The sequence below is a fragment of the Phocoena sinus genome, chromosome 5 (genome assembly GCF_008692025.1).
Source record: "Phocoena sinus isolate mPhoSin1 chromosome 5, mPhoSin1.pri, whole genome shotgun sequence".
In the NCBI taxonomy this organism is placed as follows: Eukaryota; Metazoa; Chordata; class Mammalia; order Artiodactyla; family Phocoenidae; genus Phocoena; species Phocoena sinus.
Genome location: NC_045767.1, coordinates 131,205,152 through 131,333,777, shown reverse-complemented (window position 1 = coordinate 131,333,777; position 128,626 = coordinate 131,205,152). Strand labels below are relative to the sequence as shown.

Genomic DNA, 128,626 nt, shown 5'->3' with positions numbered 1-128,626 from the left:
TGTTTCGTGGTTTATATATCTGGGAACCTATTAAAGGTTAGAGTGTGGGTCACTCACATTTTCAACACCTGAGTGTCACATATGTGCTTGGTTCAGGTGCCTAATTTATGTTTACTGAAAGGATGGCTCTTCTGATGTCATTTGAAAAAAAAACTATTATGGTTTCTTAGGTTAAGTTTCTGGTTGACATTTGACTTAGTGGAGAAAATGTCCCCCAATTATGGGCAGAGTTGGTTATTACGCCCTGGAAAGTTCTCAGAAGGAGATGTGATCTGTTTCTGCTTTTTTAAAATTGAGAATTTACCTGCCAAGTCATTTGTGTCTCTGTGCTTATCTCTTTAGTATTTCTAATGTTTTTCCCAGAGAGGAAGTATTAATACACTGTGTCTGCCTTCCTTTCTTTCTTTCGGCACATCAAAAATGCCGATGGTTTCTGTTCTGTTGCAATATACAGCCTTGGAAGATAAATCAAAAACCTTCTCAAAATGAAACGATTATATCACTTACGAATTCGTAATTACTTTAAATGTCTCAGTCCACATTTGGCCAATGCTATTAGGATTAGTACCTTTAAATGAACGTTTCACCTTCAAGGGAAAAAAGAAGTTGTACCAGGCCTTGGTTCTGTCATAAAGGAGGATGTAATTTAAAATTTATACCTTCCAATAATTTTATTAATTATTTTAAAATGTGCTCAAGGCTTGTTCATACATTTCATGAGTTACCTTTCTAAAGCTCATAAAAATTTAACTTAATTATTACAAACACTTGTGAGGGTAGAAAGCAATCTCACTTGCTAGGAGACAAGAAATAACTTTTGGTCAATTTGTGTAACTGTAATTCAGATTGCACATAGAACAATGCCTTCATATACCCAGATCTTTTTTTTCCCCTTTTCCCAGAAAAGGGCAAGTAATTTTGTACAGTTTCAGTAAGTATTCTCCTTTTTTTTTTTGCAGTCTTGGCATAAAATTACTCATTTTGATTGTGAATATGAGATTTGCATAGAGTATGAATGGATATTTTGGTAACTTAACCTGTTTGTTTCTTCCTCCTATTTTCCATACTACTTGGAAGAAATATATTTAAGTGACCCTCATTGTCTTCTAGAAATAATTGTCCCCGTTTTCTTTTTAATCCTCCACCCTTGGTTTGAGAAGATTTGTTACCTTTATGAGGGATGCACCACATAACACTTCAGAAGCCTGAGTTGATGAAACTTTGTAAGGGGTAACAGAAGAATGAGTTAGGTCATAACGAGAAAAACCACTGGGTTTCACTGAAGTCGTATCTAACGTCCTCCCATTTCTTTTGTCATCAGCATTTTGGGTACAGTAAGGCAGCCTTGGTGAACTAGTTACGTAAGTAGATGATAACACTGAGCTTGAATGGGTTTGAGTCTCAGTGCCAACACCAACTGGCTATATGCACTTTATCTCCCTGCATTTCATTTCACCTGTAAATTGCATTTCAGCTTTCATAGGTAAAATGCGCAACGTGACGCCACTACTTACGTCACAGAGTCATTGTGAAGAGTAATAAGAAATGTGTACAAGAAACTTAGAAGAATGACCAGCATGCAGTAAACACTCAGTATGCCTGAGCTATTATTATTAACAGCAACAGTCTGGAAAAAACACACTAAAGTATAATCATGTATGTATACATTTAGTTGTGAGCAAGGGACAAATAATGCTAATTGTCCCACTTTGTGAATGGGGAAGATGAGGCACATAATTTCATTAAACCTTTATCCTAAGAGCCCTGGGAAGCGCAGGTACCTGAAGACATCTTGTAACAACCTAGTGCCTATTTCATACCAGGAAGCTTCTTTACTAAAATGACACTTTATCATACAGTATAGAAAATCTTACCTGCATATGAGCTACATTATTTACACCAAATGGTTTTCCAATTTTATGGAGTATTCTCCCTAAAGGGAGGTGAGAATAATAAACTAATAATACTGGAAGGTGAAGCAGCACAGCTGGATGTAGCCAGCCAAAAGAGAAAGAAATTTATCTTAAGTCCCATGTTTTATCATTTAAAAATGGGCACTCTGTCCTTTGATTCCTCGAACAGTCAAATTCTGGTAGGAAACTGTTGGCATTTTCAAATTGGGTAATTGAGGAGCATTCCATAAAGAGATTTACACGGATGTAGGTAGGTTTTAAGGCAATCGCAAAACAGTCGTGCAGTACCAGGGGTCTCGACACAGGGTAGGGTCCAGGACATCCCTCTTAGGCCTGAGGTCAAGGGCAGGAGCAATGACCAGGAGCCCGCCTAATGGAGAGGTCTGTCTGGCAGGGGTTTCAGCTTGGTTGAGCGTGACACAGCCAACACAAGGCCTACAAATGAGGCCAATCCGGGAAATAAACGTCCCAGCCTTACTGTCTCTTCTCCCTGCCACCCATCTCCAGCCAGCAAGTGGACAGGCTGAAAGCAGTGGGTAGAAGCACGGCAAGGGGGCTTGTGGTACCCATCCCTCCAAGTCAGCCTCCAAGTGCACAGAACGGGATGAGTGAGGGTGAAGAGTGGATGGGTAAGAGCAGAGGGGAGACACCCAGCGTAACCACAAACATCTATGTTCGCTTCAGTGTTAAAGTGACTCAGGTACTCACCCATTAAAGCTACCATCAGATGTTTCAGGAAAATCGATACTTCAGCACGGAAGGCTTCCTGTTTCCTGGTTTGGATAGCAAAGAAAGAAACAAACCCTTGACTGAGCAACTCATCTTTGGCAATTTCGAATCCCTAATTGAGAGCTATATTAGTTTTCCATTGCTATGTAACAAGTTACCAGAGTCTCAACCCCTTAAAACCGTACACATTTGTTACCTTAACAATTTCTGTAGGTCAGAAGTATAGGTCCAGCGTGTCTGGATTCTCCTCCAAGTCTTGTCTGACTGAAATCAAGGTGTCGCAGTTCTCACCTGAGTTTGGGAGTTCCCTTCCAAGCTCACTGGCTGTTGGCAGAATCCATTTCCTTGCCGTCATAAGGCTGAGTCGCTGTTTTCTTCCAGTCATCCCACGGCGGCTCCTCTCAGCCCCTCCAGGGTATCCCAGTTCCTTGCCACGTGGCCTCCTCCTTGCCAGCCAAATGGGAGGCTTGCTTTCTCCCAGCAGAGATGGAATGCGTCTCTCCGACTTCTGGGACTGGCGTGGGGCAGGGGGGGAGGTATCTTTTAAAGGGCTCACGTGATTAGGTCTGGCCCAGGCAGATAATCTATTTTAAGGTCAGTTGACTTGGCACCTGAATTACATCTACAAAATCACCCCACAGCAGTGCTTGATTGAATAACTGGGGGAAGGTGCGCCCGTATCAGAGGCCAGGAATCTCCAAGGCCATCTGAGAATTCTGCCTACCTCAGTGGGTCTGAATAAGTGGAAGAGGAATCACCTGGGGCTCTGTCTCCAAAGGCCGTGGAAGGTCTGATGTGGTTGCTGACCTCTAAAACTTGGGGTAGCTTTGGGGCCTCTGGACTAGCTGCCAATGCTCTCAGGGTCCAAGCAGGTAGCAGGGCTCAGTCACATGAACTTCCAGTATTTTCTGTGCACACAAAGCTTTATGTCGGGTGGCAAGGTCATCATTGGTGACGTCGTCTATTTCAGTTTGGGGAGCCCTCCTTGATTCAGCGGGCCCGGGTCATTCAAATTGCAAATGCAGTCTCAACGCAAATTTCAAATGCCCAGTCTCATGGGATAATCGCTATTCTGTTTACGAATGAAAGTTCTCTCCTTATCAGCCAGACCCACAGACCCACATGAAGAAGGGGGCTGTGATTTGGACTCTTGTTTCTTTCCACCACTTAAAGATTCTGTTTCTACCAGATAATCTGGATGAAGACCAGGGAGAGACAGGAAAGGATGGGATCTGGAAAGTTCATACTTTCCCGAGTGTTGCACTCTCTCGCAAGGGTTACATCGAACCCGCCCTCACGTGCGTTCTGTGGATTCTTTAGAGAACCCACCTCCGCCTCCCCTGCGTGCAAACACGTGCCGCTCCTGGGCGCAGGCGCACACACCCTGGCTCCCTTCTGCCCACGCACACCTCACCGGGGATCTCCAACTTGCATATTTTTTTAGGCAGGTGAAGTACTCCCTTCCGACTCTTGGATGTAAAGCTCCTAACTCAAACCCTGTGAATCTGAATCTGTTGTCTCCTCCAACAGCATGCAGCTGTGGCGGACAGAGGTTTGTTAGTGGAGTCGAGCATATTTTCATACGTTTCTGATGCTCGCTTGTGCAGTTTGACAAATCTCTCTGTTGTATTCATCTTTTTGTAACTGATTTGTAGGTGTTCTTCCTATTTTTCTAGATTCCAATATTTTGTCAGTTATATCACTTCTCTTTTAATTTGCATAAGGAACCTTTTATCATCTCTAAGTTTTAAATATTCGAGTAAAGTTACCAGTTGTTCCCCATTTTTCCCTCCTTTTTTGAATTGGTAATATTTTAATTAGTTTAATATAACTTTATATTTAAAAAGTCATACTTGATGTGACAAAGTTAAAATCTTTTACTAATTCTTAAGGATCTAACGCTAAACGTTTGAATAGTGTTATCCTTATGTTTTAAACAAAAAAGGGAAATATGCTTAAAGTGACAATTTAGGTATGTCATAGTCATGTTTAAAACCATTCTTAGTACTTTTCTAGATTTATAAAAAGCTTACTAAATAGAAGAAAATAGCAAAATGCCAGCCTTTTTATAATAGAACAGTAACGTTCAAGCAAACACAAAGCTCAAAAGAGTAGGGGAAGGAACTAAAATCTGTTTTACCTGTGGCATTTAATCCTCACAGATTTGCAAAGTATGTATTGTTAGCCTCAATTCACAGGTGAATGCACCGAGCCTCAAAACGATTAAGGGCCTGGGCCAAGGAATTTAGCTTTAAAGCTGAAATTTGAACCCAGGATTCTTTAGTTCTAAGCCCGGGTAATTACCACTATATCTTTCTGAGACTCCGTCTCAAGTCAATACTGAAAAAATATTGCCTGAAAAAAACGTGCATTTATATACAATACCTCCCAGGGTTGAGATATATGTAGAAGTGCCCAACAGAACACTCAGCCCTTGGCCATTCCTCTTTGTACTGACTTCAGGCAAAAAGAACACAGATAATAAGCAAATACTTTCCAACATTTTAAGAAGTCTTATCTTGCTTCGAAACACCTAGAATATCGTCGACAATGACATTCTGCTTAGTTTTTTTTTTTTTTTTCTCTTTGAATGACAGGCCAAGTTTCCTGTGCAGTTTGATTGAGAGGTGTCAAGTGGGAATGAAAAAAAAAAGGCGTAGGAAAATACGCTCTCTTGGAAGCTAATACTACCACCAGAAATCTCTGAGCGCTTGCAGCTTTCATCCTGATAATACGAATTTCTACTATGTTAGTCCTGCATGATATATTTAGAAAAACCGGCTGTAGGACATTAAGATAATTCAAAGGGTCTAAAGAATTTAGAACTCTGTAACTTAGCCCACTGACAGTCTAGAACGGTGTGGAGGAAAATCAAACAACGTTGGTATTCATGAGTTCATTAAGAATATACGCTAGACTGAAAGCGATCCTATATGGTTTACAAAAGGCACATGCTTCACAAGAAATAAGAGGTATTTTGAGTTCACAATCAGTCCAGTGAAACTGGATTATGCTAAGGCTGTTCTTGTGTTTACTACTTAACATTAAAGATGTGGGTGAGTGAGAACAGTTGGCTGGAAATGGCACCTAATGATAGGAATGCCTGCTGGTGGGACATAAACAGCTAGAGGCGTGAGACAAACCATCTCAGCTCCCCTGAGGACCCTTGCGTCATCTGACATCTCCGCGAATAGCATTTATATCTTTGGAAATGCACGAAGTTGAATTTGCCAAAATGAATGTCTAAGTAGGCAAGAGTTAGGTAATGGCAGCTTCAGGAGATTGCTTTAGGGTGAAATGGTGTGTATCTATCCGCATAGAGTTGTTGGAGGGAGAGCACGGCCCTTGGAAGTTTGGAAACAGTCACTGTTTAAAGTTCATGGAAAATTCACTAAATCATTTTTTGAGATTTGGGGTTAATAAATTTTATATCTATACAGCTGTCCAGTTCTTCAGTGAATTGAACACAGATTCAAGGAGGCAAAAGGGGATCTAAATATATTATTAGTTTTATTAATGATTAATCTGGATTGGAGGCCATGGCTAGGTTTTCTGTCTCCTTCTAGGAACCTAAACTGCAGGATCCAGATTTATTTACCCAGGAGTGGGCAGAAAAGCTGAAATCACACAGCGTCACACCTGGGCGGCCATGGGCAGAGGCATGAGACAATATAAGCCTGCATATACGTTTCCACGCCTTCAGAGGAGTAGATGTACCCTGTAACACCCCCACCCCCCACCCCCGTGTTTCCATGGATGTCAACCTCTCATCACCTCTCACGGAGCAAAAGCAAAAGTTCATACGTGCACACACACACACACCACCGTGCCATTGAGAGCAGGGAAAACCACTGCCTCTGATGACCTGCAGGCACCGTTGATTCCATAGGAATTCTATTTTAATCAACGGAATAAACCCTTTCATTGTAAATCCTTTCAGCTCCACTGCAGATACCTAGCAGAAGTGTGTCACACTGAAAATCAACCGATTCTAAACATCTAGGGCTAAGAGAACAATTTCGACAGCAGTGGCAGAAACAATAACAACAAAAAACAAAGACTGTAACTTTTTATCTATATTACCTTTATTATGGAAAGTAAAATGCAAAAAAATCATATTTGACATTTTTTTCGAGGGTAAAACTAAGTCATCACTTGAATTTCATTCATTCATCTATTCAAAAATCAAACCCAAAATGAGGGTGGATGTGTAGGTAATTCCAAAATCTTCATCTATCATAACATTCCAACTTTTCTAGCAAATGAAATTTTATTGGTAGGTCAATTTCCTTCTGGAGATGGGGGCTTTCTTAAATAAACAATTTAACGACCTTTGTATATCAACATCATGAAAAGACATAACTTTAGATTCTAATATTGATACATTCATAAATGGAATTTCATTTTAAATATTACCGTTTCTTCAGTGATTTAACATCACACTACAGTTTTGGTCTTTCTCTTTTGAGTATTTACACATATAAATGATTCTTATATTGACAGCTATAATTTTTCCGGTTGGCACTTAAATTAATACCTATCTTCCAAAATAATTACATAAATTTATCTTTTAAGCAACAGTAGATATTGACATCAAGATTTCATGTATGCTGCTCTTATAAAGGTTTTTAGTAGTTAAAAAACACAGCTAGCTATAGTTGTAAATGTAGTGTTCTTATGGTTGTTAACTTTTTTTAAAATCTAAGATATAAAGATGGCACATTCAGTCTTTAAAATACGAATATGTATTAAATGGTATTATTAACTTTCTACTGAGAAGTGGTTATATTTGCACTTTGCCACACAGAATTTTCTATTGATGGGCAATTCTGGTATTTCTATTCATAACTTCAAGCTAATATCCAGCCAACATAATTTTTAGTGTCAAGGGATCAGGGTCAAATCGTATTAGGTTTTAGGAACCAGATCAGACTTTTTGATGTCTAGTAGAGTACTTCCTTTTCAAAGAAACGAGAGAAACTAAAACAACATCGATTCACTGATTGGAATTATGATAAATTGACAAACGTCATCCAGTGCTGGCATTTGCTGGCTAATGACTCATATTGTTATCCAGTCCATACAGTATCACCTGTTGTCAATAATAGTAATTTATTTGAGTCCATCTTAGGGAAATCCTAATTGCTAGTGTCCTGTTATTCTGCAAGCATCATCTATAATTTTAAAAAATAAAATTTTTACTCTATGACTTCTCTTTGGCGTTGCTAAACGTTGTTTTGCTGATCTCAAGAGAATAATGCCTGCAATCATGCTTCACTTCGATTACACACTCTTTTGAAATCTAGGGATACCTCTCTAAAATGTAGGGCTTTTATCAGCCTGTGCAAATAAACATACTAATAAATGCACAAATGAAGTCTGTGAAACGTAATTGGTTTTCCCTGGTGTTTGACATTTCCACATATAAAATTAGGTGCTTAAAGAACAGCATTCAATCTTTGAAGCTGCTCAAGTACCTGTCTGTGCCTCAGTAAGATACCAACTAGATTTTCGTGACTCAGTGGGTCTGGGCTTTCCTAAGCGCCAAATCTGCTACCAGGGAGTAACACCATTTAATGGGGAGCATCTGATCTGATATTAATATATGTAAAACAGAACAGTCATGAAAAGATGCAGTTTTCAATTAGTTGTTTTAATTCGTGATTGATTTAAATATACCAGTATGAATAAAATGCATTTATGTGCATATATATGTGGGTAAGCTATTTACGGTTGTTACGTATACATTTTTATGTGTAGAAAATGAAAATACACATTGATTAGCCCTTTTGAGGCTTGTGAACAACTGTCTCTTCTTCCTGCTTTCCTGCACTGCTTTGAAGATTTAGATAATTCATACAAGGTATGTACACAATCACACCCATAGTATGTACATCCTAATCACACACTTGACACAGAGAAGATGTGTGAGCCATGTAAAGCAACCCGGTGGTCAAAGAACTGACCTTACCTGTGACTAATGGTGGGGAATTAGCCCTGGCGTATTTAGTAACATGCCAATGAACTGATGACTACGTTCAACCTTTGTGATAATTATGTTATCTACTCTCGGAGAGGATTAAAAGAAAAAAACAACAGCCATTTCTGACCTTCAAAAATGAAAGGACAGATTCTGTTACTTAACACACACCCACACCCACACCCACACCCACACACACTTTTGTTGGTTTTATTCACTGTCAGCCGTGTACCTACCTAATGACAGAGCTTGGCCTTAAAATGGGATACAGTATGTTATTGTTTTCTACACATAAAAATAGAAAACCAACGACTTAGAGACTGTACACACTCACAGAATGTACTGACATACCACCAGCTACAGTGGAATAATGCACAACATAGTCCAGCAGAGATACATACATTTAGAAATGTAGTAGTAATTGTTAGTATATTTCCTTCTTGAGTTTTCAGGCCCTGTTGACCTTTCTCGACCTCAGGCAAAGGTATTTCCAGATGCCCTTAAACACAAGAATTCATCTTTCCTCCCCTGTAGGGACTGAGGTATGATTGCAATACTGCAATCTCCTGATCTACCAACATCATCTTAAGACATGACAGAGAGCATTATGGAAAATAATTTACTCGAAGCTGTGGTTAAAATAAATGCCAAGAAGTCTAAACTGAAATCATTAAGAGACACTGATAAACATGGGTAAGCCCCCTTTGCTCATTTCATAGTTGGCTCTGTTACGTAACACAAAAGCAATATGAACCAGAAAAAAAAAAAAAAGTTTAACTGCTCAGAAGTTTTCAGAGGAACAAAGGGTAACGCTAGCAGTAATGTTAAAAATCAAGCTATCATTTTCACCCTGAAGTAAGACGATGACCTACCCACATCTTAAGAGACTGAGAAAGAAGTTAGCATTCCTCCCACATTTAATTCTCCTCAACACACTTAAGTCACCAGGGTATCTCTCGTCATAATTATCTCCATGCCGGTTGATCATCAGTATCTTTTCCTGAAGTGTAAAATATGTGATCTTTATTCCAGCCAATCGATTTTGAGCTTGAACCCAAAAGGATACTTGATGAAGAATTAGTATTTAGAAACGCCCATCTGGAACATCATTTTCTGTAAGGCATTATTTCAGGCCCCTTTTGTTATGAGTACTCTCATTTTAGTTATTTTGCATTTGAGAACGCTTTTTTTTTTTTTTTCATAGCTAAGGCTGGTAATCCTCTAGGCAGAGTTAACTGAATTCCTTTCCTACAGGCTAGTGTCCAGGAAGAGTAATTACCAGACATTTAACCCATTTCAACCAAGTTTCAGGTTGGAGCTGTCTTGAGTTTTAAGCTAGCAAGATTCTTGGTGATTCCTTCGGTCTTGGCTAGTGTTAAGACAGAGCTGTTAACCATAAAATCTAACGCTCACGAGTGCTATACCTCTTTATGGAGCTCCTAAACGAGTTTTTCCGGCAAGAAAGCAGACATTATGCCTTTTCTTATGTTACCCTGTGGGTTGCGGTCAGTCTTAATGGAGCAAACCATAGTGCGCCCATGATAGATGCACTTGCTGGTATAACTGCCTCTTTTTGGCACATCATTACTTGGCTTTAATTTCATTATCAACAGTCTTTATTCTCATGATGAGTAACTGAGATATCTGGGTCTTAAAAAAAAAACACCAAACTTGGGAATAACATCTTGTTGCACCATTCTGGCCTCCACAGTCATTTCACCAAGGCCTGCTGTTATTTCAATGTCCTTTGTAATTATCACCTCGATTTACCTAATAGCCAACAGTAATTTTTCAGGGTTTGTTGTTGTTGTTTTCAATCTACACATATATACAGATGTATTGGATTTGCTTTGAGAGAGGTTAATTGGTTGTGGCTAGTGAGTAGTTTAGCTGGTGAATGTTCACAGTTAAGAGCAGCTGTAATGAACTCTGGCAGATGTCACTGATTGTGAGACAGAATTTTTCCACCTCCATCCAACTTCATTTATGTCCTTGGCTATTGCAAATCAAGTTTATTTCTGTAGCCAAGGAGAATTTGTTTTTTCCAAGCATAGGATAAAGTTTAAGGAAATCTGTTTCAGTCTTTACTAGACTATTTTCTTTTCCCTTTTGCAAAAATGTCTAAAATTTTGTAGACATCGTTAAGCCCATGTGTCTGCACAGATGACATTTATAACTACTCAGCCGGTTGCAGAATTTCATTAAGAAGGATATAGTTACAAAGATGGACAGGAGATTCGGCATATCACCTGTTATTTGCTAGGTGGCAGCAGCTGACCCACCTGTGGAGAGATTCAACCAAAGGGGCCATACATGGAATCAAAGAACATTGCTAACAGAAAACAAAATGCTCAGATATGAATATGAAATAGCAAACACTGAGGCAGACGTGGGCAAGACTTCTGATTCACGGTGTAGACAAAACAGGGGTAGAGACGAGACGGTCAGCTCAGTTATCCAAGATGCTGCTGAGTTCATTGTATTACTATCACAAAGGGAAGTTCACAGGCTTCATTTCTCAAATACCACTTAGGACAAAGCTGGAGAGAGTAAACAGCGCCATCTCCATGGCAGCATTGTAGACGATTAGTAAGTCAGACAGGTAGAGGCCTACACAAGGCTACAAGTGCCCAATTATCAGTAAAAACACATATATGCAAATCTTACCCTAATGTATTGTTTTTCTTTATACTGATTCTTAAAAAGTAGACACGGGATGTGGTAAATTATGTGGTACTAGAAATGGACACATTTTTTAACACTTGCACAACATGTAGGAGGAAGAGAAGACAATTTCTCACATTTTGGCAGCAAAATGGTAACGAAGTGGATACAACAGAACCAAACAATTTACATTAACGGCATACTCATATATGTCCTCTGTAAACAAATTTTAAAGTCACATCGTATTCTAGTCTTCACATGGTATATATACAGGTATTCCCCGAATGATAGGAACTCCTAGAGATGAGAGGAAGAACATTAGAATAAGCTAGGAACTATAAAACCTTAATATTCTGAAATGCAACCCAAAGCTGTTTTCCTCTTCTGCTGTCTACTTCCAGATAAGCTCTTATTAAGAATTTGGTTCCAAAATTCAACCTCTAGGTATATGTTACACATGCATATTCGGTCCAATTTACTTCAATTATGATATCTAACCTATAACATGGAAAACAATGGTATCCAAAATAATAAATATTAGACAATTCTATAGATTAAATGTCATCAAAAATCAAATTGTAGTCAATATAGCTGACTTGTCAAGGTAGGAAAACACAGTAATAATTTTTATAAGTATTTTTATAAATTTTGGATGCAAACAAAAAGTTTCTGGTTAACTTTGATCTAACAAAATGTTTAACTTATACCACTGATCCAAAACACAAAGCTTAATTAGGATTTTACTGTATATAAAGTAGTTGGTCTGTGGCATCACGGGTAATAATCCAGAAAGACATAATTAGAAAAGTACTGAAGATACATAGATATGACAGTTGAAGGGATCACATTTTTCGTATAGTCATAAAGATAGAAAAATCAATATTTAAATTGTAATATTCACTGGGTAAGCATCTTCACATTTTAAACATTTAGATGTTCGAACTCATCTCTCTTTTGCTACTGGTTTAAAAAATATCTTATACTTATTTACTTAATAAAATATCTCCTCCATTTATATCAACAACTAAAATGCATTAAAAAGGACCAAAACATAACTAAAAGAAATTAAGGAGAAAAACAGCTTTTAACCCAATGTGTGTCATGCAGGTGAGCAAAAGAAGAGCAAGTTCAAAGAGTGTGCCATGAAAATTATTTTGAAACTTCATTTGTTGAATGAAACTAAGGAACCACAAATGATGTCCTGAATGTGTACGCTGTGTCACAGATGCAAGTGAAAGAACATTTTCAAATCAAGGTTTTGTCCTGAGGGTCCTTAGGGGATCATAAAGAGGAAACACTGCCGTCTTAAAGGGGCTCCTGTTCACTGCAAGAGCTACTTCTGTGACTTGTTTGTCAAAGCTGTTCCTTCTATAAGATTCAGTTAAGCGAGAAGAAAGCTTTTATAACATTTTGTGACAGTCTTTAGAGCGTGGTAAAGATCGAAAGTAAAAAATTAAAGGTTAAGAAGTCAAGGTTAGTTTCAGTCCCAAAGAAAACCAGCTAAAGTGACTCCATCACACATTAAGCTTTCATTTGAGGGGCGTAACTACAACACCGAATTCAGTTTTAATTTATTGAATTTTCTTAATTTATTTGTAATGTGTGGCCAATGCCTACAAGTCTCTTCAGCCTCTGTTTCCTTTTACTATTTATATAAATCATGTGGTTACTCCAAACTCATGAAAACAAATATTACTACCAGATGCTGAATTCTTCCTTTTCTCCTCCTATTTTAATGCAGGAAACAGCCTGTTCCAGCCAGTTCAGAGCAGAGGGTGACCTGGGGCCCGCCCATCTGGAATGGGTACTGCTGACAGCTGCCACTGTGTACAGAAGGTGTTCTCCGTGTGTACACAGCACGTGTGAGGGAGACAGCCAGTGAGGGAGACAGGAGGGAGGTTACATACTGGCAAAGGCGTCTTCTACACAAGTGACATGAACACTACGACACATGGGTATTTAAGGCCCAAAGAGAGTTTTAGACTCAATTCGTTAATAATAATTTGACTGCTAATTTGATGGTAATTTCTACTTTAGATAGCCTTTTTACTAGAGGCCAATTGGTAAGAAACTGAAACATGTGCTTTATTAAAAAATTCATTGTAGGGGGCTTCCCTGGTGGCGCAGTGGTTGAGAGTCCGCCTGCCGATGCAGGGGACACGGGTTCGTGCCCCGGTGTGGGAGGATCCCACATGCCGCGGAGCGGCTGGGTCCGTGAGCCATGGCCACTGAGCCTGCGCGTCCGGAGCCTGTTGCTCCGCAACGGGAGAGGCCACAACAGTGAGAGGCCCGCGTACCGCAAAAAAAAAAAAAAAAAAAAAAAAAAAAAAAAAAATTCATTGTAAGTTTCAAGTCTAACAACTCTAATGGCCGTTCTCCAGCTCTGAGAATGCTGTGACTGGTCTACTTATACAGGCTTCATCGACAGTCCAATGGCTTTGAAAGCAGTCAATGGCTATTTACTAATTTAGGTTATGTCCAGTGTAGCTTGTGGTGTTAAAGCTTACGTATGAGATCCACGCACCCCCATATACTCAGAATCTTCAAAAGAGAATTAAAAAAAAAAAAAGCCAAAACAGAAACTGTGCATTTACTGCACAAATGGCATTTATGAATCTCTGGAGAGAGAATACTGCTCATCAAGGGTAGTGCGTTTAGAGAAGGCAGCCAATGCCCCTCCAACCTCTAACAGTGATTTTCTAAAAGCAAGGTGGAAACCAGCAACCTCCCTGCAAGTCCAGGAGGGGAAGCCTTTCAAGGACCCGCACTCACTCCCCTCTTCCTTACTACCCTGACTCAAGCCACTATTGGTCACCCCAGCCCAGTGCCCTGCACAGCACTTATGGGCCCCAGGGACACGCTCCCCTTATGGAGACAGGAGAGGGCTCAGCTCAAACAGGTGCCTGTGTTCTCAAGGACCAAGCCCACCCAAAGCTCAAAGCATGTTTTTGTAAAGGCGGCTTCTTTTATTGGGTTTGAAGGATGAGATATGATGGTCTTTCTCTTAAAATCAAGAGGCTTGCAGAGGTTACCTTTTTACCACAGATTAGACGTAAGTAATTAGACGATATTAGTCTACATACAAAAACAGTAAGCGAGCTCATTTCTATTTGACTACATTTTCTATGAGAAGCTACTGAACCAAATCAAAACAAAACAAAAAAATGCATCCTGTTTACAGGAGTTTCAGTTAAACCTGTTGTTTTTGTTACTCAAGAGGCTTTCTTTTTTTCAACACAGAAAAAAGGGTTTGGTAATTGGCTATTTATAATTCCTTACCAGAACCATAACTTTCTCAGTAGAATGTCATCGGAGAACACCCGAACAACATACAATTTAGCATTATCAATAATTTGAGGACTCTCTTCAAGAATTCAGTCGCACGTACTTCCTCTAGGGTAAGGAAATATGAATTTAATCTAGTTACAATCACAGAGATGACCCTTTCCTTCAGTGCAGGAAAATGTGTATATATAAATTCATGTTTTATGTGGGCAGTATTCATAGTCAAATGCTGTGCTAATTTTTTTCCTAATATGACTTTCTTACGTTTATTAACGGGTATAACAAGGTTCATCAAAAGGGTTATCTGCAGATGTTTACAAATATTACTTCATATTTAGCACTTTATGCATTTAAATGCTTTTATTTAATATCTTCTGGCCGAGGAATGAGTCAAATTTGTTCCCTTTTTTTTTTTTTTTTGCGGTACGCGGGCCTCTCACTGTTGTGGCCTCTCCCGTTGCGGAGCACAGGCTCCGGACGCGCAGGCTCAGCGGCCATGGCTCACGGGCCCAGCCGCTCCGCGGCATGTGGGATCTTCCCGGACCGGGGCACGAACCTGTGTCCCCTGCATCGGCAGGCGGACTCTCAACCACTGCGCCACCAGGGAAGCCCTGTTTCCATTTTTTACATGGTATTTCTCATCACCTACTTGAATTTTGTGTGGTATCAGCATTCTTATTGCAATGGACTAGAAAGTATAACCGTGTTTTCGCTAAGAGTGTTTTTGCTATTTCTAATATAAAGCAGGGATTTTAATGGAAATACCACAGTGTGATAATTTGAATGAGTAATACAAAATGACACGGGTAGTGATCATGTTATTCTATAAGCGACATCATAGTAAAAAACCCACTGAGTGTTATTTCCTCTTAGTTAAGGTCCTAAGCCTTCGGTGAAGCTTGCTACTTTTCTTTCTTTCAAACTGAAATGATGTATTATTTATGGACCCCCAATCCAAGGATGCCACAATCTTTAATAGCAGTTTCTTCAAGTTAATGCTTTCTCTTCCTGGTCTCTCAGAAAACACTAAGCTTTGACATAGACAGAGGGCTATCTATGAAGACCGTAAAAGCATACAAGGGCTCCCGTACATGTTCCTTTTCAATCTAATACAGAAGAAGGAGCAGGACGAATGCAGCAGTTGGGCCGTCGGAAGTTCTGCAACAGGGACTGGAAAACACTGGGCTGCCTGCCTTTGAGCTTCTTATTTGAAGAAGTATCTGAGGAGATGGATCTCCGGCTCTGGCTGCTTTGAGATTTGATTAATTTCTCGTGTTCCCTGATTTGTCGTTGTAAATGGTTCTGGATGGCGACGCCCAGCGACTCCGGGTCCAGGGAAGCGCCGTACACCTCCCAGGTCATGCCCTGCTCGTCCCACACCACGTCGCGGACACGCTTGGACTGTTTCAACTGCAGCCTGGCGTCAGCACCCAGGTGCTTTTTCTTCTCTCCCGGAGTGAGTCCCACCTGGGCGGCAGCTGCCGTCACGTTTAACTTCTGCTCCTTGAGGAACTCGCTGACCCGGCTGGCCCGGCGGGGACTGGCTTTGACGGAGCGAGAAGGGGTTCTCTTGCCAGAACCGGGACTGGAGTCCCCCATGGAATCAGACGGCAGGCTTAGGCTGGTGGCCGTCTTGGGCTGTCTATTTTCTTCCACGCCGCCCTCCTGGCTCCTCCTAACTGGGGAGGGTGTAGGACTGGCAGCTGATGCGGTGCCTCTACTTTCTTGAGATTTAGGATTGAGCAGTACAGTTTTGGCCTCTGCCCTTGGCCTCGGGTCCAGGATATCGATGCCAGAAGATTCTTGTTCTCTTACTATCTGAGGAGATGCAAGCTTCTTCTCTCTTGCGTCCCCTTGATTGATGAGATCCAAGTTCCCGGACTGGTCAGCTCTGATGGCAGGGCCACAAGAGTTGGAGAGTTTCCAGTCTGGGTCCGGTTTGTGGCCATTGGTGGTTTCCGCTGCAAACTCAGATGGCTTCGTTGCAAATTTCCCTAATCCGTGACTTGTTTCAGCTTGACATCCTGCACTGATAGAAATCTGGTCACTGAGGCTAGCTTTCAGGGAGGTAGAATTAGTACCCGAAAGCTGTCTAGAGGCGGGCTCTTGCCCCACCTGGGTCATTCCCGCTGACCTCCCATCTTCTTTACATGTAGCCTGAGCATTACTGGATGCCACGTGGATTGATGAGGTTTTAAGGACCTCAGCCGGTAGGCTCGCTGATTTACCTTCCCCCCGGAAAGCTGCAGCTGACCGGATGTGCACCTCTGGCGTGATGCCAAGGCACTGACCCGCCTCCCGGGGGGCTGGGGTGCTTGCAGACAGCTCCAACGTGTGGCTTACGCGGCCACTGCCGCTGCAGACGACACGCAGCTGCTCTTGTTCGAACTGCTCTGGAGCGGGGGTTTCCTTTAAGAACGCAGTGAGAATGCTGGGGCTGGTAGACACCGATCTGCTCTCGACACTGGCCACTGCCTGCACCTCAGCATCTTGCTGAGCCCTGGCGGGAACTTCCTTGATCTCATTTTCAGCTTGGCTGGTCATCGTACTCACTTCTCTGAACCTTGACCCCTGAGGCTGTGCTGGCGGCAGCATCTTCTCTGGATCCGGAGGAAACACGGACCCTTTGCTAGGGAGGCGGGATGATTGAGGTGCCACCGAAGTCACGGCCTGGGGGTCTGAGGTCGTGGGAGAGGGTGGTCTTTTCTCCGAACATCTAACTTCTCTGGCTGGAGATTCACAGGACCTTGTCTGGGAATCGCAAACGGCTTGCTGCCTTTCCCCTTCAGGTCCACCTACAGGAGCGGAGGCAGGACTGAGTGCCTCGGCTGCTCTATCTGCAGGTTGCACCATTCCCTGGACCGTTTCTTGAGAAGGAAAATAAGGGGGCACCTGATCTTTGCCATGGACCCCTCCCAGCGGACAACTTGACTTCTCAGCTTGCTCTCCGTCTGCAGTTCTCTGTGATTTCACCAGGGTGTCTTCAGGTCCTGATGGGAGGCTGGAGTTGGGCTGGTCCCCTGGGATGGCCGGGTGGGTGTGCTGATTGGCTGGTATGGTGAATGCTACGTGTATCAGATCCTTTCCTGCCACAGAACACGGGGCTGGCTCTGCGGGCTCCCTGCTCCCTGGCAGCTGGGTATTGCCAGGAGAGTTGAACGTGGGAGATGCTTTCCCCACCTCATTGACAATGCCAGCAGATGACATGGCTGGCTGCACGGCCTCATCCTCACTGGCCTGCATCAGGGCCTCAGCAGCTGTCCTGGGACTGAGGTCTGGCTCTGCAGGAGTGCCAGAAAGGCCATTGGTGTTCCTACCCAGGACGGCTGGTTGAGGCTGAGGTGAAGCAGCCTGAACCTCTCCCAGGTCCTCTTCTTTTCCAGAAGCTGCAATCAGGGAAGTTTTAGCCGATCTCAGAGGGTCAGGTACAGTCCCCATGGAATTTCTCTTTGGGAAAATCTCAGAGCTCTCCCCATGGAATTTCTCTTTGGGAAAATCTCAGAGCAGCACTCCCACTGGGAAGCAGTCGTAGCTCACAGTGAAGCTGCAATCAGAGATGATTCCTCTGAAGGACCAATCTGTGAATCAAGGAAACAGTACCATTAATACAGTACAGTATTTGCAGATTGAAACTACACCAAATTGTCACTTGTATGAGATCTCATAAGCCCATGAAAACTTCTCTTCCCATATCTCTCTTTTTTTTTTTTTTTTTTCCGGTACGCGGGCCTCTCACTGCTGTGGCCTCTCCCGTTGTGGAGCACAGGCTCTGGACGCGCAGGCTCAGCGGCCATGGCTCACGGGCCCAGCCGCTCTGCGGCATGTGGGATCTTCCCAGACCGGGGCACGAACCCGTGTCCCCTGCATCGGCAGGCGGACTCTCAACCACTGCGCCACCAGGGAAGCCCTCTTCCCATATCTCTTGATATAAAAATAGATCTTGGGAAGAAAGATTCTGGAAAAATTATTTTAATTATACAGGTATTATTTTGATATATTAGTTTCTGCTTGCATCCCATCCCTGTCTAGCAAACAGGTTTTTAACATATTTACCTACGCACTTGATAACTACCTCATTTGAGTAATCCAATTTACCAGGTATCAGAAAATCCTATAAAGCTACTGTAATCAAATGAATAAGTATTGAAATAGGCCTAAACAGATATGCGGAATAGAATATCTAGAAATAGATCCAGATATAAATGAGGATTCAATATATGATAAAAAAGGCATTTCAATTTGGTGACAAAAGGATGCCTTATTTAATATAAGGGGCTGGCAAACTATTCAACCAGAAGAAAAGAAAACCAGATCTTTATTTACACCAATTCCAAAAATAAATCTTAGATGGACTTAGAGAGATTGAAGGTTAAAATGGAAAATAAATAAATAAATAAATAATCCTGTTAAGAAAATGTAGGATCATAAATATAATCCAGGGGCAGGGTAGGAAGGCTTCTTTTGGCAAAGGCAGAAAATACAAAATCTACGAGAGAAAACATCAGCATAGGTGACTTAAAAATGACAAAACTTTTGCATATGGCAAAAGATGACGAACACATACGATAGGTTTAAAAATGTTTGCAACCCTGGAGGACAGGCAAAAATATCTGTAATATAGCAGAAGCTCTTAAAAATGTACAAGGAGACAAAATAATCCACTGGAAAAATGGATAAAGAATATGAAGGAACAGTTTGCAAGATAGGAAATCCAATAGCCAACAGTCTTATGAAAAGATGATCAAATTCATTTGTACTCAAAGAAATGCAAATAAAGTAACAACGAGATTTTACTCTACACCAATTGCACTTGCAAAAACTTAAAAAAAAATGTTATAACAGCATGGCCTGGGGAGATCTAGTGAAGGGAAGTGTTTTCATTAATTGTATGTGCAAATGTGTATTGTTGCAGCTTTCTTAGGGAAGCAGTTTAGCTTTTAAAACTAAAAATGCACACGTCCTTGACCCAGTGATCCTATCCATAGAAATAAAATACCAGCATATGTAGATATACGTACAAGTATGTTTATTGAAGTACTATTTGTAGAGACAAAAAATTCAAAATAAACTGATCTCCTTGATTAGGTGGAAAGGCAGAATAAATCATGACAAAGCTCTATGGTAGAGCATTATACAACCATTAAAATAAACAGTTAATTAGACTATAACTTTTCACTTGGGAGAAATTTCCCCAAGGTATGGCTGAATGAGAAAAGCAAGGTACAGAGAAGAATATATATGTTTTCATTTCTGTAAAACAATGACCTAAAACACTACATATGTATGTGTTATGTGGGTGTGTACAGATGTGTTTGTGTATGATTATGTAAATTCTAAAAATATACAGAATGAGACATACTAGGTGGTAAATGGAGGGAGTGTGATGACTTTGGAAACAGGGAAAAAGAGATGGAGGTATCCAAAAGTATTTTGGATTTTAAAAGTATATTTTAAAAAGTATATCTGAATTTTTTAAAGTATTTATGAAAATTTATTCATGTGAGTTTATGCATAAACATTTTTTTAGAAAGGAAAACCAGACTCCAGCAATGGTTCAGAAATTAGTAGATGACTGTTTTAATATTACCTCTATCACTCATAGGTTCTGTGACCTCATGGGAATCACTTAATCTTTCTGCCCTCCAAATTAACTCATTGGTGAAATGAATTATGTGATTTCTAAGGACTCCTCCAGATCCAAAAATCAAAGATCCTACTGTTTTGCATGTGTTGGATAATAAATCAAACAACACAATCGTAACTTCAGCTTTAGGGTCAAAGTAAGGCAAAGGCAAATCTGGTTGAGCCCAGATTTTGAAAATAAATAATTTTATATTTTGGTTCAATGTTATTTGGCTGATCTATCATATGACATCTAACAATAAATCCAGCTTATCTTCTTCCCCAAACCAACTCTTCCTTCTAACTTCATTATTCATATTAATGGGTTAAATATGCTTGGTCTTGACAGCTTTCTGCTCATTCAAACCATGTCCCCAGGTTTATACTCCATTTCTTCCTTTCTGGAGTTTTCTATCGCAATCACTTGTTGTGGCGCCAGCCCATCTTTCCTCTCCCTCTTTCGCACCTGTCTTTATTATACCTTTAGTCCTCTCTCTGAGCCCCTCATCCTCAAACAGCCTACCCATTCTTCAAAGCCCCATTTAAATCCCATATCCTTTCTGAAAGCCTTCTAAGGCCTTTCAGGTCATAAAGTCTCTCTCTCTTTTCAAAATCCTACAGCTATGGTCATCTGCATCCTTTGTATTGTGCTTTTTATGTACTGTTTTTGTACCGCTGTTACTTGTATAAATGCCTCATTTCTCCCAAAGTCCTTCAAGTCTCAGGAGGGAAGGGAACTAGCTTATTGATTCTTTTCTCTTCACTCCACAGGACACAGTGCAGGGTCTTGTGCACAAAAAAGGTGTTAATTGATTCCATTTCCCTCCAAAATGGCCATTATTAAGCCCTGCCAAACTTCAAAATAATAAAAAAGTTTAACCCATGGCATGAAATATTAATGAAAACACAATTTAAAAGAGTGCTATTTTTAGAAATAAAAACATGGTTGTATCTTATTTTTGAGATTTTATGTATCTGTAATCCAGGTTTAGACAATTAAAAACAAGTACATGGGCCACCTGCTACAGAACGCTGGAAGGTCTAATAAACCCAGGAGGACAGAACATCTCCCGTGTTACTCGGCTGGAGCCAAGAAGCCTGGCTTGCCAAAGGCGACTATAAAATACGAGCACCTCAGAGTTCAGCAGCTGAAAGTTGAAAGACTTAGAAAAGATGAGGGACTTCATTAAACTCTCAGGAGTCACTGAGTTTACCCCCACTTCCCACAGAGAGCTGATTGGACTGGTTTATTTTTGAAAGGATGTTTTCTTTTGTTTGCTTTGTTAATAGTGGCTAAATTATCCATCAATTCAAGAATCAAGAAGAGGGACTTCCCTGGTGGTACAGTGGTTAAGAATCCGCCTGCCAATGCAGGGGACATGGGTTCGAGCCCTGGTCCGGGAAGACCCCACATGCCGTGGAGCAACTAAGCCCGGGCGCCACAACTACTGAGCCTGCGCTCTAGAGCCCGCGAGCCACAAATACCGAGTCCACGTGCCTAGAGCCCGTGCTCCGCAACAAGAGAAGCCACCGCAACGAGAAGCCCGTGCACCGCAACGAAGAGTAGCCCCGGCTCGCCGCAACTAGAGAAAGCCCGTGTGCAGCAACAAAGACCCAAAGCAGCCAAAAATAAATAATAAATAAATAAATTTATTTTTAAAAAAATCAAGAAGAAAAGCCCAAATTGCTTGGCTATCACCTGTAATTCGAAATCTCTTGATTCAAGGATAGATAGGAAATCAACACTACTCAGAACATATCTGCTATTGTAATTGTCACAGCACCTCCAGGAGCCCTGGAAAGGCTGCTAAAGCTCAGGAAGCAGCCCTCCCTCATCTGCCCCTCGCCTCTCCAGCCAAACAGCAGAAATCTATAGTCTCTAATGGGTTGGACAAATAGGTCATTTAAAAAATGTAATTACTTGGTGGTTTAGAGTGAGGAGTAAAAGTCTCTAAAAGCAATGGGAGTCCATTGTGATAAGATTTAATAACACCTAAAAATGAGCTTGCAAACATGATCCACAGGCTGAATAAATTCCTTCTGCAGGTCTGTGTGTCCTGTGTGATTTCCCTTCCCTTCCCTCCCCTGCCTCTTCCCCGCTCTCTCCTTGCCCTTTTTCTCTTTCCTTTCCTTTCTTTTCTTTCTTTGTCCATTGAATTGAACTTGCATAAAAATCCAGATTTCTCTCTTGCTTCTCTTCAAAAAAAAAAAAACACTCAGAAGGTCATTTCCAGGTAGCAACACTAGGTGGCGCAGATAAGGGCAGTCCCTCTAGAGGGCAGGGACGCTCCCGACTCCAGACTGCCCATTTCTCACCTAGCCCGCTTCACTCCTTTACATAACTTACCCCGGCTCCAATGCACAGCTCAGTTTGAGAGCTCTGTTGTAAGTGCACTGACACAGTGGACTTCCCAACCTAATTTTCAGTCCTCTGAGGACAGTTTGGCACTGTGTTAGCCTCTTTAAAAAACCTCATATTTAAGCTTTGATCTCTGTTAAAAGAAAAAATTATTCTTATACTTGTTAAAAACGATAAGGAAGATTCAGAAAGATTGAGCTCAACTCCACATACAAACACAAGAATGTGTGGGGATTTATAACCAAGGGGTAGGTTTGTGTTGGGGAGGTTTGTCAGCGGATGGAAAATGATTAAGAACAGACATCAAGGGCTTCCCTGGTGGCGCAGTGGTTGAGAGTTCGCCTGCCAATGCAGCGTACACGGGTTCGTGCCCCGGTCCGAGAAGATCCCACATGCCGCGGAGCAGCTGGGCCCGTGAGCCATGGCCGCTGAGCCTGCGCGTCCGGAGCCTGTGCTCCGCAACGGGAGAGGCCACAGCAGTGAGAGGCCCGCGTACCGCAAAAACAAACAAACAAACAAAAAAAACAGACATCAAGGATAGGGGGATTATTGCTGAAGGCAGGTCAGGTGATCAGATATCACCTGGCAGATGCTGAAGGAGGAGGAATTTAATTGGATATTGAAAATTATCAGATGCGATGGGCGGGAGTATTCTCTCTAAACTGGCATAGCAGGATTCTTGCTCTGCAAGGACAGACAGGGAAGCCCAAGACTGAAGCCTGATTAAGAAGTGGGCTCAGAGGAGACTGACTGAAGTTTGGTAAAGGAAGGAGTCCTCATCTTCTCATCAGCACCAGCAAATATGGAATCTCTTATAAGAGTCTCTGGAGCATTATGACTTCTTTCTGAATTGGGCATGGATCCCATAGAAGCTCATGGTATCTCTAAGTGAGTTTGTCTTTAAGTCTGATGGGAACTGGATGCTTGACAGCAGGTCCCTTTGGCAATTTTGCCTTTAAAATTGTGAGCAAAGATTTAAAGCCTTGTTCCAGCAATGCAGCAAGTCTGCAGGGTACACGTTAACGACTTTTTACAGGGAAGGAAACAGGTTCAGAGATTAAGTAACCTACTCAAGGCTGAATACATCTAATTCCAGCTGAACTGAATTCTAATGAATGGTAATGCCTGGGCCCCTTCCATGTGCTTCCTTGTTATCTGTAACTCTGGAAAAAAAATGGAAAGAAAAAAAAAGTATATCTATCTATCTATCATCTATCACCTATCATCCATCGATCTTCAAAGGGGAGGGAAACTTCTTTTTGTAAGTCGTTTGCAACTTAGCAGCAGCCTGGATGGTACTAACACCGATTACAATGACATTCATAACTGGTCACTTTATGAAAAGCCCGGCTTGTTGAAAGCTTACATCACCTCTGCTCATTCTGAAAACAGTAGGTTCCACTAGGCTGCCACGCTACCTATTTTCATAACAGACACCCTTGCTTAATAAGACAGCGGGGAATCTCAGCCCTTTGTGACTTTCTCCAAAGCTGCTCTGGTGGGAAAAGCATTAGAAAGAATGGAGAGAGGCTTGGCAGTTCCAGACCAGCGAGATGCTGATACCCTGCAGGTGATGGTGATGATCCAGAGGGTAGCAGCTACCTTCGCCCACTTCACAACGGCTGCCCTGCTAGAACCAGGGCTCCGGGATGCCATCAGAACTCTTTAGTGATATCAGGCAAGTGTTCTAGGGACCTTGGTATCCCCGTCTCCACCCATCATCGGACAGCAGCCTTCAGATGGATGGTACAAAGACCCTTAGAGAAGAGTGAGGTGAAATATAAGAGACTATTAATCCTCGAGAAAAGGATAAAGAAAAAAATGTCACCTGCTATCCTATTTAATCCAATTTTATTTGCCTCCTTTAATGGGGAACGTTTGCCTGGATCATTTGCATTGTGAACCCAGCAGATCCTGCCAGTTCAGTCTTAAGGGGAGGTGATTCAACCCCAGGAAACACCAGCTGAAAGATACCAGCTGAAACATTGGTTCTTCCCTTCGAACTGCATCTGAAGCAAATCAGAAGGGCTGAAGAGACAGGCGGGCTGCTTCGCTTAGTGCCAACAACAGTGTCATGGACTTTCAGTTATAACGACTACTTTAGTAAAGGCTTGTGAGAAACACACTGCATCCCTTCCCTATTCAGTTCTTCTTTTGTTCCACAGTGTTTTGGAAAAACAAATACATGGCTTGTTATCTCACTGAATTCCATGGTAAGCAGGGCTGGACACAAACCAAGAAGTAAAAAGGGCCTTAAGAATCATGAAGTCCCCAAATATATCCTCCCTTTTCGTCAAATACGACTTGAACAGACAGCTTCTAAATTCACAACAGATTAGAAGCACACAGTACAGCAAGCACTTATTGCTTTCTATATTCCAAACACTGTTCTTTATATGAACTTCTTTAACCCTCAGAACAACTTTAGGGGCATGGTCCTACTCTGAGTTCCACCTTGCAGAGCTGGAAACTGAGGCAAAGGCATGCAAGTGGTAAGTGGGAGAGACCAGATTTAAATCCAGACCATCTGGTTCCAGAGTCCAAGTTGTTGACCAATTGTACACAGGGCAGAGACGGGCATTTTTTCCTGGAGGCAAACTCAGGGACCTGGGCAAGAAGCATCATCAGAGAATGAGGGAAACAAGAGAAAACTCAGAAAACATAGCCTTGGAACCGTTGTTCACGCTAATAGAGGTAGACGAGGCAACACAGAAGTGCCTGCTCTTTGTAATGATTAATCCAATCTGGGTGTTTTAAGGGCCACAGAGTTTTCTGAGAAGCTGATGAAAACCATGGACTCCCCATAGAAACGCACACGTGCACACACACATACATGTTTGCAGATAATTTTAGGAGGTTCATGTCTGGAAACATTTCCAAGACTGCACTTTAGTATCCTTTCGTCTAAGGCATTGGAAAATGTCACAAAATGGAATGTACCTGCCTCAAAGAGTTGTTATAGAGCTTAAATAAGTTACATACTCTGCATGGTTCTTGGAAAATAACAGATACACAATCGGGAATTATTATCACTTAAAAATTATTATTTTGGCATCATTTACCTAAGAAGGTAGAAACTATGCAATCTCTTTCTAGAGAGTCCAAATTAAACGTTCTAACACTTAAATAAGTTTACTATATGTTCTCCCAAACCCCTGCCCAAAGACTGTCATTTGAAGAGGAAAGTTTTAGCTAACTTGAAAATAAACACAATAATGAGCTCTACTCTTTTTAGATCACGTGGGAAATGTGACCTTTTGGGTTCTTTCTCAGCAAAGTCGACTCAGGTTTTAGTAACCTTCAAAAATGAACCCCTCAAGAGCTCCACTTTCCTACCTGTGGAGATAATTCATAGCTAGATATCAAAGTTGCTGTTTTAAAAAGGTCTTGAAATCGGTATTTTTTAAACTTGAACTCTTCTAGGGAAGAGATGATTAAAATATTTAAGTTTTGCTATTTCTTTACCTTCCCTCATCAAGCTGTCTCTTACAATTTACTTGGTTTGCCTGATAGATATTCAAATCTGAATGCTTTCCTTTTCTCTCACAATTCAGCTTTGAAGGTCTTCAACTGCAAGCTTATTTTAATTGGAAAGAGAAAGCAACAGGATCTCAGGGCTAAATGGTAGTTAAACAACAAGCTATTGGAAATAAACCCAGCAGACTGGCTTTTGCGTTTTTCTTGTATTTGCGTTTTAAACTCAGCTAGGATCAAAGCTGCCCCGCATCCCAGTTTTCTGCAGGATCTAATTAGCACCACGGAGCCTTACAAACAAGGATTCTTGCCCTTGCTTAGTTCTCACCGACCTTGCTGGTTCGCTGATGCCTGTTCCCCACCCACACCTGGGGCTTCTCATTAAAACAAGGCCTTGCTCCACCCGCTGTTCTTCAAGCCCCGTGCCTGCCCAGGTGTGGTGGGCCTGGAGGGAGCTGCTAAGCGGAGACCCCTGCTAGCCGACAGTGGGAGGAAAGCTTGAGTGATTTCTGTGTTTAGCTCAAGTCACACTGGGGCCTTTAGTCCTGCTGAGTTGGGAAAGTGTCTGCTAGCAGCATTCGCAGTGATGGACACAGATGTGAAAAGAGAGCTGTGCACGAACAGGTCAGTCGGGGCTCTTCTCTCCTAGAGAACAAGGTGGGGAGGTGGGAGAACGCTAAGTCAGGAAGCAGACGGACCCCTCAGGGCCCTGCGCCTGGCTCTTCTGCTGTTGGTAAGGAAGGAGGACCCGAGTGTCTGGGAGAATCTGGGGTGCTCTGCTCTTGAGAAGGAAGAGTTTCTTGTTTTTTAAATTTTTTAACATCTTTATTGGGGTATAATTGCTTTACAATGGTGTGTTAGTTTCTGCTTTATAACAAAGTGAATCAGTTATACATATACATATGTTCCCATATCTCTTCCCTCTTGCGTCTCCCTCCCTCCCACCCTCCCTATCCCACCCCTCCAGGCGGTCACAAAGCACCGAGCTGATCTCCCTGTGCTATGCGGCTGCTTCCCACTAGCTATCTACCTTATGTTTGGTAGCCTGGAGATGGAGACAACCTAAATGCCCATCATCCGACGAATGGATAAAGAAGATGTGGCACATATATACAATGGAATATTCCTCAGCCATAAAAAGAAACGAAATTGAGCTATTTGTAATGAGGTGGATAGACCTAGAGTCTGTCATACAAAGTGAAAGTCAGAAAGAGAAAGACAAATACCGTATGCTAACACATATATATGGAATTTAAGGGAAAAAAATGTCATGAAGAACCTAGGGGTAAGACAGGAATAAAGACACAGACCTACTGGAGAACGGACCTGAGGATATGGGGAGGGGGAAGGGTGAGCTGTGATAAAGCGAGAGAGAGGCATGGAAGAGTTTCTTTGCTGAGGTCAGGATCTTCTTTGGGTTTGGTCTGAGTTGTGATTAACAAAAAAGACAGATTTAAACAACCTGTCACTCTCCTGCTTTATACACTGTAAAGTACTAAGTTAGGCCTCACTGAGGTTCTTACAATTTTTGACTTTTGCCCTTCAGGAGATTTCAATCCACTTGAGTAGACGAGACAAATTCAGTCAGAAGGTATAAATGAGCAAGCTAGTATGTAATTAAGTGACTAATGCTGTGGTAATAAACCACAGTTTACAGAAGTTTAAGTCAGGGGAGGGGCCCATGTTTCTTATTCAGCTGACACTTCCTGGTACGATTCCTCTGTCAGCCAGAAAATATTACTTGCGTTAAGTCTAAAGAAAACTGGACATTTGAAATTAGGAGAAAGTGAGCAAATAAGAGTAAAAAAATGCCCTTTGATTAAAAATAAAATAGGACTTCCCTGGTGGCGCAGAGGTTAAGAATCCTCCTGCCAATGCAGGGAACATGGTTCGAGCCCTGGTCCAGGAAGATCCCACGTGCCGTGGAACAGCTAAGCCCGTGTGCCACAACTACTGAGCCTGTGCTCTAGAGCCCGCGAGCCACAACTACTGAGCCCGCGTGTCACAAAAGCCCGTGCGCCTAGAGCCCGTGCTCTGCAACAAGAGAAGCCACTGCAATGAGAGGCCCGCATACTGCAACGAAGAGTAGCCCCCGCTCACCGCAACTAGAGAAAGCCCGCGTGCAGCAATGAAGACCCAACGCAGCCAAAAATAACTAAATAAAAAATAAATTAATAAAAAAAGAAACGAGAGAAAAATAAAATAATCCCTTAAGTCACACTGAGACAACTAGAAAGTACTGTTAACATCCATTCATTCATTTAATAAGTTGAGTGCTTTCTTTGTGCCGGATATTCAGGATACAGATATAAATAAGATACATTCATGTTTTTGAGGAGCTCACAGTTCCTATGAATCATTAATTTCAATACAATATAAATGTTGGAGAAGAAACAAACACCAAATGTACTATAGAAGCACAGAGGACTCGTTATTTTATTTGGCACAGACCTTAGGTCTCAGAGTCAGGGATCCTCAGCTTTGTAAAAGATGTATTGAATACCATCAGCAGGATGTAGACATTGATCTAGGGCAGATGTCCTTACTCTGTACTACCGCCATTTTGGACCAGATAACTCTTTGTGGGGCAGGAAAGACAGGTGACTGTCCTGTGCCTATAGGATGTTTCCCAGCATCCCTGGCCTCTACCCACTAGATCCCAGCAGCACCTCCACCTCCTAGTGGTGACAATCAAGAATGTCTCCAGACATTGCCAAATGTCTCCTGGGAGGCCAAACTGTCCCCAGTTGAGAACCACTGATCTAGGAGACAAACTTATCACCTTGGATAGAAAGCAACATCTTCAGAATGGACACCTGTGAGTTGATGTGAGACCCTTTGAATTTACTCCAGGTACACATGAATTAACGATACAGTTTTCTGCTCTCAAGTTAAAGATAGTGTTCTTCATACTCTACCTGGGAGAATGCAAATGTTGTTTTGAGAATGTAAATTAATACAACTTTTATAGAGAACAATTTGGCACTACTGGTCAAAAATACAAGGTCAAATACACCTTGACGCAACAATTCCACCTTAGGTACTACTTAGGTAACCTTATGAGTAAAATAAATAAATAAGTGTACTAATTGATACAGGTACAAGGTTATTCACTGCATGAAATAACAAAAGATTAGAAGCAATGTAAATGTCCATTAATAGGGAGTGGTTAGTTACAAAAATTATGGCGCTTCCATATAACGATATACAAGCAGCCTGATTTAATAACAACGACACTCTTTATGTATTGATATGGAATAGCCTCCAAAATATATTGTTAAGTAAAACAACAAATAAAACAAAAACACAATGATAGTTAGAAAAAACCCTAAGATACAGAGCAGTATGTTTACTGTGCTACCAACTGTGTTAAAAAGGGCAAAATGAATATGTTTTGCTTGTATATACATAAAATATCTCTGCAAGGATAAGTAAGAAATTGCTATCAGAGGAGGGTAACTGGGTGCCTGGGGGGTAGGATGGGTGGAAGACTTTTCATTCTATATCCTTTGGTACTGTTTGAATTTTAAACTATATGAATGTATTACCTATTCAAAAATAATTGAAAATTTAAAAGCTGGTGCCCCGCTGCCTGGCAAAACTGAACAAGCCTGCACCCTGAAGCTTTTCTATCATTGGTGATGGATTTGTGCCGATCTCTCCTTCCACACTCTTTCCATCTGCTCTTTGCTCTGCAAGGAGACCAGCCCAGAATGCAACCAGTTAAAAAGAAACCATAATTTCTTTCTCCATTTTTGTTATCTACAAGCTTCAAGCTAGATGATGTAATTATTTTTCAAAGTCAAGAGCTGACAAATGCTTTTTAAAGCGATGTCTGTTGGGCCACAAAATAAAGTTTACTTAAGTTTCTTTTCCCAGACTCTCTGACTCCTTTTTATCAGTTCATTTCTTTTTTTTCCCTCCTTTCCTATTCTTGGTAGCTTGAGCAGTTGGTCCTCAAACCATATATACCTCAAACAACCAATCCAAGGATGACCTAAAGCCAAACTCTGGGAAACTGGGTCAAACCATCAATGAAAATGATTAAGAAAAATTTATTCATTTTGCCGATATTTTGAGAATCAACTACATGTTAAGACATAAAGTTTAGAAAACATTTTAATCCAGTTATCAAATCCACGTCTTCTATCTCCATATCACACTCCTTGGTCTCATTGAGCCAGTTCTGAAAAACACACCCTGCACTTGCTGTTCATGTTGTCCTTCTAAAACAAACATACACTATGTCACTTCTCTGTGCAAAACAGTTTTAATGGTTCCCCATTACCTACAAAATAAGATACATGCTCCTCAGCACAGTTTAAAAACCTTCACTATCTGATCCATTTCTCTTGTAACAGTGATATCCTCTCTCATCCTCTGTCAGACCTTGTATGTTACTTACTTTTCTTCCAGCCAGCTTCGAAGAGGGTTATTATCTTTATTTTACAGATGAGAAAACTGGGGCTCAGAGAAATCCAGCTCACCAAAGTTGCACATTCAGCAAGTGGCATAGTTGGAATTCAAATCCAGGTGAGTCTGAACCCACACTCTACTGCGTCCAAGAGCACAAAGTGGGAGGTAAAAATGAATTCATGATGTATGCACATTAAAGACAGCAAGGGGGGGGATCTGCAAAGCATTTTGGAAAGATAATATCTCCCTAAGACCTTTTCTGATCACATCAACCCAAAGTGATTGTCCCACCTCTCGTCTCTGGTAGTAGATTGTTCATTGTTGTACCGACGGCACCTTGTACATTGTGCCTTATCCTTTGTCCTCCAGGTGCAGAGGGCACAAATAGTGCAGAGGCAGGAGCTTGTGGGGAAGAGCGACGAGCTTAGCGTGGCAGTGGGAGCTGAGTAGGAGGGCAGGGGAGTGACATCAGGTGGAGGGATCGCACAGGGCTTCTGTAGGTCTTTGCTCATGGATCGCCTTCCCAATGAGGTCCCTCCAGACCAGCCTATTATTAAATCGTCAATCCTCTGACTTCCACTCTCTGTCACTTCTGAAGTCCTACTAAGCTTACTTATAATTCTACTTCTGGGACCTGAGCCTAAGGAAGTAAACAAAATGACCGGTAAGTGTTTGTGATCCGCGAAGCTCACTGGAGGGTTATACAGCAGAAGCTCTCTGCATAACCCGCCCAGCTAAAGAGCTTTCCACTCTGAACACAGGCTTTACTGGTGAGGCTCATGACTCATGGACCTTGTAGCTGGTAGCCCTCTCTCTGGTGGTCCTGCCGGGCTCTGCTTCTATCACTTACATCGTATTAAGACCGAGAGTCAGCGGCTCTTCCTGAACTTGCCAGTGCCAGTTGCCCTCATTCTTGTCACCCCATCATTTGACTACAACTGTATTGCATTACAAGGATACCTTGAGGGGAAAAGTGTTTTTGTTTCCTGGAAACTAAGTTGAATGCTTTGGTAAGACTTGACAAAAGTGGGTGACTACAAAAAAGGAGCGATTGAATTAGGAATGGGTGAGACACAGCTATAAAAGGGGAAAATAATTGTAAACACTTAACATTCTTAATTAGAAATGCTTTGCTTCACTTTAACAAAACTGAAGTAGAAAAATATTGAGAGTCCATTATGGGTTTACATAAGAAAGAGGTTACAAAATTCCAACCAGTGGTTCTATTCTCAAAGAAAACATCTGCCCTGTATCACAAGGCTAGTGAATGATGCGAATTCAAGTGTTTTAGCTGGAGGGAAAAAAATCTTAGGAATATACGTATCATTTTCATAATTCCTCATTTTCTCTAATTTTGATCAATTGTATCAGTAAGTTGTGATGCTACAGGCTGCGAGAAATTTATATCTAATATAATATGTAGAGAAAATACATATGTAGAAAAAAATATTAGAAGGAAATGTGTAAAATGGTGAGTCAATATATAGTAGTTTTATGGGTGATTTTTAAAACTTTATTCTTTTGTACTTTTAAGTCCCTGTAAACACAGTCTGAGCTCAGCTGTGTAAAACTTAGCAAAACATGTAAATAAGAGTAAGAATGGAGAAACACGATTACTGCCGAATCAAACTCCATAGCCCTGAGGCTTCCTATTTTATAACGCATGTTAAAATCTTGGGTTTCCCATCGCTAAGAGTATTCATGGTGTAAAAATGCGAAGGGTGTTTTTCTCGTACGTTGCACTCTCAGACCTTGTGTTATCTTGATGCACTCTCTGGGTTTTCAGCTATTACACCAGCTCTTTACTTTGTCTAAACCAGTTCTGCACGCGAGTCCCCAGTATACAATTAGACTCCACTAGATACCTGGGAAGAAATCTGGGGTTACACCTGCCCCACTGAGGTAGTCTTCTATGTTGCTGCCTTAGAAGGATTACAGTCGCCCTGATGTCTCTGGTTCAACAGCATTTACACGCCTTTCCTAGGAGTTGCTTATCCCTGCTCCTGGGCAGTCCTGGACCTTCTTTCCTGCCTGGACTCCAGCCAGTCTCTGGCTTCTGCTTTAAGCCACTGACATGCCACAGTCATTTCTCTCCTCTTGTTCTAAGATGTATTACCTCCTCTTTCTGTTTGTTAACGTCTGAACGTGCTACATGAATTTGAGTCAGACCTTGAATGACAGGGAAGATTTCAACTGTACAAAGGGGAAAGACACAGACACGAAAAGAAAGACGCAGGCATGGGGAAAATATACGAGTTATTCGAGGAAGAGTGGGTTGTCCTGAAAATTTAAACATAGTGTGCTCATGTGTAGGAGTGTCCCTAAGAATGTTTACCAGCCAGTACACGCCTGCAGGGACCTGACTTGTCAGGTGGGATGCTATCCGTGAAACAACCAATACTGGTATGCAGTGCCATAAAAGTGGCCATCGGGAGCTAAAAGCTGATATGGTAGATCAGGTGAGACTGGAAAACCTTTAATGGCTTTGTTGACATATTTGGGGTTTTTCTGGTGGGCAGTAGGAAGCTACCAGAGCTTTTCCAACAGGACAGTGAGACAATTAGAAAGTTTACAAAGGAAGCAGGTTTCGAGTTGCACTGACTAGTGGAAAAGAATCCACAGTTAGCGAGATCAATTACAAGGCTACCGCCACATCAAAGGGAGGGGAGCAGCCCATCGATGTCGTTGGTAGTAAGAGAAAAGAGATGAGAAAACTATGGCAGAGGTGGCATGTGGGAAGCAAGGTGAGGGAAGGAATGAAGGATGATTCCAAGATTTCCAATCAGAGTGACTGGGAGGATGTTGGGAAGGTTGACAAGACGATTAAAGAACAGGGACCAAGGCTGGACCGGAAGACTTTGAATGGGTGACTGTTGCCAAAGGTGGGTGAACGGCATGAACTGGGGGTTGGGGGCTGTAGCTACTCCCCACTGCTCTCTCTATGTCCCTGAATTCACTCCAAACCCATATAATCCAATAAAAATAGTGCACTTAATATGCAGCCTCCCTTTGCAATTACAATGGCCCTGCAATTCCCTTTTATATAGAAATTCTGGAGCCACTACTAAGGTACCTAAGTGGTGAAAGATGGGACTGGCAGGTCTACAAGCAGTAGTGTGCCGGATCTCTGTAATCAGTAGGTCTGTAATCCGTGACATCACCGGCAAACTCCAAATCTGAAGGGTATTTTTCTCCCAGAGAGCCCGTTGTTAAATATTTATACCATTCTTGAGAAGCCGGCTATGGAAGTAAGGAAAACAGTGAAGCTCTTGAATGATTGTAAGGCAAATCAGTTGGAAGGCGAAAGGGAGAAGCATAGGATTTTGAGGTATGCTGGATATACACGTTATCAAGGTTGAAGGAAGGTGGGATGGCAGAATTTATTCCCACCTGGAAGGAATCCCTAAACATTTCTCAGTTCTTAGTTTCTTGAGAGAAAAATTTCTTCTGATTTTTAAGACAGTGGTTCATACTCCAGTACAAATTACGTTTTTCAAAGATGGCCATTGTAGGCGGCATCTGCCTCTCATCCTTCCTGTGGCAGTGGTGCTGCTGGATTTCCTCTGCAAATTTGGTTAATTAATCAACAGAGCAATAGTGACTTTTTTTCAGTGGGCTAGCATGCTTAATGTGTAGCGGTGTTTAAAAGATAACAATTCACCTCGATAGTATATCACTAGACTTCTCTTTGAGGGCACCTTTCTGGAAGTAGGTCTGTGTTGAAATGTCCACCCCATCCCTCTACAACCACATCGGCCTGGCCTTTCTCCTCCCTCCTCCAAAAGGCTAGTGTCGTTGGTAGTCACTCTTTTCATAATGAATCATTTCTAAGGCTTAATCCCTCAACTGTGAAATTTATTACAGAAATTGCTAACCAGAGCAGGCAGGATACAAGAGGTGATTATGGCTAAATGACATTTTGGTTGGATTAAGGTTAAGATGCCCATTATTTAGAACCATAGTCTCCCATACAGGACAAAACACAGTTCTTCAAGCCTACTCAGGTGTTGAAAAAAACTATCGATTAAACAACAGCGATTCCCGTTTTCAAGGCAATGAGTAGGCACTATCAAAGAATCTAACCTTTTGCTATGTGGTTTGATACATAATTGGTGATCAAAAATAGTTGTGGAGAGACAGGAATATTTTTCTGTAGCGATAGGATTCTCATTGCACTAAGCTTTAAATCAAATAGTTGAGGAACTAAGGTAATACGTGTCCCTTTCACTTAAAACACTTTTAGGACTGTCAGCTTAATTTAGCCAACCAATAGCATGTAAATCTTGAGCATGTATTTATTCTCTTAGTCAACCTGAGTATCTTTAATTCTCATTCGGGGAGAAAAATATTACACAAGACCTGTTGATTAATTACCATTTTAAAGTTACCAAAGCATTTTAAGTGACATGAAAAAACATAAAGGAGGTGAGGAGAGGGATATGATAAATTGATTGACCATAAAAAGGACAAAAGGAGTGGGAGAAAAAAAAGATAATCTGGTGGTCTTAGTACAGCTTCTCAGGGATGAAGAAGGTAGCTTAACATTGATAACCTCTGGGGTCTACATCAAACCTTTGTGACTAAGTCGGTCACCTCGCAATTTGCTTTGATGCTAAGAAAACGAAGGTCAGTTAACTAGAATCAAATTAACTTATCAAAGTTGCCAGACAAAGGTAGGCCTCACTGAGTCTACACTGAAATACAAATGGTTCATCTATCTCTTACTCTTTCAAACACATTTTGTTCTTATACGTATTATAACATATTTGGCATTTTTACGTTTTCGTTTGCTAGGGCATCTTTCCTATAAATCTTATGCATGGAGATACACACAGGAGAAACAATAACTCATCACATATATTGCTAAGGGCCAAGTGAATGACAGAACACAAGATGCAGCATGATACAGACGCTGGAATGTGGCATAGCAGAGAAGGATAAGAGAGCATTGGGGAAGTGGCGATTGAGGGAGGAGGCAAACATTTCAGAGGCTACAATGCTGAAGGACGCCTACAGTGGTGAGTCTGTGAATCAGAAGGATTTGACACTATGAACACGATATGTCAGACTAAGGAAAATTGAGTATCGTTTTGAAGAGTGTACACCCCATCACAGAGGTTAGCAATATGTTATGATGTGGAAACGTATTTCGTTGAGCACATACTGTGCTCTAGGTGTTCTTATGTCCTAAAGACTTCCTAAGCATGATCTCATTTAAATAACCCTATGAGGTAGTACTCATTTAACTCACATTTTATAGTTGATGAAACTGAAGCTCATAAAATTTAATTAACTTACCCAAAGTCAATAGCTCACAAGCGATACCTCTGGGTTCAGAGTTCAGATTCTTTCAGCTCATTGAAGTGCTTGGATTAGGAGTGAAGCACACAGGACAGGGATGGCGACATCAAAGGGCAGTGGGCAGTACGTGGGTATATGGGAACGCTGGGGGGAGTGGAGTGAAGGCAATGGACAGGTGGTTAAAACAACAGTCTGGACAAGCAGTGAGAAGGAAAGTGGAAAGAGAAAGACATCATGGATGCAATACATCTTTTGACGGAAGAATTACCAGGACTTGAAACTCTAACTGGTTAGAGGGGATGATGGGGGAAACAAGAACCTGGAGACTGGGCCTACGTGTTGGTGGGAAGGCTGTAAAAAGTAGGTCTTTAATATAAGCCTGCAGGGAGTGGATGGAAAGGGGAAGGCAGTACGGTCACAGAATGGTAATTGCTGGTGCTGGGTACTGGACGAGTTACACTTTACCACAGCACACAGAACTCTGCTAGTCCCATAACGAGTTTCCGAGTTTTATGTTCAATCATACCATTATGGCAGTCATGATTATATTAGCACTTACTATTTTAAGATTTATAAAAAGAACATTTTCTTTTCACATTCTCAATCACTCTTTGGGCGTTAAACTCAAATTTCCATTGACCCTGATTTTGTTTGGTACTCTTCTAATGGCATGTTTCTAATTGTTTGAAAAGAACTGTGGTTAATGGGATTTTTGCTTCGGTGGAATACTCGGGCTACGACAAATTTTTCTCTGTCGATATATTAGCTATACCAGTGGATTTCAAGTTTTGACACAATCCAGCTTTAAAAAAATACCTCACAATCCAGTACACACATTTGTAGCCAATTGTTTAGTCCACTAAAATAAAATGGTACTAAAAACAATAGTTCTGATATTTCTATTCAATTCCATCCCATTTAAAAATGCTGACTGGATGCAAACTATTATATATAGAATGGATAAACAACAAGGTCATACTGTATAGCACAGGGACTATATTCAATATCCTGTAATAAACCATATGGAAAAGAATAGGAAAAAGAATATACATACACGTATAACTGAATCACTTTGCTGTACACCAGAAACTAACACAATGTTGTAAATCAGCTATACTTCAATAAAGTAAATTAAAAAAAAATGCTGACTAAAACCTACCAAATTGATATCTGTAGTGACCCAAAGATTGAAAAACAGACAGTTTAACTCAGAGCGCCAAATAAGAGGTAACCATGTGTTCAGCTTGGGCCTCTGGTGCCCGGCACAGAATCTAACACGTAGAGCTTTAGAGATGTTGCAGACAAGAAAGAGGGAAGGTATCACATCTTTTTGGTAGATCATTTATTTTTCTTAAGAAATATCTGGTAAATTCATTGCATGACCATCTCTGTTTATGCCATCTGCAAATTTAGTAAATGTGTTCCCAAGTCCCAGATAATCCCAACTATAGCATTAATCTAACAGCTACAACAAATTGGAGCTTAAATCTTCTGAAGGTCATGGACAGGCATAGGAGCTATAGATGTGGCAAAAGGAGCTTCAGCCTCTTTGGCAAGCACTGTGTCCTGGTGACTTTTGCATTTTCCAAGAAGGGGCCAGGCAAACTGTGTGTGTCCGTGTGTGTGCGTGCAGTGGGTACATTCACGCATGGGTGCAGAGGGAGGAAACCAACTAACCTAAGAGTAAAGCAGTGCCTTTGTCTGAGAAGAGAACTCAAATAGAAGACAGGTTTGGCCCTGTGATTTGAGTAATAGGACAAAAGCTAGATATCTAATTTTAAAGTTTTACCAATGATGTTTACATTGTATTATTGAAGATATTCTTTTTTTTTTGAAGTGTTTTTGATGTGGACCATTTTTAAAGTCTTTCTTGAATTTGTTACAATCTTGCTTCCGTTTTATGTTTTGGTTTTTTGGCCCCAAGGCATGTGGGATCTTAGCTCCACGACCAGGGATGGAACACACATCCCCTGCATTGGAAGGCGAAGTCTTAACCACTGGACCGCCAGGGAAGTCCCATTTCAAGATATTCTCATCAATAATAAAATGATAGCATCCTGCCTAGAGTCAGCAGCCACTCCATGCTAGACGGGGTTAGCACATTCTTTGACCTCAGGTTGTATTTGAGTATTTTTGAATCAGTCGGAAAAAAAGGAATCAAAACAGAGATAAAAAACAACAGGATAGCTTTCTTGTTCCTTCCTCAAAACAGATTCGGATTCCCCGACAGTTGGACTAGATTTGCTCTGGCAGCTCTGTGCCCCTGCTGACATGCTGAGAATTGCGTCCATCCTTGCAGGAGGGGCAGAATGCAGCCCTTCTTCCTCCTCACTCATTTCCGGCCAGCACTGCAAAGAGCCCTAGGAAAATGATTGCGCAACCCCTTCATTGGCTGTTATTTATTTCTTCCTTAATGAAATAGACCTTTGTTTGCCTCCCTGTCAACGTCACCAGTAATGACGAACTGTAATGTCGTCACCATAATGCAATCTGGGATCCTAATCAGACTGGTTAATATTTGCCAACACATTTCAGAAAGAAAAAAAGGAAAACAAAATCCTAATCTGCCTAAGTGATCTTAACAGTGGGTCAGTTTCATGTGGTTCTCTCAGTTCCATAATAAATAATGTCTACAGTTTACTTAGGCCAGGCAGACTTAATTTCAAGGGAAGTTCCTCTGAGCCTTACCTGTCTCAAGAGACTTGAAATTCCAGGAAATTATTGCTTAAAAACAGAATTACCTGTTTTGGAGCTCAGAGCTATCTTGTCCCTCTGCCATATAGCAAATAATATAGAGTATTTCTTGATACTAACAATGAATTACCAACCATTCTTTCATAAATATTTATTGATCACCTACTATGCACCAGGTATAAACATGCATAATTGTATTTTATACAGTTTTTACTCCTTATTTATTCTATCAACTGTCTATACACTGATCCTTTAAAAATTTTAAAATTTTTATCCAAGTATAGTTGACATACAATATTACATTAGTTTCAGGTATACAACATAGTGATTCAATTATTTTTATAGCTTACACACCATACAAAGTTATTGCAATATTACTGACTATATTCCCTGTGCTGTACATTACATCCCCATGACTTTTTAATTTTAGAACTGGTAGTTTTTACCTCTTAATTCCCTTCACCTATTCCGCCCATCCCCTGGCCCCCCTCCCCTCAGAGGGCAACCACCACTTTGTTCTATTCTTGTTTCTGTTTTGTTACATTTATTTGTCTTTTAGATTCCACATATAAGTTAAAATATACACTGATCTTTAGGTCCCTTTCTGAATATTTATTTTAATTTAATTATTATAGTTTTGCTAATGATATTCTAATTCACATTTTAATGTAATCTTTCTTAATTATAGATCCCTTTCATTATTTACTATTGCACTAGACACTTCTGTTATTGCCCAGAATTTAGATTTTCCTTTTCCTTATTTATACATGTAGAAACACTAGCTGAAAAAGATACCCTCAGTAGTTTCTTTTAAAAAAATTTTATACAATAGAAATAGACATATTGATATAATATTCTTTTTATAAGAACATATAAAAATGGCATGACCGGCCACGGTGACCCATGGGGAAAAGGATAAAGAGAAATTAATTAATTATTTAAATAATTAAACAAGATAGCGTCCTTTACAGACCAGTGCTCATAAACTGAGTTGAGAAATATGATTAATGCAACCACCAACAATAACTATAAGTAATTTTAGAATATAAAAAATTTAAAGAAGAAACTTAATTCCTAATGTCACTCTGGAAATACCATTAAACTTTTTTTTAAAATTAAGACTTTAGTTTTAAAAAGCAGTTTAAGGTTTATAGCAAAACTGATAGGAAGATAGAGACATTTTTTATATACCCCTAACCCCACACATGCATAGCCCCCGCTATTAACGGCCCCCAGCAGAGTGGTGTATCTGTTACAATTGATGAACTGACATGGACACAGCATTATCACCCAACGTCCACAGTTTACATTAGGGTTCATTCTTGGTTTGTACATTCTGTGGGTTTGGACAAATGTATAATGACGTGTTCCCATCATTATGGTACCATACAGAGTAGTTTCAGTGTTCTATTTCACTCTGTGCTCCACCTATTCATCCCTCCCCTCCCTGCCCTTCTTTTTTAGTACATGTGCTGCCTGAGTGAGCAACCTCCCTGCCCTTCTTTTTTAGTACATGTGCTGCCTGAGTGAGCACCCTCCCTGCCCTTTTAATCCCTGGAAAACACTGATCCTTTTTAAAAAAATTGTTTTTTATGTCTGTTTTCTCTTTTGTTTTTTTTAAAATTTATTTATTTTTTATACAGCAGGTTCTCATTAGTTATCTGTTTTATACATATTAGTGTATACATGTCAATCCCAATCTCCCAATTCATCCCACTACCACCCCCCCACCCCGCCACTTTTCCCCCCTGTTGTCCATATGTTTGTTCTCTACGTCTGTGTCTCTATTTCTGCCCTGCAAACCAATTCATCTGTACCATTTTTCTAGGTTCCACATATATGCATTAATATATGATATTTGTTTTTCTCTTTCTGACTTGCTTCACTCTGTATGACAGTTTCTAGATCCATCCACATCTCTACAAATGACCCAATTTAGTTCCTTTTCATGGCCGAGTAATATTCCATTGTATATATGTATCACATCTTCTTTATCCATTCGTCTGTCAATGGGCATTTAGGTTGCTTCCGTGACCTGGCTATTGTAAATACTGCTGGAATGAACATTGGGGTGCATGTGTGTTTTGAATTATGGTTTTCTCTGGGTATATACCCAGTAGTGGGATTGCTGGGTCATATGGTAATTCTATTTTTAGTTTTTTAAGGAACCTCCATACTGTTCTGCATAATGGCTGTATCGATTTACATTCCCACCAACAGTGCAAGAGGATTGCCCTTTCTCCACACCCTCTCCAGCATTTGTTGTTTGTAGATTTTCTGAAGATGCCCATTCTAACCGGTGTGAGGTGATACCTCATTGTAGTTTTGATTTGCATTTCTCTAATGATTAGTGATGTTGAACATCCTTTCATATGCCTCTTGGCCATCTGTATGTCTTCTTTGGAGAAAAGTCTATTTAGGTCTTCTGCCCATTTTTGGATTGGGTTGTTTGTTTTTTTAATATTGAGCTGCATGAGCTGTTTGTATATTTTGGAGATTAATCCTTTTGTCTGTTGATTCATTTGAAAATATTTTCTCCCATTCTGAGGGTTGTCTTTTCATCTTGTTTGTAGTTTTCTTTGCTTTGCAAAAGCTTTTAAGTTTCATTAGGTCCCATTTGTTTATTTTTGTTTTTATTTCCATTACTCTAGGAGGTGGGTCAAAAAAGATCTTGCTGTGATTTATATCATAGAGTCTTCTGCCTATGTTTTCCTCTAAAAGTTTTATAGTGTCCTCCTGTCTTACATTTAGGTCTCTAATCCATTTTGAGCTTTTTTGTGTGTATGGTGTTAGGGAGTGTTCTAATTTCATTCTTTTACATGTAGCTGTCCAGTTTTCCCAGCACCACTTATTGAAGAGACTGTCTTTTCTCCATTGTACATCCTTGCCTCCTTTGTCATAGATTAGTTGACCACAGGTGTGTGGGTTTATCTCTGGGCTTTCTATTGTGTTCCACTGATCTATATTTCTGTTTTTGTGCCAGTACCATATTATCTTGATTACTGTAGCTTTGTAATATAGTCTGAAGTCAGGAAGTCTGATTGCTCCAGCTCTGTTTTTTTTTCCCTCAAGACTGCTTTTGCTATTCAGGGTCTTTTGTGTCTCCATACAAATGTTACGATTTTTTTGTTCTAGTACTGTGAAAAATGTCACTGGTAATTTGATAGGGATTGCACTGAATCTGTAGATTGCTTTGGGTAGTATAGTCATTTTCACAATGTTGATTCTTCCAATCCAAGAACATGGTATATCTCTCCATCTGTTTGTGTCATCCTTGATTTCTTTCATCAGTGTCTTATAGTTTGCAAAACAGTGATCTTTTTACTGTCTCCATAGTTTTGCCTTTTCCAGAATGTCATATAGTTGGAATTATACAGTATGTAGCCGTTTCAGATTGGCTTCTTTCATTTAGTAATATGCATTTAAGGTTCTTCCATGTTTTTTCTCTTCTTAGCACTGAATAATATTCCATTGTCCAGAAAAACCATTGCTTACTTATTCATTCATCTACTGAAAGACATCTTGGTTGTTTCCAAGTTTTGGTAATTATGAATAAAGCTGCTATAAGCATCCATGTACAGGTTTTTATGTGACTATGAGTTTTCAGCTTATCTGGGTAAATACCAAAGAGCGCAACTGCTGGACTGTATGTTAAGAGTATGTTTAGCTTTGTAAGAAACTGCCAAAGTGTTGTCCAAAGTGGCTGCACCATGTTGCATTCCCACCAGCAGTGAATGAGAGTTCCTGTTGCTCCACATCTTCATCAGCATTTGGTGTTATTATTTTTTTGGATTTTAGTCATTCTAACTGATGTGTAGTGATATCTTGTTGTTGCTTTAATTTGCATTTCTCTGATGACATGGATGTGCAGCATCTTCTCACATGCTTATCTATCTGTGTATCTTCTTTGGTGAAATATCTGTTAAAGATTTTTGGCCCATTTTAAAATCAGGTTGCTTTTTTTCTTGTTGAGTTTTGAGTTCTTTGCATATTTGAATTAAGAGTCCTTTTTCAGGTTTGTCTTATGAAAATATTTTCTTCCAATCTGTAGTTTGCCTTCTCATTCTGTTGACATCCTCTTTCATAGAGCATAAGTTTTTAATTTTAATGAAGTTCAGTTTATCAATTTTTCCTTTCATGGATTGTGCCTTTAGTGTTGTATCTGAAAGGTCACCACCATATCCAAGGTCATCTTGGTTTTCTCCTATGTGATCTTCTAGGAGTTTTATAGTTTTGCATTTTACATTTAGGTCTATGATCCATTTTGAATTAATTTTTGTGAAGAGTGTAAGATCTGTGCCTAGACTAACTTTTTTGCATGTGGATGTCCAGTTGTTCCAGTACCGTTTGCTGAAAAGATTATCTTTGCTTCATTGTAGTGCCTTTGCTCTTTTCTTCATGATCAGTTGACTATATTTATGTGGGCCTATATCTGGCTCTAATGACATTTCAGTGTTCCATTGATTTATTTGTTCTTTCACCAATACCAGACTGCCTTGATTACTGTAGCTTTATAGTAAGCCTTGAAGTTTGGTAGTGTCAGTCCTTCAACTTTGTTCTTCTTCAATATTGTGTTGGCTATTCTAGGTCTTTTGCTTCTCCACATAAACTTTAGAATCAGTTTGTCAAGATCACAAAATAACTTGCTGAGATTTCAATTGGTTTTTCATTAAACTTATAGATCAAGTTGGGAAGAACTGACATTTTGCCATTACTGACTCTTCCTATCCATGAACATCTCTTCATTTATTTACTTCTTTGATTTCATTCACCAGAGTCCTGTAGGTTTCCTCATAGATTTTGTACATATTTTGTTAGATTTATACCTAAATATTTCATTTGGGGGGTGCTAACATAAATGGTGGTTAGTTTCTTTTGAAAAACTAGACATCACTCTTATGTTTCTCTACAGAAATAACAGGTAATCTGTTACACATGAGAAGTATATCCTCCCCTCACTCATCCCAAAGCCTCCAAAACTAAAAGAGAAGAAACACAAATGTATTAGAAAATAATGTGAGTGCATTGCAATCTGTAAAGAAACAGGGAAAGAACAGTTTCAGATTATTATTATTGTCAGGTATATTGGCAGTGTTTCCCAGCCTTTTCTCTATTACCCACATGACGGGCATTCAAAGGTGGTGGTATCATCATTTCTCCTACTCTCATTTTTAGAGTGGGTATGTTGGCTGGGTATGTTGGTTGCCTGCCAAGAATCCAGCAGGTGGAGTTTGGCTCCTGCAGCGTTAGTCGGAACATATACTTAATATTCCCATAATGGGGAGAGGAGGGATACATTCATAAAATGATAGGTTATAATAATACATGTCAAATGTAAGACTGGATACTATAATGTAAGACCAGACACTACAAAGCTCCTAGAGAAAAACTTAGGCAGAACATTCTTTGACATAAATCGCAGCAGTATTTTTTTGGATCGTCTCCTAGAGTAATGGAAATAAAAGCAAAAGTAAACAAATGGGACCTAATCAAACTTAAAAGGTTTTGCACAGCAAAGGAAACCATAAACAAAACAAAAAGACAATCTATGGAATGGAAGAAAATATTTGCAATTGATGCAACTGACAAGGGATTAATTTGCAAAACACACAAACAGCTCATGCAGCTCAATAACAAAAAAACCCAAACAACAATCAAAAAATAGGCAGAAGACCTCAATAGACATTTCTCCAAAGAAGACATACAGATGGCCAACAGACACATGAAAAGGTGCTTAACATTGCTAATTATTAGAGAAATGCATGTCAAAAATACATGGTTTTGTGACTATGGTAAGATATCACCTCCTACCAGTCAGAATGGCCATCATCAAAAAGTCTACAAATAATAAATGCTGGTGAGGGTGTGGGGAAAACGGAACCCTCCTACACTGTCGCTGGGAATGTAAATTGGTGCAGCCACTATGGAGAACAGTCTGGAGGTTCCTTAAAAAACTAAAAATAGAGTTATCATATGATCCAGCAATCCCACTCCTGGGCATATACCTGGCAAAGATGAAACTCTAATATTAGAAAAGATATGTGCACCCCAGTGTTCATGGTGTACACAGCCAAGACATGGAAGCAACCTAAGTGTTCATCAAGAGATGAAAAGATAAAGATGTGGCATACACACACACACTCACACACACACACACACACACACACACACACACACACACACACACACACAATGGAATATTACTCAGCCATAAAAAAGAATGAAATAATACCATTTGCAACAATATGGATTGACCTAGAGATTATCATACTAAGTGAAATAAATCAGACAAAGACAAATATCCTATGATATCATTTATATGTGGAATCTAAAAAGATGATACAAATGAACTTATTTACAGAACAGAAATAGACTCACAGACATAGAAAACAAACTTATGGTTACCAAAGGGGGATGGGCAGGGAGGGATAAATTAGGAGTTTGGGATTAACAGATATACACTACTGTATATAAGACGGATAAACAACAAGTTCCTACTGTATCACACAGGGAACTATATTCAGTATCATGTAATAGCCTAAATGGGAAGGAATCTGAAAAAGAACATATATGTATGTATATATGTATAACTGAATCACTTAAAAAAAAAGAAAAGAAAAAGGATATGGGTCAAGTATGCTTGTTTGGGCAGACCTAAATATAATGCTTTTTTAATGTCTTTTTTTCAACAGTTCATTCTGATTCATTAGCTTCTCACACATTTTGGGAAGGGCCTTCAGCCCAAACAAAGAATTTTTCTCCTAGAACCATTTAAGTTGGGGAGTGTTATGACCTCAGAAGTGTCCATTCTCCATCACAGTGGCTTTTGAGGTTACAGCTGAAGTCTTAAAATGGCTTAGGAATTGTAGATTCCAGCCCAGACGGTGAAAAGAATAGCCAGTGTTCCCTCTATTTGTGGGCTAACTTCTCAGGAGAAGTGGCAGATCCCGCCCTGTGGGGCCTATGTCTAGGTGGGAGGCGAGATGATCCCAGGGGAAGACACAAGAGACTTGCAAGGGCAGAACATCTGTCTGCAAGGGGCAGTCTGTGGTCCACACATTGCGCATGCCAGGGAGGGACCAGGAACCCCAGGGAACACAGGCTGAACTATATTCTACTTTCAAACCACTGTGCTGTCTCGTGCTGACCCAGATGTTGCTCTACGTGGCTGCCTGCCCATTATCACTCCACCTATCAGATCTACAACTTGGCTTTTCCCCTTGTGTCATGGGACCTTGGAGAGTCAGTCCACAACAGTGACCTTAGATTACTTGTCTGCAGAGAGGAAATTGTCATGTTTCACTGCTGGGCCACTTGCTGGGCCTTAGTCATTCCGAACTCCTTTTTTCCGTCCTCTGTCCTTGGGTGTCTGAGGCTCCTGGGTATAATTTCTTGTCACTAGTGGCTCATTATTTGACTCATAAAGCCCAACCTTCAGCACTGCATTCCACCCAGCCTCACGCTGCCATCACTGGTGACCTCGATGTGGATGAATCCTTCATCTTAGTTGACCTCTTAGCCACATTCAACACGTGACTATTTCTTTTTTTTTTTTAAACATCTTTATTGGGGTATAATTGCTTTACAATGGTGTGTTAGTTTCTGCTTTACAACAAAGTGAATCAGCTATACATATACATATGTTCCCATATGTCTTCCCTCTTGCGTCTCCCTCCCTCCCACTCTCCCCATCCCACCCTTCCAGGCTGTCACAAAGCACCGAGCTAATATCCCTGTGCCTTGCGGCTGCTTCCCCCCAGCTATCTACCTTACTACGTTTGTTAGTGTGTATATGTCCATGACTCTCTCTCGCCCTGTCAAAACTCACCCTTCCCCCTCCCCATATCCTTAAGTCCGTTCTCCAGTAGGTCTGCGTCTTTATTCCTATCTTACCCCTAGGTTCTTCATGACATTTTTTTCCCCTTAAATTCCATATATATGTATTAGCATACGGTATTTGTCTTTTTCTTTCTGACTTACTTCACTCTGTATGACAGATTCTAGGTCTATCCATCTCATTACAAATAGCTCAATTTCATTTCTTTTTAAGGCTGAGTAATATTCCATTGTGTATATGTGCCACATCTTCTTTATCCATTCATCCGATGATGGGCGCTTAGGTTGTTTCCATGTCCTGGCTATTGTAAATAGAGCTGCAATGAACATTTTGGTACATGACTCTCTTTGAATTTTGGTTTTCTCAGGGTATATGCCAAGTAGTGGGATTGCTGGGTCATATGGTAATTCTATTTGTAGTTTTTTAAGGAACCTCCATACTGTTCTCCACAGTGGCTGAACCAATTCACATTCCCACCAGCAGTGCAAGAGTGTCCCCTTTTCTCCACACCCTCTCCAGCATTTATTGTTTCTTGATTTTTTGATGATGGCCATTCTGACTGGTGTGAGATGATATCTCATTGTAGTTTTGATTTGCATTTCTCTAATGATTAATGATGTTGAGCATTCTTTCATGTGTTTGTTGGCATTCTGTATATCTTCTTTGGAGAAATGTCTATTTAGGTCTTCTGCCCATTTTTGGATGGGGTTGTTTGTTTTTTTGTTATTGAGCTGCATGAGCTGCTTGTAAATTTTGGAGATTAATCCTTTGTCAGTTGCTTCATTTGCAAATGTTTTCTCCCATTCTGAGGGTTGTCTTTTGGTCTTGATTATGGTTTCCTTTGCTGTGCAAAAGCTTTGAAGTTTCATTAGGTCCCATTTGTTTATTTTTGTTTTTATTTCCATTACTCTAGGAGGTGGGTCAGAAAGGATCTTGCTGTGATTTATGTCATAGAGTGTTCTTCCTATGTTTTCTTCTAAGAGTTTGATAGTTTCTGGCCTTACATTTAGGTCTTTAATCCATTTTGAGCTTATTTTTGTGTATGGTGTTAGGGAGTGATCTAATCTCATACTTTTACATGTACCTGTCCAGTTTTCCCAGCACCATTTACTGAAGAGGCTGTCCTTTCTCCACTGTACATTCCTGCCTCCTTTATCAAAGATAAGGTGTCCATATGTGCGTGGGTTTATCTCTGGGCTTTCTATCCTGTTCCACTGATCTATCTTTCTGTTTTTGTGCCAGTACCATACTGTCTTGATTACTGTTGCTTTGTAATATAGTCTGAAGTCAGGGAGCCTTATTCCTCCAGCTCCTTTTTTCGTTCTCAAGATTGCTTTGGCTATTCGGGGTCTTTTGTGTTTCCATACAAATTGCGAAATTTTTTGTTCTAGTTCTGTGAAAAATGCCAGTGGTAGTTTGATAGGGATTGCATTGAATCTGTAGATTGCTTTGGGTAGTAGAGTCATTTTCACAATGTTGATTCTTCCCATCCAAGAACATGGTATATCTCTCCATCTATTTGTATCATCTTTAATTTCTTTCATCAGTGTCTTATAATTTTCTGCATACAGGTCTTTCGTATCCTTAGGTAGGTTTATTCCTAGATATTTTATTCTTTTTGTTGCAATGGTAAATGGGAGTGTTTTCTTGATTTCACTTTCAGATTTTTCATCATTAGTATATAGGAATGCCAGAGATTTCTGTGCATTAATTTTGTATCCTGCTACTTTACCAAATTCATTGATTAGCTCTAGTAGTTTTCTGGTAGCATCTTTAGGATTCTCTATGTATAGTATCATGTCATCTGCAAACAGTGACAGCTTTACTTCTTCTTTTCCGATTTGGATTCCTTTTATTTCCTTTTCTTCTCTGATTGCTGTGGCTAAAACTTCCAAAACTATGTTGAGTAAGAGTGGTGAGAGCGGGCAACCTTGTCTTGTTCCTGATCTTAGTGGAAATGCTTTCAGTTTTTCACCATTGAGGATGATGTTTGCTGTGGGCTTGTCATATATGGCTTTTATTATGTTTAGGAAAGTTCCCTCTATGCCTACTTTCTGGAGGGTTTTTATCATAAATGGGTGTTGAATTTTGTCGAAAGCTTTCTCTGCATCTATTGAGATGATCATATGGTTTTTCTCCTTCAATTTGTTAATATGGTTTATCACATTGATAGATTTGTGTATATTGAAGAATCCTTGCATTCCTGGAATAAACCCCACTTGATCATGGTGTATGATCCTTTTAATGTGCTGTTGGATTCTGTTTGCTAGTATTTTGTTGAGGATTTTTGCATCTATGTTCATCAGTGATATTGGCCTGTAGTTTTCTTTCTTTGTGACATCCTTGTCTGGTTTTGGTATCAAGGTGATAGTGGCTTCGTAGAAGGAATTTGGGAGTGTTCCTCCCTCTGCTATATTTTGGAAGAGTTTGAGAAGGATAGGTGTTAGCTCTTCTCTAAACGTTTGATAGAATTCACCTGTGAAGCCATCTGGTCCTGGGCTTTTGTTTGTTGGAAGGTTTTTAATCACAGTTTCAATTTCAGTGCTTGTGATTGGTCTGTTCATATTTTCTATTTCTTCCTGATTCAGTCTTGGCAGGTTGTGCATTTCTAAGAATTTGTCCATTTCTTCCAGATTGTCCATTTTATTGGCATAGAGTTGCTTGTAGTAATCTCTCATGATTTTTTTTATTTCTGCAGTGTCAGTTGTTACTTCTCCTTTTTCATTTCTAATTCTATTGATTTGAGTCTTCTCCCTTTTTTTCTTGATGAGTCTGGCTAGTGGTTTATCTATTTTGTTTATCTTCTCAAAGAACCAGCTTTTAGTTTTATTGATCTTTGCTATTGTTTCCTTCATTTCTTTTTCATTTATTTCTGATCTGATTTTTATGATTTCTTTCCTTCTGCTAGCTTTGGGGTTTTTTTGTTCTTCTTTCTCTAATTGCTTGAGGTGCAAGGTTAGGTTGTTTATTCGAGATGTTTCCTGCTTCTTAAGGTGGGCTTGTATTGCTATAAACTTCCCCCTTAGAACTGCTTTTGCTGCATCCCATAGGTTTTGGGTCGTTGTGTCTCCATTGTCATTTGTTTCTAGGTATTTTTTTATTTCCTCTTTGATTTCTTCAGTGATCACTTCATTATTAAGTAGTGTATTGTTTAGCCTCCATGTGTTTGTATTTTTTAAAGATCTTTTCCTGTAATTGATATCTAGTCTCATGGCGTTGTGGTCGGAAAAGATACTTGATACAATTTCAGTTTTCTTAAATTTACCAAGGCTTGATTTGTGACCCAAGATATGATCTATCCTGGAGAATGTTCCATGAGCACTTGAGAAAAATGTGTATTCTGTTGTTTTTGGATGGAGTGTCCTATAAATATCAATTAAGTCCATCTTGTTTAATGTATCATTTAAAGCTTGTGTTTCCTTATTTATTTTCATTTTGGATGATCTGTCCATGGGTGAAAGTGGGGTGTTAAAGTCCCCTACTATGAATGTGTTACTGTTGATCTCCCCTTTTATGGTTGTTAGTATTTGCCTTATGTATTGAGGTGCTCCTATGTTGGGTGCATAAATATTTACAATTGTTATATCTTCTTCTTGGATCGATCCCTTGATCATTATGTAGTGTCCTTCTTTGTCCCTTTTAATAGTCCTTATTTTAAAGTCTATTTTGTCTGATATGAGAATTGCTCCTCCAGCTTTCTTTTGGTTTCCATTTGCATGGAATATCTTTTTCCATCCCCTTACTTTCAGTCTGTATGTGTCTCTAGTTCTGAAGTGGGTCTCTTGTAGACAGCATATATAAGGGTCTTGTTTTTGTATCCATTCAGCCAATCTGTGTCTTTTGGTGGGAGCATTTAGTCCATTTACATTTAAGGTAATTATCGATATGTATGTTCCTATTTCCATTTTATATATTGTTTTGGGTTCGCTACTATAGGTCATTTCCTTCTCTTGTGTTTCGTGTCTAGAGAAGTTCCTTTAGCATTTGTTGTAAAGCTGGTTTGGTGGTGCTGAACTCTCTCAGCTTTTGCTTGTCTGTAAAGGTTTTAATTTCTCCATCAAATGTGAATGAGATCCTTGCTGGGTAGAGTAGTCTTGGTTGCAGGCTATTCTCCTTCATCACTTTCAGTATGTCCTGCCACTCCCTTCTGGCTTGTAGGGTTTCTGCTGAGAGATCAGCTGTTAACCTTATGGGGATTCCCTTGTGTGTTATTTGTTGTTTTTCCCTTGCTGCTTTTAATATGCTTTCTTTGTATTTAATTTTTGACAGTTTGATTAATATGTGTCTTGGCGTGTTTCTCCTTGTATTTATCCTGTATGGGACCCTCTGTGCTTCCTGGACTTGATTAACTATTTCCTTTCCCATATTAGGGAAGTTTTCAACTATAATCTCTTCAAATATTTTCTCAGTCCCTTTCTTTCTTTCTTCTTCTTCTGGAACCCCTATAATTCGAATGTTGGTGCGTTTCATGTTGTCCCAGAGGTCTCTGAGACTGTCCTCAGTTCTTTTCATTCTTTTTTCTTTATTCTGCTCTGCAGTAGTTATTTCCACTACTTTATCTTCCAGGTCACTTATCCGTTCTTCTGCCTCAGTTATTCTGCTATTGATCCTATCTAGAGTGATTTTAATTTCATTTATTGCATTGTTCATCGTTGCTTGTTTCATCTTTAGTTCTTGTAGGTCCTTGTTAACTGTTTCTTGCATTTTGTCCATTCTACTTCCAAGATTTTGGATCATCCTTACTATCATTATTCTGAATTCTTTTTCAGGTAGATTGCCTATTTCCTCTTCATTTGTTAGGTCTGGTGGGTTTTTATCTTGCTCCTTCATCTGCTGTGTGTTTTTCTGTCTTCTCGTTTTGCTTATCTTACTGTGTTTGGGGTCTCCTTTTTGCAGGCTGCAGGTTCGTAGTTCCCGTTGTTTTTGATGTCTGTCTCCAGTGGCTAAGGTTGTTTCAGTGGGTTGTGTAGGCTTCCTGGTGGAGGGGACTAGTGCCTGTGTTGTGCTGGATGAGGCTGGATCTTGTCTCTCTAGTGGGCAGGTTCACGTCTGGTGGTGTGTTTTGGGGTGTCTGTGGCCTTATTATGATTTTAGGCAGCCTCTCTGCTAATGGGTGGGGTTGTGTTCCTGTTTTGCTAGTTGTTTGGCATAGGTTGTCCAGCACTGTGGCTTGCTGGTCGTTGAGTGAAGCTGGGTGCTGGTGTTAAGATGGAGGTCTCTGGGAGATTTCCGCTGTTTAATATTCTGTGGAGCTGGGAGGTCTCTTGTTGACCAGTGACCTGAAGTTGGCTCTCCTACCTCAGAGGCAGAGCCCTGACTCCTGGCTGGAGCACCAAGAGCCTTTCATCCACACGGCTCTAGTACTTATGATCAACGCTCAGTTTCGCTCCAGTCTCCACGTGACTATTTCTTCTTTGAAATGTGTGCCTCTCTTGGCCTCCATGACCTGCAGTTTATTCGCTTTCTTCTGTATTTCTCTGCAGTCCGCCTTGGGTAGCTTTTCCTCCTTAGCTCTAACTGCCAGAGTTTGTTAGATTTATTCCTCGGCCTTTTCCCCCTTTTCCATAAAGGGGATCTTACCTAATCCCACAGCTTTATAACCCATCTTATCAGTTACTTTTAGCTGCAGTATTGCTGGGTAACGAACTACGCCAGAGCTCAGTGTCGGACAGCAGTGAGAATTTTCCGCATGAGGAAATTGAGACTCATTGAGAAATGTTACCTTTCGGGGACATATGTGACCTAAGCCTTCAAATCTGATTCTTGGATCGCTGCATTTTCTACTGTATTATGAATTTAGAAAGAAAGGAACCATCATATCCATCTCATTTCTACCAATAGCCAGTGTGGAGTTACCACATTTCAAAATAATTTTTTAACACTCACCCATATTTGTTCTCCAAAACGCTGTACAAACATGCCATTAATGTCTCTTGTTAACCTCCTTTATTTGATACTTAAATGAGAGCTTTCATCCATTTGCACAACTATACTATCATATTCAAATTCTCTTTCTCTCTAAACCATTGTGAATGGTCAATCCCTGTGAAAGGATTAATTACACGCGATTTTCAAGTTCAGTGTAATATAATGTTACACCTTTGGAATGAAAGAGGTATCCATTAAGATTCTTTCGTGCCACATAGCAACAGATGATCCTGGTTAGCTTACAGAGAAGGGGGATTTATTGGAATAATAATAACAAACACCTATAGCGCTTACTTTGAGTAAGCATTAAACTCATGAATTCCTAGAGAACCCTGTACATAGGCACCATTACTAGTCCCACAGATAGGGAAACCAAGGCACAGAGAAGCTAAGTGAGAACTTGCTCCAGGTCACGCAGGTAGGATGTGGCCAAACTGGATTTGAACCCAAGCCATGTGGCTTCACAGTCTTTGGCACTATAGCCTATCAAAGGATATGGGGTAGTCACAGAACTGAAGGAGAGGCTACAGAAGCAAGGTAGAAGAGGGTAGAAGCCAGGGTATGGTAAAGAACTGTCATTGGGATAAGTTAACTCTAATCGTCCCCTCCCCCATCCCCCAAACCCCTGTACCAGTTAAGGCACCAGATTCAAAGCCCTAGAAGAGAGGCACAATTGACCCTTGCCTGGGGAGGACAGGGCATCTTGTCTAAGAGTTCTAAGGCTGCAAACACAGCAGAACAATCAATTCCCCAAGAGGAAATGGGAGCGTTGTTCCAAAAGGACGGGGAAGGGACTTGGGAAAGGTAGCCAGCAAAAAATGCCCATTTCATGGAGAATGAAGGAAAGATTTTTATTCCTATTAACAAGATGTCCACGTAGCAACTGTATGAGAAACCCCTCAACTGTCATAAGAACATGTCCTCATAGACTCCTTTATTTGTAGGAGATATCCCTAACACTTCTCCACCTTCCACCTCTTCCCCAAGGCCACCTTGTAGAACCCATATTTTCCCACTCGAGTTGGATCACAGCATGCTTAAATCCCCATCATTAGGGGAAACCTCTTCGCTAACCCCACGGAGCTATTGACTCCAACAGATCTTCGATTCCCTCACAATCCAACCTCTTGAAAAGACAGTCCAAAATCCCTACACGCCTCCCTTTCTCCAAATCTACTATGGTCTTGTTTCTTCCTCTGTTATTACTGCCACTCCACTGAAACTGGCCTTGCTAAAGTCATCAATGACTGGATTCTGCCAAAACGGACACTTTCCTCTCCTTATCTCTGCTGACTTCTCAGTAGCACGTGACAGTCTGCGCACTGTGTCCTTCTGGAAGCTCTCTTATCTGTGGTATGCTCTCCCTGGGTTTTCCTCTTTTTTCTACAGAAATCTCCTCTTTAATGCATTCTTTGGTTCTTTTTTCCTCAGTTAATTTCCTAAATGTTGTCACTTCCCAGACCTTCTGCTCCTCTCACTTTTTGCACTCAACTTGAGGGACACAATTACTTATATGTTCATGAATCTCAAATCTCAAGCCAGAACTGCCTATTGATCGCCAAAATAGCAGCTGTCCACTTAGCCGTGTTACTGGTACCTCAAATAGGTCCCAAAACTCATCCACCTTTACCTCTAAGCATGTTCCTCCTCCTTAATTATCTCAGCGAATGTCAGCTCCATCTCCTCACGCAAGCCAGAAACTTCAAAGCCATTCTTGTCTTTCTCTTCCCCTCCTTCACATCTAACTAGCCACCCTGTCTCAGAGATCCTTCTTTCTGCCTATCTCCTCCATGAACCACCTCTTCTCTAGTCTCCCTGCTGCTGATGTAATGTAGGCGCTTATCTTTTCTTGCCAGAATTATTTCAAGGACTTCCTATATAATCTCTCTGCCTGCAACCTGTACCTTCTTCTATTCTCCACACTGCTGCCAGAGAGATTTTCTAAAATGAAAATATGATCGTGTACCTTCCAGAATTAAAATCCTCTGTGACACCCACACATTTCATGAGGAAATTCAAATTCCTGAGCTTGGCACTCAGAACTCTTTGTGACGAAGCTCCTGTTACCTCTTAAGCCTCATAACTTGTTAGGATTCCCAGAGCCTTTCAATCCAACCATTGGCAAGCATCCATGGTTGCTCCAACATGTCAAGGTCTCCACGTGGCTTTATCCATGCTGCTTCCTATTTCTTAAATGCCCTCTGTACTAGCTGAATACTGTCCCCTAAAATTCAGGTCCACCCAGAACCTGTGAATGTGACCTTAATTCTCAACTAGGGTCTTAATAGATAGAATCAAGTTAGGATGTGTTATAAGAAGAGGGAAATATGGACAAAGACAAAAATACAGGGGAGAATGTCCCGTGAAGAGATAGGAGCAGAGATTGGAATGATGTATTTACAGAGCAAGGACTGCTGGCAACCACCAGAAGCTAAGAGAGGGATATGGAACAGATTCTCCCTCAGAGCCACTGAAAGGAACCAACCCTGCTGACACCTTGGATTCTAGCCTACAGAACAGTGAGAGAACAAATTCCTGTCATTTCAAACCACCCAGTTTATGGTATTTTGTTACGACAGCTCTAGGAAGCTAACTGTTCCTAACTCTTTACTCCTTTGTGAACCTCAGCTCAGCTCAGCATCTCCTCCTCTGGGAAGCCTTCTTGGAACTTTCCCACCCTAAGCCTTTCCCAGTCCCTGCTTTAGATACCTCCCCTCTGTTCTCTCATTGCATCTGTGCATATCTCCATTATAATGCATTGCTATGCTGTCCATCATTGTTGTTTTTCTTTTTTCCTTTGTTTTTCTTTGTTAGGCAGTAAGCTCTGAGAGAGTATAGAGAGGGTGCCTACATGGCAGCTCCAGTATCCTGCATGGCACTAACAAGAGAAAAAATACATGCAGTTAATATTGGTAAAAGTTAACATGCCTCAAAAGAAGTGTGATTTTATTTCCTTCAAATAGAAAGTTACAAATCATCAAGTAGAGTGGATATAAATTAATGGGAAAAATAAGATCTCACATAAGAGCAACGATGTGCAATGTGCTGCCAACAAAATTACTTGAGCATAAAGGAAGAGCTGTTTCTATTACTGAAGTTAATTTTTTTCACTAGCAATGATGAGAATTATGTCCATGCTATCTCAAATCATGAATTGTTTGCTTTGCATTTTTTTTTTTACTGCTTTGACTAGCAGTTTATAACAAAAATAAATATTATATGATTATCTAGGTAATAGAAATATCCTTTTGAAACAATAAAATAAATGGAAGCCAGGAGAGTTTACATCACGCCTTGTCAGCCTGACCATGAGCAGTTGCAGTCTCTCTCTTGTTTCAGCAGTGTGCATCCTTCATTGGGATAAACCCACAGGTTTATAAGAGTTCATTAAGAAAGGATCAATCCAAAGTGTGTAGGATGCTAGCCTGAGAACTTACCTGTCAGGTGTGTTGGCACTTTTAATTAAAAATGACCTCTTCATGGCCTGAAGTGGCTTAGTGGGTTATTCCCACTTGGTTATCATGGGAACTATGAATTTACATCAAAGATCTCACAAATCTGTGGAAATTCGCCTAATAAAAGATATAACAAGCTGGACTTGTTTACTTTTAAGAATTCACTAATCTGATTATTTGTCACCTATGCAATTATATTACTCTCAGATGGTAATGGAGGCCACTTTTTTTCTAAAAGTGATAAAAACATCATCTACATCTGTTCAGGCCTAGTAAGACCACCTGTTATTAAGATTAACAAAGCTTGCCAAGGGCCTTAGTGTGTTGCTTGTAAAGCCTCCTGCTTAATTGAAGGCTATGAGATGAGATTAAAGCAGGGCCTTCACAGTAATTATTTTTTATATTCACTCAACTCAACACAGCTAAATAAAGGGCCTGAAGTACTAAACATGAAACATATTACTTTTGTTTTGTTTTGTTTGTGGTACGCGGGCCTCTCACTGCTGTGGCTTCTCCCGTTGCGGAGCACAGGCTCCGGACGCGCAGGCTCAGCGGCCATGGCTCACGGGCCCAGCCGCTCCGCGGCATGTGGGATCTTCCCGGACCGGGTCACGAACCTGTGTCCCCTGCATCGGCAGGCGAACTCTCAACCACTGCGCCATCAGGGAAGCCCCATATTCCTTTTTTTTTTAGCTATTCCAAACTGTTTAGCATATACTAGTGCTGAGCCTCTGGTAGGTACTAGAGAGACACAAAAATGAGCAAAACTCCATCCCTGCCTATAGGGGTTGGCATCTGCTGGGGAGAGAGGCAATTTCAGTGCCAGAGATGTCAACAGGAGCCTGCCCAAGAGGAACATCAGGAACAGTGTAATAACCACACAGATCATTGCTACACACAAGGACAGCTCCAAGTTTAATGAGCAGTGAGGGGGAAGGAGAAATAGTAAGGCATGAGGCATAAAAGGTGGAAATAATGTAATTTATATATTTGACATTTAAACATGTATATTAACTCATTAATTAATTCATCAAACATTTATCAAGCTTTTGCTATGTCCCAGGCACTGACAATATCATGATAAGTATATACCAGTCCTCACTTTCAAGAAGTTCCTCTCTAGTGGGGGGAGTCAGAAACACAAAGGGATGATTGGAATATAAAGTAATGAGCTCCATGAAAGAATAAGGTACAGGGCATGAAGAGAGCACACTGTTGGTGCAACTGAGTGAGGGCCTACCTAGGGATTCTGAGTGTAAGTGACAGCAAAGTTGCCTTGAAAGTCAAGCAGGAATCCTCAAAAAATATTAACAAACTGAATCCAACAATATATAAAAGAGATCATACACCATGATCAAGTTGGACTTATTCCAGGGACACAAGGATGGTTCAATATTTGCAAATCAATCAATGTGATACACCACATTAACAAATGGAGGGATAAAAATCACATGTGCATCTCAATAGAAACAGAAAAGGCATCTGACAAAATTCAACATCATTCGTGATAAAGACTCTCATCATGGTAGATATAGAGGGAACATATCTCAACATAATTAAGCCATTTATGACAAACCATAGCTAACATCATACTCAGTGGTAAAAAACTGAAAGCCTTTCCTCGAAATTGAGGAATAAGATCAGGATGTCCACTTTCTCCACTTCTATTTAACATAGTATTGGAAGTCCTAGCCATGGCAATTAGACAAGAAAAAGAAATAAAAGTAATAATAATAATATTATAATAATAAAATTTGGATAAATTGGAAGGGAAGAAGTAAAACTGTCACTATTTGCAGATGACATGATACTTTATATAGAAAACCCTAAGTCTCCACCCAAAAACTATAGAACGTATAAATGAATTTAGAAAAGTTGAAGGATACAAGATTAACATACAGAAATCTGCGGCTTTTCTATAACCATTATGAATTATCAGAAGGAAAAAGTAAACAAAAATCCTGTTTAAAATTGCATCAAAAAGAATAAAATACCTAGGACTAAACTTAACCAAGGAGGTGAAAGACCTATATTCTGAAACTGTACACTGATGAAGGAAATCGAAGATGGTACAAAGAAATGGAAAGATCTTGCATGCTCTTGAACTAGAAGAATTAATATTGTTAAATTACTCAAACAATGTACAGATTTAATGCAGTCCCTATCAAATACCCATGACGTTTTCTCATAGAACTAGAACAAATAATCCTAAAATTGCATATGGAATCACAAAGACCCTGAATTGCCAAAACACTCTTGGAAAAGAAGAACAAAGCTAAGGTATCACCCGCCCAGGCTTCAGACTATACTACAAAGCTACAGTAATCAAAACAGTGTGGTACAGTAATCAAAACAGTGTTTTTGTACTGGTACAAAAAATAGACCAATGAAACAGAAATAGAGAGCCCAGAAATAAACCCATGCACCTATGGTCAATTAATCTAGGGCAAAAAGAGGCAAGAATATACAATGGAGAAAAGGCAGTCTCTTCAGCAAGTGGTGCTGGGAAAACTAGACAGTTACAAGTAAAACAATGAGATTAGAACATTTCCTCACAACCATATGCAAAAATAACTCAAAATGGATTAAAGACCTAAATGTAAGACCATAAGCCATCAAACTCCTGGAAGTGACATTAGGCAGAAACACTCTTTGACATTAATCGTAGCAATAGTTTTTTTGATCTGTCTCCTAAGGCAAAGAAATAAAAGCAACAATAAACAAACGGAACCTAATTAAACTTAAAATTTTGCAAAGCAAAGGAAACCATCAGCAAAACAAAAAGACAACCTACAAACTGGGAGAAAATTTGCAAATGATATGACTGACAAGGTGTTAATATCCAAGTATATAAATAGCTCATACAATTCATATCAAAAAAACAACAACCAATCAAAAAATGGGCAGAAGACCTCAACAGACATTTTTCCAAATAAGACAAGCAGATGGCTAACAGGCACATGAAAAGATGATCAAAATAGATAATTATTAGAGAAATGCAAATCAAAACTACAATGAGATATCGTCTCACACCTGTCAGAATGGCCATCAATCCAAAATGTCTACAAATAACAAATATTGTGAGGATATGGAGAAAAGGGAACCCGTGTACATTGTTGGTGGGGATATAAATGGTGAAGCCACTAAGGAAAAACAGTATGGAGGTTCCTCAAAAAACTAAAAATAGAGCTACCATGTGATCCTGTAATTCCACCCTGGGTATATATCCAAAAAAAAAAAAAACAAAAACACTAAATCGAAAAGATATATGCACCACAATGTTCATAGCAGCACTGTTTACAATAGTCAAGATATGGAAGCAACCCAAGGGTCTATCAACAGATGAAGAGATAAAGAAGATGTGGTATATATATATATATATATATATATATATAGAATATATAATGGAATATTGATCAGCCACAGAAAAGAATGAAATTCTGCCATTGCAGCAACATGGATGGACCTAGAGAATATTATGCTTAGTGAAGTAAGTCAGACAGAGAAAGACAAATACAGTACGATATTATATCACTTATATGTGGAATCCAAAAATAAAACAAATGAATATAAGTAGCAAAAACAGAAATAGACTCACAGATATAGAAAAGAAATTAGTGGTTACTATTCAGGAGAGGGAAGGGGGGAAATTAGGGCGTATGGGATTAACAGATACAAACTACTATGTATAAATAGATAAGCAGCAAAGATAGATTACATAGCACAGGGAATTATAGCCATTGCCTTGTAGTAACTTTTAATGGAGTATAACCTGTAAAAAGTACTGAATCACTATGCGGTATACCTGAAATTAATATAATATTGTAAATCAACTGTATCTCAATTTTAAAAAAAGAAAGGAAGTTGAACAGGAGTTGTCAGTGAAGGGGAGAGGGCATTTCATGTGCACATAAACAACGTGTAGACAGATGTGCAGAAGCGAGACAAGTCTGTTGGCAGGAGTGACTGAGGGTGGGACGGGGTTGGAACAACTTGTAGATTGAGCATTGCTGGAGCTCCAGATCCAAGGCCGACAGCACGAAGCAGCCATCTGTCAAGAGAGGAGGCTGAAGGGAGTAACAAAACAAGACTGCTCTGGGCCTCGTATGGCATTTCCCCAGGTCACAGAGGGCTTGACGGGGCAGGTGTGTGGAGACTGGAGGCAGAAGGACCTCTCAGAAGGCGACTGCAGGAGGTACTGAGAGAACCAGGGTAGTGGTCACAGGAATAGAGGGGAAGGGATTGGTCTAGAAATACCAGAAGAGGTGAAATCCCCTGTGCACCATGATCGACTAGACGTGGTGAAGGACAAATTAGCAGGGGGATCCAAGGTGTCCAGATGAGGCAGAAGGGTGCTATCAGGATGCTACGGTAAATGCTACTATGGATGTACTCAAAGGGTACCACATACGTCTGTGAGGGAAGGGACCCCACCCACCTTGAGGAGGGCTCTGGAAAGCTGTGCTGAGCAGGATGGCCCCTGAGCTGAGACCTGAAGGGTGAGGCGTTAGCCCTGTGAAGGAAAGGATGGATGGAAGGAGGTCACTCAGGCAAAAAAACAGCATAAGCAGAGGCAGGAGACTGAACACAACACATTAGAGAACGTACTAGCAGGTCGGAGTTCCTGTGTCCCTTACCTGCAGGAAACATTTCTCTGTGTGAGAGCCTACATTAGCACAGTTGTTTAGAGTGTGCTTCTAGAATCAGATGATTTGGATTCACACCCAGCTTGCCACTTAGGAGCTGCATGGCCTTGGGTAAAAATGACTTAACTCCTCTGTGCCTGACGCTTATAACACAGGGATGGAAAGAGAGGCTGTTGGGAGCTCTTAGAAGACAGCTTGGCACACAGCGTTGGCTAGCAGCAGCATAAGCAGTACTAGTGATGGTCATAGTACAATTGCTTGTACTTTCTTACTAATGTAAACTCACTGCCAGGTGACCTTCCATGTCTACTGCCCGTTCCCCACCTCCCTTCTCTCACTCCATCCACTCCATAATCACAGAACAACAGAAAGATCATGGTCCATAACCTGACATTTTAATTATGAAAATGCGTTGGCAACCTCAGCCTGCATTGCAAAGACCTCAGTTCTCTACTCTGTCATCCGATGCACTTCTTTTTACTTTTCTCAAATCTTACTATGTCCTTTCTCCATAATTATTCCTAAAAGAAATTACTCAAGATTCCCTGTACATAAACTGAAAGTAAGTCGGCATCCAAGAATTGGCGGAGGAACTGGTGTTTCAGAGGGAAACACTATGAACAGGTAGCCTGTTAGAACATCCACTCTGCCTAAATCTCTAACTCTGATGCTCCAACTGCTTAATTTACCCTCAGTGGAAAAGGAGGTCATGCACTGGCTCTCCACTTAGATTCATCATTTTCTAGCTTGACTCCATCGGTCGCTTATCTTTTCAGCTCTCTCCCTTTTCCTTTTGCAAAACATATCTTTTTCCTTAACTTTTAGACATTTTACTTTGATTCCTTGTGCACCGGCTGGGGCTGGCTTCAGAACAGCTTTGATATTTCTCTTTCAGCCAAATTCACCTTTCATTGGTGCTTTCCTATATTCTGTCTTTATCACATGGGATATACTTTCTTTTCATCTGACAATCTACCTCATATTTGGAAAGCTTACTTTAAAAAATACTAACGTTCTTTTGTCTTTTTTCTCATGTTTTAAAAGTGTGACTCCGATTTAAATGTATTTCCATTTCCTATGTACATCTCCTCTTCTACATTGATTTCCTATTTTTATTTTATCCCTTATCATTGGTTCCAGGAGCTTTTTTACTTTCATAATGGGTAGAAAACAAAAATCTCAAGGAAGAAAAACCACCAAGTACTGACAGGGAAATATACGCTTTATCTCATTAAAGATACCTTAAGTACGGTAAAAACCTTAGATACAATAAAGCCGCTTTAAAAAAAAACTCAACTATTAATTTTACAAGGATTTGAACGGTAGTACCACAAAAATACTTACAAAGCAAATTATTATTTTTTTAATCTACTACTCTTGTCTCAAATTCCTGAAGAATTCCAGTACTGAAACTCAATGGAGAACTGAACTGAATTCAATAAAACATTTACTGGGGATTTCCATATGTATAGGGCAGTATGTTAAGCTTGGGTGGGGGCTATGCCAAAGATATAGAAAAGCTGGCTGATACGCTCCACAACTTTGCACATTTTAGTGGAAGATTACCCTAAGGACAACTATAATACTAGCCATGTAAGGAAAGTGCTAGGGGAGTACAGGAGGGCAAATGTTTCAATTGACACCAGAGTGAACTTCAAAGGCTTTTGGAAGTGCTGGGTAAGATTTTTTAAAGTACATACATATAATGTTATTTCCTTAAGCCTTGACATTTTGGGGTTATATGTTATTAGAAGTTAGTCTACTCTGGCTTTATATTTAAACTGACTAAATTGACTGTGTGCTATTTCCTAGCACATGGTAAAGATCTGAGCTGGGCTTTTAAGGTTGAGCTTTGGGGCCAAAAAGGGAAAGCCTAAGCAAAGATTCAAAGATGGGAAATTATAGACTACTGTGGTCCATTATGCCTGGAACTTAAGAGTATATGAAAGAGGAGAGCTGGGAGTAGTGTATAAACAGGGTATGGGTTGGGATACTCATTGGGAAACATGGCTCTAGGCCCAAGTCTATTATGAATAGACTTCAATGCCAGTTAAGAAACTGAATTTTATTCTAGAAATTACTTCAAAGTTCCATACTTTGAAGTAAGTGAAAAATAAATGACTCCATTAACGAAAATGTGGAAGTAGAGAAAGAAATGTGTATGCTTAGAAATGTTTGAAAATTTAGAAAATCATAATAAATCCTAAAGTTAAGAAAGACTGATGGGCCGATTCCATGATAATACTGATTTTTACTGATTACTGTAAAGATAGAAGAAAATTTGCCTTTGTTTCAGTGTTGGGACAGCAACTTATATCAAATGATGACAAAAAGGTGTTATCAATTTCCTTGGGAGGTCCCACAATTTTTTAATTGACATATAGTTGACCTACAATATTATGTTAGTTTCAGGTATACTACACAGTGATTCGACATTTGCATACATTATAAAATGATCACCACCAGTCTAGTAACCATCTGTCACCAAAGTTATTACAATATTATCGACCATATTCTTATGCTGTATATTACATCCAGTGGCTTATTTATTTTATAACTGGAGGTTTGTACCTCTTAATCTCCTTAACCTATTCCCCCCCCCCAGTCCTTCCCCTCTAAAAACCACCCATTTGTTCTCTGTATCTATGAGTGTTTTCATTTCGTTTTGTTTTGCTTTTTAGGTTCCCACATATAAGTGAGATCATTTGGTATCTGTCTTTCTCTGATTTTTTTCACTTAGCAAGATACCCTCTAGATCTATCGATGTTGTCGAAAATGCCAAGATTTCATTTTTTATGGCTGACTAATATTCCATTGTACATTCAGTTGACTCTTGAACAACATTGGTTTGAACTGCTCAGGTCCACTTACATGCAGATTTTTTTCATTAAATAAAGTGCTACACAATCTGTTTGGTTGAATTCACAGATGTACAACTTGAAGAAAGGAGGGCTGACCATAAAGTTATATGCAGATTTTCAACAGCAACGGGGGTGGGGAGGTCAGCCTTCTAACTCTCATTTTGTTCAAGGGTCAACTGTATATATAACATCTTCTTTATCGATTCATGTACTGATGAACACTTGGGTTGCTACCTTAGATATTGTAAGTTATGCTGCAAAAAACATTGAGGTTCATTACCTTTTGAAATCAGCTGTTTCATTTTCTTTGCGTAAATACCCAGAAGTGAAATTGCTGGATCATACGGAAATTCTATTTTTAATTTTTGAGGACCTCTGTACTGTTCTCCATAGAGGCTGCACCAATTACACTCCCACCAACAGTGCACAAGAGCTCCCTTTTCTCCACATCCTCCTCAACACTTGTTACTTGTTGTCTTTTGGATGATGGCCATTCTTACAGGTGTGATCACATTGTGGTTTTGATTTGCATTTCCCTAATGATTTGTGTCTGTTGGCCAACTGTATGTTGTCTTTGGGAAAATGTCTATTCAAGTCATCTGCCCATTTTTCATTTGTGTTTGTTTGTTGATGCTGAGTTGTATGAGTTCTTTGTATATTTTGGATAATAACCTCTTATCAGACATATCGTTTGCAAATAATTTCTCTCAGTTGGTAGGCTGCCTTTTCGTGTTGTTGATAGTTTCCTTCACTGTGCAAAAGCTTTTAAGTTTGATGTAGTCTCATTTGTTTACTTTTGCTTTTGTTTCCCCTGAGAACAGATCCAAAAAAATATTGCTATGATTTATGTCAGAGTGTTCGGCCTATGTTTTCTTCTAGGAATTTTATGGTTTCAGGTTTTACATTTAAGTCTTTAATCCAATTTGAATTTTCATGCACGGTGTGAGAGAGTAGTCCAGTTTGATTCTTTTGCATGTAGCTGTTCAGTTTTCCCAACACAATTTATTGAAGATGCTGTCTTTTCCCCATTGTATATTCTTGCCTCCTTTGTTGTGGATTTTTTGCCCATATAAGTGTGGGTTCGTTTCTGGGCTCTCTATTCTGTTCTACTGATCTATGTGTCTGTTTTTATGCCAGTAACATACTGTTTTAATGACTGTCTTGTGGTCCTCTTTGGGTTGACCCTGTTTAGGACTCTGTACTTCCTGGACCTGGATGTCTGTTTCCTTTTTCGGGTTGGGGAAGTTTTCAGCTATTATATCGTCAAATATGTTCTCCACCCATTTCTCTCTCTCTTCTCTTACCAGCACCTATAATGCAAATGTTAGTACACTTGATGTTGTCCCAGAGGTCTCTTGAACTGTCCTAGCTTCTTGTTTTTGTTTTTTTCTGTCTGGTTTCTGTGTTTTCCACTACAGTTCTCTTGAACTGTCCTAGTTTCTTGTTTTTTTTCTGTTTGATTTCCGTGATTTCCACTACTCTGTCTTCTGGTTTGCTAATATGTTCCTCTGTATCATCTGATCTACTGTTGATTCCTTCTAGTGTATTTTTTATTTCAGTTGTTGTATTCTTCAGCTCTGTTTGGTTCTTTACATTTTGTAACTCTTTCTTGAAATTTCATTGTGTTCATCCATTCTTCTCCCATGATTGGTTAGCATCTTTATGATCATTACCTTGAATTACTTATCAGGTAGATTTCTTACCTCTACTTGTTTAGTTCTTTTTCTGAAGTTATGTCTTGTTCCTTCATTTGGAACATATTCCTCTGTCTCCTCATTTCGCCCAATTCTCTGTGATTATTTCTACGTGTTAGGTAGGTGGGCTATATTTACTGGTCTTGGAGAAGCAGCCTTATGTAGGAGATGTCCTATGGGATCCTGCAGCCTGCTCCACTCTGGCCACCAGAGCCATATGCTCTAGGGGTGCTCCCTATGTAGAATGTGTGCTCCTTCCTTTTATGGCAGAACTGACTGCTGTGGGCACACTGGTAGGTGGGGTAGGCTTCCTGTGCAGTTGGCTACACGGGACAGGGGGCCATGGGGTTGGTGCTGGCCTGCTGGAGGGTGGAGTTGGGTCCCTATGCAGCTGTCTGCATGACCCCATGGTGCTCAGGGCTGACACTGGCCTGCTGATGGGCAGGGCTGTGTCCCTAGTATTAATAGGTTATAGGGAGAATTCCAAAATAGTGCTTGCCAGCACTGGTGTTATCTCGGTAGAATGAGATCCCAAAAATGGCTGCTGACAGCATCTTCATACCCAGGGGGAGTCCCAGTCGCCTCCCGTTTCTCCAGGAGGCTCTCCAAGATCAGCAAGTGCGTCTGACCCTGGCTCCTTTCAAACTACTGCTCCTGTGTCGGGACTCAGAGTATGAGATTTTGGGCACACCCTTTACGAGCAAAGTCCTCTTGTTTCCTATGGCCCTTGGGCTCTCCTGAACATAAGCCCCTGGTTTTCAAAGCCAGATGTTCTGGGGCTTGTCTTCCTGGTGCAGGACCCTCAAGCTCAGCCCATTGTAGGGCTTGACCCTTTGCTCCTTGGGGGGGGACCCCTATGATTGTTATATTCCTTTCATTTGTGGGTCATTAGTCCAGGGATGTGAGTTCGTCTACCTGTCCTACCCATTTTGCTGTGGTTCCTTCTTTGTGTCTTTAGTTGTGAAAATTTTTTTTTCTGTTAGTCTTCAGGTAGTTCTCATACATAGTTGCTCTGTAAGTAGCTGTAAGTTTGGTGTGTCTGTGGGAGGAGGGGAGTTCAAGGGTCTTCCTGCTCTGCCATCTTGGCCACCTTCCCTCTACAGTTTTTGATTAATCATTTGAACACAAGGGAATAATGTGCCACTGAATTTCAGAGCCACAAGGATCTTGAAAGACCACAGCATCCTGCGCCTTGCCTTGGATAGCTTTCCCAGAGTTACTGCCGATGTCCCTGAGCCTTTTCTGCTTTCTCACTACGTTTCCTTAAATGTGTACATTTTCAAGGTGGCTGGTTTGAGATGAGATGCAAGATGTGATCCTGGAAGACAGGGGTTTCTGTGTTTTTTGTCTTTATTTCCTGCTTTAAAAAGCAAACTGGTTTTTACCTGAATCAAAGCAGAGATGCTCAGCCTCTTAGATAAAAATTTAAAATAATTGGCATGGCACAGATAGATTTTATGACTGTTCTATGCTGTCCTGATCACTTATTCATTAAGACAAAGTAAAAGTGTATACATCAAACCAATATTCTTTTAATTTTTTACCTTCACTAGTGACTTTCTGGGTCAACTAAGTTTATTCTCCATTGCCACCTTCAGGATTGAAATGTTGCATTATGCCATATAAATGATACCTTCCACATTAGGGCAGCGGGAAGCAGATGGGAAAGCTCTTCTTGCCCTGGGTACCTTTGCTATGATTTAACTTTGGCAAGGGATGGGAGAAATGTTTTTCATGCAGGGCACCTTCATGAGTTACTGAAAAACAATATGCTCGTGTCAGGACAGTGTGGAGCTCTTCTGAAACCGGGGTGGAACTAGGTTTTACACTTTAAAGGTTGGGAGATGTTATTATGCGGCAAACTTAGCCTATGATTTACTTTAAGAAAGGAACATCACACATATGCAAAATTCACAAGGCCTGGTTTACATTTTTTAAAATCCCTAAAGGATATTGAAAACGGGAATTAATTTCCAGTAGCAATGCTGATAATAGCTCCTATTTTAAGCCTATTATGTATACTGCACTACATACTGTTTCTTATTTATTCTCCGCAACAAGCCAGCAAAGAAAGTATTATTTTCTTTCTTTTTTTTATTTTATTTTTTAAAGTATTATTTCTTAAGTTCAAAGTGAGGAAACTGAATTTTATTCCTCATCTGTCTAGAAGATGGTTTTCCCTGCTGACGCCCACCTCTTCCTGCCCCTCTTCCTTGTTGACTTTCATTTCCACTTTGGATGGTCCCTTTGTAGCCTTAGATCAAACTTCTCCTTTTCTGACCCCTGTACCTGGTTTTTACTAGGAATTCTTCTCTCAGTCCTCTCTCTCCTGTCCTTGAAATCTCATTCACACTTAGGGTATCCACGGTACTGACCTAATGGCTGTAATTTCAGGCACCACTTTTTCCCCCAACATTGCCGTCCTCCATTTATAGCTGTGCACCTGCATGTCATGCCAGTATCCCAAACTTAACATCCAATCTAGGACTGGGACATCAGTCAGTCAATGCCAAAATGCACTTTCCCTCTTGACAGCTCTGTTTCTGTTAATGGCACCAACGGTCTCCCAGCCAGGTCTGGCTTAAAATCCTGTAGTGATTTTGAGAGTTTCAGCTCCCTTATCTCCTATAATCATGCAGTCACCAATTCGCGTCACATCTCTGCCAGAAATACTTGCAACTTTCTTTCCGATAGCCGAGACTCACATTTATATAGCTCTTTAAAATATACAAAGCTCCCACAGATATTCTTTCTTATAACTTCCACATTAACCTCCTAGATACAAAGACTGAGGCTTCAAGAAAGCGTATGTGATTTGTCCCATAGCTTAGTAGCAGAGTTAGGACTTGATCCCAGGGCTTCTGATTTCTGCAGTCTTCCAACCCCTGCCTTCTCCAAGTCCTGCTTGAGCTGGTGTAGGTGCCTCAGGTGTGGTCTTTCTGCTTTGCTCCAGCACAGCTTATATAATCACTAATAGTCACTGTCTCATAATCACTGTCAAATGACATTGTTTTAAAACAGACTGATCAAATCATTCTCGGCTCAAAATTCTTCAGTGGCTTCCTATACTGAAAAAATGTGCAGAAGAACACTTCCGGTTTGATTTCAAACACCGTTTTGGAACATTGCTTCCCCCAAGCACCCTATACTCCAGCCACACTGAACAAGTCTCAGTTTCTCAAACATGCATTTCTCAAGCATTTGCCTGCATTCCTGCGCTCAGGCCATGTACCCATGGAGTGTGGTTCTCTGTCTTCTGGTTTTTCTTTTTCTTATTAATTAATTCAGAAATATTGATGTATCAGTAGTGTATCAGGGACTAGACTAGATATGGGGAAAACTAGTAAACAAGACAGAAAAGACCCATTACTCAAAGAGCTTAGGAACTAAGAATCTTAAAGTTCAGGACAAACGCCACCCTCTCCGCAAAATAACCCTTCCTGAAGCTTCCTGGCAGGAAGTGACGACTTCCTCCTCTCAACAGCCATAGTGAGAAAACCTCTATTATAGGATTTATCATCATCTGATTGAATTATAGTTATTGAGTCACATGCCTTATCTCTTACCCTAGGGTGTAAGCTCCATCTTTGACACAGATTCTAAGTAGCTTGGTATTAGTGCTCACAGCATGTAGAGCAGCACTTCTCATATTATAAGACCTTAATAAATCAGATTGTAAATAATTACTTCCAGGGTCTGTGAATATGAGATTGGGGAAAGAGGGGGGCACAAGCCCATTTACACACAGACAGTAGATGACACCGAAAGCTCACACTACTCCCACACACACCCACCGGATGGTTAACATAACATCATTTTAAGCAACAGAATTGTCAACTGATATCCAGGGCCTCCATCCATTTAAAGAGAGTTTTGAGATCTAAACTAACCCAAGATTTCTGGACATCAGAGCACAAATCTGTTCAGTCTGAACATTTTTCTGTGTCAATAAACAGAGAATAGGATTAGCATCTTCTCCATATGGCCTGCTTTTCTGATTTCAGAACCAGGAAGTTGCTAAGATTTGGACCATGATTCAAGGCTAAAATTTATTTTTTAAGAATTAAAAAAAAAATTATGTGGGCTTCCCTGGTGGCGCAGTGGTTGAGAGTCCGCCTGCCAATGCAGGGGACACGGGTTCGTGCCCTGGCCCGGGGAGGATCCCACATGCCGCGGAGCGGCTGGGCCTGTGAGCCATGGCTGCTGAGCCTGTGCGTCCGGAGCCTGTGCTCTGCAGCGGGAGAGGCCACGGCAGTGAGGAGGCCCACGTACCGCAAAAAAAAAAAAAAAAATTATGTACAGTAAGATTTTCTTTTTTTGGCATACAGTTCTATGAGTTTTGACAAATACATAGTTGTATGACCACCACCACAATCAAGATATAAAACTATCCTATCATCCCCCAAAGAAATTCCTTTGGGAATTGACTATTCCACCGTAGTCAAACTGTCCCCCACTCATCTGTGCTCTACTCCTGGTTTTGCTTTTTCCCGATTGTCGTGTGATGATAAAAGTACAGAACTGTTCCCGCTGCCTTCTTTATTTGGCATAATATATGTGAGGTTCATCTGTGTTGTGTATATCAGTAGTTTTGTTCCTTTCCACTGTCTGTTTACCCACTCTCTAGTTGAGGGATATTTTCAGTATTTCCTGTTTTGGGTGATTGTGACACAGAAATAGGTCTTTGTGTTACCATCGGTTTTTATTTCACTTAAGTAAATAGGAGTGGAATTGCCAGGTCAAATGGTAAATGAATGTTTAACTTTATACGTAATTGCCAACTTCTCCATAGTAGCTGTACCATTTTGTATTCCTACTAGCAGCATACAAGAGCCCCAGCTGTTTCACATTCTTGCCAACCCTTGGTATTGTCAAGTTTTTTTTTGTTTGTTTTGTCTTTGTCGTTCTAGATGTATAGTGTGGACCAGAATTTTAAAACTTCATCTTTTTAGAACCATCATATTTCCATTTCCACAGTAAGCACACACTTAACACTTCCTCCTCTCCCTTTGCTTGAATCTCTGTGTTCTCTCTCCTACTAGACTGCAGATTCATTAGTGGATAAGGAGTAAATCCTAGCCACCTGTGTACACATGATGCACTGTTACCCTAGCCCAAGTGCAGAGATTCGCAACGATAGGCCAATACCACGTGCTTCTTCAATAAATGCATGTCTATGATCCGATTAGATCAACACACACAACAATACAACTAACGCATCCAAAACGTAAGATAGCATTGCCTAATTTCATCAGTTGTTGTATACTACAGGAATTTTTATAAAACTATGCATTTTCCTGCCTTGTTATGGATCTTTCCATTTTTATTTGTGTAAACTATAGATTTTTGTTTTCTTGCTTTACTAAGCAGTAAATTAGAAAATACGGTTAGCATGGCAAAATATGGTTGTGATCTGTTTTTTGACGGATTTCTCGTGCGTATATGAAAGACAAGATTTTTCTTCCTAGTACTTAAGTAAGGGACAATGCGTATTTATTTATAATTTATTTTTTGAGTTAGATCACTTACTTGCATTTTAATGTGTTTTTTAAGTGAGAGAGAAAAAGTTAGAATTACAAGGGGTACCCAACTGTAGACATCATTTATCAAGTGAGTTGGGGGCCAAAAAAAAGGGGTTGAGAGTCACTGATAATGACTCAAAGAATCTCAAAAGTGGAATGAGTCTCAGAAGCTCTGAAGGCCAACCTCCCAGTCATTGCAGGAATTCTGGCTATAGCAGCTGGTTGAATCCTTCTACCATTAATAAGCTCACCACTTCATATAGCACCACTGTATACATCCTTACAAGCAAAAGAGTCTCAAAGATAGCGAGGGTGGGAGGGAGGGAGATGCGAGAGGGAAGAGATATGGGGACATATGTATAACTGATTCACTTTGTTATAAAGCAGAAACTAACACACCATTGTAAAGCAATTATACTCCAATAAAGATGTTAAAAAAGAAAAAAGAGTCTCAAAGAAAAACAAAAAATAAATAAAAGAAACATCGGGAAGGCAGCTTCTCTCTCTAAACAAGCTTTTGCTTTTCTGTAACATGATATTATACGAACCTTGTGTAGCACCTACAGAAATCTAAAAATGGAGTTTGGAATCTACTATGGCAGAAAATATGTTTATCGCTATATCACCCAGACATGTGCTGAGTTAATCTCATTAACTTTTATATTGCAAGATGATATATATTTTGAAGAGATGAGCTCAGTGGCTTAAATGACATAAATCTTGGAACTTTTAAAATAAATACTCCTTCTGAAGCTTTAGTTTTTGAGTGTAAGTAAACCAACAACTTATAGTTGTGTATAGAAGAAAATTTGTATAAAATAGAATAAAATGTCTGCAACATAATCCACGAGCAGATTGGATTCTGAGTCCTTTAGCAGGAAGGATTCTTACAGAATTCAAAAACAAGGGACTGTCTGACCTTAGACATTTCTCTTCCTAGTGGCTAGTTTCTGTGATGATTTTGTACCAGCTGTCAGTTTAGCTCAGATGGAAATCCATTCCCAGAATTCCCTTCTCTAAATGGCTCTTCGTTACAATTGGTTACAAGGGAAACCTAGGTGAGGTTTGGAAGGCAGAAGTGAAGCGGCAGTGTTTCTAGTTTCAGAAGGGCAGTGTGGTGCAACAGGTGCTGGGCGCTGATCTTCCGGTTCACTTTGGTGGAGTCGGGCAGCAGCCAGGCTTTGGTCCTTTGCCTCCCACCAGATCCCCATCGTCACCTTTTGGCCCAGGTGCACAAACAGCTTTGCAGTGCAGAGTGCCAGCTCCTTCCACAGTTCTCCCAGGTCACTGAGGCTGAAGGAGACAGGAGTCCAACATAGGCTCTAGTCTGTCCTTGCTTGTCTCCACTTCACATCCAGCTTTTCTTTCCACTGCCAGCTCTGCTAACCTATGATGACTTCAGACCCAATACCAGATGCAAAAGCAACCACTGCTCATAAACTTTTCTGTAAGCTCCCACAACTGTGCAAGGTCTAAAATCCATTATTCCATATCACCATAGTGGTTCTGCTTTCCTAATATGGCTTCCATTAAATCATTTCTATTCAGAATACATACTTGGTTACAAATATTCTTTTTGTGCATGGCTTTCTTTCTTTGAAATTTACGATAGTGTCAAATGCAATCGTACTGATTTATCAAGCCTAAGTATATCATTTTATTTTACCTTCTCTTTGAGAAAGGGACTTGGAATATGCTCTTTTGCCCAATTCCCCTCAGAACTACTGGGCTGGGGAATTAGAAGTTTGACACATCACCAGAGAATACAGAAAAACTAACAAACTAATTTGAACTTTGGTGCAATTACTAGCATGAAAAACCACCCGCACTAACTAGCTGTTTCTTCAAAATATGTTTTAATGTGACACTTGGAATGTTATACCTGCTATGACAAAACATAAACATTAACATTTTGAAAACAATTTCAATTAATTGTTATCACAATGTATGCGCACTGAAAGTAGATAAATACTGCCATGAATATTTCAACCTCTTATTCTTAATGTTAAGATTTTATGGTCTTTTAAGGCAGGGATGCATTTTTCATCTTTACATCCTCCCATAGCGGTACACGGATACGTCCTTATTAAACATCAATTGAACTGAGTAAAAAACAAACTTCAGCTTCCTGTTTTTTACAAGAAAGAAAAGAACAGCAGTGCTTGAACGAACAACCACAAGCAACTGCGTCCTCTGATGCTTTTCTCACTATTATACAGAAACTCCAGCAGGAAACCACAGCTATATCCTTTTCGCCAGTGTAGGAGAATCTTATGAATCGCTGGCAAGCGTAAAAGAGCTCAATTGACATTACACAGATGTTTGTGACAATTTCTACTTACAACACTCAGGTGCTTTACAACATTTTTGCAATGTTTCTCAAGGACAAATGACCAAAGAAATATAGTCATAATAATAGTTATACCTTAACCATGTATTTGGGGGTAAATTATATAGAAAAACAATAAACACCACTGAAACTCAATTCCTCCCTCAACGTAACTGAATTCAAAAAAAAACACCTGAGGTATGCCTCATTTCACTCAGACCTGTAAAAATTTCTAGCTGACCGACTGCATTGCTCTCAACTCAAAAATCAAGAAAGTACTGTTTTTTTTTCCCCTTTGTGTTCAGAAGATCCCAAGCATTAGACCACTCTAGCTGTGAAATATAGAAAGGCCTTTTGTCCATTCTCATGTGTAATCCTATTCAGGATTTGCACAACACATGTTTTAAATTTGTAATGTGAGCCTTGATAATGTGTTTTTATCAATGAAGGGACTTTCCACTGAAGATCTTTTAGTTGTTCAGGAAGTACAAAAAAAAGATTATGGCGGAAGTCCAGGGCTTTCAAGGGCTTCAACTTCAATGGGAATAACAGACATGTATACTCACTTAAAACTGAAGTCAGGGGTACACAATTCTGTAGCTTTCTTGTTTGCCCACATTACCTAGTATGTAAGTTCTCCACAGAATGTTTGTTTCAGGGGTATGTGGTGTAAATGAATGAATGCGTGAATGCTTGCTGCTGATGGAGGGGGGAAGATAAGAAGGATATCTTTAAGGTCCAGAAAAGGCTGAAGAGAACCAAAATTTAGAAAACAGGCCCAAGAATAGACTGTTAAAAATAATTGGACATTAGAGCTAGAATTGATCTTAGGGATTCCTGGACTAACCTTCTCATTTCTAGAGAGAACCTGAGGAGCCTTGGGCAATGACATGATTTCATGTACCCCTTTCACAGATTGTGACACCTGTGTACCTCTCTCATGATTTCTGTCTTATGTACTTCTTATCTAAATGATTTTTTTTTTTTTTTTTTGTGGTACGCGGGCCTCTCACTGTTGTGGCCTCTCCCGTTGCGGAGCACAGGCTCCGGACGTGCAGGCTCAGCCGCCATGGCTCACGGGCCCAGCCGCTCCGTGGCATGTGGGATCTTCCTGGACCAGGGCACGAACCTGTGTCCCCTGCATCGGCAGGCAGACTCTCAACCACTGCGTCACCAGGGAAGCCCCCTCTAAATGATTTTTGACTTACTATTTTTCATTCAATTGACTGTAACTGGTGCACTAGTTAAAAATATTAGCCTAGCCTTAAGAAATGACCTGTAAGATCACAGGTTTGTTGTGCCAGTGATATATTTTTCATATAGCATATTTTAAAATATATACTTTAAAATTTATTCTAAGTATTTTTATATTAAAAGAAATTCATAACTATTCAATACAAAGTAAATCCATATACTACCTAAGATCATCTCACAGGTCACTGATGGGAATCTCCCTCACTCTGAAAAGCAGTGCATTCCGCTGTGTTACCCTCTGGAACAGAGTTTGTATTTTGAAACAACACAAAGTGGTAAAGACATTCCATATTGATGACAAGAGTCCAGGGACAAGGCTAGTGCCTGTAGGGGACTTTTGTTTTCTTTCTTTTAACTAGAAAAAAATCAATCACTTATTACTTAAACATACTAAGGCAGAAGTCACTACGTGAAAACAATTAGTGGATTTTCATGTTTGAAATGGACAAATATATGTATATCCATCCTCCTGTCAAGCACCGTTAGTTTGTCAGAAATAGAGTTTTAAGAAGGAATTTGTCTCAAATGGGCCTCCTGTACATAGATTACCTTTTGTTCAGCCTTCAATTTGCAACCAGAACACTTAGCTACAAGCTGTAATAAGGAATCGCTCACTTTCATAAGTAAATGAATGTCTGTGATTAAAACATCAATCACGGAAACACTAGTGCTATAAATAGTTTCTAGGTCCAAAGTCCATTGGGAAAGCTAAACGCAGACTCATGCCTGGTTTTCTTTCTTGTTATATGTGAGAATGTGCACGTGTGTGTGCGCGTGGCAGTGTGAAATTGGTTTTTCTTTCAAGAAATAGACATGTTGTTTGTAGGACATATGTGTCACCTGGATATTGATAAAATGTTTTGTTTTGCAAGTTTACCACCTATACAAAGATTTACAAAGTTTCATCCTAAAATGTTTGTCCTTGAGCTCCCCCTGTTTGCTGAAAGAATGACTTATCACTGACCTAGAAGCTTTCACATTTGCTCTTTAAACAACATGAAATGAAATCTGAGATAGGAAAGAGCAGTCTGTAAAATCCCGCCCATTCCTCATGTTTTGACTCATAGTATTAATGTTAATAACGTTCAGATATTGCAGTGTATGTAGCCCAGTGCCTCTGAAGTTGTAGACAAGTCTGGATTCTCACACAGCTCTATCAAGTGGTATCTGAGGGACTCTGGGCAAGTTACTGAATCTGTTTGCTCCTCTCTAAAATGCGGAAAGTAATAGTACAAACCTCACAGATTTGTTCAAATGAGAAATGAGTTTAGCAGATGCTACTGGCAGAGGAGCCTAAAGAATGAAGTTTTGAAAGAGTCAGAGGTCATTAATTATACACATCTATAATCTACCCATGTCCAGTTTCCTTACAGTGGAAAGCAGATGGATAAAGAGACATGTATTCCGTTCTCTCGCGCCCTAGGACCAAGACGGCAAAGTGGCCTGAGTGGGTCCTTTGGTCTCTTGCACCCATTTACCCCGCTTTACTTCCTCTTCCCTCATGTGTCTGGCTGGTCTTTTGTTCTTTCCCACTCATCATCATTAGTTCTGTAATCCAGGTACCCTCCCCCCTTCTCCCTCTGCCACTACCTCCTGGGCAGCAAGGCTAGGAAGTTCTCCTCTAAGTAGGGGTAAACACACAGAGATGCAGTCATTCACCAGGGCTTTGCAGAGACATGAATTACCATTTGAACCTTCAGGGTCCTAACCCTGGAGAGGAAAACCAGGGTAAAGTGATGAGTACCACCTTAGGAAAAAAAGGATAGTACGAGGGCATGGGGCATTTCACTGAGCAACTCTGAAAACAGCCAGGTATTTTCAGCACCTTGAAATGGGTACATTACCCAATAATGATCTGACTCAAGATCATCCCCCCTAGGGTGGAGGTTATCCCTGAGAGTCTAAGTAATGGTGTAAAACCATGACCTTTAAACCATCTAATAATACACTAGTGTATCACAAACTGTTTATGAGCAATGATAAAGTACCAATGACAACAAATGATTTATGAAAAGAATCATTTAGAGCAGTTTTCTCTACTGTCAGCTATGCCAATCTCGATAATAGTCATTTCTATAATAATGTTACTCTCATTCATCTCACTTGCATTTGTAGATGTTTTCTCGAATAGAAAAGAAAGAGAGCGGATGAAGTGACACAGAGTTTCTGGTATACTCATGGGGAGGAAACGTCCTATAGTATTCAGACTAGCCACCCAGAGACTTAGAAGATTTCTTAATCTTGTATCTGCCCCATCTTAGTCACTCTTGGGACCCTCTGTTTCTTAGTTGTGTTTAGCAGGATGAAGTTGAAAATACATGTGTCTATGTTTTTATTTTTGATGGCATGAAGGAAGTACAGTGTGGGAAAGACTTCTTCTAGTTTTCATGTTGGCCTGGCTAGGAAAAAAGGAACCCATGTGTGGCGAGAAGGTGGTGAAGCTGTGAAGACGGACAGAAATTGAGCTGAATTGCTAGGGCCTGAGGAAGGAAGAGGGAGGTACAGGGGCTGCTTGGTTGGGACTGAGAAAGGAGCCTGGGTGTTAGGCTGCTGGGGAAATCCCGGAGATCCTGACCAGGAGAAGAGTCCACTGTAACTTTGCTGAGCCACATTTATCAATAAGTTTATCTAATCCAGTAGTCTGGGAATTATTTTGAAAGTTCAGATTATGTTTTATTCAACTTTGAATCCCTAGCACATAGCACAAGGTCTAAGATATAAAGTACTCAACACCAACTTATTAAATGATCCAAGCATCCATCCTCCTTAAATCAGGGTCTTCTGCCAGCCCTCTCTCACATTCTATCCTTCAACTCCTAAATAAATTCCTACTTCCAGTTTGAGGAATGCTTTTCTTTGATTTACCAAGCAGAAGTACTGATGTACCCTCAACCCAGTCCAGTTCAGATTATTAACTTTGATCATCCCTTCCTGAGACTTGGACTCACCGCTCAAAAGCCACAAACCCCAGAGGAATGATCTTTAAAAACCCATCACTGCAATTTTAAACATCAAAATAACTACCGGGGGAATAGGAGAATAGTTTCATAAGAGAGCATAAGAGTTTCAGTGTAACTAAATTTAAGGTACTGAAAATCACTAAGGAAAAAATAACTTTATCCCTAAAGAATTTGAACACCTCTGGTTTTGTATATATTATCAATACACTTCAGGTGATGCCTACTGCTTAAAGATTTGGACATTATTCTAGAAGGAAATACACTCTGTCCCAAGAAAGCACGGAGTCGATGTAGCACCGTGTCCTCCGCTGGCTTCCACTGATACTATTCTCAGCACTGTCTTCTTGGAGTGAAGCTGCTGAAGCACTGATACTTTGGGCTTAATAATTAGGTGCGACGACGTTTTTAGAAGTAAAGTGGGAGGCGCGATGTGGAGGTGGCAGGCATGAAGTGTGCACGAGGAAGGAGAGTGGCAGCGGGAGTTGAGAAAGTAGGAGAGATGTCAGAGCTGGGAAGCGCTTTCTCTACTTTAGGCATCTGCCTGCGTTTTCCATCTTGTTGTCTCCGAAGGGCATTTGTTTTTATTTACAACACGAATAAATCAACCCTGACAGGGTCACCTCATTTTCAGTCACATGAACAGAGCAGTTCCACACAATCAAGTAGCCAGACTGCACAGGGAGCTGGGCAGCTGCAGCCGCAGGTTGGAAGCACAGCCAACTACCATCGTCAGGTGACCCTTCCTCAGGCGTGCAGACCACAGCTACAAACTGGGATACGAGTCGATACCAGCCCTGACGGTTTATTCTCAACTGCCCTGCCTACCAAACAGAATGTACCATCTACCGAAAGCTCGAGATATGCTTTGGGCTTTCAGGAGGCTATGCATGTGTAGTGTCTATGGAAAGAATTGTACGTAAAACAAAGATATGGTGCATTTAAAAATACATAACGCTAAACAACAGGGGCCTACTGTAGAGCACAGGGAACTATACTGAATATTTTGCAATAACCTATAAGTGGAAAGAATCTGAAAAGGAATATATATATACATACATGTACACATATATATACACACACACACACATATATATATAACTGAATCACTTTACTGTACACCTGAAACTAACACTATATTGTAAATCAACTATACCTCAATTTAAAAAAAAAAAAGCAATCCAATGTAAAACTGTAATCATGGTCAAGTTAAAGAGTAAATAATTGATCAAACTTTTCGTTTGTTTGTTTTGCTTTTTGCAACACGTGGTAGAGTAAAAAGCAAGCAAACAAAAATTTCCACTATTCTCTTCTTAACAGGCCAGGTCAACTCAGTCTGTATTCATTACCCTTTCACAGAATCTACATATTTTGATGATGAAAACTGTTCAGACTCTCACTGTAGTTTATGGGGGTTAACTGCATTCAGAACAATGATCTCTCTACTGTGTAGAGTCCCATCAGTTTCATGAGTACGCTCAGAGCACCGGAGAGCTCAGCGGTACTTAGAAAACATCTAGTCCAGGCTTCGTGAACTCAGTATCTACGGCTTCTAGGTAGCTCTCGCAATTAAGGGAAGCTGTTGAGTACAAGGGACTTATATGAAGTCTCAATGTCAGGGAGACAATGGGGAGTAGTGGGGTCTGAAGTGTAATAAAGAGGTAGCACATACTGGTATTCAACTCCAGCTTAGAGAATGTGGGTTGGTGTTTCATTTTTAGAATAGATCTTCTGATTTTTAAATATTGGCTTAATTCAAAAGAAATACCTGCAGGCCAAGTAGAACGTGATCCCCCCGCTGGGCCCACAGACTGCCAGTTTTCAATGTCTGATCTGTAGCGTACGTACATCCTCAGACCTGTCCGGGCAGTTTAAGTGAAGTGCAGCGGATCCCTCAGATGCTCATGGCAAAGCATCCTTTTGCTCTGAGAATCTACATATGTAGAGAAGAAATCATCCCCCATGTGAAAGGAGAAGGCATAGCCATTTTCACTCAGTGGGAGCTTAGCCCCTGACCCTGACATTGGCAGATTTTTGCTCTCTGACTGCTTTCAGAACTTGTTCAACGTGAAAAACAAAACCAATCCTCCACACCCATTTGTCATAAGCAATTTTTACATATTCAAGGATGCAGGGGGAAATGTACATCTGCTTATTAACCTTAGCTCTGGTTAAGATTCTTATTAGCATTAAAATTCTAGTCACTTCATTTTTGCCTGCATATTTCAAGGAGAAATAATTTATAGGATTCAAGGAAAGGCATGCTTAGAAAACAACACAAGTAAGGATAAATTAAAAATTCACGCCATGGGGACTTCCCTGGTGGCGCAGCGGATAAGACTCTGTGCTCCCAATGAAGGGAGCCTGGGTTCGATCCCTGGTCAGGGAACTAAATCCCACACGCATGCCACAGCTAGGAGTTCACATTGCGCAACTGGGGAGCCTGGGAGCCTCGGCTGGGGAGCCTGCCTGCCTCGACTTAGACCTGGTGCAACCAAATAAATGTTTATTTAAAAAAAATCATGCTATGTATAAAACAGTAGTTAGAAACAGGTCTAAAGAAGCATGGAGAGTTTGCTGAAATAACTGAGCTTCAAACCATGTTTTGAGGGGATTGAGAAACTAATTTCAGATGAAGAAATAAGCATTCCAAAGTGAGGTAACGGCAAAGGCAAAGACCAAAGTCCAACAAAGTGGAACCCACAATGATTCAAATATCTTTTGCATTTTTGAACAATAACAAATTTTTTAAAAGTGTATCATGAGAAGGCACATTCACAACTGAGTGAAAAAAAAAGAAAAGCGGCTTAAAAATTCTATATTATATTCGGCAGCCCTGTCCTACACAGGTGTAATTCAGAACAAACACCCAGAGGCGAGGCAAAATTCTGAATCCTGGTATTTGCCATATTGTCCTTATTAAGGCAGACATACAGGCACAGGGTGTTAGATTTTAGAAAGATTGTCAACAAGAATTGAAACAAAAAGATTCTCTGATTCCTCAGAAAGTATACTGAACACAAACATTTAACTCGCTCAAGCATTTCATTTACCCAAAGTTTTACATGATAAAGAAAGAGTCTCCCATAGACACAATATGGTTAGTTTAATTTGAGTCTATTTAGAAGTCAATATCCTGAAAAAACAATCAAGAATCTGTCCACATAAAACATCTTGAGTATTCCCCCTAAACTAGATCTCTCACTTTGTTGGACCATTTGCAATTCAGGCTTTAAAAAAAAAAAAAAAATTCTCGGGGCTTCCCTGGTGGCGCAGTGGTTGAGAGCCCGCCTGCCGATGCAGGGGACGCGGGTTCGTGCCCTGGTCCGGGAAGATCCCACGTGCCATGGAGCGTCTGGGCCCGTGAGCCATGGCCGCTGAGCCTGCGCATCCGGAGCCTGTGCTCCGCAACGGGAGAGGCCACAACAGTGAGAGGCCCGGGTACCAAAAAAAAAAAAAAAAAAAAGGATTCTCTGCAACTCCTATGCCTCCAGAAAATTAGTAGGCGCAATTAGAGTTTTTAAGGAGCTCTGGAGCTCTCTGTCCAGCTGTTACTGAATTAGCAACAGTCCTGAGGTCCCTAGAGGCACTTGTTACTTTGTGGATTTTTACTCTCTGGCCTTGAGTTTTTTTCAGGGATTGCTTGCTTCTGCCAGTGTCACAGGCTGTGACTACTGACTCAAGCAGTCTTCCTAGGGATGGCTTGGGTACCCACTGGGTTTAGGACCCAAGAATTAATATTTTAAAATTGAATCTGGTGTGTAAGGCCAAGAAAGCACCTGGCCTCAGATCACACAGCTGATCCCCACAATTTTTCTGCCACATCAGACCCTTGAGACAGAGCTCACTGCATTGACTCGCAATTTGGGAGGAAGGACTGCAGGAGAAATTTGACTTCCCTCCCCCTACCACTGAGGAGCTCCCAGACCCTCACTTCAGGTCTGTCCCTCCTCCCATTAGTGGAGAATTAGAAAGAGGAGGTCTAGATTGTTTTGCCCCAGTTCTAAGAGTGATTTAGGACAATTTATTAATTTGTCTGGGACTCACCTGTAATCTGTCTACTTCCTTGTATATAAAAGCAGGACTAAACAGGGGTGTCCAAGGCTGGCTATTGACATCCTTTGGGGACCATTACAGAATACAGATTTCAAGTCCTACCTACAGATTTGGATTCAGATTCCACAGGTCATAGCATTTAACCCTCCAGCTAAGGGTCAGTTATTACTGACTGAAGATAATAATTCGGGCCCTCAGTTACACTGCTAGCTTCAAAGTAAAGCTGACAGTCTAATTACAGACATGAAAAATTAGAAAGCTGCTACTGTATTGCCAACTCTAACATGCCCAGATAAAAGGCTGTGAAAATTTTTCTCACTGGCATTCCAGACAGTAATCTGAATTGTAAGAGTATGTATATATATGTATATACATCTTCCCCCATGAAATTCAACAAATGCCTTTTCAATTCAAATGCAGCCTCTAAATGTTTTTATTATTCCACACTTGACTCATGCAAAAAAGTTAGATTATCACTAGTCTAAACATTCTGATGTGGAGAAAGATGAAAGAGGAGTCCAGGACATCTTTACAAAAAAGTGAATTTCCGTATTTGACTGCCTTTCAAATCAATTAATCGACGCACATGAGTCTCTGTTTTAACTGGCAGTGGTTCTCCTGCTTAAAGGTACAGCTTTATTCGAGAGGATATCAATATCGTAAGATTGTTTTATTGCTTAGGAAGGACGGCATGAGCTGAGAGTAGCCCTCCAAAAGTTTTCAGAAACACAAGTAATGACTTTTTTCTCTGATTTTACCTCCTCAAAATAACTATTTAGCTATAGCAAAACGTTCTAATGTTAATTTCTCAAAGTGCATGTAAACGTATTTACATATTTAGCTAAAATGATGGACAAGTCATAGAGCGACTGAAGGAGAAAATCTGGTAGTTTCTGCCCTTCCTTTCGGGATTCTGAGCACCAAGTAGTCTGATTCATCTTCACAGAGCTGCCAGTGCCTAGCACGGGGGTTACACCTACAAGGCACTCAAGAAGGAAGACTTGTTGAAAACGATAGAAGCGGTTTGCTCTATTTATGGCAATCACTTGATCACCCTTGACCCTCTGTGCCAATGACTATACTTGCGTTCTGAGAAATGAAATAATCAAGCTGTAATGTGGTGTATCACATAACATCAATAATTCGACCATTAAATTCATTTGAAACAAGCCTTAGCCATTAAATTATTGCAAAAGAAATAAAAAGATGGCAGGAAATAAGAGATTAATGACTGACATTGTGGCCCTTCCGTCTAGATTTTCCTAAAGTACCAGGATTAGGAAAAGAAATCTTAGATAGAAAATAAATTATAGAAATAAGTGATTTTTGAGTCATATTTTAGTCTAAACAGAAATTCTGCTGTAATTCTCTCCCTCCCAACTCAATAATCATTTTTTTCGTTTCTAAGTGACTTAAATAAACCTCACATTACCCCACCCCCTCCTTTACTTCCTCCTCCTATATCACCACCCTTTGCTCACTGCCCACCCAGACCCATCCATCTTTCATAAACTACCTCAAGTTCCACCTCCACTTTGAACTTTCTCTAGACTAATTCAGTCCCCAAGTATCTCCCTCTCTTCTGACTTTACTGCCATGAATTTACTGGTAAATTATGATCCCTTGCCTTTCTCAAGACCAGTTTGCTATTCAGAATATGGCATAAATGCTTGTGTAGTAGATCTCTAGTTGACTCTCAGATTCTTGCAAACTGGAAGCATCTCTTCTTTGTATCACTTAAAGCAGTAGCTTTTGGACTTTCTGAAACGATGCATAATAAGATATACGTTTTATCATAGTCTGATGTGTTTATACATATAGGTATCTATTTAAAAGTTCCAAGAACAATACTTATTTGCCCGCCTATTCTGTTTTACTCTATTTTGTTTTTCAAAAATAAAAGTGCTATCAGACCCAGTAAACTGACTTCACAACGGGCTGTGACCAGTTCTAGAAGGGCAATTATTAATTACTCTGGGATTGCTGTGTATAATTTCCTTCACTTTAAATAATTTTATAATTATCTGTGGCCTTTGGGCTTTTCCTGAGTACTTTTTTTTTTTTTTTTTGCCTTTTGGAGTCATCTGGGGCAATTAAATGCTTGGAATATACAAGTGTTTTCTATTCTTTCGCCCTGAGCAATGCTGTCATAAAGACTCCCTGCATTTCTATAATACTCAGATCTCTATTCCCTCATTCTCTTTTATTTTCACACTATGCACAGTAGCTGGTAGACATTTTGTGGATGAAGAAATTGAGGCACAGAGAATTCTGACTTTCTCAAGGACATAGCTCCCTTTTAATCAGGCTATTGTAAATTAAGGTAAACATGGCTTCTACATAGTTGAAAGAGATAAACTTGGGTAATATGAACAACATAGAGCCTCAATACGAATGCATTTACCTAACTTGTCTGGATCAAATGGTCTCCTGACCAGATGAGTTAGCAGCTCTTCTGGACTTCAGTTTGAGGATGGAGCCACTTCCTTCTCCATCGCCATCTTTCCATCTTTATATCCTCACAGTTTTTCAACCACCTAGAGCTGCTTGTTCTTCCCGGGCCTCTGTATATTTTGGTCCCTATTCATGATTTTGTGATTCTATGATCAATATTTCAGCGCTTCCCTGAAGGCTGCAGCTTTTGTGACTGGAAATTCATACGGTGAAGGATAGCTGTGTCTAATACATTCTTTCAAGTTCATTTAGGGCACAACCAAGGAAATGTTGAAAGGACAAATAATTAAGCGTATTGAGCAAGTGTATTTGTTTTAAGGCAATTTTAAAAAAAACACCCAGATTTTAAAACTGCTTGTTGGAGCCCACCCTGCCCTCCAATTGAGGCACTTCTGATTCATATCATGCCTTAGTCCTCTGTTTCCAATATGAAGCTATACACTTGCAATTTTGCCCTCAGCATTTTCATAAAAGTCTAATTAGTGATTAGGTGAAGCCTCACCGCACCAAAACACACTTTACAAGGATCTCTATGAGTTCCTCTGCACTGTTTCCAAAATAAATTCCGATGATATAACATCTAGGCTTGCCATGGTAATTACTACTTCTTTTTTCTGTTTATGAATCAACAACCTATCCCCTCCACTAAACGCACCGAAAAGCTTGAAAAATGTTCTTCGTGATCCTATTTCAAAAGAATATTCTCTAATATAAATTCCTGCCATTCCCAGATAACAACAGAGAAGATTTTCTTCTTTAAGCTGTGACTCATGTATCTTTATTCCCACAGTTGTTACTCAGGGCAGGCCAGTGGTGAACACAATGGAAGAGAAAGAATAGTTTATAACTGGAAAATAGGCCCATTCGGGAGAAGTACACTCAAAGCATTATCAAAGTAAAATATGTAGCAGTACCAACAAGAGCAAACAAAAGCCCACGCAAGAGATGTGTAAATACTTCATGAAGCTAAAGCCTTAATCAACTCTCTCTCCAAATCTTGCTGGTGCTGTAAACGCTTCAGTTTCTTCCAGTCCCACCATGACCCAGATTCTTCGCAAAACCAAAATGAAAACATGGTCCAATGGCTCTTTAACCAATGTGTTGTGAAAAATATTTACACGGAGCATATCCAAGGTATTGCCTGAACAGGAAGAAGAGGATACCTTTAAAAAAGGCGGTAGCTTCTTGGTGACTTTCAGAGCTTCGTTTCTCCCCTCCTCCAAATCATTGCCTTTTTCCCACCACCTGTGCTGCTTTCTGGACCTTCACATCATCTTAACCTTGAACTACCTACACCCCAAGCTGAGATTTCTCCCAACGCCCCTCCGAAAAGCCCTTGAAACCCTTTGGGGCTTTGCCGCCTTCCACCATCCAAAATTCACTTTCCAGTGTTTAAATTCCTCTCTTCCCCACCCCCCACCCTGACCCGCCCTCACTGTCCATTGTTGCGTCTGAAATCTTGCCTGTATCTTGTAGATCTGCCCGGTTGGCATAAGGATCTGTCTGTGTATTGGCTGACAGTGTTCTGCAGTGATTTCTTTTCTAAAATCCATCTCCGAAGAACTGTTTATAGCCTCTAGCCTCTACCCTTATTCAGTGTGGTTCCAAAGTTCACCTCTGGATACTAAACAGGTCTCTGCAATGATTTCCCTTTATCAACCTCTGCCCGCCCTTCTCTCTCCGCCTTTCTCAAGAAAAACTGTATATGTGTAAATGCGTGGATACACATGCACACAAACGCATGTATATTATATATAACGATAGTATGTTTCCCTTAAAGGGAATAAGCGTAGGAAAATAAGAAAAATGCCTGTGTAGTATTGCCAAACACGCGCGAGCGCACGCACACACACACACACACACACACACACACACTCCCTATCTGGATATTCAGTGTGCAGACCTGATTGATTATAAATACTTCTCCCAAGAACAAGGACAGCAGGCGTCTTCTCTCTTTTACCTTCAAAGCCAGAGCCTAAGGGAGCAATGACCTTGCCGAGAAATTCATCACCTGCGAGAAAGACGGCCCCTCCTGGAGCTCAGGCTGGGATGGGGACGAGAGCAACAGGCAAAAAGGACCACCTGGCAAAATGTGGGACCGAATCCACCTCCCATCGGTACCGAGCACACCGCAAAGCTCCGGTCCCCTACGGCTGGACGCCGGGCAGAGGTGGCCCGGGGGGGCGCCTCCTCCCGCGGCCGCCGGTCGCCTACCTGCTGTCGCCCGGCTCTCCCCGGCGCGGCGGGGCCACTGCCTGCGCTGTGCCGGCGGCCTCCCGTCGCATATCCCGAGCAGCGGCTCCCGGCGCCACACCGATGGCTCGGGCGGGCTCGGCAGCGGCGGTCCTCTTCAGACGCGTTCCGGGAGCGAGCTGGGTGCTAGCAGGAACTGAAATTACTACGCAAAGAGCAGAGGCGGCGCGCAGGAGCCGGGCGGAGACGGCGGGGGGCGCCGCGGGGCTGCCGCCGCCGCCGCCGCCGCCGCCGCCGCCGCCGGGCACTGAGCCAAACTGGAGGTGGGAGTTCACGTGCCCGACTGCTCGTCCGTCAGGCCCGGGCTGCGGCCATCTGTCCTCGGCCGCAGTGCTGCTCCGCCGGAGCCTCCGAGGAAGGGGCGGGGAGGGGGGGGCGGGGGGGGGGCGGCGGCGGTGGCGGCAGCAGGCCGCCGAGCTCCGCCCCCGCCCAGCCCGCTTGTCCCTGGGGAGGGCCTTGAGGCGTCTGCTACGGCGGGCCGGGGGGCAGTCGGACACGGGCTGGCGGGCTGCGGGGCCCCTGCAGGCGGACCGGCAGCAGATGGAAAGTTAAGAAAAGGATTAAGGTAGAGGGCTGGGCCCCCCCCCCCCCCCCCCCCCCCCGAGCGACGCAGCAGGGATTCTGGCTGTCGCTCCCTCCCGCAGGTCACCAGACTCCATGCTGTGTCTAGACTCCAGCAGACGGTTTCTCATAAAGCCACGGGCCGGGGAGATCTGAAAGCAGGGAGACCACCCAACGTTTCCCGTGTGTTGCAACACGTATGATACCTGCGTATTTGGAGAGGGCATTGTTGCTAGTGTTCCTTTCCCCCCGCCCCACTGCGCTCTCCTGGGCGTGGATGGCTTTGGAAAGTGTCCACTCAAAGCGGCTCCAGCAACACTGAATAGATGTGTAGTATGGTTAGCAGCTGTAGATGGTGCAAATGATTCAATGAAAAGAAATCATATTCACTCAGTATTTGTTGGCAGGCGCTGTGCGAAACGCCTTGTATGCAGCCTCTGTAATTCTCATAACGACCCAGTGAGGTGGGTATTATTCTCCACCTTATTGATGAGAAAACTGAGGCTTTGATGATTCAGACACTTTGCTTGAGGTCACACAGTAGTGACCTGCACAGTTGGGATTCAAAACGCTGCAAAATATATCCTCTCTCCCATGGGAATCACCTGGGGATCTTGTTAAAATGTAGATTCCGATTCAGTATGCCCAGAGTGGGCCTGAGGATCTGCATTACTAACAAGCGCACAGGGGTTGCCCGTGATGCTGGCCAAGGGACAAAACTTTCTAAACCACTAGGTCAGGGATTTTAATAAGTTTCTTCTTTCACGGCAGCTCTACGTGATTGACAGCAACTTCCTAAAGGTGGGTTAAGGCTGTGTCTTGGCTTTTGGGCAAAGAATGTTGCAGTCCATTAGCCACGTTCAACTTTGTTAAGGGAGGGAAGTTTGTGACCAGGGTGCCAGGTGGCCACTTCTACCACTGCTAAAATAACACGTCAGTTACTGAGGGTGGTTAGGATGTAACATTCAAGGATGGACATCTTCATTCCAAGTCCTCTCCCTTGTTTAGAAAACATTAAGTCAAAGTTTTACACCTAACATTTGTATAACACAAAACACTTTGCACGGTGCTCACATGAATAATTTTATCTGTCTTCATAATGACACTGTAAGGCATGTATAATTTTACTTTACAGGAAAGGAAGCTGAGGTAGAGTGATTTTCCTGATATTACACAATTAATAAACATGTGGTGGGGACTAGATTGTGACAGATCCCTAGCTTAGGACTTTTTTTTTTATTATACCACTGTATTAGTTTCCTACTGCTGCTGTAACAAATTACCACAAATTTAGTGGCTTAATACAACAAAAATTTATTATTTTATAGTTTTTGAGGTCCAAAGCCTGAAAATAGGTTTTACAGGGCTAAAATCAAAGGGTCATTAGGGCTCTGCATTCCTTCTGAAGGCTCTGAGGAGAGAATCTGTTCCTTCGTCTTCTTTCCCAGCCTCTAGAGGCAGCCTGCATTCCTTGGCTTGTGACCACATCACTCAGACTTCTGTTTCTATCCTCTACTCTGACTCTGAGCCTCCTGTATCCCTTTTTTTCTTTTTTTTTTTTTTTTTGGTACGCGGGCCTCTCACCGCTGTGGCCTCTCCCGCTGCAGAGCACAGGCTCCGGACGCGCAGGCCCAGCAGCCATGGCTCACGGGCCCAGCCGCTCCGCGGCATGTGGGATACTCCCGGACCGGGACACGAACCCGTGTCCCCTGCATTGGCAGGCAGACTCTCAAGCACTGCGCCACCAGGGAAGCCCCCTGCATCCCTCTTATAAAGACTCTTGTGATTATGTTGGTTCAACCCAGGTAACCCAGAATAATATCCCCAGCTCAAACTCCTTAATTTATTCACATCTGCAAAGGCTCTTTTGCGATGCAAGGTAACATATACATAGGTTCCAGGGATTAGGATGTAGATACTTTGTGAGGGTCATCATATCTACCAAAACTTCACTTAGTGCTTATCCTATAGTTTCTACTGTATTTTACTCATCCTTCTCTTCTGCTTGATTTCTCAGACTGCTAGGAAGTTCTTTCAATGGAAATATTCACTTGAAAGTCATTCAAGAGACAATAACAAATGTATACTGGCAAGAAATACCCCGAGGCCATGAAAAAGCCATGAGGATGCCTAGGATTGTGGTCATGAAGTGGACACATAAGATTAGGAGATACTTATTGGTCTGAATGGCACTGAGGTAATCCTTAGGGGAAGTCCTAACCACAGTTATAGGCTCACTTTAGCAATACAGAATTTTAAAAAAAAATTCTGCTTCTCAAAGGTACATTGTTCTATGATGAATAAGGCAATTCAAAACTCATACAAAATTGAGTATAACACTAAATTCCAAAGGGTAATACTTATCGGAGTGATGATAAACATTAAACCAGTATGTGAAACAAAGCCAAATCATATTATTGAACGCCTCAAGGAATTTATAGAAAGACTCTGACGTGCTCAAGTTTAACATTTCATTAGGAGCACAGAATTTATGGAAAATGAAAATAATAAAGGATTTAAACAGAAGAAATAGGAGAAGCAACGTGAGATGGGACATGGTTAATTGCCAGGTGAATTAGGTAAAGTGAAAATTTTATTTGGAAGTTAGGTTTATACAGGGCAGTGGAAATACAACTGGAAAGGTAGGTTAGAAAGCTGTGTTGTGAAGGATCTTAAATGTCAAGCTACGAGTTTAGACTTAACCTGAAATAATAGCAACAATAATAATACCTGATGTTCTCAGAGTGCCGCGTAACTTACCAAGTGCTTTTTACATCTTTTCAGTTTTTGAGCTCCCTCCCTCTGCCCCCAGAGAAGCAGGCCAACATGCTCACACGAACACATACACCCCTCACATCGCATGGGGAAGGAAGTGCAAGCTTCTTATCAAAGAGGTGTTCTCAACCGCTCTATATCGAATAGCGGCTCCCTCCCCACTTACCTGTCATTCTTCCTATCCCCTTTACCCCGCTTCATGTTTTTCCATCAGACTTCCTACTGCATTCTGCGTTTATTTGTTTATTGTATGTCTGCTGTCTCTGAGGGCAGGGACTTTGTGTCTTTTGTTCTCTGCTAAATCCCTATCACCTAAAACAGTACGCACCATTCAGTGAGGGCTCAGTAAGTGGAATGAATCATTACCCCCAATTTATAAATTGGGAATCGAATCCCAGATGTTTAACTAAACTTTATGTTCCACAGCTGTTCAGTTCCTTTACCAAGACTAAAGCCCCGTATCCAGCCAAATGCCTTTTTGATAGTCTCTTTCCTTTCTGAGTGAAAGCTCTTAGGGCTGTTCAGACAGGGGCAGCACTGCATTTGAAAAAGATGAGAATTTGAGATGAGAATCTTCTCTAAATGTCACATCTTTCCTAAAGACTTCATCAGTTTAGCTGGATTGGCAAGAGGCATTGGCGGGATGAGTTAGCAGTGGTAGATTCTGGAGGGCTGTCATCACTCCTGCATTAGTTGGCACTGAGTAATACTGTAAGTTGTTCTGTAATTGTTCTCTGGTTAATTCATAGGTGTGTCTTGACACTTTGTATTACGCATTTTGGGCTCAGGGACTATAACTTCTATTTTTTTTTTTTTTTTTTAATATCCATGCATTCTGCCCAGTACTGGACTCTAAATAGATTTTATCACTGCATGGTTACAAAATGGCTGCCATCGCTTTAAAAATCATATCCTTACAAACCACATTCAAGACAGTGTAGGGGATTCAAATATGCCACTGCAAAATATGCCACTTTGGCATAAGGATTATTTTGAGCTGGAGGAAAATGAGGACCAACAGATGCAGATAGGAGCCTTCTTGGAGTTTCCCTTATCTGACTAAAACCAGAAACTTCTGAGAAGTGAGGATTACCATAAATCCCCTCTCCTGGGCAGTTTTAAGGTCATGAAGAAAACAGAAAGCTGGCACCGAGATAAGTCTGCAAACAAATCTTATTAAAATAACTCATCTTTAATTAGGTTTCCCCCTATATATTTGCCTTCCCACAGTTTGCTGTCCCTAAAAGCCTAAACTCCTTTTTCCTTTGTCTTGTTATCTCTATACAAATTTACTGTTTTTGTGAAGATGCTATATAAGCCCAAGTTCTAACCACCCCTTTGAGTTACTCATCACTGAGTTTCTTCTGCATCTACGCCTGATGTACATACGTATTAATAAACTGTTTCTTTTTCTCCTGTTAATCTGTATTTTGACTGTCTAATTTTCAGGGCCCCAATTAGAGGCCCTGAGAGGATAGAGAAAAAAGGTTTTTTCCCCTCCTATATAATAGGAAGAAAAGAATTCCAGTGGAAAAGGGAACCTCTTCTTTTTATGGAAGAAAAAAATATTTTCCAGAACCCATTCTCTTATTCCCAAGTCATTGGCCAGAATTCAGTCACCAAATCACCCAAGGAGGCTGTGAAAGTGAGCACCTAGCCAGGAGGAACAGGCTTGCTTTGATTTTTCTAGGCTAGTTGTCCTGGTGCCCCAATCATAACCAAGTTCTGTTATTAAGAGAGAAGGAACGGAGGCTCTAGGATCAGCCCTTAGTAGTGTCTTTCACACAGAATCAGTATAGAAATACTGCAGACTCGCGGTAAGGTCCATTTTGATGTCACCTAACTGCCTTTGGATTTCTGGAAAATGAGGGCCAGTCATAATGTCAGGCTGTTACCTATTTTCCTCCCTTTGCTTTCTCTCTCTCTCTCTCTCTCTCTCCCGCCCCTACTCCCTCCCCCCACTTTCTTGTTCTTCTTTTCCTTTCTTCCTTCCTTCCTTTCTTTCTTCCTTTCTTTCCCCTTTCTTTCTTCCTTTCTTTTTCTTTCTTTCCTCTTTCTTTTCTTTCTTTCTTTTTCCTTCTTTCCTTCCTTCCTTCTCCCCACCCCTCCTTCCCTCCCCTCCTCTAATAAATATAGCCTCTGCCGCATCATTTTTAGTCATAGTTAGTATTCTACTGTACATTTAATCAGTGCCCTATTGTCAAAGGTTTAGATTCTCACCATCTGCAATAGTCTTAAGACAGGCTTGTTCAGCTGATTGGATAAAAGACATGCAGATCACTGCCTGTCACACCAGTGTCTCTCTTGCTGCTCCCCGACCTCACATTTTCCATTCCTGCCCCAGTAGTTTGTAAAGCACACGAGTATATTTTTCCACAGCCCATGACTTTGTTTTGATTTTTACCCGCCCCTTACCCACCTCCCGAAATGCCCTTTCCTCAGAGACACTTATCAAATTCCTGTTCCTCTGGCAAAATCTAGTTTAGCTATCCCCTCCTCCAGGAACCCTTGCCCAGACCACCCAGTTCCATATTTAATTCCTTCTTCCTCTGTGATACGTCTGCACTGGGTATCAGTCTTTGCTCTGGTTAAAGCACTGTACCAGAATTTGTGTTTTTATTTGTTCTTCTCCTTTAATAAACTTTGAGTCCCATGAGGACAAGTCTTTGTATTATATTATTTTCTGTTGTCAAACTTGGCACATTTCCTATTGATTGTTAACATTTGTAGAATTTCAGGCCAGCTAAATTTTTAAAAGGACTGACTCTGCTTCAGTTGTTGTGCTAGGCATTTTAAAGTTTATTAGTCTGTTCAATTAAAGTCAGAGAAGATGGAATGATCCTTTTACAACAAAAGACATCCAGCTGACTTTAAGACAGAGGAGGAGTCCTGAATCACTTTAGGCTCTGAAAACTGTGGTTGTGCTGACGCCATGGTCATGGCTCCACAGTGGGGCAGTGTTTGGTTTGTACTTGGCCATTTTTGCCATATGCTCTTAAGGATAACCGTCACCTTCCATTTAAAAATTACATGTCACGCACGTAAAAAATCTATTTCACACAGGACCATTTTTTCAAGTGATCATTTTTCCCAGGAACTTTTAGGGTATGAGGAGAAGAAAACACACACGCACACACACACACACACACACACACACACAAATATACTGGGTTGTATATACATCAGCTACTGTGAACTTGTTTGAAAGATGCAGGGAGGGAAGGACACACAGGGACCCATTTATGGAAGAGAGCAGCTGTTTCTGTCTTCTAAACTTCCACTGAGGAGTATCCACTGAGGAACCACACCTCAGTCCATGTGATTAGGTAGAGCTGACCTTGATCCAGGGTGCATATATGACCTAGGACAGAACAATAGGAGGACCACCTGTCCCTGGCCATAGTGATCGGATCACGGATATGTGCAAGACCCAAACTATGGCTGGAACTCTTGGGAAAGATGGGGTCTCCTGCCTAGTAAAATGCAAAACTGAGGCTGCTAGTGCGGACCACTTGGAAGAAGCTTGCATGAGGGAGACGTGAAGACAAAAGAAAGGAAAGCAGGGCTGGGAGATGGAGAGAGAGAGAGAGAGTTCTATTTCTGGTGATATCATTTAAACCTCTACATTCAGCCATCCTTGAATTCAAGTTCTACCGTTGAATTTTACACTGCTCAGTCATATTCAAGGTGGGTTTGTCTCTTCAAGGGAAGAGTTCTTATAGGCTCTTATAACAGCTGCACAGAAAGACTTCACATGTCCCTCGGAATAGAGCAGCAGACGCAGTGATTGGCAATGGTGCTTAGGGTCCAACAAGAAGCTCTGGTGACTTAATCACACTATTCCTTAAGAAGCAGCCATTTGCTGTTGCTTCTTTTTCTGAAGCCTGCAAAGGACCTTGTAACTGTCTTTCTTTCTGTTTCTCTGTCTACACCACTATTCCCTGAATTCTTCTTTTTCTCTGCACAACTGCACAACTTGCGTTCAAGCTTCCCAAGAAAGAGAATCTGATTGACTACTTGATACATTCCCTTAAAATGTACAAAGTGCTTACTTGTAGGTTGTTCCTGCTGGCATGATTTCCTGCCCCAGATCTGCCCCCCCACCGATTTTTTTGGCTAATGTCTATATATCTTTCAAGTCTTAGGTAAAGCCATTTTCTCTAAAAAGGCTATCTGAGACTCTGGGATTGGGTTAAGTACTTCTCCTCTGTGTTCCTAAAGCACCTACCTGTTCATCACTTGGTATTACATTGCCTATTTATTTGTCTGCCTCTTTACCACAACTCCTAGACTGTAATTTCTTCGAGGACAGGACTTTCTTCTTGGTTTATGAGTGGCACCTGGCGTAGTACGTAGCACATAGTCGATACAAAAAAACAATATATGTTAACTATTGAATAAAATAATTGACAGATTAGGGTGTATCCCCAGTCTCTATCAGAAATACCACTGACCAAAATAGCAAGGGGTCTCCAGAATTAGTTCACTCAACATGTTCAAGGTGTAACATCGGGAAAAGGACTGAAATACAACTAATGTAAAGAAAACTGTAGTGTGAGTTGAAAGTTCATATGACCATTTAACTTTTGTAAATATAAATACATAGTATTAGGGAGGGATGCGAGAGAAATACAGCAATAACAATTCATATGATACAGGCATTAGGGCATGACATTCCACCATTTAGCATTTGACCCGGGGTTAGCGTGAGATAAGAGACAAAAACCTGCTGTTCCCTCAGTAAGGCTCTCATAGCAGAGTTCTCTTGATAGACTGGGGAGTATTCTGGTGTTTAAAGTCCTTTTTTTCCCATAAATGATGGCACCTGAACACAATCAACGACTTGCTTTGGTATTAGACCAAAGGTTCAGAAATCTGTTCCAATGCTGGAAGAAAGGGTTCAAAAGAGGAGATACTACTTTCTTCCGAGAAAAATTGATAGATGATTGATAGATAGACAGACTGACAGACAGATGAGCTAGTGTTGAATGTATCTTTTGATTGCAGAGGTTGGAAGTCCCTGCCTTTCTCTTGCACAATTTTGCTACAGACCTCAGGCTTTTCGCCATATATACTCAAGTTTTCAGATCCAAAGGCAAGTCTAACAAAGACAGGCAGTAGACTCTCATTCTCCAGCTGGTGGAATATGGAAATAAGCTCACTAAATTTCCACCTTGAACGTGAAATGACTGAGGTGGTCCCTGAGCCACCGTGTCTACAAGGATGATCAACCTTCATCTCTGTTCTCCACCATGTTCTCTTGGTTCATACGGTCCCACTTCTGCCTGACTTCTCCGTAATGCTTCATTTGCTGGCATTTCAGCCTGCTTATTTAAGACCCCGACCCTTCTTATCCCTTGCCACTCCTTCGCCAAGGGCAATGGGCTCATGGCACTTGGTGCAACTTTCTCCAGTAACTGGGTAAAGTTCAGCTCTAAATTGGAGGGACCTCCTGGAAAGAGAATGCAACTAGCACGTGGCTTCAGGTATAACCACTCTCTAGAAACTGGCTGCCTTGCCTAAGACTATTCTACCTTCTTAGGGGAGCAGAGACTTCTAAGACTACTCCACCCTCCCCCCACCTTAAAGATGTTGGCTGTGTGTTATAAATTTCCTGTGTTCTTTCCAGGCACTATTACTTTTTTCTGAGTTAGGCCTATAAACCAAATTCATTTCCATAGTACACATTTCCCTGGTTCTCTATCCTGCTGACATCACCAACATTCTCCATAAAAATACAAACATTATTCCACAATGTCCATCAACTGATAAATGGGTACATAGAATGTGGTATATCCATACAATATAATATCACCCATCGATAAAACGAATGAAATATTCATACATGCTCCAATTAAAAAGTGGGCAAAGGATATGAACAGATATTTCTCCAAAGGAGATATAAAATGGTCAATAAGCACATGAAAACATGTTCACTATCATTAGTCATTAGGGAAATGCGAACCAAAACCTCAATGAGATACTAACTACCTCACACTCATTAGGATGTCTACTAACAAACGACAGAAAATAACAAGTGCTTGTGAGGATGTGGAGAAATTGGAATGCTTATAATTGCTGATGGGAATTAAATATGGTGCAGCTTCTTTGGAAGAGAATTCGTCAGGTCCCCCAAAAGTTAAACATAGAGTTATTCCTATGACCCAGCAATTCCATCCTAAGTGTATACCCAAGAGAAATTAAAACATCTATTCACACAAAAACTTGTATGTAAGTGTTCATAGCAGCATTATTCGTAGTGGCCAAAAAATAGTATTAACCTGAATATCCATCAACTGATGAATGGATAAATAAACTGTATATTTACATATACTCTATATTTACAGTATATCCATAAAATATAATTTTATTCAGAAATAAAAGGTAACAAAGTATTGATACATGTTACAGCATGGATAAACCTAGAAAACATGCTAAGTGAAGAAGCCAGCCACAAAACACCACATATTGTAGGATGCCACTGATATAAAATGTCCAGGATATGCAAATCCGTAGAGACAGAAAGTAGATTAGTTGTTGCCTTGGGATGTAGGGCTGAGGGGAGGAGAGAATGGGGAATGACTGGCAATGGGTATGGGATTTTTTTTGAGGTGGTGGAAATGTTCTAAAGTTAGATAGGGGTGAATACACTAAAAACATTCAATTGTACACTTTAAAAGGGTGAATTGTATGGCATGTAAATTATATGTCAATAAAGCTGTTTAAAAATATTACTTTAACAACTAGTTTAGACTGATGGAATACTTTTTGAGAATTCTTAACTCCCATTATTCTAAGGCTGAGCACACAAACAACAAGTTCACCTCTAATTCAGTGTCCTTAGTGCTTTAGCCTAATCAATGATACTTACCCTGCCAAATATGTCAACCATGCACATAAACTGATACTCTGGTTTGCATGCCCATCTCTTGTGAGTTTTTCCAGTCCAAATAATTTCCCCAGAGTTTGAGCACACTTGGGATGAACTGATAGAATTAATTTTAGCAAACCGCAAAGCTAAACCCCTGGCCTGTGTTAGCCTCACACAGGTACTGAATCCCCAAGAGGCCCTCCCTAAAATCATTATCCAGTAAGCCAGCTGGCCTCTTGCTCTTTCTTTTTGACAGGTCTCAGCTACAATAAATTAGATGGAATATTATTTTTCAGTGCAGAACTATAAAGATTCCCGCTGGGAATGTGCAGTATCGTATCACAAAAGAAAAATAAACCAAAAATAAATGAAAAGTAAGATATAGTTCTTGATTTTGTCTTCTGGAATGGATGTGAAACCATGGCAAGAATAAACAGTGATTTGGCATTCAACATCACCACTACATCAGTCATCAGAACTGAATTAATGAATGAATAGACTCGTGTCATAAGAATATTGTTTGTAGGTTGATGAATGTATCCTGTTTGCCCCATATTTGTTAAGTTTATATAGTTATCATGAAATTGCACAACCCAAGGAATACGACTTAACTTGTTTTCTATGTAAATGGTGTTTTCCAAATTTGAACAAAATGGAAAATCTGATTTATTTGTTAGAATGGTAGGAAAACCTGGAACCTCAAAGAAAAAGTGGTTCTTTATATGCTATCTTTCCTCTTCCTTCACCCAAGGGTAGAATTGTACCAGGTATCTCACTTTACTTTCTGAAACCTGAAATCACTACAGCACACATTATTGATGAGTCAGTGGGGTTGATGCCTACTCAAGATCCCAGAGAAATTTAAGCTATATTTGGTTTTTATGGTCTTATAGACTCATATGCATGGCTAACTGTGTTAATATTATGACATCCAGTTGGCTTAGTTTTCTATGGCTGGTCTTCACCACGAGGTGGTAGTCGGGACATGATTGATTTTTAGGTGAGTATCAAAATAGAAATGGGACAAATGCATTTTGTAAACTCACATCCAATTTGGTTGCTGTGTCTTAACCCTGCTCTTTTGGCATGGGTGAAAGCAGAACCAAACATCTAATCAGTCCATGAAGTGCAAACAACATGGTGGAACAGGATTTCTAAAAGTCATGATTCCCTACCCCGAGAGGCATGGTTATTAACCATGCTAAGTATTAAGATTATTAAGATTAAATATTAGGTCCATATATATATATATGAAGAGAGAGAAGATATATATATGAAGAGAGAGAATATATATATATATATATGAAGAGAGAGAGAAGATATATATATATATGAAGAGAGAGAAAGAAAATGCTTTACGTACAAATACAGATGTATATGAATAAATGTGTGTATCACAGAAAATATATACATGTACATAGGGGATCCACCAAGTCTAGATACATAGATAATGTTTTATTTTGTATAGATTGAAGGTGTCTCTGACAAGATTTACATTTTTCCAAATGTTACCATATTTTCTGGAAACCTTTTATGCACATGAAAGATGAATGCCAAAAAAGACTTCTCTAGTTAAGAAAAATACTTGATTTTCCTAATTATCTAATGAGTTATTATTTCTGTTTGTTATTTCCAGGATTAATTTGTCTCTCTAATTATCCATTTACTATAATCAATCTCCACATTTCTCTATAAGACATTCCTGGAAGTTATATCGTAAAGCATGTCAGTATGAAATGGATCTTTTTTTCCTATAACAATAATGTTACCATTAGGCCTGGCTTCTCTGATCGTGAATTCAACAACAAAACGACTCAAAGTTAAAAACTAACAAATAGGGCTTCCCTGGTGACACAGTGGTTGGGAGTCCGCCTGCCGATGCAGGGGACACGGGTTCGGGCCCTGGTCCGGGAAGATCCCACATGCCGTGGAGCGGCTGGGCCCGTGCGCCACAATTACTGAGCCTGTGCTCTGGAGACTGCGAGCCACAACTACTGAAGCCCGTGCACCTACAGCCCGTGCTACACAGCAAGAGAGACCACCACGATGAGAAGCCTACGCACAGCAATGAAGAGTGGCCCCCGATCACTGCAACTAGACAAAGTCTGCGTGCAGCAACGAAGACCCAACGCAGCCAAAAATAAATAAATAAAAAAATAAATAAATTTATAAAAAAAAAAAACTAACAAATACTAAAATCTCTACAGTCATTTAAAATAAGATTATGTTCTAAATTTTATACAATGACATAAATAGGTTGTGTACATCAATTATTCATGGGATCTCAATGTACTACAGTACATATATAGTAATAAAACTATTATAACCGTACTGTATCCTATTGACTTACCTAAAATGAATAATCCAGCTCTAATAACCATTGCATTAATTATATATGATTTAAGGAACAATTTTGTTTGCAATCTTACAATTTGGAAGGAGTTGAGAAGAATAATGTTTTGCCAAATCCTTATTAAAACTGCTTAGGGAAGTTTGAGTGGTTGATATTTTTTTCTCTTGTTAAGTTTTCCTGCAGCAAGAAGTTTTCAAAATTATTGAACAGTTCTGATGAACACATATTTGTTAAGATTTTACCAAACGCCAGATACTACCCTAAGCAACGAGAATACAAAGTTGAATAATACACAGCCCTGCCCAGGAGGCATTCATTGTTCTGTAGGGGAGACAGACGCATAATCAGTCGATTTCCATATAGGAATGAGTTATGCATGAAGCACTGTGGAGTACAGGGCAGCTGGAGTTTTGTGAAAAGAGAGGATCCTTGAAACGAGTTAACTCCAAGATGGATACGAGTTAATGAGATGAAGAAGTAGAATGAACAGGAGATATCTGTGAGAGAGGATATCCTGGGCTGTGCTCAAAATGGGTCATTAGAAAATAGAGCCATTGCACTATTACGTATTTGAAGTCTTTATTAAGAAACACAGTTCATTCAATAAAATGCTTCCTGAGTGTTTTATCACGTATTGGGCAACGTTCTAGGTGCTGCAGATACAGCAGCTAACAAAACAGACAAAAGTCTCTGACTTTCAGGAGCCTACACTCTAGTGAGAAAAACAGGAAAGATGGAATGAACAAATAAATATATATTATAATGTCAGATCGTGATGAATGACATATAGGGAAAAAAGCAGGGTGAGGGACTAGAGAGTGACAGGGTGCTATTTTTAGATGGGGGTGGGTGTCAGGGAAATCCTCTCTGAAGAAGTGGTTTTGAGTGGAATAAAGTTAGAGGGCCAGCTGTGTGAATATCTAGCGGAATAACACTTCAGTTACTAGGAATAGCCTGTACAAAGGTTCTGAGACAGGGACCTTGGCTTAGTATGTTTAAAGATCAACAAGGAGGCCAGAATGTTTGGGGTACAGTAAATGAGGGGAAGAACGACAGCAAACGAGTTGGTAGAAGTGGCCAGAGGCCAGTTATAGAGAACACTTATCTCTACCAAAGTTGTTTTCTCTCATTCAGAGCCATACTCTGTTTCCCAGAATTCCTTGCAGGTAGGGGTGCGTAGCCATATGAAAGAGTTCTCACCACTGGGATGTGGTAAAAATGCTGTATACTACTCCCAGACTTACTCACATAAATGTTCTGCATGATTCCCGCTTCTCTCCGATTCCAGTCTCGTGGAGGACTCCAAGGCCTTGAGCAGTCCTGCATCCCTAACTAAGCACACGGAAGACTGCTCATTGACTGTTTATACTTTGCATAAACAAAGAATACAGTTAACTATGCGAAGCCACAAGATCTGCAATTATTCTCTTCCATCCTCTTCTCTCCTGCCCTTGGAAATCTTTCACACTTACACTATCTAATGATGCTGCCTCTAATGGCTACAATTCCAGGCATCGCCAGCAGCCAGCGACTCTAATGAAGTTGGGCTTGAAAAGAGGCATCTATTGAATTTGATATTTGAGTTCATTTTCTTTTCTTCATTCTTTATCTTATATCTCCCCCACTCCCGCCAATCAGCCTCCCTTTGGAGGGAAAACCTTAAAGAAGGAAAATGGCCACAGAAGATCAATCTGAAAGCTTTTGTTTTAAAGAGAAGGGGGATAATCACCTTTTGTCTTAGTGATGCTGAGAGGTAAGGACATGAAGTTCAAGGCTTGTAGGAATCACCAGCTTCAGCCTCCTCCCTACAGCAACTTCTAACTGATTCATTATTCCCTAATTCTTTCCCTGCCCACTTCCAAGAATAGTCTGAGTGAACAGGAATGAAGAAAAAGAAAAATATAATTATTTACTAAACAGAACTGAAGTTTGGACCACCTCATTCATAAATAACAAAAGATTATGTGAGAAAAGGACTTGTGTATTAGGGAATTTGGCTGAATAATTAATCAATTCACCTTAAAATTTATATAATAATTCTCTTATACCTGTACCTTTTGGGTGTAAACACATGGCAAAGATATAGTTATTTTTATACTATAGTTTCCAACAGTAGTTTTAAACATTTTTTTTCTCCTTGTAGGAATGTTTCTCTAGGTTCACTTTTAATTCTCCTATCTTTGTAAAGTGTACATGATACCACTATGAACATTCATTGCTTCATTGTGTTTTTATTGAGCATATACTCTGTTCCTGGCACTGTTCTAGGTGCTAAGATAGAAAACTCCCTGCCCTCATGGAGCTCAGGGAAAAAAATGAAATTATAACTTAGCTTGGTTTTACTTTTGGTACTGGTTTCCAGTTGCCATGGTAAGAAAGTAACATAAATTTAGTGGCTTAAAACCACGCAAAGGTAATCTCTTCTAGTTCTGCAGGTCAGAGTTCTGAAATGAGACTTACGGGGCTAAAATCAAGGTATTGGCAGGGCTAGTTCTTTCTGGAGGCTCTAGGGGAGAATCTGTTTCTTGTCTCTTCCAGCTTCTAGAGGTCGCTGGCATTCCTTGGCTTGTGGCCAAATCATGCCACCCTCTGCTTCTATCATCACAGTTTCTTCTCCTCTGTCTGATCTGCCTGAGTCCCTTATTAGGACTCTTGTGATTTTATTGGGCCTACAAGCATAATCCAGGATAACCTCACCATCACAAAATCATTTATTTAATCACATCTGCAAAATCCCTTTTGCCACGTAAGGTACTGTATTCACAGGTTCTGGGGATTTGGCTGTGAATATCTCTGGGGGAGGTAGGGAGCAAGTTTTCACCCTGTCACACTTTTTCAATATCTAAGAGCAAAGAACTTGTTTCCCTCTGGGGTTAGCTTCAGTTGGAGTGTCGTAGAAGTTGTTTTATAAAAGAAAAATTTCATTTACTTTCTTCCAATTTGCAGATAGGCTGCTACAACAAGAAGGCACATGTGAGTTCCGTTTTACTAGGTAGCAGGGTGTTCACACTCAGCCTCACCGCTTTCTAGCCTGTGATCTCGGGCAAATTGCTCAGCGTCTGTGAGCCTTAGTTCTTTCATCTCTGTAAAATGGTGATAATAGGACCTTTGTCACGTGTTGTTATCTGTTGTCTGAGGATCATCTGAGATAAATATGAAAAGCATTAGGCTTATTGTAGGCAGGGTTTCTCAACTTCTGGTACACAGACTTCCAGGGGATCCACAGATAGGATTCAGCGAATCTCTGATCCTCTGGATTTACATGCAAGATTTTGTTTGTATGTATAAACACACTTTTTTTTTTTAAGGGGGAATCTTATCTCTATTTCTTAAGACATTTTCTAAGGGTCTGTAAACTTGTCAAATACTAAAAATCATTGTACTAGATAATCATAATGATACTTCCCTTTTTCTTTCAATTTCTCCAGGAGTGGGATTGGTTCCTCCATCAAATCCACAAACTTGACATGTAGGCAAACTCTTTTGAGTGAACACTCAGAACCTGTGGTGACATCAGTGGTGCATCCTTTTCTCTTTTTATAATGGTGGTTTGTGGTACACAGAACACATCCTGTTTAAAGTAGATGATATGCTTACCTATCACACGTCAATATCCTTATGCTATTATTACACTTAAAGTGTCATGTTCCATTTCCGCTTCCGCTGTTCCTCTTAAAGGAATAAAAATGACTTCAGCTGTCAGCAACCATTTAGGCTTGGTCTGTCTGAATTTTGAAATCGCATTTCCATCCACATGATTCAAAAGTCATCAAACACTCCTGTCTTCATTTAACCAACACTCACTGGCAAATTTTTCAACTTGCCCTTTTCAGCCCAGTTCACGAGCACGTTTTGAGGATTAATGTGATTTGAACGGAGGCCCTTTATTGAGGCCGTGTACATGGCTTGCTTATTTCAAGACACAGAACTTCCCTGACGTTGCGGTTCCATGATACGGTCTTATCACGTTGTATGATTGACTGTGAGTTTCTTGAGAGTAGAGTTCATATTTGGTCCATTTATTTTAACCCTGACACCTAACACCACACCTAGAATATAGTAAGTACTCAGGAAATATTTGTCATATTCAATCAAATGTTTATTAGTACCAAACTCATATTTTTTTCTCATGAAATCTATCTTCCCTTCTATTTTCTTCTCTATTAATGATATCAGTTTGAAACTGTGATTATTTATATCAGGGGTTAACAAACTATGGCCCTCAGGCCAAGTCTGGCTGCCACCTATTTTTGTAAATTGAAAGTTTAATTGGAACGTGGCAGAGTTAAGTAGCTGTGAAAGACCGTGTGGACCGCACAGCCTGAAATATTTGCCATCCTGGCCTTTACAGACAATGTTTGCCAACTGCTGACTTAGGTGAAGATGCCCAGCAGAGTTCTCTCTTGGGATGGAAAAGATTTCTGTCCACATCGCTTTCTTAAATATGGACTTTTCTCACGGATTCTCCCACAACTTATCCTTGATCCTCCCTTACGCTAAGGGCCACCTCGTTGAACTCATTGTAAATCAAGAATAACAGAGGTGACCTCTGGAGACTTTGTTGTAGGTATTTTATGTAGAGCGTAAAGGTCTTTGGAAGATATTTATCTGCATCTGAACTGCAACTTCTGTACAAGTAAATTCTTCAGGGCTCATTAAAGGAGTCTTCAGAGTGGGCAAAAAGCCCAGAAATGGCATCATGGGAAACAGAAAAGTAGGCGAAGGGATAAGAATAAAATACCCACTGGTTTTCTACAGCACTTTTAATGATTTTAGAGTGTACTGTCTAGCAACAAAATCATTACTAAGAAAAGGAAGATCTATGGAACATGGTGTGACACATTATGTTCCATCTCTTATCTAAAAAAATAAAAATATATAAACGGCTAATATAAAAATGGGTATAAAACAACCTTACTTAGTAATGGTGAGAAAGACATGTCTTACTCTGGACTGGTTGAGTGACATTACTAACCCACAGAGGTTGAAATGGATGAGACCAAACATTTAAAAATGTTTCCTTTTTAGGAGGCTCCCCAGATGGGCCTCCTTAACCCCTAGGGTGTCATTGGAGGAAGACTTAGAATTGATGAACTATTCCTCAGATACTCTAGTGATCTGACGACAGAGAAATCTGAGCTTTCATAGAGCTTCCTGAAGTGTACAGAGAGTTCTTCGATGTTAAATTTTGGAACTTTATGCACCCACATAAACCTGGGGATACGTGGCACACATTCCTGTCATCCAATGGCTACAAAATAACATTAAAAACTCTCAGGTACATTGAGATAAATGGACTCAGCCCAAACCTGAGCTCACCACCACACAAAGAGGTGAAAAGACAATGAAGTTACCCCAGGGTACGGATGGTCTATGGGAATGGAGGGCTATGGGGCAAGGGTATTTGTTTTCTTTTCTTTTTTGTAGTTTTCTCTGATTGTGGCAACATAGGTTAATTTTGTAATTTATAACATATTCTAATAACAAACCCCCAGAGACTACAAATAGTCATATATAAGCTGAGTAATGGGTATTTAAAAATTTTGAAGTCTAGAAATATTTCAATTAACCAAATTTGATCAAAATAATTAAGTACACATACATCACACAGAGACACAGACATATGCATATCTTTCTCTGTCTGTCTATCTATCTACCTACCTACCTATTAGATTATAGATAGATTAGATGCTCTATAACAATATCTATTGCTCAGAGAAGTTTTTGGCAATATGATTACCATAGACATGAGACCTGTACACATTAGGGTGAATAGTAATAAGATTTCCTCTTTCATATGTTGCTTCCTATCTGAGTCCTAGGAAACAAGAGACAATACACTCTTTATTTATGGGTTACAATCATGTACTCTTTACCTTTAGTCAGTTATGGTCCACTATTGCCTTTGAGAATAAATATTCCACTGCTACTCGGGTATAGATGAGAGATCCATTCATCACCAGAACAGAAGAAAGACACTGGATTCAGGAAAATTATTTTTGCACAAATTTAGTATATAAAACAACTCAATCATTAGTCTTACTGAAAACATAAAGCCTAAGTCCTCTTGGGCCATATCTCAATGTTACAAGATTGTTGAATAACTCTGGACAAGATTGAACTTCTATGTTAATGTGAAGGGTAGGTCAATTTTTATTGCTGGGGGAGTCAACATAATTATGTAATATTTTACAAAAGTTAAGAGACAGTAATAAGCCTCTGATCCTTCATGTCTTTGTATATACCTTGTTCTAACCTAGAAACTACTCCTCTGACAGCTCACGTTTAAATCTCATTAGGTATACACTGAAAATTATGCCAAAACTCCACCCCTGCCAACCACACTATCACCCTCATCACCTCCTACATTCCTTCTATCTTACTGAGTATTTCTAAAACCTTTTTAATCTTATTGTTTCCATCTCCCACTCTATCCCATAGTTAGTACTTTTTTTTGCTCCACTTTTTGGATTTGAATATTATTCTGATTAAGAAGTGTCAAGCTTCAATCTCCAAATTTTCCTTTGCTCAAACATCTCCTTAAACCCACTCAAATCCTATCTCACCAGGGTCCCCAAATGCCCTGCTGAGTTGGAGAGTCTAGTAATGTGGATTTCACTGTTCTTCCTGTTGAAAATGTAGACTATAGGTTAGGTAAAAAGCACAACTAAATCAACAGTCTCATTTTGGGCTTCCCCAGTTCCTCTTTGTTACTAAGATCCTAACAATGGAAAGCAAGCAAACCAGAGCATGGGCCGTCTCTCCAAGGCTGGGCATCATTTCCAAACCTTCAGTTTAGGTGTAATACATCCAGAAGATTATAAAGTAGAATTAAGGTAGAGGAGAAGAGGAATCTGTAAAGAACACCTGAATCAGGCGAGACACAAGTGGAAGTGATCTATATCCTTAACTTACCTGTTGAAAAAATTTGGGGGGCATTCCTGGTGGCGCAGTGGTTAAGCATCCACTTGCCAATGCAGGGGACACGGATTTGAGCCCTGAGCCAGGAAGATCCCACATACCGCGGAGCAACTAAGCCCTTATGCCACAACTACTAAGCCTGCGTTCTAGAGCCTGTGAGCCACAACTACTGAGCCCACGTGCCACAACTACCGCAGCCCGCGTGCCTAGAGTCCGTGCTCTGCAACAAGAGAAGCCACCGCAATGAGAAGCCAGCGCACTGCAAGGAAGAGTAACCCCCACTCACTGCAACTAGAGAAAGCCCGTGCAGCAACGAAGACCCAACGCAGCCAAAAATAAATAAATAAATTTTAAAAAAGAAAGAAAAAATTCTGGGCTTCTCAGACTTACCATCTGTAAAGGGAGCGTCGTAAGATCTATCTTGTAATTTATCATAAGAACAGACATCATGTATTTATAGCACATAGCACAGTGCCTACACAAAAGTAGAGCTCATTTAATGGCAGTTTTTGTTATTATTATTTGCTTCAGAGAGAGCAGGGCTTATAAATGAATTCAGAAACAGTTAAAATTCTCAGAGCCATGGTGGCAAACACATACTTCCGGAGTCTCAAATAAATAAGAGAGGGAGTCTAGAGAACTTGGCTGTGACAACATTTGTCTTCACCCAATGAGAAAGTCATCCCTAATAAACTCACTCAAGGCTTTCCTCATCAAGGTCCCCAAATGACCTGCCAAGTCTGAGAGTCTAGTAATGTGGACTTCACTGTTCTTCCTGTTGAAAACGTAAATAGGTATCTCAGTTATAGGCTGCTATAACAAAAATACAGACTGTCCCTAACTTACTGTGGTTCGACTTACAACTTTTTGACTTTATGGTGGTGTGAAAGCAATACGCACGCAGCAGAAACTATGCTCTGAATGTTGAGTTTTGACCTTTCCCTGGGCTAGCATCATGCAGCATGATACTCCCATGATGCTGGGCAGTAGCAGTGAGCCACAGCTCTCAGCCAGCCATGAGACCACGAGAGTGAACAACCAGTACACTTACAACCATTCTGTTTTCACTTTCAGTACAGTATTCAATAAATTGCGTGAGATACTCAACACTTTATTATAAAATAGGCTTTGTGTTAGATGATTTTGCCCCAAAGTAGGCTAATGTAAGTGTTCTGAGAACATTTAAGGTAGACTAAGCTAAGCTACGGTGTTCTATACACTAGGTGTGTCAGATACATTTTCAACTTGTGATATTTTCAACTTACAATGGGTTTATCAGATGTAACCCCATCGTGAGTGGAAGAAGATACAGATCTAAGACTGGCATAGATGACAAACATTTACTTCTCACTGTTCTGAGGCTGGGAAGTCCAAGATTAAGGTGCCAGGAGATTTGATGTCTAGTGAGAGCCTGCTTCCTGGTTCATAGACAGCTGTCTTCTTGCTGTATCCTCACATGATGGAAAGGGGGCAAGCGAGCTCTCTGAGCTCCCTTGTATAAGGGCACTAATCCCATTCATGAGGGATCTATCCCATGACCCAAATAGTTTCCAAAGGCACCATCTCTTAGTACCATTACATTGGGGGTTAGGGTAGCAGTGTATGAATCATGGGGGGAAGCAAATATTCAATGCATTATAATAGGTTAAGTAAAAAGTACAACTAAAAGCAACAGTCTCCTTCTTTTGATCCATTAAACACTACCCCTCACCTAAGACATGTTTTCTCTTTTAGCAAAAGAGTGACATGTAGGATCTATGCTCCAATGGCACCTGAAAACCTCTATTTACTATTAGAATATCCAGAATGTAATTATGATGTTCAGCCCCAAATTAGGCAGAAGATGGCTCTGTTCTTGACGTACAACAAGAAGCGTGGACTGAAAGGCAGGTTAACGTGTTTCCTTTCAAAGGCCAGTTGTATGGCATCATTAACCCAAGGTATTTGGGAATGTCTTGAGGCTCTTCATTATTTTGGCATTTTAAGTAGTTTTACTTACTCCATTTGGAGGAAGTCACCTACACAGGACTCATCTATGAGAGACAGAAAGATGAAAGAGCTATCGAGGTCCCAGGAACTGGCCTCACTTTTCCAGGTCCCACTACAAAGAACATGTTGACTTCTGATGGCGATGGGGGCCAGAAAGCAACACCATCGGGTTCTGCTTTTCCTCTGGCAAAGCATATGACCTCAGACAAATTGCAATCTATCTGGGTCTTGTATTTTTCATCTAGAAAATACGGGAGCTGGACTAGATGACTACATTCCTTCAGCTCTAATATCATATCAGCATCACTATTTTGATTACTGTTCCGAACTTTCCCATCCTCCAGGGACCCTGGATGCAGGAAATAAAAAATGGACAGGAAGTCAGGAGCCCTGCTTCCTTAGTGGCTGGTGGAGTGATAATGGTCACTGGGCCTCAACTTCCTCTTCTGTGATGCAGTTCAGTGAAGAAAAAGCCAGGCATGTTCCTTGCCCAGAGTTCCTAAAAATAATTTAAAAATCCAATCTCCTGATACATAGACGGACTTCTCATAAACCCAGGAACAAAATTTATAGAAAAACAGGGTTTCACAAAATAGTTTTTTGTCTGAGCGCATCCAGTGCATGAGTTTAATGTTTTTTTAAAGAAAAACAAAGAGCAGAAAAATCCACATGGTGCTGCTGTATATTACGAACCTTACAGACAGCCATTTCTGAGAATTACAAAGAATCACGGGGAGACGCAAGAGGGAGGGGATATGGGGATGTATGTATACGTATAGCTGATTCACTTCGTTATACAGCAGCAACTAACACACCATTGTAAAGCAATTACACTCCAATAAAGATGTTTAAAAAAAAAAGAAGAATGAATCTTAATTATCAAAGAAAGGCAGGGGCTTCCCTGGTGGCGCGGTGGTTGGGAGTCCGCCTGCCGATGCAGGGGACGCGGGTTCGTGCCCCGGTACGGGAGGATCCCACGTGCCGCGGAGCGGCTGGGCCCGTGAGCCATGGCCGCTGAGCCTGCGCGTCCGGAGCCTGTGCTCCGCGGCGGGAGAGGCCACGGCAGTGAGAGGCCCGCGTACCGCCAAAAAAAAAAAGAAAGGCAGTGCATTGCTCTTTACCATTGGGTAACTTGTATGAGGACAGTTAATTACCCCTCCCGACTCTGAGAATCCTGGAGGTTAGAAAGGACATGCTGTTGTTTACTGTTTAGTAGATGTAGATTGGTTAACCAGAAATCAGATTATTTTATGTTCACATTTCAATTAAGCAGCAAGGAAGATAAACAAATAAAACTAAATATAGTATTACAGAAAAAACTCTTTCCAGTTGTCTTCTTTAAAATTTCCCAAGCTCGGACGACTATAAGGAATATGAACCAGAATCCTTTCTTCCAAGTTGTGTATTTTGAGAGGCCAATGGCCCCCGTGTAATAGATTATCTAGGATCAGCCAACTGAGTCATTAATGAATGAAAGCTTTGTAGCTATATATGAGCAGAGAAGTAAAAGAATACATGGATAAAACTTCTGGCCATAACTTTAAAAAATATAGTGTTTATTCCTTGATTCCTCAGTACAAAGTAAGCATAGACCTAATGAATTCTTGCTGCTATTACTATTGTTATTTTCTCGGTTCTTTCTTTTTTCTTGACCCACGTAATATCAAAGTCCAAGTAGCTAGAAGTGTCTTTAAATAGTGTTTGCATATTTTTGAAAAATTAAATGAATAATTCAAATATTTAGGATTTTTGGAATATAGGCTAATCTTTCATATGACACAACATTTCGTTTTAAGAGTATAATCCTAGCACACTACAAAAAAGAAAGAAAAGAAAATGGTGATTTATGTAAGAGAGAAAGTTGGTTTCAATGCTTTAGTTATAAGTGCTGCTTTCGTTGACTGGAGAAAATATGTTTCTTGAGAGTTCCTTTCTAAGAAACAAACCTTTCTAAGGTTTGTTTCCTTCTCTTGAGTACTATCTTCAGAGATTTATGACTAAGGAACTCCTTGATTAATTCCCTTCAGGAGACCTCAGGAGGCAGGTAAACTGAGAAATGGAAGGAACATTCTTCCTTAAGTACCCAAGCCTTCTCTTCATTGTGTCAAATCAGCACAAGGGAGTCGTGAGTTTGGAACCTTGGAACCTTTGCCATGGCAGCGTAAAACCGTCACGAACAGACTAGTGCACCTTGAACGGCGGACCTTGAGAGGGTCTCCAAAGCATCATCGCAAAGGCAGCAACATCCTTGGAAAAGCCGGCATGAGCTCATTTCGTATGTTCTGAGAAGGTTCTGAAAATATAAACTTGTGTGCACGGTAACCCATATGTTGTCAGACTGCGGGGTCTTGGGGCCACTGAGGTCTTGTACAATAATCGCAATAGTAATTCCTTAATTTCTCTGCTCCCTCCGCAGAATTCTCATGGGAACCCCCGCCCTTTCTTTTCTTTCCTCTCTCACTTCAAGGGTTCTGGGGACTTCATATTCTTTCTCAGTGGCTGCTACAACTTTGCTGCTGCCAATGCCTAGGTCATTCCGGGCCTGTAAGTGTCGCTGCTATTTCTACTCCCATTCAATACTCTTGTTGCTTTCTCTTCCTATTGTTACTTTCCCCTGTTGTCAAAACTTCTGACATTGGTACTGACAGTGATGGAGAGAAGTTTCTCTATCGCTGGTTGATGCTTTCTAGGCCTCCAAGGCTCCACTTGGCTGCTCTTTCCTTACTAATTCTGCATTAGGAATTTGGGATATGATTACCAGAGCCCCAGGTTAGCACAGCAGATATATTTCTCTTCAATGATTGCTGAGTTACACAAAATGAGGCATGTGTTTTATCAGCCTAAGGTCTCTGCCTTCTCTACGTTCTGATTCTGAGGCCTCTCCTCCTACTCTCCCCCTCTTTGTGTGGGTGCTAAGATTAGGCCCAAAGTTCCCTCCCCCAAAACCCAGGAGATCCTGTTAATAGAACCTTTGGTGTTATGGTCTGATTCCCCAGACTCTCCAAGGCAAAAACAGGGATCAGAATCCATACTAGTTTTCTATTCCTGCTGGAACAGATGACCACAAATGTGGTGACTTAAAACAACACAAATTTATTATCTTACAGTTTGTAGGTAGAAGCCCGGTGTGTGTCTCATCAGACTAAAATCAAGGTGCCAGTAGGCTATGGGGAGATTATGTTCCCTACTTACTCACGTTGTTGGCAGAATTCAGTTCCTTGTGGTTGTAGAACTGAGGTTCTTGTTTTCTTGCTGCCTTCTGGTGGGCATTTCCAGCTTCTACAGCGCACCACATTCTTTGGCTCATGGCCTGCTATCTCTGTCTTTCAAGCTAATGATGGTAGGTGGAGTCCCTCTCATGCTTAGATTCTTTCCTCATTCTTCTTACATCTCATTTTTTGACCTTTCTTCCACTTCCAACATCTGCATTTAAGAACTTACATGAGTAGATTGGGCCATCTAATCTCAAGGTTCTTATCCTTAATCACATCTGCAAAGATAGTTTTCCTTGTAAGATAACATTCTACAGATCAGAACGTGCATATCTTTGGGGGGGGGGGGGTGTCATTATTTTACTTGCCACAGAATCTGCTCATTGATTCTTATTGTATTAGTGTTACCAAAAACCATGACTAGTGTCTAATAGTTACAGACTGCAATTATGCTCTGTATTAGATGACTTTGATTGAATTAAGAAATTGAGATAAAGAGGAAAAAAGATATTCATTAAATTGTTAAGTGGAGAAGTTCAGATGGCTTCAGGCACGGATGGATCCAGGAATTTGCCTTTCTTTATCACATGACACTTCACTCCTCTGTGCTAATTTCAAATTCAGGCAGGTTGTTTCTCTGTCTCTAGGTTTTTGCCCTATCATTCTAGCAATGCCAGTAGAAAGAAAGGTTTTCTTTCTCAAGTGTTCCAACAAACATTTGGAGGACAATTCTCATTTGCCCTGCTTTGTCATATGACCATCTTAAAAGCAGACACCCTGTAGTCAGAGTAATTCAGTGCTTTGATTGTCTAGACATGACCCACATGCCTAAATCTGGAGCCAGGTGATGGGGTCAGGCCCACCCAATCACATGGAATGAAAGTGGATAGAGGTACTATTAACTGAAGGATGTGTGAATGCTGAGTAGGCAAAAACAACAGATGTCTATCATTTCTCAGAATTTTGGGAAAATACTACATAGAGATTTAATATCTAAAAGTAAAAATATAAGTTGCAAGAGTAAGAGAAAACAGATAGGGGGCCTTTCTATAATGCACAATATAAAATACGTGAATAAGTCAAAACGACTTTTATCTTTCATGTAAATATTGCACATTTATGTGCATTCTTCCATATATTATCTACGTGATTTTAAGCAAATTACTTGATCTCAGATTTCTCATATATAAAATAAAGTAATAGACTTACCTTTCCGAGTTGTTGCAGGGACTAGAGATAATGCATATGGAGAACCTCCCATGGTGTCTGGTGTATGGGTGATGCTCAATGGATGACAGATCTTGTCATCATCACTATCATTATTTCAATAAACAAGCTCTCTCACTGTTGGAAGGGCAGTTTAAATTACAGCGCTTCTATGTCTAAGTTTTCCTTGAGGGCAAGTAAGCTACTTGTCATGTTCTTCTTTAATGTCAGGCTTGAAATAACATTTTGATCAATTTGTTCTTAAAGCCATTAGGCCTTTTTACTGATTCAGCTCAAAGGAAAACTCCAATAGTTTTAAATATATCGATGCCGGTTGAAGTTAATTTTAATTTAACATAAACCAAAGGCAAAGTGAGGTCAGACTAGCGACATTGCCAACATGAAATCTGCATCGTTTCAAGATGTTCTTCCCTTGCTGCTCGTCATTAAATCAAGTTTCATTTAATTAGCCAAAATGAATATGCTTCTGAACCTATTATCTCTTCTCAATCCCCTTCTTATAGAGGGATATCTGCTACTGATAAGTAGAATTCTCTGCAAGCTCCTTAATGGCAAGGAATGTTTCTTATTCACTATTTTATCTGTCCAGTAGCCCCGTACCGAGCCCACAATTAGATGTTCAAGAATTTCTTGGATTGATACTTGTTTAGAAATCAAGATGCAGAATATGTACAGATATGTTTGTATGTGGTCTACTCGTTACAAAATTGGCAGGAAGCATAAGTGATTGAGATGGGAGAAAAGTGAAAGAAAAATTAGAGGATAATAAAAAAGAAAATGATTTTTAACAGACGACTAGGAGTTAACCTGGGGCCCCTGGGCAGTTTCAGGGGTGATGTGAACCTTCCGAGATTCTATGCAAAACTTCAAGCACACGTTTGTAGGTGTGTTTTCTGGAAGAGGATTTTCATGAGCTTCTAAGGAGGCTCCTATCCAGGAGGTTTCCTTTTTCCAGTGTTACTGGGCAGAGTGCAAGGATTTTATGTCAGAGAATCATCTTGGCAAGTGCACTTCAGATAATTTGTATTGCTATGCAGAAATTTTCTTTTAAAAAAAGGCTAAAAAACGGAGGAAATTTTCCTGACCATTAGCAACCCTCCTCCCCCAGTGATCCTAAAAGTGATAGATGATCCAGTGTTCCCTAAGTCTCGTAGGGATGCCCTAGCACATGCTATAATCCTGAACTGGGGAGCTGGCAAGAGTCTGCCCTTTGACAATCAAACCCTGGGCTCAAGTTTCCAAACCTGAGAATTCAGATCAGTTCTGTGGTCCAGGCTCAGCCTTGTTCGTGAGGAGCCTGGGGGAGCACGTTACCTAACTAAGATGTGTGAGCTGCTGGCCTGCAGTGAACACAGGTGTTTGGGATGGATGGAAACTGGGCGTGACCTAGCTGAGCCAGACCCGGATGGGGACATGGGGCGGTGAGAGAATCAACCTGAGCTTATGTGCTGCACCTGGGAGGAAGGGGTTGTTGGTTAGGAAATTCCACATGTAAATGAGGGGGGATGGGCAGGGAAGAAGAAACTTCCAAGAGTCAGATGATAATAATAGCTAATATTTAGTGCAAGCTTTTTATGAGTTATCCATGGTTGTAAGCCTTTTACCTGTACTTTCTATTTAATTCTTCCAAAGCTTTATCAGGTGGGTTTTTTTATTATTCCTATTTTGCAGTCAGGAAACTGAGGGCTGAGGAAGTCAGTAACTTGCTGGAGGTCCCACAGCTCAAGCAGCAGGGTGGGATTTGAGCCCAGGAAGAGGGGCCCCATTGCCCACACTCATCACCATGATCCACCTTTCCCTACTCCAGCCCTTTCCTGTAGCTAGCCAAAAGGGTCAAAAGTTTCAGCCCCTTTTGGGCCCCAAGTTAAGGAAAACCAGCACTGAAGATGTAACGAGATGGTCCTTCTCTCATCAGTGAAGTCTGAAAAAGTGTCTGCTTCCTCAACTCCTCCCCACCCCAAGTCACAGTGGGGGAATTTAGTTTACCTGGTTCCCAGGTGAGTGTAGGGCTGCCCCTTCACTGTTCTCCAGGTCCTATTGGGGACGGTCTTTCTGCTGTTTCCCCTTCTGCCTTTGTTCTTTGTATCTCTGGAACTGGAGCCCTGTACAGGACTGCCCCCCCCTTTACCTGGGTCCCTAAAACTCTCATCCCCTCCTCACTTAGTTTCTCAAAGCATCCTAGGAAGGGATGACTGCTGACAATCTTAGTTGTGTAGCTTTAAAATATAATACGTTGCCCCAAACCTCACTGCATTGCTGGCTAGAAGTCTTTGGAGATGTTCTGAGTCAGACTGCCTCAGCTCAAGCCCAGCTGCGTAAATTAGTCAAAGTAATGATGTTTGTGAATCCTTGGTTTTCTCATTTGTAAAATGAGGGGAATAAAATACCTCCTCATAGGCATTGCCCTGAGGATTAAATAAGATAATTCCCGTAAAGTCCTCTGCACAAACTGAGCACTCAAGGAAACATTAGCTATTATTATATCCTTCTGCTAGACTAAATCTTAAGAAGTTGCTCTCAGGCTTGTGGCTTACGATGTTGATTCTTTCCTAAAAGGGTTTTGCTTCTCTGTTCTGCTTTGTTAAGACCCTGCTCTGTGTCGGTATGGGCCCTTCTTCCCCGTGGGGCTGGGTTTACCCAAGTTATGGGTAGTGATATTTCTGAAAGCCTGGAGCCCTGGTCAAGATAGGACCAGGGTGGGTCCAGATGGGAGCTCAGTGTCCAGAAGAGACCCACACAGACTGGGGAGGAAGGAGTGGACAGGAAGTGATGTGGGCTCAAGGGCTACAAAATTGCCATGTTGCTCCCTAGTGAGCTGTTTACTGGGTCAGATTGAGGGCGTCATTTAATTCATGTTCCAATGGAAAGTGGAACTTGGAGGTTTGATACATTTCCTGGCCTTCTCATGATGTTTTCAGGACCAGGAAAGGGCTTGGGCTTGTGGGGTGCACTGCAGTATACACTGAGTATTAGCTTCCGAGCTATGTTCCTCCTGGAAACCCTAGAGAAAATCCACTTCCATGCCTTTTCTAGCTGTGTTCTTTGGCTACTGGCCCCTTGCTCCATCTTCACAGTCAACAGTCTAGCCTTTCCACATCTCTCTCTGTGTTTAAATGATGACTCTCTACTGGAAAAGGAGATTTCATGTTACACAAAAGCTTGCAAAATATAAAAAAATGAGTTAACTCTTTTCCCAGTATTTGATTTATAAAACATGTGTCTGGCCTCAAATGCTGACACCTCTTTCTTTTTGGCACTAAAATGAAGTGTTGATATTTTATATAACACACACACACACACAGATACATTTTTTTTTACAAAATAATAGAGGAAAAACCCATCTCAAATATAGGCTTGGCAATTTAGTTCAAAGGTAAAAATATTAAATTCCCAGAGAAGTATTAACTTGCCAGAGAAAGGAAGATAAATCGCAGAGAAAGAATAATTTTTACATAGAAATTGTCATGAGTCCCCAGGATCCACGGTGTGTGCTTAAGACACCCAATGGAGGTCTTAAGGGGTGTAGACCCTGTTGCAACATCGATTTTTGGTATATTTCCCCTTTAAAAAGGCTCTTCGGTGCCCAGAGGGGATTGGTAGATATGGGGAAAAAATAGTAGATGTGGTAGATATAGGTGTGAAGCTATTACAAAAACTTTCATGAATATCACGGTTATTTATGAGCATAAAGGGAAACTTCTACCCTACCCAGACCCCGGTTTGGGGTTGTATTAGTTTGCTAAGGCAGCTATCACAAAGTACCACAGACGGAGTGACTTAATCAACAGAACTTCATTTCTTCACAATTCTGGAGGCTGAAAATCCTAAATCAAAGTAGTTGCAGTGTTGGTTTCTTCTGAGGCCTCTTTCCTTGGTTCACAGAAGACTTCTCACTGTGTCCTCACATGGTCTTCCTTCTAAGTTGTCTGTGTCTCCATCTCCTCTCTTTATAAGCACACCAGTCATATTGGACTAGAGCTCAGCCATGTGCCTTCATCTGAACCTCTTTAGAGGCCCTGTCTCCAAATGCAGTCACATGGTAAGGTTCTGGCTGTAGGGCTTCAACACATGAGCTTGGGGGGAATACAATTCAGTCCATAACAAGGACCGACCGAATTCGTTCTTTACATTATCTTTGATGGAGTAGTTTATTCCAGCCGTATCCATCCCTCTTTCTGGTGAGAGCAGGGTTAAAACAGGGGTGAGCTTCACTGCCAGTCACCAGGTGGTGTTTCCAAACCTGGCCGAGTTACCGGTGTCACATTCAAACCAAAACAAGATAAACCCATTCTGGGTCCAGGTCTCTGTCAAAATCATCCAGAACCGTGGAGATTCAGAGGTTACCACAAAGTTATTTAAAGCTATCTAAGCTGTTATCTCTTTCTTCTTTTAGCATTTCATATTAACTCACAATCTTCTGAGGACAGAGAGTTAAATTCCTTGACTTTTCTCTGTTTCAGTCATTTTCTTTTCATATGCAGGGGGTTTATATTTCATGTCACCACTTAGACATGCTGAAATGTAGTTTTATTTCCTGTAACTGAACTCAACTGGTCCATGAGCCACCCCCAGCTCTGGTCAGGAATGGGGAAGAACTTAGATTGCTCGTTCAAGTTGTCTTACTCATTTTTAGTTTAAATCTTCCTCTTTTCCAGAGTAAGTCCGTGTTTTTGCCCCCTTTCCTGCCCCCAGGGTAAGCTCTAGATCCCTGGGAAAGGCCACTGGTCCTTGCTCTGTCCTCCTTCCCTCCTTGGTCTTGGCTGAAGTATCTCATACCTGGAGTTGAATTTACCGTACTGTTAACGAAGCTTAAACTTCAGGGCTTCTTCTGAGCCCTTGGAAGGGGAAGCAGTGATGGGTTCACATCGTCATAGATTTTATAACATTTATGGAAGTAAAATATTTGAACAGCAATTGATTAAGACCACTGTTGTTTGCCACTTGATTTCCACTCTACCAAAACTTTCCCTCGTATAAAATAGCTTTGGAGTGGCTGTAGGAATTTTGGGGATCTGATTAAGGGGAAGCTGAGATGGGGATATGTTCAGTTTGTATTTAGTCCGATAGATTCGTGTGGTTTACAGTCACTTCTATGAATAGTTAAGTTATGGGCTGGTCAACCTTGGCTACAAATGGCTTCTAGAAATATTCCTGTCACCTGCTGTGCCAATTCAAAACTGTGGAAGGCTGGGGTCATATCAGGATATAGCGCCTATGATGCCTGGCACTAGAAGTATGTGGGGAGTGGAGGAGAAAAGGCTTTTTGGGAAAAGCCTATGGAATATTCTTCCAGTTACCAGAGGGGTAACATTGTAAGCAGAAAATTTAGTTCTCGTTGACAGCTTGACATAGAGATATTTTTAGGCCAGGAATATTTCAATGATGTAGCGTATGCAATTATAAATGCTACATATATTTTTTTTCTGGCAGAAATTATGCAAAATGGAACTTAAAATTCCTGTGTTTGTAAGGCACAGGCATGGAGAGCAGGTGCATCCATGTGCGAGGCCACGTGATTCCTGCTTTCCAACTATCAGTTATAAAAAAATAAATGTCAATCAACGATCCTCGAGGAAAACCTGGATTATCTCCCTTTTGATTCTGTCTACAGAAACTGTTGCAAAATAATTATCATATGAATATGTGATCACAAAGTGTGCAGCCCCAAATGTATGAAAAATGTCTTATAGAGATATAAACAAATAATTTATAAAACCATTGTTATTATCTAGATTTTATGATATTTGTACGTTAGCTTTTATATATTTGTTGTTTTCTTTTCTCAAATATTTAAAGAAACATTTACTTTCATTCTTAGTATTGTATTTGTCATGTTATATTCTTCTTTCTCACAGGGCTCCCCAAAGCTTGGAGGCAAGCTTCATGCCCTATGAACCCTATTCTGCTCTCCTTATGCCCCTTGAGGTGTGAACATTGCTGTGTGATGGGGGCTTGGACTCCAGCCCCTATGCAGCGACTCTGTGTTCTCCTTGTCCAGACCCCAGCTGTCTTCCAGAAACCGTGTTCCCTGAGCATGCACATTTCAGCACACCTCACTCCCTTTCTGTGTTCCAGGAGCATTTAATGCCCTAGTAACATTGAGGGTACCACCCTGATATGCAGGGTCATGTAGGACTTGCAAAGCAGAGGGCATGCTACTGCAAGCCTGCTTCTGAACAGATGCTCCATGCCAGTGTATCTACTGCTCCAGGACTGGTGTGTGTGTGGCAGCATTGGGGATGAGAAGTGGGAGCCTCTGTGAGGTTATCTTTACACAGCCTCCTCGGCTTTCAAATTTTCAAACATAACTGGAGATATTTTTAATCTGCCCCTTCCAAGTGTTAGGATTTCAGATCTTTCTTATTAATTCTCTCCAAGCACCTTCTCCCAAGCCCAGGACCTGCTTTTATAGCACCATGGTGCAGTAGGTAAGAGCACAGACCGGAGCCAAATCACATAGGATCAAATACTAGAGCCATCGATTACAAGCTGTGTAAGCTTAGATAAGTTACTTAACCTCTCTGAGCATCAATTTCCCTATCTGTACAAAAGGTTGTTATGAGAATGAGCGAGTTAACGTACCTAAAGTACTCGGAATACAAAATGCAAATGGTTTAGCTATAGAGTAAGCACTTGTGCCATATTCTCCATCTTTCTTGGTCTGTGGCTTATAGTAAAAACACTATGCTATGAGGGTCAGGCTTTGATCCTTAATATTTCATGATAATATTTTGGAATTTAGAATACTTTTTTTTTAAATCACAAAGGCCCAGAAGTTATAATCAAAAGCTGGATTTCAGGACTGTTGTTTCAGAGATGGATTTCTAGTGCCTATCGTGGAAGTCTAGAAATGAAAAAGTAATTTTTATTTGTGCTTTCACCCAACTGTACAGATACTAAATTTCTCTGAGGCAATGAACACTTCTGGTTCAAAAGGAGAAGCTTATGGAAAAAAGATTTTTAAAAGTACAAATATTAAAATAACATATTTCAAAATGCTACATAAATAACAATAAAGGAGAACCAACACTTTTAATTTCCTTTAAGGGTGCCAGGTCTCAGGCCATGAAATTTATATCGCTTAATCTTTACAGTAGCCTCTTACGTAGGTAGTTTCATTTCCATTTTACTGGTGAATAAACTAAGGTTCGCAGAATTTCAAGTGACTTGTCCACACCATTAAGTGCAATAAGGGGTAGGCCACGACTCAAACCGACATTCTGCTTCCAAAAGACATTCTCTTCCCACTCATCACTCTTGAAGGTCCACCCCTTACCCCCTAAAATTTAATTCTCTGAAAGAAAAGCATCTGACTGGGAAAGAGCATTTTTCTGTAAAGAAGAGTTTTCCATCATCAGCTGAAGTCTTGTCAACTGTGGGAGGCATCTTCCTGAACCTTGAGAGCCTTCCCTCTGTCAGAAGAATAACCTCAACTTAATAAAATAATCTAGGACACAGTTTCCATCTGCAAGTGTGACGTCAATTACGAAAGTATATCTCAGTGTGATTGCAGTCAATTCTCATGAACTCTCCTCTACCAGTGAATTCTGCCAATACATTGATTCTATTTTAAAAAGTGAGGCTGTCCTTGTGGAAGAACCTCATTCCATCTCTCTCAGGTATTTGTTGCTTTGACCCTAAGCCTCATCTTTCTTTTTATCACAAATTCCTTAGAAAAACTCTTCCTCCCATTCCCATAGTGAATTAAAGGAATCATGCTTAAGACAGTGACAAGGAAATTTTGCTCTGAATTTAAAGCAGGAATACAGAAAAAATATGTGAACTCATTACTCTGGCTAACAGTGAAAATTAGTACCATGCAACGTGTTGCCTGTGTTGTCAGGCTTGGTCCTAAGTGAAATCATGAAGCTGATAAAATTTGTTTTATATGATCCACTCGCTCCTTTCTTAGCAGTTGCTACCTTGCGTTCTTCTTTTTTTTAAGATCAGAAGATTATCTTCTGAATTTTATTTTATTTTTTACTCTCACATTTTTCATTGAAGTATAGTTGACTTACAATATTATATTAGTTTCAGGTGTGCAGCAATGATCTGATATTTTCATAGGTTACACACGATATAAAGATATTGTAATATTAGTGACCACATTCTCTGTTTTGTACGTTACATCCCTGTGACATTTATCTGATAGCTGGTAATTTGTACCTCTTAATCTGCTTCATTAATTTCACGCATCCCCATAACCTCCTCTCCTCTGGCAGCCACTAGTTTGTTCTCTGTGTCTGTGAGTCTGTTTCTGTTTTGTTCGTTCATTTGTTTTGTTTTTTAGATTCATTCCACGTATAACTAAAAACATATGGTATTTGTCTTTCTCTGTCTGATATTTCGCTTAGAATAATACCCTCTAGGCCCATCCATGTTGTCAAAAATGGCAAGATTTCTTTCTTTTAATGGCTGAGTAGTATTCCTTGTATATATATACATCTTCTTTATCATTCATCCATTGATGGACACTTAGGTTGGTTCTATATCTTGGCTATTGTAAATAATGCTTCAGTGAACATAGGGGTGCCTGTATCTTTTCAAATTAGTGTTTTAATTTTCATTGAATACATACCCCGTAGTGCAATTGCTGGATCACATTATAGCTCCATTTTTAATTTTTTGAAGAACTTCCATACTGGTTTTCATAGTCGTTGTACCAATTTACATGTTCCTTAACCGTACATGGCAGTTACTTTTTCTCTGTTATCTCATCAACACTTGTTATTTGTTGTCTTTTTTGATAATAGCCATTCTGACAGGTGATACCTCAACGAGGCGATATCATGTGGTTTTAATTTGCATCCCCCTCAATCATAGTGATATTGAGCATCTTTTCATGTGCCTGTTGGCCACCTGTATGTCCTCTGTGGAAAAATGCCTATTCAGGTCCTCTGCCCGCTTTTTATTTATTTATTTATTTATTTTTAAACATCTTTATTGGGGTATAATTGCTTTACAATGGTGTGTTAGTTTCTGCTTTATAACAAAGTGAATCAGCTATACATATACATATGTTCCCATATGTCTTCCCTCTTGCGTCTCCCTCCCTCCCACTCTCCCCATCCCACCCTTCCAGGCTGTCACAAAGCACCGAGCTAATATCCCTGTGCCTTGCGGCTGCTTCCCCCCAGCTATCTACCTTACTACGTTTGTTAGTGTGTATATGTCCATGACTCTCTCTCGCCCTGTCAAAACTCACCCCTCCCCCTCCCCATACCCTCAAGTCCGTTCTCCAGTAGGTCTGCGTCTTTATTCCTATCTTACCCCTAGGTTCTTCATGACATTTTTTTCCCTTAAATTCCATATATATGTGTTAGCATACGGTATTTGTCTTTTTCTTTCTGACTTACTTCACTCTGTATGACAGACTCTAGGTCCATCCATCTCATTACAAATAGCTCAATTTCATTTCTTTTTAAGGCTGAGTAATATTCCATTGTGTATATGTGCCACATCTTCTTTATCCATTCATCCGATGATGGGCGCTTAGGTTGTTTCCATGTCCTGGCTATTGTAAATAGAGCTGCAATGAACATTTTGGTACATGACTCTTTTTGAATTTTGGTTTTCTCAGGGTATATGCCAAGTAGTGGGATTGCTGGGTCATATGGTAATTCTATTTGTAGTTTTTTAAGGAACCTCCATACTGTTCTCCACAGTGGCTGAACCAATTCACATTCCCACCAGCAGTGCAAGAGTGTCCCCTTTTCTCCACACCCTCTCCAGCATTTATTGTTTCTAGATTTTTTGATGATGGCCATTCTGACTGGTGTGAGATGATATCTCATTGTAGTTTTGATTTGCATTTCTCTAATGATTAATGATGTTGAGCATTCTTTCATGTGTTTGTTGGCATTCTGTATATCTTCTTTGGAGAAATGTCTATTTAGGTCTTCTGCCCACTTTTGGATGGGGTTGTTTGTTTTTTTGTTATTGAGCTGCATGAGCTGCTTGTAAATTTTGGAGATTAATCCTTTGTCAGTTGCTTCATTTGCAAATGTTTTCTCCCATTCTGAGGGTTGTCTTTTGGTCTTGGTTATGGTTTCCTTTGCTGTGCAAAAGCTTTGAAGTTTCATTAGGTCCCATTTGTTTATTTTTGTTTTTATTTCCATTACTCTAGGAGGTGGGTCAGAAAGGATCTTGCTGTGATTTATGTCATAGAGTGTTCTTCCTATGTTTTCTTCTAAGAGTTTGATAGTTTCTGGCCTTACATTTAGGTCTTTAATCCATTTTGAGCTTATTTTTGTGTATGGTGTTAGGGAGTGATCTAATCTCATACTTTTACATGTACCTGTCCAGTTTTCCCAGCACCATTTATTGAAGAGGCTGTCCTTTCTCCACTGTACATTCCTGCCTCCTTTATCAAAGATAAGGTGTCCATATGTGCGTGGGTTTATCTCTGGGCTTTCTATCCTGTTCCACTGATCTATCTTTCTGTTTTTGTGCCAGTACCATACTGTCTTGATTACTGTTGCTTTGTAATATAGTCTGAAGTCAGGGAGCCTTATTCCTCCAGCTCCTTTTTTCGTTCTCAAGATTGCTTTGGCTATTCGGGGTCTTTTGTGTTTCCATACAAATTGCGAAATTTTTTGTTCTAGTTCTGTGGAAAATGCCAGTGGTAGTTTGATAGGGATTGCATTGAATCTGTAGATTGCTTTGGGTAGTAGAGTCATTTTCACAATGTTGATTCTTCCCATCCAAGAACATGGTATATCTCTCCATCTATTTGTATCATCTTTAATTTCTTTCATCAGTGTCTTATAATTTTCTGCATACAGGTCTTTCGTATCCTTAGGTAGGTTTATTCCTAGATATTTTATTCTTTTTGTTGCAATGGTAAATGGGAGTGTTTTCTTGATTTCACTTTCAGATTTTTCATCATTAGTATATAGGAATGCCAGAGATTTGTGTGCATTAATTTTGTATCCTGCTACTTTACCAAATTCATTGATTAGCTCTAGTAGTTTTCTGGTAGCATCTTTAGGATTCTCTATGTATAGTATCATGTCATCTGCAAACAGTGACAGCTTTACTTCTTCTTTTCCGATTTGGATTCCTTTTATTTCCTTTTCTTCTCTGATTGCTGTGGCTAAAACTTCCAAAACTATGTTGAATAAGAGTGGTGAGAGTGGGCAACCTTGTCTTGTTCCTGATCTTAGTGGAAATGCTTTCAGTTTTTCACCATTGAGGATGATGTTTGCTGTGGGCTTGTCATATATGGCTTTTATTATGTTTAGGAAAGTTCCCTCTATGCCTACTTTCTGGAGGGTTTTTATCATAAATGGGTGTTGAATTTTGTCGAAAGCTTTCTCTGCATCTATTGAGATGATCATATGGTTTTTCTCCTTCAATTTGTTAATATGGTTTATCACATTGATAGATTTGCGTGTATTGAAGAATCCTTGCATTCCTGGAATAAACCCCACTTGATCATGGTGTATGATCCTTTTAATGTGCTGTTGGATTCTGTTTGCTAGTATTTTGTTGAGGATTTTTGCATCTATGTTCATCAGTGATATTGGCCTGTAGTTTTCTTTCTTTGTGACATCCTTGTCTGGTTTTGGTATCAAGGTGATGGTGGCTTCGTAGAAGGAATTTGGGAGTGTTCCTCCCTCTGCTATATTTTGGAAGAGTTTGAGAAGGATAGGTGTTAGCTCTTCTCTAAACGTTTGATAGAATTCACCTGTGAAGCCATCTGGTCCTGGGCTTTTGTTTGTTGGAAGGTTTTTAATCACAGTTTCAATTTCAGTGCTTGTGATTGGTCTGTTCATATTTTCTATTTCTTCCTGATTCAGTCTTGGCAGGTTGTGCATTTCTAAGAATTTGTCCATTTCTTCCAGATTGTCCATTTTATTGGCATAGAGTTGCTTGTAGTAATCTCTCATGATTTTTTTTATTTCTGCAGTGTCAGTTGTTACTTCTCCTTTTTCATTTCTAATTCTATTGATTTGAGTCTTCTCCCTTTTTTTCTTGATGAGTCTGGCTAGTGGTTTATCTATTTTGTTTATCTTCTCAAAGATCCAGCTTTTAGTTTTATTGATCTTTGCTATTGTTTCCTTCATTTCTTTTTCATTTATTTCTGATCTGATTTTTATGATTTCTTTCCTTCTGCTAGCTTTGGGGTTTTTTTGTTCTTCTTTCTCTAATTGCTTGAGGTGCAAGGTTAGGTTGTTTATTCGAGATGTTTCCTGCTTCTTAAGGTGGGCTTGTATTGCTATAAACTTCCCCCTTAGAACTGCTTTTGCTGCATCCCATAGGTTTTGGGTCGTTGTGTCTCCATTGTCATTTGTTTCTAGGTATTTTTTGATTTCCCCTTTGATTTCTTCAGTGATCACTTCATTATTAAGTAGTGTATTGTTTAGCCTCCATGTGTTTGTATTTTTTAAAGATCTTTTCCTGTAATTGATATCTAGTCTCATGGCGTTGTGGTCGGAAAAGATACTTGATACAATTTCAGTTTTCTTAAATTTACCAAGGCTTGATTTGTGACCCAAGATATGATCTATCCTGGAGAATGTTCCATGAGCACTTGAGAAAAATGTGTATTCTGTTGTTTTTGGATGGAGTGTCCTATAAATATCAATTAAGTCCATCTTGTTTAATGTATCATTTAAAGCTTGTGTTTCCTTATTTATTTTCATTTTGGATGATCTGTCCATGGGTGAAAGTGGGGTGTTAAAGTCCCCTACTATGAATGTGTTACTGTTGATCTCCCCTTTTATGGTTGTTAGTATTTGCCTTATGTATTGAGGTGCTCCTATGTTGGGTGCATAAATATTTACAATTGTTATATCTTCTTCTTGGATCGATCCCTTGATCATTATGTAGTGTCCTTCTTTGTCCCTTTTAATAGTCCTTATTTTAAAGTCTATTTTGTCTGATATGAGAATTGCTACTCCAGCTTTCTTTTGGTTTCCATTTGCATGGAATATCTTTTTCCATCCCCTTACTTTCAGTCTGTATGTGTCTCTAGTTCTGAAGTGGGTCTCTTGTAGACAGCATATATAAGGGTCTTGTTTTTGTATCCATTCAGCCAATCTGTGTCTTTTGGTGGGAGCATTTAGTCCATTTACATTTAAGGTAATTATCGATATGTATGTTCCTATTTCCATTTTATATATTGTTTTGGGTTCGCTACTATAGGTCATTTCCTTCTCTTGTGTTTCGTGTCTAGAGAAGCTCCTTTAGCATTTGTTGTAAAGCTGGTTTGGTGGTGCTGAACTCTCTCAGCTTTTGCTTGTCTGTAAAGGTTTTAATTTCTCCATCAAATGTGAATGAGATCCTTGCTGGGTAGAGTAGTCTTGGTTGCAGGCTATTCTCCTTCATCACTTTCAGTATGTCCTGCCACTCCCTTCTGGCTTGTAGGGTTTCTGCTGAGAGATCAGCTGTTAACCTTATGGGGATTCCCTTGTGTGTTATTTGTTGTTTTTCCCTTGCTGCTTTTAATATGCTTTCTTTGTATTTAATTTTTGACAGTTTGATTAATATGTGTCTTGGCGTGTTTCTCCTTGTATTTATCCTGTATGGGACCCTCTGTGCTTCCTGGACTTGATTAACTATTTCCTTTCCCATATTAGGGAAGTTTTCAACTATAATCTCTTCAAATATTTTCTCAGTCCCTTTCTTTCTTTCTTCTTCTTCTGGAACCCCTATAATTCGAATGTTGGTGCGTTTCATGTTGTCCCAGAGGTCTCTGAGACTGTCCTCAGTTCTTTTCATTCTTTTTTCTTTATTCTGCTCTGCAGTAGTTATTTCCACTACTTTATCTTCCAGGTCACTTATCCGTTCTTCTGCCTCAGTTATTCTGCTATTGATCCTATCTAGAGTGATTTTAATTTCATTTATTGCATTGTTCATCGTTGCTTGTTTCATCTTTAGTTCTTGTAGGTCCTTGTTAACTGTTTCTTGCATTTTGTCCATTCTACTTCCAAGATTTCGGATCATCCTTACTATCATTATTCTGAATTCTTTTTCAGGTAGATTGCCTATTTCCTCTTCATTTGTTAGGTCTGGTGGGTTTTTATCTTGCTCCTTCATCTGCTGTGTGTTTTTCTGTCTTCTCATTTTGCTTATCTTACTGTGTTTGGGGTCTCCTTTTTGCAGGCTGCAGGTTCGTAGTTCCCGTTGTTTTTGATGTCTGTCTCCAGTGGCTAAGGTTGTTTCAGTGGGTTGTGTAGGCTTCCTGGTGGAGGGGACTAGTGCCTGTGTTGTGCTGGATGAGGCTGGATCTTGTCTCTCTAGTGGGCAGGTTCACGTCTGGTGGTGTGTTTTGGGGTGTCTGTGGCCTTATTATGATTTTAGGCAGCCTCTCTGCTAATGGGTGGGGTTGTGTTCCTGTTTTGCTAGTTGTTTGGCATAGGTTGTCCAGCACTGTGGCTTGCTGGTCGTTGAGTGAAGCTGGGTGCTGGTGTTAAGATGGAGGTCTCTGGGAGATTTCCACCGTTTAATATTATGTGGAGCTGGGAGGTCTCTTGTTGACCAGTGTCCTGAAGTTGGCTCTCCTACCTCAGAGGCAGAGCCCTGACTCCTGGCTGGAGCACCAAGAGCCTTTCACCCACACAGCTCAGAATAAAAGGGAGAAAAAGTAGGGAGAATTAGTAGAAGTATGAGTAAAGAAAGACGGAAAGGAGGAAAGGAAGGAAGGAAGAAAGAAGCAAAGAAGGAAAGAAAGGAGGGAGGGAGGGAGGGAGGGAGGAAGGAAGGAAGGAGGGAAAGAAGGAAAAAAGACAGAAAGAAAGATGATACAGTAAAAATAAAATAAAGTATAATATAGTTATTGAATTAAAAAATATTTAGTAAAAAAAAAAGGGACGGATAGAACCTTAGGACAAATGTTGGAAGCAAAGCTATACAGAGAAAATCTTACACAGAAGCATACACATACACCTTCACAAAAAGAGGTAAAGGGGGAAAAATCATAAATCCTGCTCCCTGAGACCACCTCCTCAATTTGGGGTGATTCGTTGTCTAAAGGAGGGAAGGAAGGAAGGAAAGAAAGAAAGAACGAAGGTAAAGTATAATAAAGTTATCACAATTAAACTTAATTATTAAGAAAAAGAATTTTTTTAAAAAAAGTCATGGACGGATAGAGCCCTAGGACAGATGGTGGAAGCAAGAGTATACAGACAGGATCTCACACAGAAGCATACACGTACACATTCACAAAAAGAGGAAAAGGGAAAAAAATCATAGATCTCCCTCCTAAATTCCACCTCTTCAATTTGGGATCATTCCTTGTCTATTCAGGTATTCCACAGATGCAGGGAATATCAAGTTGATTGTGGAGCTTTAATCCGCTGCTTCTGTGGCTGCTGGGAGAGATTTCCCTTTCTCTTCTTTGTTCTCACAGCTCACAGGAGCTCAGCTTTGGATTTGGCCCTGCCTCTGCGTGTAGGTCGCTGGAGGGCGTCTGTTTTTTCGCTCAGACAGGACGGGGTTAAAGGAGCCGCTGATTCGGGGCCTCCGGCTCACTCAGGCCGGGGGTTGGGGGATGGGGGTAGGAGGGGCACTACGTGCGGGGCGGGCCTGCAGCTGCAGAGGCAGCGTGACGTTGCGGCAGAGGCCGGCGTGATGTTGCACCAGCCTGAGACCCGCCGTGCGTACTCCCGGGGAAGTTGTCCCTGGATCCCGGGAACCTGGCTGTGGCGGGCTGCACAGGCTCCGCGGAAGAGGGGTGTGGAGAGTGACCTGTGCTCGCACACAGGCCCCTTGGTGGCGGCAGCAGCAGCCTTAGCGTCTCCCGCCCGTCTCTGGGGTCCGCGGTTTTAGCCGCGGCTCGCGCCCGTCTCGGGGGCTCGCGCCCTCAGCCGCGGCTCGCGCCCGTCTCTGGGGTTCGCGCTTTTAGCCGCGGCTCGCGCCCGTCTCTGGAGTTCCTTTAAGCAGCGCTCTTAAACCCCTCTCCTCGCGCACCAGGAAACAAAGAGGGAAGAAAAAGTCTCTTGCCTCTTCGGCAGGTGCAGGCTTTTCCCCGAACTCCCTCCCGGCTAGTCGTGGCGCACCAACCCCTTCAGGCTATGCTCAAGCCGCCAACCCCAGTCCTCTCCCTGCGCTCCGTCCAAAACCGAAACCGAGCCTCAGCTCGCAGCCCCGCCCGCCCCGGCGGGTGAGCAGACAAGCCTCTCGGGTTGGTGAGTGCCGGTCGGCACCGATCGTCTGTGCAGGAATCTCCCCGCTTTGCCCTCCACACCCGTCGCTGTGCACCACTCCGCGGTCCCGAAGCTCCCCCCTCCGCCTCCCGCAGTCTCCGCCCGCGGAGGGGCTTCCTAGTGTGTGGAAACTTTTCCTCCTTCACAGCTCCCTCCCACTGGTGCAGGTGCCGTCCTTATTCTTTTGTCTCTGTTTTTTCTTTTGCCCTACCCAGTTACGTGGGGAGTTTCTTGCCTTTTGGGAGGTCTGAGGTCTTCTGCCAGCCTTCAGTAGGAGTTCTGTAGGAGTTGTTCCACGTGTGGATGTATTTCTGGTGTATCCGTGGGGAGGAAGGCGATCTCCGCGTCTTACTCTTCCGCCATCTTCAAGGTCCCCCCTTTGTATTTCTGTAGTGTCAATTGTTACTTCTCCTTTTTCATTTCTAATTCTATTGATTTGAGTGTTCTCTGATTTTTTCTTGATGAGTCTAATGGTTTATCAATTTTGTTTATCTTCTCAAAGAAGCAGCTTTTAGTTTTATTGATCTTTGACATTGTTTCCTTCATTTCTTTTTCATTTATTTCTGATCTGATCTTTATGATTTCTTTCCTTCTGCTAACTTTGGGGGCTTTTTGTTGTTATTTCTCTAATTGCTTTAGGTGTAAGGTTAGGTTGTTTATTTCAGATGTTTCTTGTTTCTTGAAATAGGATTGTATTGCTATAAACTTCCGTATTAGAACTGTTTTTGCTGCATCCCATAGGTTTTGGGCTGTCATGTATTCATTGTCATTTGTTTCTAGGTATTTTTTAATTTCCTCTTTTATTTCTTCAATGATCACTTCGTTATTTAGCAGTGTATTGTTTAGCCTTCATGTGTTTGTATTTTTTACAGATTTTTTT

At 40.6% G+C, this 128,626-nt stretch overlaps 2 protein-coding genes across 2 annotated transcripts; both read right to left on the bottom strand.

Moving 5' to 3' along the window:
- Window positions 1–15,115: 15,115 nt before the first annotated feature.
- Window positions 15,116–18,039, bottom strand: GPRIN3 (GPRIN family member 3). The gene has a single exon (XM_032631764.1). It carries the CDS (start codon window positions 18,007–18,009, stop codon window positions 15,673–15,675), a length of 2,337 nt encoding a protein of 778 aa, XP_032487655.1. The 5' UTR covers window positions 18,010–18,039; the 3' UTR covers window positions 15,116–15,672.
- Window positions 18,040–18,072: 33 nt separating this feature from the next.
- LOC116754019 (mannosyl-oligosaccharide 1,2-alpha-mannosidase IA-like) lies at window positions 18,073–89,223 on the bottom strand. The gene is made up of 3 exons (XM_032632019.1): window positions 89,189–89,223; window positions 85,648–86,034; window positions 18,073–18,149 (listed from the first exon to the last, which is right to left on the bottom strand). The coding sequence occupies exons 1-3, from the start codon at window positions 89,221–89,223 to the stop codon at window positions 18,122–18,124; spliced, it is 450 nt and encodes a 149-aa protein (XP_032487910.1). The 3' UTR covers window positions 18,073–18,121.
- Between the last annotated feature and the right edge of the window lie 39,403 nt (window positions 89,224–128,626).

Excerpts from the sequence above, each read along its gene's own strand:
- GPRIN3 (XM_032631764.1), bottom strand. The coding sequence starts at position 18,009 with ATGGGGACTGTACCTGACCCTCTGAGATCGGCTAAAACTTCCCTGATT.
- LOC116754019 (XM_032632019.1), bottom strand. The coding sequence starts at position 89,223 with ATGAAGCGGGGTAAAGGGGATAGGAAGAATGACAG. Across the intron at positions 86,035-89,188 it reads GGGGATAGGAAGAATGACAG|GCTCCGGCGGAGCAGCACTG; the intron begins GTAAGTGGGGAG and ends CCTTCCTCGGAG. Across the intron at positions 18,150-85,647 it reads GGAGAGCCGGGCGACAGCAG|ATTGGTCCTTCAGAGGAATC; the intron begins GTAGGCGACCGG and ends CTTGATTCACAG.